The sequence below is a fragment of the Anopheles maculipalpis genome, chromosome 2RL, assembly GCF_943734695.1.
Source record: "Anopheles maculipalpis chromosome 2RL, idAnoMacuDA_375_x, whole genome shotgun sequence".
Taxonomy (NCBI): domain Eukaryota; kingdom Metazoa; phylum Arthropoda; class Insecta; order Diptera; family Culicidae; genus Anopheles; species Anopheles maculipalpis.
This window is the reverse complement of record NC_064871.1, coordinates 79,862,584-80,006,762: the sequence shown is the minus strand read 5'-3', so window position 1 is coordinate 80,006,762 and position 144,179 is coordinate 79,862,584. Positions and strand designations below refer to the sequence as shown.

Genomic DNA, 144,179 nt, shown 5'->3' with positions numbered 1-144,179 from the left:
CATTTTCATTCTCTTCTTATCGCTCTTGTTTTGTGGTTGTTGTTTTGTTTTAGTGAGAAACATGCGATAAAAGCTTGTACATTTATCATTCGATTAGAGATAAATTTTAACGATCGTACATTTGTTAAAGGAATAATTTTCGCTAACGAGGTTTCTTCTTTTAATCGATCCCCTTTTGCGGTGGAGAAGCTCACTGTAGGGGAAACGGCAACCAGCCGTGAGAGCTCGTTCGGTTCGGTTAAATTAATCTTCAAACGTCTTATTAACAGTCAGTTTGGTCGAATCGTTTTTTTTTTGTGAAGTGTCGCAAAAGTGGTAGATCGGGTGCCTCGTAACTACAGAAGTCAAAACGACCTGATAATGATGGTGATTAACTGTACACAACTGGAAGCGATACAGTGAGGGAAGTGTCTGTAAGCACATTTGACAGTTAAAGCGTCACTGAAGATGCGTAACGTCCAAAAGTATGTACAAGCCACAAAAATTAGATATTAAAGGTATCCAAAATCAATCATAACAGACGGAAGCCTAACCTTTTTTAATCTAAATTTGAATAGAGACATAGAAAGGAATATAGAGCATAAAGTGATATTTTGTGTCATTGGCAATCTACTCCAAAATTTTTGGTGACTTCATCGATAAATCATGAGAAAATTTAAAATAATTAGGAACAATAAACTCTCGAGACAGAACATACCTACGGAACAAAGATTTAAGTGTTTCACACTCAAAGATAAAAAGAAAGAAACATTCCCAAAAAGGGTGCATTCTCATTCGTTCAAACTAACGGCTTTCACTGTAGTCATTAGCACGCCAGGTCGTCTTCTGCGCCAACTGACACCACAGAGTACAAAACAAAAACAGATGTTTTTAGCACTTAGCACATCGTTTACAGGAAAAGAATTGTTTTGACACTGTGTCAGATGGCACGGCTAATGCCAAATGCCAAAAGTCTCCTTGGATGCGCCACAGTAATTGGGCAGGATTTTGCTGCTCTCTCGTCAAACAGATGGTAAAACACACATGCAGATTCGAGGAACAAGCGGGGCAGAAGATAAATTCGGCTGCCAAAAATCGTAATCCAACCTGTCCAACAATCGACGGCCAATACGTTAACTGTCGTTGCAATAAACCTGACATCATCAACCCGGCGTACCTGTATCGTAAATCTTGTCCGATTTGCGCTCGCCATTGAACAGCGGACAGCTTGGATGCGCGGAGTGTGCCTTTTGCTGCTCATTTCCGGCAGTCGTTAATTAGCTGGCCCCATTTCGGGCCCCGTGAGGCCTTCCACTCACGATTCTTAAGCCCTGCGCTCAACTCCAATCGATGGAAGTGTGTTCGAATTCTAAGCAAGCAAGTAAGCAAATGCACAGAAGTACACAGGAAAGCCGATGTCGATCTTTATCGGTTCCACACAGGGATCGCTATCCGAATGGCAGCAAAAAAAAACCTTCCCGCTGGAGCAGAAGACATTTGTCGAATCGTCAGCTTACGCTGGTAAAGGGTTCTTACGCGGGCAGGTGAATGTCACGATTTCACCCCGACGGGAAAAAGCAGATCGTATGCAGATCGTCGCCCATTCTCACTGTTCCCTCCCAATCGATCGATCGTGATTGTTCTTCGGGGAACTTTATTTCCCCCATCGCGAAAGGTATCTTCCCTCCGGGGCGCTATCTTGACATGCGAATCAGCTTCTGTCGAGCGCATCTATCGAGATTTGTTGTCACTTTGGACTCTGCTGGAGATCGGAGACAGGATCGGATTGTCAGGGCCACCATCATCATCATCATCATCAGCAGCAGCAGCATGATCCGGAATCGGCCAATGGAATCGATTGCAGCACGCAGATTAGAGGGCGCCCTTATGGTTCGCCGGACTTTCCGGATATAAATTAACAACCGGTGGGCTCATCGAAGTCTGTGCTGTTCTTTTACCTTTTACGTTCACCTCCTCGTTCCCTATCAGAACACAAATTAATCTTCCCCAACCCGGCACTAAACGGTTATTTATTAAAGCTATCCAACTACCCTGGCGTGTTGGTTTCGTTTTTCTTTCCCCCTGTGTACGCAATCCGATTCCCGGCAAAGCTTTCGTGTTTAGGGTGACTCGCTTAATGTCCGCACATTAAGCTACCGGTGATCGGGAAGAGTCGTGAAATGGGTGCCGCGTTGCTGGATACCAATCGAGTAACAAGGGCTTTGCGAAAGCAAGAAGTGTCAAGGTGTTCTTCTACTCCGTTTCGCATTCGCGTACTATCTCACGGTTGCTCGCGGAACCCTTTCTTTAAAACGGGAACGGTGGAATCTGATTCCCGGATCTGTTTGTCCGATGCGATGTGCCACCTGCAAGAAAAATGATGATTTTATCAGGATGGAAATATCATTACTTGTTTTCTGCAACAGCTTCTTCAGCTTTTTCTTGCTTGTTACTAAATGAGAAAAATATAAACACATAGACACGCTCACGCAGAAATCAAAGCTAGTGGAAATGAGTATATTTCCTTGCGAACCGAAGAGGTGTTTTATTGCCATTGCTTCTTACCGGCTACGGTCTCTTATCATTGGAACGTATCGGATGCGGTTCCAGAAGGTATGAGGGTGTACCGAGAAGTGGCAAGTGGACATATGACACATTTATCTGATGTCGCGAGTTGTAAGAAGAGGTGCATACATAATTTTTCACTCCTGTTCCACCCTGTTCGGCGGCCACGGTGGAACGCGGAAGGCCAATGCAATTACTATGCTCTGCATACACGGATGGATAATGGTGGAACACAGTCGTTGGCCCCTTCTCGCTAGTGTGTCATATTTAAGGATGAAGAATGACATTTTATCGCGTTTGCCTCTTCATTGCTATCCATTACCGGGCGGAGGATACCAATTACCTGGCAATTATTATTGAACTTGTCTTATCGCCTTGAGGCGATAAAAATTGTGGAATCTTTCCATAGAGGAATGAAGGAAATGTACAATAAAAATGTCGTATCAAGATGATTCGAAATAATTGAAAGGAATAAGTTATTTTTAAGTGTTAAACAACACAAAAAGCTAGAAAGGTATGCAAATGATCAGTGGGATTGTATTCAATAAACAAGTCATTACAATCATTCTGCATAAAAGATTTTTAAATGAGTGCAAAATATTTATCATTTGCAATTACTTCGTCAAGGTTTTGGTAGTTGCTATAACTGTTAGCAGCGTTAGTTGTATTTTCGAGACTCCAGTAAAAATGAGTAAAACCCAAAAATTTGTCCGCGTTTGGTTCCTTATCTTACTTACTTATTTACTTAACAGGCGCTACAACCGCTTTGCGGTCTTGGCCTGCCGCAGCAGAATCCGGAACCGCTTACGATCCCGCGCAGTCGTCCGCAAATCCGTTATCCAAGCCTTGATGGCGGGTGGTTCCACGCCATCTTCCCACCTTAATCTGGGCCTACCACGCACCCTCTGTTCGTGTGGACTGCCACAAGGACTGAGGCACGGATCGGAGCCTGGCGAGCCTAATTCGCTACACGACAGTGAGGTTCTCATACAGTTCAAACAGCTCGTCGTTGTAGCGGCTCTTTCATTGTCCTTTCACACATACGGAGCGAACAATCCTTCTGAGCATCTTTCTCTCGAACGCAACTTAGAAGAGTACGTCTGTTTCGGACAGGGTCCATGTCTCAGAGGCGTATGTGAGTACTGGGATTGTAAAAGTACGATCGAGTCCCAACTTCAACCGTCGGGACAGATTTTTTTAGGTGAGATGTTTCCTCAGGCTGTAGGATGACCGGCTGGCCGCTAGCATCCTAGCGCGCAACTTCGTCTCTATGCTGCCCATCTCCCTGACGCATGCCTTTGGTGGTAGCAAAGGACCCTGAAAGTTTTCCATCCACCTTCACCTGACCGTTGGTCATGGTCATTCTAACAAGCCTGATCAGTTTGGCCGGGATTCCAAAAAAGCTCATGGCCTCGTAGAGTATTACCCTGGCTATGCTATCATATGCGGCCTTGAAATCTATGAAGAGATGGTACGTGTTCGACTGTTGTTCAGCCATCTTCTCCAAGATTTGTCGCATGCTGAAGTCAAAAAAGTCGTTCGTATTTTGATTTGCGACTGATCGCCGCTCCCTAACTGATCTTAAAGAAGGCTAGACCTGCCCTTTTAAAATCCTTCTTTTTTGTCTTTTCCTCCGCTCTTTTCTCCCCTCTTCATCTGATTTGTCTTCTTTTAAAGTATCCAACAATCTTATTTGAAATCATCAAGCGATAATTATGGCAATTAGCTTCCCGAATTTTAGGCTTTAAGACATCGCGTTAAATCCCCAGCCGATGTGCAACAGCGGGTCAAAGGAGACTTAGAACAAGAGTTAATAAGGAAAAAAGACCATAAAGTACATCGTTTTGCATCGTTAACTTAAACACTGAAATACTTTAAATTTTGAATCCTTTGCCTAAAAAACGAGCTTCAGATATGCATATTGCAGATTTGGCTTGAATAATGTATAAAACTCTACATTATTATTTGTTTTTAAATCAAAATCAAAGAGTGGTTCTGATACAGTTTTTTTACTGACAGGGTTGTGGCTAAATCTGTGTTTAGTCGACAGGTGAGTCAGTGTGTCGTGTATGCATGGCAATCGATGAGGATGTGGCGGACAGGTACGTCAACGACACAGAAGCTGCAAAACGAAGGAATGAATTCGTCCAGGATGTACTACTGTGTCCAAAGAGTAAGGTGACATTGTATGTCAAATTTCGCGCTTCTAAAAAGCCCCTTGTTTTTATTTTTCGTTTGTTAATATGTATGTTTTTGACAGTTCAGCCACGCTTCAAGCCTTAACATCAACTCGGCTAGGAGTGACAATTTGTTTTCGGAGCTGCACCAAGTGTTTTTGTCCATATTGACCATGTCCAAGTTTGTGGAGCAGCGCGCATGTATCAGATTGTTTTTGCGCAATGAAATAAACGCTGCAGAAACATTCCACAAACGAGTCGAGGTCCAAGAAGTCGCGAAAAAGCCGGTCGAAGATCAAGGTGGTGCTAACGGTATTCTTTGATTACCGTGGGGTGGTTCAAAAGGAATTTCTTCCGAAGGGCCGTATGGTGAACAAAGAGTACTATCTGAGCGTAATGCGGCGGTTGCGTAACAACTGGCACCCACTTTGGCACCCGTAACCGCGCCGTATTCATCAGAGTTGGCACCAGTCGACTTCTGGCTGTTCAACAAGCTAACACAGCCGCTTCGGAGACACCGTTTTGACACTATCGAGGAGATCGAGAAGCCTAAGCGACGGCGGAACTAAAAGACATCCAAGCATCCGCGTTTTCCACCTGTTTCGAGTCTGGTGCTCTCGACATTTCTAGATGATTTGCTATAGAGTAAACATTTGTTCAGAGATCGATTTGCTTCGAACAATCCCAGCATGACAGCTTCCGATGATATTCACAGCAAGTGGCGCAAGTATGTAGAAGAGTACTCGGGACAGAATCTTATATGCGACATTCTTAGCTGCGATGATTTGAAAGCGAACCTTAAAATACAACAGGAATTATTATTTCTTAGTACATTCTTTTGTTTTCTCCAAGAAATGTGTTCCATCCATTAATTATTCTCAATTATTTTTGCACTAATTATAACTTTCACTACGGGTCAATATAGCTTTTTTCACACGTATCGTCCCCACAGCTGGGAACGTTGGTAAATAACCGTTCCCGTTCGGTAAGCGTCTTGTGACATTGGAACCCTATTAGCGGAACAATTAGCTCCACACCAGTTAAGGTCAGCTAAATACTGTTTTCAAACAGCAAAAGCTGCCAGCTTCCAAATAATCACACAACAGTGTGGTGGGCTGGAAGTTTTCTCAGGCTACTTACCAGACTAAACTCCTTCCCTAGCATCAACACGAAAGCGCAATATTAGCTCGCATACCCGGATTGCGTGTTGCCCTGCTGGTTTGACTCCCATTTTCCTGACATTCAAATGAGCATCTCACCCATGAGATCGGTTTGACAAATGCGGTACATCATTAATATGCCTTCCCCTTCTGCGGATAAGTGCGAAAGAAAGGAGCAACGGTTCGATTCCACCGCCGATCGGGCGAGCGCACGGTGGCATAAATTATGTTTTAATATGTCCTCGAGCGCAATTCAATACAGCGGAGCCTCGCGATGCGATCGTTTATCTTGCAAACGAAGCAGGTTCTACCGAGCAAACGTTCGATCGTTTGCTAAAGAATCCGTTTTTTCCTGCCTGCTCGTGCCCTGGTGTACCTGTTTGGATTTTTTTGCAAACAGATTTTATCTTCATCAATTTTTCTTGCCAATCTTTGCTGCCGCGCCACACCAATCGTCGGTTTGTGTTCTGAGCAAATGTGTTCTACGCGATGTAAGCGTCGAGATATTTCGGTCAAGTTTGATTCTGTTAGCGTGTTTTTCATTTCGAGCACAAAACGAAGGGAAGACAGCCGAACAACACCAAACAAAAGGGGTTGAAGAAATGGGATTTTTTGTGAGTGTGTGTCTCGATGAAACGAAGCAAAAGAATGATTTGAAGAACGGCAATCGAAACATTAAAACACAGGACAACAAGCTGAAAATAAAACAACGAAAAATAAACTAGCAAAAACAGTCCGCAACTTCTTTAGAAGTTGTATTTGCAAAATCGGATGACAAGCGTAGAACAAGCCTTAAAGCGGTGCGCGCCGCGCCAAGTTCTGCCCGTGTGCCGCTCGATTAAGGCACGTTTTGAGTTGCGCAAAGTGGGTGTTACATTCGTGCGGGCTGATTAGCGGTAGCGATATAAAACGATACAATAAATTAAGCCGGCTTGAGCTCGAGCTCGATTGCCGACGATCCGGCCACTGAGGCCGGTCGGAGGATTAAATGTGCGTTAATTACGAGTCCGGTTACGCGGGGACGCTGGAGCGGAGTAGGGGAGGGTAAAAAATATCGATTTATGAATCGAACCGATCGAATGGGAACGATTTTCTTCCTTAAGCCACAAGGAATGGTTGCAAATCTTATCGTCCCATGCAACAGACTGCAAAATTATTTAAAGCGAGTTCGTTGGCTTCTTGTGCTGCCATGTTGAAGTCTCATAAACGACGATTTAGCCTACCTGTTTTCTGTGTTCCTGTGTGTGTATAGAAAGTATTTTGATATTGCATAAATTAAAAGATTAACGGTATGGCACGTTATGGCTTCCCTCCCGACTTAGCTTCCTGATCAGACGAATCGTGCCCAGAAACCACACGCAATTTAACTCAATTTGCATTCTTCTTTCCACGAATTTCAATTCAATACCAGCAATGCAATGGGCCCACGTGTGGGCGCTAGCTTATAACAGAAATAAAAATATCTTTCACCCAGGTGGAGCAAAAAAAAAAAAACATCACAATTAAGTTGTGCGAATCGAGGCCACACCTAAGACTGAAGAGAGGCAAAACAAAATAGAGGCGTGAATGCGCCCGAAATTATTATGTTAATAGGTGTGACGGTGGTGCTGTACGCATGTAGGTTCGTTCGGTGGCCGTTAATTGTCCATCGATGAGATCACCGTATCACACCGTCTCACCCGAATCACGACTTCCACCCCCCCCCCCCCTGAAAATCCACGCCGTAGGCGTCTGGTGAATGAATGGTGAAGGTCGCGGATTCAGGTGCTTTTCGGACGGTCGCGTATATTGAAATCGATACCGATACAACCGCAACGCGAACCAAAAGGCTCGAAAGGTAATTTACAGTGTGCCGCAGAAGGAATGTGAAGCTGGCAGAGAAAAAATTGGAGCTGCTGTTGGGGTCGCTCGCGGCTGCTGTAGTGATTTGTTTTGCATTTTTTTGTTCCTTTCTTTTCCATCTCAATCATCCCGGCTGGTGATCAATGGGGTCAGCGGTGTGCATTGCGTGATGTTACGCGAAAGGTTACCGGTAATATTTGCGCGGCCAGCCAATTTGTGAACTGGCGTAGAGGTGCTGATTGCAGATTACAAAAAAAAAATATATAAGCTGAGTGAAGGCTTGCGTTAATGCGGGTGATCGCACCAGAGGAAGTGAGGATACGGGAAAGGGAACGAGGTATACAAATTAGTAAGCATTCGACTCGCATTAGGAAAGAAAAAAACTGAAATAAAAATAAAACTTAAAATATTCTATTGTAACATATATTTACAAAGATGTTTAATTAAAAGAAAATGAAGCTCGATTAAGAAAATAAAAAAAATAAAAAAACATCAAAATAAAGTAAGAAAAATTAACAAGTGAAAAAACCCCAAAAAAATAAAATAAATACAAAATGTCAAAATGTCAGAGAATGTCAAAAAACCAAAAAACCGGATGATTAAAATTAAAAAAAAATACACGAAAAACAAAATATCGGATATAGTTCAAACACAATAACAAACAAAAACGAAAAACAATAAGCTTTAAAAATAAAATAAATTTTTTTGCTTTGAAAATTAGGTAATGAAAAAGGAAAACAAATCACAACATATAAAAGAAAACTATAACCTATCTGAAACTCAGTCAGAGTATTGCAATGAATGAAAAATAGAATGAAAATATGAAGGATTAATTAATACATATCAACTCTTTGCGTTTTCCTTCCAAAATAAAAGTATCAAAATAGAAATAAAAGCTATTTTCTTCGTAAAAACGCTAAAAATCCATTATAAAGTGCAAAATCAAAGACAGTTGATTGAACATTCTTACGATACTTCAAGGAAAAAAAGGAGAAGTTTTTCAGATTTTTTTTTCATCATTCACCTTTGCTCTACGCCGGAAATTATTAGTGCAGCTCCAAACGAAATGCACCGACTGTAATGAATGTGGCAAAATCAATACAAAACCTCCGTTAATGAGATTGTGGTTGCCCGCATTCACTTACTCATCCTTTCCTCATGCCTCCCCAAACCCGACACCCGCAAGCAATGGATTCCATGAGAAACACAATTGTCGGTGGTTGACTCGAGTCGGGGAAAAACTTTGGACTTTACCTTTTCTCGGGGTGGTCAACACATACACAGGTGCGGGGTGTTGTAGGAGTCGGCGGAACCGCTATGTACAACTTCTAGTGCTGCATTCTCGATTCTTCAGTTGTGCAAGAGTGTGTAACACCCACTGCCACCAACCCAACTTGCGAGTAATGTTTGTCCACATCGGAGATCTCAGCAGAGCAGGGCCGCGGGTGGAAAAATCATGAACAAGGGCGGCCGCACGGCAGGGCACGGTGGTTCTGGTGGTTTTGCGTGTTTGCTGTCGAAACAGGAACCGAAACAAACCGAACAAAGTCCCGTACCGGGTTGGAAAGTTCGGACCGCGCGAAGTAATTTCTTGATTGCGGTTAAATAAATTAGCAAATAAGTTAAACTTTTCCCAGAGGTGGCGCTGTACTGGAACGCGTACGGTGGAAATTGGCTTTTCATCCTTGGGGCTGCATCGGCCATTGGGGACCTTTCCGCCTGCAAGAGAGAAAGCAGAACAAGGTGAATTGTATTTTGCCGAGCTGAAATGAACATGCCGGCGGTGGAAGTCTTACGATTCGCACCGTCAACAGCACGATCAGCGGTTCTAATCGAAGGTGACAAACTGTAGCCAGCCGGCCACCACAACTGGCGGCTATTTGCTGTGGCTTTGTGCTGTAACGCTTGACGTGTTCACTCGTTGCGCCAAAATGCCACGAGAGGTGGCCGGGATTTATACAGCAGCTCTTCTGGGTGAGGTTGATTTCTGATGATGAAAAAGTTAAACACACACACTGAGAGAGAAAACCTAGAAGCGGTTCACATCTGCAGTTGCCGATAAACTGCAACCGTAATTTCTTAATCGCGAGAAAAGGGTATAAACGCACCGGAGAGGGGCATAAAATCGAACGTCAATTTTGCGTCTCGGTGCGAAAATGGATGGATGTTGGATAATTGTTTTCCCAAACGACGACGGTCTCGACGAGCGGTAGTAATTATTGGCTTTAGCATCACCTACCCGGATTGCTGGAGGCAATGGGACCATTCTAGTGGTAACCGAGAATATGGCGAGGAGCTATTGCGATAGAAGAATTGATTGCTCGCGGTAAAATGAGACTTATTATTTGATTAGAAAAACCTTTCTATTTGCTGGAAGTATAAACGTAATATGTTTTTAGAAAGGGTAGTTTGCTACGTGTCTTTTGCTTGGTTTACAGTTCAAGTTATTTTATTATTTATTAATACGCCCTTCAATGCTAGACATGCTCCGCAACAGGTAGAATAAATATAAAATTTTGCTTTCAATGTAAATAAACTTTGTACTAAATATATCATAAGCTCCTGTTAATAACGCGAAAATATTCTTTGAAAATTAATTGAGTTACACATTGTTACACACAAGCTCATAATCATTAAGCTATGGAGCTTGTACGCGATTCGTTGGTAGTTGCGACAGCGGCGCCGGTCTCTACACGGCAACACCGAGGTTCAAATCTTATCCGGACCGTTCCTCTGTAGAAAAGGGGTTCACTATCGAACTACATAGAATCAGCAAGTCTAGTGAGCTTATCGATGTCTGGCGTGATCTGGTGGTTCCTTTACACACGAAGAAAAAGAAATATAGAAGAGCTAAAATCTCTACTGGTAGAATAAAGACTACACACATAAGGTCTGACTGTGAAACCAAAAAGTCTTCTCAAACGTCATATAATTGTCATTTTGGTATAATTATTTTCCCTCTTTTTCTATCCGTTTAGCTAAATCACACGTTTAAAAGTCGATGAAAGATTTGTGTCAAACGGAAAGTCAAAAATTTGCATTGTCTGAGCCAAACGGAAAAGTTTTCCATCAGTCAAATGCAGCGCAAAGTGTAGTTTGCATCCATTAAAAAACAATTTTAAGTGTAAATCGATATCAAAATTAAAATATTTTACATGGATATGCCGTGACAATCATTTTGAAGACGTTTTAGTGATTTATTTTGGTGGTTTGCAGGGATCATTCTGAAGCAAGAACCACGAGAGTAAACCTCGAAAAAAATTCCACCACAAAAAGTATTATAATCAAGCTGATTAATTCGTTACTGATTCAAGTCATAAGTAGTTTTCCAGGGTAAGTATAATTCGAATCAAATCATCTATAAATGTGTGCAAAAAGTCAACGAAACATACGTCGACTCTAACAGGTGACCGTAATACAAATTAGCTCTCCGTTTGGTTCGAGTCTTGCCATGGGGCATGAGTCCGGTATCCTCATCACGTGTCCCAGCCAACGTATCCTTCCGGCTTTGACAACCGTCAGGATATCAGCACCGCCAAACAGCTCAGCTAGATCGTGGTTCATTCAGTGCTCGAAAATGGCGAGTGCTTTGGCGTCCTCCGTCAGCATAGTCCAAGACTCGTACCCATAGAGGACTACCGGACGTATCAAAGTGTGGTAAATCGTACATTTCGTGTGTTGTTGGAGTCTTCTGGATCGCAGGAGTTTGTGGAGTCCGTTAAAGCACGATTCCCCTGAACAATGCGCTTTCGTATTTCTCTGCTTAAGTTGTTGTTAGAAGGTAGTAGAACTCCTCTACCACTTCGAGATCGTCGCCGTCAACTGAGACTCTGCTTCCGTGTCGGACTCTTTCACGGTTAGAGCTTCGGAAAAGCAAGTATTTTGTCTTCACTGCATTGATGCACGCGTTTCAGTCGTGTGTAAGCCTCGCACTCCGCCGCAGATGTCCGTCCGATCATCTGCGAAGCCAAGGAATTGCAGAGAACGGTTGAAAATCGTGCCCCGGATGTTGATAAACAAACAGGAGAATCCGCCTCCTTGCCTCAGACCCCGGTGAGAATTATAATGAAAATGTATTTTTTATTGAGACTATCACTCATAGCAAGTTTGCTTCTTTTCGAAATAAATATTATAAAGTGTTTGGTCAGGAACTGACGTAATTACAAGGTCAGTGGAAACCTCTTCTGGCAGTTACTCCTATCAGAACTCTGACAGAAAATGTTTTAGCTTGTTATCACATAAGGCTGATTTCCACTGCATAATTGCAAAGTAGAAATTTAATGTAATATTACGTCACAGAATCACAGGATATCCTTGGCATAGATTATCAGTATATCAGTAGTATATATGCTATAATGTTAGTGGATAAATGTAAATAGATGCAGCAACTGTACAAATGGATTAATTTCAATGCATTCTGAATCAAATATGGAGCTATTATCTCCATGGACAATAACGACTTTGGAAACTTCTTTTAGAGTTTACAGAGAGACTCTTCATCGTAGACCTTTCTAGCAGCATTCAAGATGCCCAAGAAAATTTTCTTTATTAGGTTAACATTCATCCAGATCATCCACTCATGGATGAGTTCCTTAATGATGTTCTGGTATGCTTTTCAAGAATCTAGGGGTTTTTTTTAAAGACATCTTCTGATGATCACATTTATTGTTAGGAGGTGCAGCCTAATTGGTAACAGGCATGTTTTCCAATGAATCAAATGTTCTATAAAAATTATGAAATAATTCAGTATATGCTCTAATAGGCAGAAGAACAAAATAATAGATAAGATTATGGATATTATCAAGTTCAGTTTGATGGTAAGTAGCCATGAACATTAAAATTTAAAATTGATTCTTGAATTTGGTGTCTAAATGAAATATTTCACTTCAACACATATCAAGAAAGATTACATTTTTGTATTGTTACGCCGGAAGTCTTCTAATCTACTGCAATATCTCTTCAACGGAAATCTTCTTCTGCACCTGTTTTCAAAGTCCTATCGATAGTGTTGCAAATGACAATCCAGCCACAAAAGGACATCAAACGACAACGACAAGTACAACAAATCAGAATGTCCCTTGACATGGGTCCTCGGGCGAAAGGTGAACAATGTTATAATTAAAATGGCATTACTTTCTTCCATCTCACCCCTCATCCCGTAATTCCTTACCAACTCTTGGAGCAAATCTTCCCAGTCCGAGAGTCCATTAAAATGAATTCATCTCTGTCAAGCAATCCACTTGACCGCTAACCGATCCCCGGATCTCCCCGGTTTTGTTGTACACACAGTCGTTACTGTCGTTTTGTCGTCTGGTGTTTTTTCTTCTCTCCCTTAAATAAGAAAACACGCCGGCCAGTGTCAGTGTGCTAATTAAAAAATAAATATGAAAACAGTTTCCATCGTCTTGTTCGGCTCTGTTTGTACTGAGGCTGAAACCTGAATCCAGCCCGTACTTGGAGTGCCAGGTTGGACAAAGATAAAGCCCGTTGTCAGCGGAGATGATTGAAGCAATCAATCATCGGCCCGAGATCTCTGGTTTGGCTCCCGATCCCTTGCGCTTCCCGTGACTGACCAGCTCGGATGGAAATGTTATGATTCTGGTTCACGCCACCACCTGAAGAAAACACACCGAGAGTGTCAGTTACGCTGCCCATACTTGAGGAGGATAGAAAAAATGAGCGAAACAAGCACGCCAACGGACGGAATCCAAATATCACACACTATCATGTTTCGGGCTTCTCCGAAAAACACATTCTCAATACTCCAGTGGTTGTAACCTGACCGCATCAAGAGCCGGGACGGCGGAAACCACCGTCGGGAAACGATAAAAGAGTTCATTTTGTCACTTCTGGTACTGGTTCCGATCAATCGTGATGGTGCGATGAACAAGAAACAGCACGCTAGCTCCAAAAAAAGCCACAACCCTAACGCACAAGGTCACCCTTCTCTGGAACCGTTTAGTTTATTAATTATTCAACCACCGGCACCGACCGGTGTAAGAGTTTCGGTACATCGGTACCGGCAAAGTATGGCAAGAAGGACCTGGTGTACATAACTTTTTTTTTTAATAGAAGGCCCTTAAGGCTTTATAACCTTCTTAAACAGCCGACATAAACGATAAAATGCAAATATCACCCTTAATCGGTTGACGCTCTGTTGGAGCAACAAATTCCACCTTGTCTACTCGCCGCTCGGCCCGATGCAACAAGACAGGCATATAATAAATGAACTTTCATTGCAAGCAAAGCGATGGGAAGACATTCGCGGGAAAACCTTCACGGGTGTCGGAGCTGATTTGTGTGCCATTAACCGTTGCAGTTTGCAAGTGTTTTTATTTTTTTTTTGCGGGAACATTGCGGGAGGATGACATTTTGACCACCTCGAGGTTTTTTAGTTCCTTTTTTTTTTGAAAATTCGGTCAGTATAATGCACATACACACATCCGAAGCGAACCGAGCGTAAGCGTACGTCACTTCCATTTGTGTTTGGCTTTTCTTTCCTTGGACGCCAACCTACAAAAAAAAAGCCTTGCAAAGCTGTGAAGGGAAGAAATAAGTCAAAAACAGGCATAAGCTTTTCGAATGCACTTCAAAGGGCAGCTGGTCGGGCCCGGGTTGGTTTACCACGGCCAGTGTGCGGTGAGTCGCCAGTTTCGGTACGGCAATCGCACGGAATGAAAATCTTCCCCGGCAGATAGAAACTAAAACGTTAAACTCACTGCTGACGGCGGTTATGGAGTACGAGTAGCAATAGTAGTGGTAGTAGTAGTGTGTGCACTTGTTTCATAATCTTGCATTTTTAGGTGTCGCGACAGAGAACCGTAACACTGTCAGTTTCATGGTTTTCACAAACGGATGCAGGGTTGTTGAGTCTTGCAGTTCTTTCATAGAAGGATGTCTTTTGAATTCTATTTTTTTTCCAGAATTTAGCGACTTTCGAAAGAAAAGCTTTCAATGTACATCCTGAAATCTTAAACATTTCATAGGAGCTAAAGCAAACTTTAAGAACAAAACAACCACCAGGCTTTAACCAACCTGGTTTTGATTCAACAACCAGGTTTTAATTCAACATTATTCTGAACAAAATTTCTTTAAAGGACATGGATTTTTTCTTCTTGGCAGGACCATCTAGTGGCTTGCTAGATTTGCTGATACCACGTAGTTGAATAGTTTGTCCTCGATCTCTTTGGCATAGAATCGCCTAGAGATTAACGTCGTATTATGTTTCAAGCGATCGCGAAAAGCTTCTGTTCCGTAGATATCTGCCAAATAGCTTGATGACTGTCGCTGATAGGAATTTGCATTGAAGACATGATGTGAACACCTAAAGTAATGGCAATGAATATAACGCTGAAATACCTGCTATTGGCCAGCTCTACAAAACGTGACAAGCCTCAGCCGTTGAGAATCTGCCAGGTCAGTTAGAAATAATGTTTAAATATCTTTTCTCAGATCAAGGGATCTGCCAGGTCTCTTAAAGAACTCTTAAGTAAGTATTTTTTCTTCACAGGATCTTATCTGGGTCCATTGACAGCCGGGCAGTTCTAAAATCTGTTCTCTAGGTCTAGGTATTCTACTATCAAAATTTTCTGTTTCTTATATTATGCAGGCAATCTCTGTCGGATGTGTTATATGTTAATAATTATATTTCAATATTCAAGCATTTAAAAAATTTAAAAGTATTATTAAATTTTTTTATCTATCTGTGATATCCCCGAAATGATCTAGCAACCCTGCATTTCCATTGGAGCCCTTTCACTGCCTCTCCAAAATTAACCCACCGCACTCACGCCACACGCCTTCCCAAGCGCAGATGTCTGTGACACATAAATCCTTCCAACAAATTCTGATGTCACACATACTCAGTGTAGCAGCATTTCTCAAGACGAAAAGGTGGAGTGTCACAACCCCTCCCACCCCCCACCCCTCCCCCCTTCCCGACAAAGCACACTTGCCACAAACCGATGCACCGAATGGAAGCAAAAATTTTTTTTTGCTGGTGCCAAAATAAAAACCGGAACCTCGCTGCACACCGGATCGCGCTGTCACACGGTGCACAGAGAAGTGCACAAAAGTGTGTGTGTGTGTGTGTGTGTGTGTGTGTAGCCTGAGGAGGAGAGGAAAAAAAATACGTTGGATGCTGTTTGCACCCGGGACTGTGCATTCGCCGATGCATCGAACCAATTCAGCAGTCGATGTCTCGCTGTCAAATGCTGGATGGTTTGTTTTGCGCTTCAGCGTTACCTGCAGTCGGCAGAGCTCTTACTCTTACGGTTCGCAACGGGTTCGTTCGGTTGGTTGGCAATAAAATGTAAATTGATTATGATGTCGGTGTCATTCGGATGTGGCAATTGAACCGTGAAATATCCAGCAGAAAACGGTTGTCACTCAGCATCGGTTCACCGGTGTCGGTAAACATATGTTAATGGCGTTTCTTCCCCCCCAACTCAAGATGATGGTAGCAAGTGCAAACTGCACAATTTACTTACAGATGTAGCATCCTTTTCGGTAATGCATTTTTTGTATTTGTTGGTTTGTTGCCGAATTTTAAATAAAGCTTCCATTTGGGTGACAGAGCCGTTTGTTGATAGACGCTATATTTGCCGTTAATAAAACATACTTAGACAAACTATTGAAAAAAAAGGGAAAACAAGCTCCCACTTACTAGTGGATGATTTTATTCGTTCGCAGTTTCTTTTTCGCTGCTGCATTAAGTCCCTCCCACAAAGGAACTCGGGATCCTGCAAAAGGGACCCAATTTAAATTCTCAATTAAAACTTTATCAATCATCTTCTCGCAAGCACACTGGTTAGCGTAAAGTTTGCCGAGCGTGTACAACTCTCACAGAAAATGAAACGGTAAAACTCCCTCAAATTTCGAAGCACCACGGATATATTTGGCAGATGGAGGAGGGTTCCTATTAGGGAACGCTTTATGCCTTTTGTCAATTGCCGGCGCTGCTACCGAAATGGTAACCGACGGAATGGCAGAATCGGCTACACGGTACGGTATGGTGAGGTTTGAATTTATTCTTCAAACTTTTCTGGCCGCACTAATTTCGAGGCTAACAAGAAAGCTCCAAATGCGGCGATGTTTTGCGAATCGGATTATCGTTTGCTTTCGGTCGTACGCACTCCCTCTGCACTGTCGGGGCGAGTTCCCCATTAGCAAGTCCCGCCGACAGTTGACATGGGATTAGCTAAGGATGGCTGCATTGTGACAATTGTTTTGTTAGTGTGAACGTTGACCGATGTGCATGAGAAGAAGAAAAAAAGGTGACTAGTGGAAAAAGGATTTAGATTAACCCTTTGGGGGAGGTTAGTTTCGTTTCAGTGATGCTCATTATTGACCCAGGCAAGAATCGAATTGTGCAACGGATGGGACCAAATTTGATGTGCAAATTTAGTTTATTAAACCCTGTAGCTATAATTGTTTATGTTTACTGCCGGTAAAAAATCTCGAATATTCAATGAAGCAGTCTTTATTTTATTTATTTATAATTAATTATGACGGTCCAGTTCCGTGTTGTCAACACCGCTTGTGTTGAAAAGATTTTCACATATTGATTGCGGTGATGGTGATGATGATGGTGATGATAGTGGTAGATCTCCGTTCTGATGGTCCGGTACTATTGCCGTGTACTATTACTTATTGACAAGTAGTCTTTCGATTGTAAAAAAATCTTCAAACAATTGCTTATTTACTGGAAGCTATGGAAAGCAACGAAATTCCAGGTACGAAGTGTCCTACCAAGCATTGATTCTTAATTCAAAATTCGCTTTTAAGTACAATATAGGATTTTCTGCTTCTTACTAACAGCTCAACTTACATAGAAAAATGCATTAATCATCCTGAGAAAGCTTATTTATTGTTTTCAAAGTTTAAAAGATCCATACCAAAGACAAAAACATATCATTTCAATGTTGTCTACAATGAAATGTATCAAATCCGTGGTGAAGTTGGTGCAACATTCTATTTGAAAGCTTTTATTTGTTACTAAATGATTTTGAGTTATCTTTCAGCTGTGCTTATAATTCGAGAGAAAGTTATAACTTTTCAAATGAGGTGTTAATTTCAACAATTTTTGGTTGAGCTAAGATTGAGACAATATTGTGACAATGGGTATTAGTTTAAAAGTTTTGAAGCATTTTGTTTGAACGTAAGCATCTGAAACTTCCAAAAGGAGGACGAGAAGAAGGACCTTCAGTTCTATATTTGTGGAAGGTCTCTAATGTGAGGGACTCTAATGAGGGGGTAATGTCATGAGAATGACATCAGACAACCTAGCACGTAAAGTATTTAACACCGTCCTAGTGCAGGTTTAGAGGAGACCTTTTAAGGTTACAAACTATGATGGATTTACTACAGTGTGCGAAAAATAAAGCGTTTTTTCTCAAATGGTTTTTTTTTATTAGGTCAAACCTTTGAAATAATCCCCTTCCGATGCAATACACCTCTTCCACCTCTTCTCCCACTCCTCGAAACAGGTGGAAAACGCTGATGCTGGGATGTCCTTTAGTTCCGTCGTCGCTGCGGCTTCTCGGTCTCCTCGATAGTGTCAAAACGGTGTCCCCTAAGCGACTGTTTTAGTTTGTTGAACAACCAGAAGTCGGCTGGTGCCAAATCTGGCGAATACGGCAGTTTCGGAACAATATGGTTGCCATTTTGGACGACCCGGGCGTCGTCGGTCGAGGTGGATGATCACCCCGGACGGTCCTCGTCTTCGACCTTTTCACGGCCATTTTTCTTCGACAAAGATTCTTCCCCGAAGGCTTTTTGTAACATCCGCAATGTTTCCGCAGCGTTTATTTCATTGCGCAAACATAATTTAATACTTGCGCGCTGCTCCACAAACTTGGACATGGTCAACATGGACAAAAACACTTGGCGCAGCTCCGAAAACAAATGGTCACTCCTAGCAAAGTTGATGCTGTGACTTGAAACGTGGCAGAACTGTCAAAAACATACACATTGACAAACGAAAAATAAAAACAAAGAGGCTTCTTTTGGCGCGCGAAATTTGACATTCAATGTCACCTTACTTTTTGGACACAGGAGTAAGATGCCCCCTTGATGCGTTATCCAGAGAGGCTAAGATATTGGTTTAGCAGATGACGACACTAGACCATAAGAGGTAACGAATACTTCTACAGCAGATCAAGACTTCGAATCAATTGTAGTTTCTGGTGAGTTCGGTTTGTCCTATCCTTCCAAACTAGAAGTACATCAAGGAAACCTCACACAATACTTCCTCTTTTTCCTTCGTTTAACAAATTTCTAAGGTCACACCAGCCATCGAATGACTTACTAGACTTGGAAATACCATATAGTTGAATATTCAATCATCTCAGCGGAGGGACCCCTAGAATTTTATCAAATTGTTTTGTATCCATTTCTAGTTTGTTTAAACTCGTTCAAAAGCAGGACTTAATGGAATGGAATCTATATGCGCATTCTTAAATTACTTCCTTATTACATTACCAAAGCTTTCCTTCTTCGAATGAATTCAATCAGCAGCACAGCTTAACCAACTACTTTCTCCATATGACATATTCATTGTGAAGCAAAAGTTCCACGAACCAAATCATCAATACCGAAACACAAACATTAAGTGCGCCGCTCATCGATTGAAGACACACGAAAGCAAAATCGCTTCTTCAGGATTAAGTACGAAACGAACCAACGGAAAAAGCTTTTCTTGAGGATTAAATGCACGTCTCGTACTATCGCTTAATGTCACAGCGAGACGCGAAAAAGCGTCGCCTTCCATTGGCAACTTCAAAAGTACCTGGCCGTGGGGTGGCAGACGCAACGGAATTTACGTGTGCAATGTGATGGAAAACAACCAGCACGCCAAAGCCCCAAACAGCCGCTAATCGAAGCAAAATTAATAAGAACAACTTTTTCGCTTTGGTAAAAAATCAAGTCGCGTTGGAGTGAGGTTCGCAAACCTTCGATTGCAACAGCTTTCAGTGGATTCCGAAGTTTGTTGTTTGGGTGGAGAATTGAAGATAGAAATGCAAAACACGCCTGTTCGTCTGAGACAGAATTAACTGGGAAAGGAAACAAGACCACTCCACTCGCAGTCACCGACGCACAAATGCTTTGTTTGCTGTACGGAATCCAAATCGCACGATGGAGGGCTGTAGTTGTGCCGAAAGTTACGATCGTTGGGTGATATGGGAAAAGTGGAAAAAAAAACAACCAAACCCGAGTGGCTCCCAGAGAAAAGCCTACCGGAATTACATCGATTTCGATTTCTTGATATTAATCTACTTTATGTGAAAACTTTTCCATCCAACGCGCTCACGCCGGGGCTTCTACTCAGCCAGCAAAAACTTCGAATGGGACACAGGAAAAGGAAGAGATTTAGATGTCCTCTTACCCAGGCACCGCCAGCTATCGCACCGCCGGAACCGGGAAATCATTCCACTCGCTGGAGCTTAAACGAAAGCAAAACGGTATTGATCATTCGGATTCGCATCTGAAGGAACACAAGGAAATCCGGCAAACGCAGCATCCGAATGCGGAATCTTTTGTGTTCGGTTTTTGGAGGCTTTCGTTTAGTTTGGCGCTTTTCCTCCCCTCCCCACCACCTTTCTACCAGAACGGGTAAGCTTCTTGTCCACGGACAAAAGAAATCGGTAATTCTTTTTTCCGAAACCCGTAATTCTCGTGTTTTTCTTTCAAGATCTGGTACCGCTCGGTTTCCTTTTCGAGTCCCATTTGGCTGGGACAGTGCTGTTGTGGAAACGTTTTCCCTTCTTCGCTTTATCGCCGATTTCTTAAGGGAGGTTGTTGAAGTTCTTCCGTACTTGGGGCGATAGTTTTCCCTTTCCGAAAGGCTTTTATCTGGTGCACAACGGTTCTGACGGTGTGTGATGCGTGGTGATGTCGATGTGCCCGGAGGGTAAAATAACATTGTGTTAATAATATTGAGATTGGAGTGGAGTGCGGCTTTGTGTGGCGTTTCCTATTGGCGTTGGCAGCACGGTACAGTACGATAAATCTGCTTTCTCGCGTAGTTTGCTGCTGCCTTGGCAATGGTGGTAATATTTATTGATGGAGCTGGAGTTCGGTGGGATTGGGATTATATTATAATTTCGTTAATTGCACAACAGCAACAACACCGGGGGCTGATTTTATTGTTGGGTTTGTTTTAGCGCCGAAAAGTAAGATTTGTTTGTCGTTTGTCTTGGGGTTTAGCTAGAGGAATGTGGAAAGATTCCTAACTAGGATAATAACTAGTCAAACAGAAGTGAATTGAAGTAATAACTTATCGAATCGTATTATATTAGTGACCAAAAGAGTTTCATTACAAACTTTTTGATTCGTTCTTAAGGAACAGACTTTCTAATTTGATCTTCGAATCTATTAAAAGACCTCCTAATCTATTTACTGGGGAACTGGGGCTCAAATTCCATCCGGACCTCCCCCTGTGGTGAGGAAAATTCCTAATACATGGTATTGGCAAGCGGAAGTAGAGTAAGTCAAGTAAAGAAGTTCATGCAAAACTAATTGAAAGTTATAATAATTCAAGCCTGATCGTTGCCTTTAAAAATTCTATTCTCTAATCTCAAATTCAGTAAGTAGTTTGAATTCTGAAATTGAAGTGTTTGACATAATTTCTCAGATCTCCCAACTGGCATTAGGAATTATCCTGTGTTGGCAAAGTATCAGATTTGTAACTCCGAGACCTCGAGACGATCCAGCGTTTAAGAGGGATTAAAAGCACATGAAATTGTATAAGAAACCACATATGGAATTCCAAAATTGTTTCATGAAGGATTAAGCAAGCCTAATTGAGTTTATTAGGCACTAGGCAGCTGTAATTCCCGTGTGAATTTAAAATTTACTTCATCAAATTACAACAATTTCACATTTCTTCGGGGTCCCTCTCGCCTTTTCGTCCTACGTTATTTACACTTTTTTGAGTTGATGAACAAAATAGATGTAGAGAATAAAGAAGATTGAAGACGAAGTTTTAAGCAACATATTATTTGAGTCCGAAATTAAAGAATCTTAGACCGAGTAGACCTGGATTACTCGAAAACTCACATGGGAGCTCAACCTGACTTTTTCAACTTCAAGATCTGATATAAAGTCCTGAACAATCCATTAAAATGACACCCAACAACCAAACTCGTCTAGCCGTATTGGGAAGCTTGTAGGGTAGGATACATTCTTCTCTTCTTTTTTCACTTGACGACCTGCTAGGTAATGCCGGCTACCTGAACAGCTTACGAGACCACGTAGACTAGGCTTGACTGGGGTTTGACCTCCAGCTTTGTCATTTGAATATCGGCTCCGCTGTCACCAAGGCAAGGCTGATCCAAATGATTCGTTCAGACAAGACATTATTTTACGTTTAATATCTGCATTGGTTTTTCCCTTCTAGTCTATTGACAGCTTAAATTTTCTTTTTCAATCAAATTGTGCTCTTAATCTTTTAACTGTGTTTACCTCAAGTTGCACTTCATCAATCAACGCTCCAATGAACTATTGTAAACTATCGTAATGACTAAAACAAATCTTTACCAAAAAACTCCTCAATTTTCACTACTTTCAGACGCAATTAGAAGCTGTGGTGTTACTGTCAAAGATTTGCAACGAGTTTTACAAAGCTCATTGTCGCCTAGCTTGTGCTTCACAAAACCCCCAAACAATCTCGTCTTCCCGTATCCATCAAACTCTAGCAGACAAAGCCCGGAAATGAGTCGGTCTTAGTCGGTGGTGGTGTTGAAAAATGACACCTCACACTCCACAGCGTCACCATCTCCGCACACTAATCTAATTGTCTCCGAGCGAGTGTGACAGCAAAGCACCCAGAAAGCATCAAGCACCAGGCTCAACTTCTCTTGTTGCGCCGCGAAAACTGCAGCCACAAGGATCATTACTCTTCATTTTACATTCTTAGAACTTTGTTGCCCGGGAACGAGGGCGGCATCTTAAGGCTCTCCTCAAGGCTCAAACGCTCTACTGTGCCTGTGGAAAACTCATTAATTCACCTTGGCCAACCTAGCTAAGGGAGGGGGGGGGGGGGGAAGGGAACGGCACGAAGGAAAAACGCATCCGTTTGCCCTGTTTCCATTTGGTGCGATTTTCACTTCATCGTCGCGAAACTGGCAGGCGACGTGTGTCGCGCGGCTGAAAGCTTTCGCTTTTCTGCGACGTTTTGCACAAAACAGCGTCCAAATGGGAAAATGTGATTTGTTAATTCATCAAAATGTCACACACCAGCCAGCAGGGCAGCGGCTTCCTTGGCAGGAAATTCGCGATTCGGCAGGAAGGACTAATCACACCGCACTCGGTAGTTGCGCTCCTTAGAAAGCGTCTTACGAACGTTCTGCCGCTTAAGAAAGACGTATTCTATAGCGCCCAAAATTACAACGACGAAGAAAAACGGCCCATTTGAAATCCTGTTTCCATCATACTGCAGCGCTCGCAGGATTTTGCTTTTCGAATCTGCGGTTCCGTGTAGCTGCTTTACGTTGTGATTAATCTTTCGCTCGCGCCAATCTTACGCGAAGGTGAAAAAAATGAAAATGCCACACACTCTTCATTTTATGAAAAACGTTTATGGGTTTAAAGTTTCTTTTCATGTTGGAATATTAATTTTTTACCTTTTTTATTTTCTATTTTCGTCCTTCTTACTTCCACAGAAAGAAAAAAAAATGCTTTCAAAAGCTTTCCACTTCTACGAGTGATTTGAACTCGTTACCGGATATTGTAACCGTTCGAATGAATATGATTTTTCGATAACTTGATGTGAATCGACTTGGAAAGCACTTTTCTTTCCATTTCCACCCCACCCCAGACCGTTCAAAGACCGGGAGTGCATAAAACCGCCTGGAGCTGAATGCAATCAACTGCACTTGCAGCTTGCCACAGTCGGTTGCATGCACTATGTCGGTTCGATTTATCTCGGATTTCTTTTCCCGTAGCTGGTTGAGCTTCGCCATGCACGTGAAGCATATGACTACGAGCACGGATTTTCCCTTCGCCGAATGTGGCCGAAGGTTTATCACATATTCAATGATGTCACCCGACTCGCAAACACCCCACGAAATCGATCAAGGAAAGCCACCGAGTAGGAAGTATTAAGTCCCCTGAATTTCACTTCTTTTATTGTGAAGGGCAGGGGTGATGAAGGTAAGAAGAGACCCGCGTTTTTTTTTTCGCGAGTAGGTGGAATACTCCGTGGTTTGAAGGACGAGCTAGAAAGATGAAAGCAAGCGCGTTACTTTGATGCTGAATGAGGCACCTGGCATGCAGAATCGAGAGGATAATGTTTGATAGGTGAAGCTTTTGCATGATGCATGTATTCAAATTATATTACTGCCTGGTGTGTGGTGCTGCTGGCAGGTGTCGTAGGTCGTTAGACGTCAAGCACTCGATTTACTCTAGTTGTGGAAGAAGAGCCAAACGAACCTCATCAAACTGGAGAGATAAGCTGTGTCTTTTAGTGCGGATCGTCGTCTGTCGTCTAATTCAGCCGCAAAATGAAAAGGGAATTGATTCGTTTCGATTGATCAGATAATTTTATAATATAAAAGAGAAGCATCCATTTTGAATTATTGATATGCGGTACATATCGACTTCTTTGATAACCTAACCTGCATTCACGTTACTGCATTCGAATTATATTTTTTGTTGAATATTGAATTTTGCACAGACAAAAAATTTGATGACCTATAATGAGATAAATTATCTTATTTTCCAGAAACCACAGTTTTTAGTTTGTCGCTCCGATGTCCAGGAAACAAGATCCGCAATCCGCAAGTCAGCCATCCGCTGCTGAATCCGATCTCCGAAAGGTTCTCCGAAAGGGAAAGGTTCCGAAAAGGATCTCTCGAAAGGTTGAGGTTGCGGTTTGAGACGATGGATTCTATAGCCTGCATCAGTATGCTCCAAGCACTAGACACTAGACTAACTAGACCAGCACTAGACCAGACTAAGCAGGCTGAAGGAGACCGATTCATCCTGTTGAGCTGCAGTCCGTGAGGCACCTTGTTGTGCACCAGCAAATACAGCATCGATCGTTGGTCATTTGAAAGTCTGTAGCTGGTGACGTTTTTCCAGATCCATCCTCAATGCATGGAAGGTAACTCGATATCCACTTTGGAGTCTGGACAAACTGTCGTCGGAGTAGGGCGGCACGTTGGTATAGATGACAGCGGCGCCGGTGTTCAAATGGTAGGACCGGGGTTCGAATCCCATCCGGAAAGTCCCTCTCTCACTCGTATTGGCCTGCTCTTTCAAAGAGCACGTCGTCGTGACATGGCCCAGTCAACAATAGATTTCCGGAAAACTCGATCCCTGGCTGCAGCTTCCCATCCGTGTAGGCACCCGATCTCCGACAGGTCTCCCTTCACCTGATCCAGCCAACGAACTTGCTGTGCTCCCAGACGACTCGTGTCGAACTGGGGGTCACTGACGAATATCTTCTTTTTGGGGCATGAGTCCGGCATCCTCATAACATACCCCAGGATCTCCGGTTCTCCGTATAGCTCAGCAAGCTCGTGGTTCATATTTCTCCTCCACACTCCATGCTCGAACACACTGCCAAAGATGGTCCGAAGGATGCGATACTCAAACACGCCAAGAACGTTTGCATCCTCCGTTCGGATGGTCCAAGTCTTGTGGTCATATAGGACTACCGGGCGAATCAGTGTTCGATATAGCAGACGGTGAAGGCGGCAGTAGGCACGATGCACATTGCGTCTCCAGATTTCGCTGCTGACATCGTTATCCGAAGTTACGACAGTCCCAATATAGTAGAACTTCTCTACCACACCGAGGTTGTCGCCGTCGACTAACACGCTGCTTCCCATTCGGGCTCTATCACGATCATAGCCTAAGACAAGCAGGTACCCGAAAAGTCCCCTCATAGTGAAAACTTACTATCCAAATACGTGGTATCGGCAAGTCTAGTAAGCCATTCGATGGCCGGCGTGACTTAGAAGGTCGTTAAACCAAGAACAGAGATAGAGAGAGAGAGAGAGAGAGAGAGAGAGAGAGAGAGAGAGAGAGAGATAATGTATCGGATGGTATGCGAGAGCTGACAGTCACCGTTCGGAAATCATGGATGCGTTGTGGCTATGTGGCCCCTGTAGTCGGGAGATTCCCAACACAGGTGATGAGCGGAGCCCCGATTTTTAGGCATCCCTGCTCAGCAACGTACCGATTCACCAGCAACGCTGTAGTGGTACTGACGGCTATGTGAAGATTGAGTCCACCTTGAGTGCATGGAAGAACCAATTGATTCAAGATTCGAAAACCCAAAGATCCGTCCCATAGCTAAGATCTCATCGTCTTGGAGGCCAAATCGATGTCCATCGATCGTGCGCCACGCACAGATGCAACAAACCCGTTGAGCAGAAAGGAGGTGTTCAAAAGCACCACCTCTTGTGCCAAATTGAGGTCTCTAAAACGCTGCAACCTGACCAAATATCGGAACTGTTGGATTGCGTTTTCCCAGTTATGAACCATGGCCTACCGTATATTGTTCGTGAACAATATGCCACGCAGGCGCAATCTTTCTATTTCCCGTAGATACGGAACAAATTAGTGTGTCCTATGTCCAGTGTCGTTGTTTTTTCCACGTTCAGCTTCGCCCCAGCGGTTCTGCCAAGCGCTTTTATCATTGTTTTATCACTTCCTCGAGTTTTGGAAGGGAGGTTGTCTCCACCGAGATGTCGTCAGCAGATGCGTTGATCAGTTCAACCCGATCACAACAAAAATATTTTAATCTGGTGATGAGCCGATTAAGGTAAAGGACAAATCAGTGCATGGATAAAGGATCGCCCTGTCTGACAGAACATCGGATGGGAATGGACGTGGAAAGGTTTCCATTCACAAGGATACGGGTGGATGATCGTTCACCGACTGGCAGCAGTCGCACAAGTCCTAGATTGATGCTTATAGGAAACATAGTTTGCCACAAAAATTTTCTATTAACTCTGTCTAAGGCCTGTGAAGGATCAAAGGAAACGATAGAACAATAAATCTTTCAATATAAGCCTAAGGATAATTTAAGCTTATTGTCTAAATACACATTTCCTGCTACCTTTTTAAAAGCATTTTTTAAATACAGTGTTTTTAATCATTAAGAAGAGTTCATAAAAAGTAAAACAAAACCATTAATATTAAATTAAAATAACAGAGCACTAAACGTATAGAATTAACGAAGTTGTTTGAAAGCTAAACTGACAAATCCATCCAGAATCCAGCCTTGTCCTAGCTCCAGTTCGCGGAGGATTTTTGTCGCTGTGCTCCACGCCATTGGCTTAAACCGTCATTGCAAAGCCTCGTCTAATCGATATGACATTAATATATTCTAAATTTATTAATACCATCAATACGATCACCGTCGTCTGTGTTACCGTTTCTACTGCTCAGCGAAAATTTCCGGTTTGGAGGATTATTCGTCGATGATTCGCTTCGTTTGCTCCCGTGACGCGCTTCCCTAAGGTGCAATGCAACGGCTAAAACGCGAAAGAGGCAAAAACACACAGCGAAGTGACCGCGAGTTCGTGGCTGGAACGCGTTTGTCTTCTTACACCGGGAGCTTCTGGACTGTTTGTGCCCGGGTGAAGAAATAATGGCTTGTAGTCGCTTTTATCATTTTTGTTATTAATATTTACATTCCTTCTCGTCTCCCTTTGCCCTTTCTCTCTCTCTCTCTTCCGTCGAATGAGTCCGTGAGCTACATTTCTTTGATTTTCTCGTCTTTGCCACCGCGCACCGGGCGGAGGATTATGCTGTAATCAATTCTGGTTCTGCTTTTTCCTTCACTTCATTTCGTTGGCGGCTGTGGATGCAAAAGCCCGTTCCCGGTGGGCGTTCAAACAGTTGCTACTGCACCGGTGGCTGGACAGAACAACGATCGGCAGCAAAAGAAAACGGGTGGCCTGCGTGTGCTCTGTGTGCATCTCGGTGCGGTTTCGTGGCCGTCAATAATAAAGCCCAGCGATTCGAAGTCATTCGAGCAGGCCGCAGTGAGCGTAGGGATTGTTGGGATGAAATATTAAAATGATCCACCGGTCGTTTGATGTGTGATGAAGGATTCATTATTTGCATGCCGAAAAGGGAGTAACAGGAGACTGTGTGCGCACTGTGCGGTAATTGATGCGGATGGGGTTTATAAAGAAATTGGGCAAAACGTGTACATGGAAAAGCCAATTGTAACCACAAAAAAGCTTTGTAGAAAATGAATGAAAAATAACAAAATATATAAATAAATTGAGTAAAAATAAAAGAAAATGTAACTAGAAAAAAAGAATTAGATAAAGTTATCGAAACTGAAAAGAACTGAACTAAACTGAGCTTAACTAAAGTGAAAAATGAACAAAATGAGCCAAACAGGAAAGATAATATTGGGAAAATGTTACTGAAAATTAGATAAGAGAAAGAGAGAACTAAACTGAAATCAACCGAAGTAAACCGAACCTAACTAACGTGAAAAATGAACAAAATAATTTAAACATAATAAATGAACATAATAATTTAATTGACCAAATCATGTTACATAAAATAAACTATAAATTAAAAACAAATAAAGCAATAAAATCAAACTAATTTTTTAAAGCAAAGCGTAAGTACTGTAAATAAGGAATATGGCCTGGCCGTCGTTACGCAATAAAATGAATAAATAAGTACATAAATAAATAACAAATCAGCAAAACATAAATTACAGAAAAAATCAAAAATTTGTGTTAACACTATAAAAGTTATTGACGACTTAAGAATAAAAATCCTCAACCTCTCATCGTACCTGTATGAACATGTTGCCTATACGAAAAGATGTTTTTTCCCAAAGAGCAACCCCTCTTCCTCACCCACTCTCCTCCCTTACCACCATTCACCCATCGGACAATACTTTTCAAGCAATCATCGGCCCATGGAAGCTGTGCCATAAAAGCTGCAAGCAAATGAGATCGACGACGAGTCACCGAATAAGGGAAGAGCAAATAAGAACACAATTTGAAAAGCGAACTTTGTTACGCTAACGCTACTAACAAAATGTGCCGAGAAGCAACACAAAACGCTATGAAAAACGACATCGATCCCTGCATGCCATTCATTGCTTCCAATCAATAATGGCAGTGCGCTCGCCGGGCTGACTTGTCATAATCACAAATGATTACACATAACTACAAACAGGGCGGAAAAACTGGGAAGGGTAAAAACCGAAAGGGTGTACGAGATGAAATGCATTTCGATGCCAATTGTGCATCTTTGTGGAGGTTTTTGTGCTTTTTTTTTGCGTGTTTATTCCTTCGAAGAGAAGTTTATTACATTCGCTTTTCAGTTTCAAATCGAAAAGAGAAAAAATGTAATGTTATGCGCAGTTTTGCTTGGTGGATTATTGCGTTACAGTCACAGGGACCGAGCGAATTATGGTTTTACTGGAATGTTGGATCTCTTGTATTATTAGGAAGTAAGTTTTTGGCAATGGTTTTTTTTTTAGGCAGAAAGATTTTAAAAGGGGGATTTTTCAAGAATTTTAATTCTCAAGGAAAGTCTAATTTAAATTTTCGTCAGAGCGTGAGGTTTCATTTAACCTTAATGAAACTTCAAAATTAACCTTAATAAATTAACCTTAATAGTATTAACAACGAATTGCAAATTCGTCGTTGCCATTTATTTATTAATTTTTCAATTATAACTCTTAACAAGTTAACTTCAGATTAAGGTATCCTTTGACCCTATTGGCCCTTCCACACAGGCGAGGCGGACTCAATCACCTCATTCCCGCTATTACCACAACAGCGTTGCTGGTGGATTGGTACGTTGCTGAGCAGAGATGCCTAAAAATCGCGGGGCTCAGCACATTGCTTGTGCTGGGAATCCTCGGAATATAAGCTCCATTCCCACAACGTATCCGTCTAACTGTCTACTGTCTAAAAAAAAAAAAAGAACACCGACAGTCGACGGACTTAAGGACTCCAAAGTGGCGACTCCATAGCCACCTTCCACGGATTGACGATTGGATCTGGAATAACGTCACCAGCTAAAGACTTTCATCAGGCCAACACTCGATGCTGTATTTGTTGATGCCCAACAAGGTGCCACACGAACTGCTGCTCGACAGGATTAATCGGGCTCCTTCAGCCTGCTCAGTCTGCTCCCAGATAGAGACTCTGGAGCACAAGTTTGCCCTGTACACTAGAGTATCCAGTCCTTGGAACATACTGATGCAGGCCATGGAAGCCTTTCCTTCTTTCTTTTTACCTATTTTAAGTCACAATTAATTCATTTGATATATTTCAGATGTTTGCCCTTGGCTATACAAGACGTCTAATATCTAATCTTAAACTCAACTAAACCTAAACGGTACGCATAATAAGTTGCAGCAATAGACAAAGAAAACAAACAAAACTGAAATCAGGGAAGTGAAGGAAAGATTAGGAAGTTATACATAAAGATATGTTGAAATCAATGTGATGGGACGAGGAATTAAGCATTTTGATGGCAATAAGGAGGGAATCTTTACGGCCCACCGCAGTGCGACGTAAGGCAACAAAAATTGTGGGATGATTTCGAAGGGCGCGGGTAGGAAAATTTAGAGGGATTTGCATGAGCAAAGCTGGGGCATCGAAGCAATCAAGGAGAAGTGCGGCAACAAACAGCGATCTTCAAGTGACGCAAGACCAAGCAACCGGCATCTGTCCTCGTAACAGTGGATAGTTTGCCAAGAATTTTCCGGAGAGCAAACTTAGTGAAGGACCTCTGCACCCGCTCTATTCGATCAATGTGGATTCTTTCCTGAAACTCGGTTATCTGGGACCAGATAACCGAGCAACACTCCGGAACCGATCTAACCAGTAAACAGAATAAAGTTTAAATACAACAAGAGTCCTCCTCGACTTGTTGACTTTGGAGTCAATCTGGTTAGACAAAGTGAGCCCCTAAATGACCGAAATATGCTCAACCAGAACCTGGTATAGGGAATAAGAATGAACAAAAGGGGTGCGGGAACGGGTAAACTTAATAACACTACATTTTGTCAGACTGAGGGAAAGACGGTACTGACATCATTAATATACAAAACAAATAACAGTGGACTTAAGACACTTCCTTGAGGTACGCCTGCACCTGAAGGAAAGGGAGAAGAAAAGAAACCTTTCCAGGAGACTCGATAACTACGATTACACAGGAAAGAACGGAACCAGGTAAGTAAGGAGGTATGGATGCCAAGACAGGATAATTTTTGTAGTACAGATGCAGGAATTCCGTTTGGACCAGGCCTACAAGACATTATAAGCGAGTATAGGGCATTGAGGACGGATATATCATCGATGATGCTGGACAAGTAACTCGGTAGATCAACCGGAGCATGAGCATCGTTAGATGATTAGGTTTAATCAAAGGTTTAAAGGTTTAATTAGGACAAATCGAACAGAAGCCGAGAAAAATTGCTGTCGAAATGCTCTTCGAAGCGGGATGTCAGCGGCATTGTCAGCTGTTTAAGATCCAAGGGTCATAATGGTAGGAAATGAGGAAGTTTTTGTGGAGTTTTTTAACAAATGACTTGCACGATTTGGGATGGGAATGGAATTTGATTTGGAGCCGGCTCAAGTAAAGAAAATATCTTGCCCGATTGGAAATGCGAAATGGTACCGCAGCATACTTCAAAATCTGGCGATGATAACCTGAGCTAGTGCGCCGAAGATGGCATAATGTTAGAGGATTCTCATCCAACGTTTGTTTGCAAACTACGCCGTCCACATTGTTGGAAACAATGTGTATTTTCTGTGATTGATGAAAATATCCTTAAAAGTTCTTTGTAAAACCTGTACGCCCGGTGGTGTTGGATAACCAGTGCACACTACGGGGGAACGGTCCAGATGGGATTTGAACCGGTTAAGATAGACTCCATAGTCAGCAATTCGAGGAGGTCTCTTGGTGTACTTAAACGTGTGGTCCTTGACTTCTCCGATGCTTGTTGTTTGAAGACTTTATTCTGTTCACTGATCAGATCGATGCTGGAGTATTGCTCGGTTATCTGGTCCCAGATAACCGAGTTTCAGGCAAGAATCCACATTGATCGAATAGAGCGGGTGCAGAGGTCCTTCATTAGGTTTGTGTAAAGACCGGTGCCGTTGTGCGATTTACGATTGTTTATTTGAAACAAATTATAATATTTTTAAGGTTTGTTTTACAAATAATTATTCTGACTATGCAAAATGTAGCAAAAGCATATGATTTTAAAGTCTTCTAAAACTTGTTTTTCTTTCCATTTTTTTATTCTCTTTTATTTTTCACTAAGCTTTTATATTTCTTCCAATAACCTCGCTGATTTTGTTTGGTTTTTGTGCAAATTTTTCTTTCAGCTTATTTTTCTGTTTCCTTTCTATACATTTCCTGCAAGTTAAGCTGCTCTGTTAAAAGTTTCTTGATCATTCAAAAAAAAAAAAAAAGCGGCCCATTTTCATGCTCAGTCGTAGTATTTAGATTATTATTTGACATGTTATACTCGTATGATAAAAGCTTCCTAATCCCTCGAAGCGATGCACAACATAAAATTGCAAAACAACACACAACCGCGTGGTCCACAGAAAGGATGGGAGGATTAATGCTAAAAATATATACAAAATCAAACGAAAGAGTCTGGTTTGGCGTGATCGTGACCGAGCAGGAGGACGCTCCTGCTCCATTCGATTCGTAATATTTCTTTTCAATAAATATTAAATTAATCCCACCCAACTACCGGTTTTTGTCCATTAAACACGGCCTGGCCAGCGAAACTGGCAGAGCGAAGCTTTACTTTTTAATATGCTTTCGATCGTTCGACTCGACTGAATCGTCGTCTTCTGGTCTTCTTAATCAAGCCTAGGTCCACCCATTCTCGCTTCTTATGCTGCCCCCGTGGTCCCAGTGTTTCCCGTGCGTCTGTCTATTTTGTGAATGTTTTATTACCGGAGCAAAATGGTGTGCCCATGCTGGCGAAAAGATAGTTTGCGTGCCGCGGCCAACCTTTGCATTGATTCATCGATGAAAGGCGCCACAAAGGTTGTTTGAAACGGGGGTAGCGAGTAGGCAGAAAGGCAGATGTGTTTTAATGTCGTTCGATGATTCAGTTTTACGGTCGGAAAGGGGGTATAAACCGCAATGCCCAACGGTGGACACGCACGAAAATGCCGAAAGCAGCAGGGAAAGGTGCGGGTCGCAACAGATTATGGACGGATTTTCATTGTGGCTAATTTGATTTCCTTTCCTCACCAGGGTAACAGCCGGACGGTGAAACGGACTCCAATCGGACCCCGCTGGAAGATGGCCGTAAAGGAGCAACTTTTATTTTGGAATGCCTTAAACATTGTTACACATTTTCAGTCCCGCTCGGTCCGGTTTGGCCCTGATGCGCGAAGTTCAAGGGTAGCGCGGAATTGCGTTGGCTTTTGCATGCTTCGTGCTGTGCCGTGTGTTTATGATCGGATGCGGATCGTTTGTCGTCTGCGAAACTCTTTCCACCTTTAGTCCAACAATGATGCCCCGAGGGGGCTGTATATCCGCCAGCCTAATTATGATGTTTTATTTGTAAGCTGCCTTTTGTTGAGGTGCTATTCACGAATGATCGCGAATGCGGGTCAGGGTTAGAAGGTGCGCGAAATAGCGTCGGGTGTTGTATGAGGTTAACTGGCTTTTAATTTTGTATTCATGAGGGACTCGTTTAATTAAATTAACAAACATGTAACAAACAAACATGTATGAACTTTCAACTAAAAAAATCCCAAATAAACGTATATTTCCTTTCAACCCCGAACCCCTGTTGGAATTTCGCTCACTTGAAGAAGAAAAAACGACCGCTTCCAGAAAGACCAGACACCATCATCCTGCTACTAGGATATCATCCGCAAAGCAGGTAAAATTAACCTGAGCTCATCATTATGCAAGTGCGCCAAAATTGTAGCTATCCTTTTTCTTTACCGATCATGATGGGAGATCTGCCCGTGGTGACTATCGCTATCACACTATCAGTACGATCGGGAGAGTGTGTACGTCAGTCGGAGGGAGTAAAAACTCTCATCTCTCTCGTTTCCAATACTGTTCTCACTATCTCTCTTTCGCGCGTTATCAGCGGACGTGCTCCACCATAGAGCGTGAGATAATTTTAAACACATTTCGGCTTTAATCCTTCGTTTAAATTTTAATTTAAAAAATAATCATCTACAACAAAGTTTTTTTGCAAAATAACTTGTTTTAGTTCCCTTATAGATGAAAACATTAACAAAAAAGTAAAAACTTTTAATTTACCATTTACTGGATCATTTAAAATTGCTTGTGCCTTAAAAAGGAGTTGATAATATTAGATGTTATGTGATATTATTTATCTATTGTTTGCCTGATTAAATAAATTACTTGTGTTTTTCATTCTTTATACAAAATTAAATCATTCTGTGATGAATCAAAACTTTGCTACTAATAAAATTTTTATTTTATTTTTTCACCAACTGTGCATATAAACATACTGCTCACTGTAGCGAAAAATTACCCATCCTTATCAGTGACAATCGTAGGAAAGCTGTAGCCAAAAAGAGACAGCTGTAGCGTGCATTTGGTGGTACTTGTGATACCTCTTCGAAGCATGCTCTCCTGTTACCAAAACTGGCAATTCTGGTAGTTTTTGGGGCAAAATTTTGCTTTCGAGCGATGCGAGCTGGTACCGGGGAGATTCTGTCCTCTTCATGCAATCCACCCATACACTAGCAACCGCTCGCTGAGTGTGCCAGTATTTGATACTAACTAAACCCTCCTCCTCCTTGATGCATGATCGCCTGGTATCAAAACTGGCAAAACTAGTAGATTTGGCAGCATTTCGCCTAGATCCAAGGGAATTAGAACGAAGCGGGTGATATTGCTTTCTCTTCATGCTTTCGCGATCATCCTCTTGCATGTGATTTTAGTACGACGAGGATGGATCGATCAGCTTCTACCAATGCGAAAAAGAAACAGCTGATGGGAATACAGGATACCTCCTTGGTGGATGCTCTCTTGTTACTTCAGTTTCAAATTTTGGTTCGAAACCGAACTCATCTGATTCGAGCCGTTTCGTGGCCCATGAAAGAGGACCCAATTCAAATTGACCGTTATGAAAAATTAGTTTCTTTCACATTTTCTTACATATTGATTTAAGTAAACTAATTTCGGATACTTTTCATTAAAAAATCGACAATAAAGGTACACAGTTGCTTGATTTCACTTTCGATATCTAAATTTATTTCACTTCATATTGCTTTATCCACGTTTGTTTCTTGCTTAACTTTACCGATCGTGTGTTGTTGTTTCCCTCCGTGCTCGGAGGGGAAAACTATGTGTGTGTGTGTGTGTGCACCACGTTTTGAGTGACCTGGGAGGCTACAGTAGCATACTGAGGAGGGTGGTTTTCGCTCTGTTGGATTGAATCCTTCTTCCCGCCCGAAATGTGTCCCCTCGCTTGTGTAACACAACTGATTTCTATACTAATTTCAATTGTCCCGGTATGTTCCAGCCATTGCCGTTGATCTCGAATAGCTAAGCAAGTATGGTTCGTTTCGAAATAAAGAAACAAATCGCAACACAAAATCCTAAATGAGCAAATCTACCTTAAGGGCAAAGAAAAGGATTTCGACTTTTTGCTTAACTCTAATGGTTTTTCTTTTCTTTTCTTTTACAAATCACATCAAGAAACGCGCTTTTTTTTCTTCCTTAAGCCATTTGCAGCCACAACTAGTACAATTCTACTTTGCGAGATTAAAATAAAAAGGTTTCGCTTTTTTTAAATCATTTTCCTTGTCTCCTGGCACTGTTCCAGCTTTCGAGCACCGTTCTAGCAGGTCGGTTTGCTTTATGATCTATTGTTTTTCTCTCTTCTGTAGTTTAATCGATTGAAATTCAATATCTGAAATTAACAATACATTATTTTATTGTGTGGTGTTCTCTATTACCATTTTTGTTTGTTTTAGTTTTCATTTAATTTGTTTTTCTATTTGCAAATCAAAATCTTCGATTTTTTTAAATTATTTGGTTCGTCCTTTCTCGTTTGCTTCCGGGCAATGATATTGTATCTTGAGCGAATAGTTTTTCTTTGTCATTTACTATACTTCCAGCGTTACAAATTCGCTTCCGTATTGTTCGTTTAGTATATTACCTTTTTTCATTATAATGTTTGCTGTGTGTTGCATCCGTTTTGGTGTATTTATTTTTAAGTGTTGCGTGTTTGCATCCCTTCGATCTTCTTTTTTTCTTAACATTCTCTCTTCTTTATCAAGTTCACATTTAGCAAAATTCATTCTTGTATTCTCTTTTATTTTTCTTACAGTTCACCCTCACTAGCTACACCTTCCTGTGTATAAGTTTCACCTTCCATTCAAGGGGCAGACTTTTTACGTTCCATTTTACTATAAGAGATGAGTGGCATCGACATACAGACTTTAAGTCGCTTGCACACGCGCACTGCACACCTCATCTCATCATCGGTGGGAGACAAAACATTCTCTTGGGAAACGGAAAGTGGAAAAGTGTGGGCCAAGCCGAACGACCGCTGAATGGAAATGAGAAAATGCGCCTGAAAAAACGGCTCAACAGATCGCAGTGTGGCAGGCGTGCCAACCCACTGCTTCAACAGGTGCCAGAAAGGTGGTTTCACAGATTTACAGGAGGGATTTAAAGGATAGTAAAATATAGAATTTAGCGCTCCACCTGGTAGGCAGGAGAACAGTTTTTCCTACAGCCATATTTACACACATTTGGCAAGAAAAGCTGAATCATGATTGGGAGGATTGCTTTCGCTTTGCAAAGGAAACTCGTTTTTGCACGTTACTTTTATCTGTGTTGTACGACTACTAAAAGTTTTGCTACTGCTACTACCGGTTGTTTTCTTACTACTGTGTTAGTACTAACGCGAGACGATCATAATGTGTTTTTTTTTTTAGTATTTTCTATTCCATTCTCACAAACATTCCGCGCAAACACTGTATCACAAGTGAAAAGAAGTTTCTCATCTTTTCATTTCATTTTGCTCTTTGCTTTTTCGGTTTCTTTTTGCGATTTTTCTTTGTTTACAATTATTTTAGGATGATTGGTTTAAATTAAACAATTTCTCCTTTCGGTGCATTCAGATGACAACATTTTAAAGGTTAAAATACATTGAAAGAGGGAGAATGACTTTAAAACATAAATAAATAAAAAGACAATTGTTCAAAACAAGGCAAGGTATTTCAAAAGTAAAAATAAAAAAAAAGATAAATAAGATAAAAATCTCAGCTTTGAAAATCTAAATGGTAAAGAGGCAAAAATGAATGAAAAAATAGCACGAATTGCAAACTAATTATATAAAACAAACAGTTTCCTTGTGTAATACAGCAAACTAATTTAAAAAAAGAATGATTAAATTAAAGATAAAAAATATAAATTCAATAAATATTTTGGAAAAGTAAAATCAAAGAATCCTTGAAGAAAAACAATGTAAAATATTGCAATGTTTGAACAACGAAAGCAGTAAACAACTGTTATAAAGAAAATCGTTTTAAAAACACACAAGCAACGTTACAGTAAAAACATTACCCATACATTTAACGTTCCCTTTTCACGAAACTTCCCCAACCACAACCCCTCAGCTCACCAAACTTCTTCTTCCTCCCTTGCATGCTAATCCATCAACGCGGTTGATGGGAATCTGTCGTTTGACTCTATAAAGTTGAGCGATTTCTTGTTATGATTGTCTCTCGCGAGTTTGCTAGCTGACCGTAAGGATAATGGAGCTGTGAGTGGATAAAAAGTGGGTAAAAGGAACTCCAAGGACATAAATAGATTATTAAAGAACGAAAATGGAAAGATGGAAAACCATAGAGCGAAGAAAAATGTCGTTCGGTATGAGGTAAATGGGCATTTAAAGAATTACGACTTCTAGTTCACCTTTATAGCTAGTTTACGAACCCTTTCGATAGCAGAAAGAAAATATAACCAGGCTCTTACTATAAACAGCAGCTTAGCGAGTATTTGCAGTGCAAAATTTAAACAGATAAATGTCGAAACCTAAACGAAAGCCACTTCGTTCGTTCCTATGGATGGAAGTGGACGGCTTTCGCTTTTCTTTAGAACAGTACTCTACACACACTTCGTAACCGATAGAGACACACCGATCTAGTGGGATAGAGAAAGGCGTGATGGTGAGAGCAATACAGGGAAGAAACAGGATCAGGTATTTTCTGGCCGGTTAGGTGTCCTTTACCTTCTCACCAGCTCGCATTCCTTTTCGCATACAAACTACAAACTTTGCACATTTTAAAAACATTTGACCAACAGACACGATAGAAACATCGGGGAACCATCCCCCCCTCCCCCTCTACTAGGGCTAGTAAATGTGTAACAGATGAACATAAAAATAGGGGGTTGTTCTTCTTCTAAAACTGGGCTGTTGTGTTGTAATCGACAAAACAAAAACTTCCAGTGATTTTGACGGCTTTTAAGGACGCTCGCACGGGCGTAAAATAAACGTCGTGCCTCTTCAAACCTTCTTTTCCTGGTTTTGAAATGTTTCAACCTAACCCAGCACACTCTCACAGGACACAGCACACCGACAGTATTGTTATTCACAGTTTTTGTTCAATTTTTGGTTTTTCTTTTGCGCATTCTGTTTCGAGTTTTTTTTTTCTAAATTACACTACCACGTTGACATCTATAATGTTTGCGCCCATTTTGCTACCGAGTGTACGAGAACATTTTTTACTTGTCTTTTCTTTCTCTATTGTTATATGTTTTTTTGTTCGTTTTTGTTTCATTTTTTTCCCTACTTATTAGGTGTTTTTTGCTCTAATTCATAGTTTCTTACTTTCTTTTTACGTTCAACTACAATCTTTCTTTTCCTTTTATACAAAATGCACTATTTACACAAAAACAGCAGCCCGAGCCGTTTGGCAAGGCTAGTTATGTACACGTAAAAGGGTGGAGAGAGTTACCGTTTGCTGTTTGTGCTTCATTTTCTTTATCTGTTTTTCTATGTTTCGAGTGTTTTGACACGGATTTCGTTTCTTCTATGTTGTTTTATATGCTTCATGCTTTCTTTTCAATCTTTCTGTTTGTTTTAGGATACTTTTTTGTGTTCCAGCATTCGGTTTTCCCTTTCTAGCAACAGCTTTTTCCCCACACTTATCTATAATTAATTATTTTGTAGCACTTTTTTACAACATTCATCAACTACTTGATTTTGACAGACGGCAGATGGTTAAAAAATAAACATATTCATTCGTTCCACCTGGTGGAATACAAAGGTAACCCCGGTTATCATTGCTTAGCGGTAAAGTTTTCCAGCACCACCGTACGCACGGCGCGGAAAACGATCATTCTTTTCCATTTTTCCCGGGCGCAAAACCCACACAAACCTCGGTTGTCGTATGTACAATCTCACAAACGTTCATCGGACGTGCGTCGTCGAATCTAGGACTCGCTTTGGTGACTGGAAGCTCGTCCGGCCCGTCGGATACAATCTTACACCGTCGCTATCCGGAACGAATTGAGCACGACGATGAAGAGCAGCGAGGCCAAGATCTTCGGCACGGTACCGGTTGGGCGATCCGTTGCCAAACCACCGCTCAGTCCCATCGACTCGGTGACGGAGCTACGGGACACCTTACTCCTTGCGGCGCCCTCTATCACGTTGTTGCTGTCGATGTCATCCTCCTCATGGACGTCGTGTTCGATACCGGTCAGGTCGACGCTCGTCTCCGGCTCCGTCACGTACCGGTTGCGATTGTGGAAGAACACGTTGGCGACGTTCGTGCTTCCGACGAAGCTGCACGATCGGATTAGCTTGTACGATTTGGTGATGTTCGGTGCGAATCCTTCCAAATTTTCTGTCCCCTGTACGAGAGCGAAAGGGCAAAAAAAACGAGAACAAAGAAAGAAAAGAAAAATGGAATTTAGATACCAGCTACAGTGTCCCACAAAATACCATCATTTTCATCCGGATCAGAAGATGCCTTTTTTGCCATACAAGCGAATGCTGTATGTGAGTATGCCGCTTTATTGCTAATAATTGCCGGCACGGTTCCCATGGATGATTCAGGCACGAAAGGACATTTTCTTGGAAACTAGTGAGCAGGGCTGCCGCCAGATGCGGCACGGGCAATAACTCAACGTCAGGCCGATAAATTCTGCATGGATTCAAGGGAGACCGGTGCAACATTCATCGGCTGCCAGCTGGGTGCTTATCAATAAAATTTATTTTCAACCGCTACAACATCCTGCCCTCTGCTGCCTCTGCTCCATAGCAGCCGAGTTAGAGCTCCTTTAGCGAGGAAGTGCATATAGAAACCCGCCATACACACATCTGCACCAACGCAAAACCTCTCTAATGCATAAAAGGGGCTTTTCTCTCTAGCTGCAAGGACTATGTTGCATTTCCCGTTCGAACGGGTTGACCCGTACGCTTCATGCGCCTTCAGAGAAGAAGGTGTGTCTGTGTCTGTATAGTTATATTGCTTCGATTGGAATGGAATTCATACCGAACGTAGAAAGCAGCCCGGCAAAGGAAAAGCCAGCAGAAGGCAAGGCAAGAATGAATAAATTTTGCATGATGCTGCGTGTACTACCCACCACCCTCTGTCCGGTTGGTTCCCGGCTGCGAGGCTTCCGAGGCTGGATTTCTGCACCGAGCACCGAGAGCGAGGATACACCGGAAAAGATTCCGTACCGTATATATTTCATTTATTTAAATCAAATTTGTATTCCTTCGGTTCGGTTTGGTTTGGTTTTCCATTTACTGCTCCACAAAGCGAGTCAGCCGGGCAGCAGAGGCAAAAAGACATCTTTAAAGCCTCGGACGGTGAGGGCAGAGAGTGGATGACCGTTTTTAAATGAATGCTTTTTCATTTGCATCGTTCTGGACGTTAATTCCAACGTACGGGTTTTTGTTGTTTAATTTGTTTTGATTGAATCGATCGATTTGTTAGACGCTTTTTATGGCATCGAACGGGGCCTGGGGTTGCTTTATCGAGAGGAATAAAAGGATAATCAAATAAGAATTGAATTAAGCTTTTAACTGCCCGCGTCTAGTGTTTTGATTGGGTGGAGGACTGAAATTGTAGTGGAGAATGCGGTCGTCTATCTAACGGAAGCATATTCTTTATGGTTCAAAATAAATCCTTTGAGTAAGGCATAAAATATAGGAAAAATCCTGCTGCAAACAATGTTTTCATGTTCGACTCTAGTCAGCTTTTGCTATAAATATTCTTTCTAGTTGCTTGATTTCCAAAGAATATTTGTCTCTTTCGAAAATAACTCCCAGCTTTTATAGCAAATTCGAAAGAATATCAACGTCGGTTAGTAAAGAACCATTGGTTTTGATTGAAATGCGTTCTTAGAGTATTCTAAGTGCAAACTTTCACCGAGATTTGGCTTTCTTGGACCCTTAGTGTCCTCCAAAGAAACTCGCATCTTCTCGGAAACGTTAATTATTGCACAGCATTTAAGTCTAGTTTAGATAGGTCCTGGCACTGGGTGGTGTTGTATTCCGATATCCATTCCACCAAGGACCTTTTCAACAACTTGATCCGTCACTGCTTGAAAGGATTCTCAATAAATTTCTTGGTATTACTATTTCGTATACTGAAATTGTGACAGAAAAGTTGTCTAATTTCGATCCGAAAACTCAGGATTGTTGGAAAAACATTTAGCAATCTCCGAATACAGATCCCTGTATATTGTGCTACACAAAGAATTATTTGTGCATCGTAGATATTTATACATAAAAGAACCCAAGGATAACGCCCGAGTGCGTGACGCACTCGAACCAATCCCGAACCGAATTCTAAGGGCTCCGGACCCAGCAAAAGACACCGTACATGATACGACGGCAACGCTGAGTCTGATGTGCCAAATTCATTGCGCATGACACAGCGAGTGAAGGTCCTCTGAATCCGCTCCATCACCACTATAGCTATAAACTATTGAGGCATATTCCAGCGATGAGCAGATTAGGGAATCAATCAAAGGCTTCAAACATCTGATGTCCGCCACTCAGTCGGCTTGTAGGCAGATGCGCCACTGGGATGGATGTTGGAATACCATTAGGACCAAGCGAAGAAGAGACCTGAAGATTGAGTAGAAGAAGCCTCTTTCAAGTCAAGGGTATTGACAGTCAAAGTGGGAATTAGGAACAGTTGCCCAGACACCCAGAAGTAGCGGCAGGAACGGGAAACAAACTGGTTTAATGTTCAGCAAAAAAAAAAAAGGGAACATATTTCGGTGCGAGGCAATATTTGCTCCAAGTATTCCTTTCTGCAAGTATTCAGAAATTCAGTATTTGTGGAAGAAATTGCACAACAATTTAATACCACAAATCAGGTTTCACTTTTTTGAAAACCTACTTGGCAGATACTACCGGATCATTACAAGTATGATTACAGGCAACAATAAGAGAAGCAATAGTCGAAATTGCTTATCGGGACGCTTTGCAAATTTTCGATTTATTTTTCTATTACTGGTCAATTTGCACAATTCACACAATGAAGTATTTAAACATCGTGCGTTTGTGCGATGGTTCTCAATTCGCCAGGACAACGAAACGATTCGAAAGTCTATGGCAGCCGACAAGAAATTTTGGTAACTATTACACGTATACAAACAGGCAAAGGTGCCATTTTAGACCACAGAAAAAGAAAATGTATTCTAACGATCGAGAATATAAAACATTACTAGCTTTAGTTATTAGCAATAAATTTTGGGGCGGCTCGGTGGTGTAGGTGACAGCGGCGCCGGTCGTCAAACGACAGGACCGGGGTTCAAATCCCAAATCCCGGACAGTGCCGCCGTAGTGGGTACTGACTATCCAACTACGTGGTATCAAAGAGTCTAGTAAGCCATTTCGATGGCCGGCATGACCTTAGAGGTCGCTAAGCCAAGGATAAGAAGTTATTAGCAATACGATCCTGCCAATGAAACAAAAAGGTGTAGGGTTTAATTGGATGTCAGAGTTTCCATGCATTTGCTTGCATCCTGGAGTTTACGGGTACAAAGGTAAATATTCTAAGAGACTAGAAGCTGCCATTAAAAATATCGTGTGACCAGCTAGTTTTTGGTATTTGTAGTCTTCATGTCTAGCTTAAATTTTAAATTCGAAGCATCAAATCTCGCCTTTTATATCACTTACCGGCATGGGCTGATTTTTGGCGCTCCAGCACAACGGTTTAAAGGACCCTCTTCTGGTGACGTACTGGAAGCTGCGAAAATTGTTCCGCCAGTCGTACGAGATCAGACGCGTCTCGAGCGTCATCCCGGACAATTCCGGTGGCGATGCGATCCGTACCGGGTTTGATCCTCTGTAAAAATTGTCACAAAAACAGAAATTTCATAATTAGTTCTCTTCAATCTTCACAAGTCGTAAATAAATCTGCCAACACTTACGGTACTAGCTCATTGATGCCGAGCGAGTTGATAACGGTGGGTAAACTCGGCAGCGAATGACACGTGGTGAGCTCCTTCTGCCGGGGGTAGTACAGTGCCAGCACCAGGCACGTCTCTTCCCGCGTCGTTAACCCACCGAGCGTGATGGCAGGTCTGGCCGAACTATCGTAGATACATTCCGCTATTAATCGGTCGCCCGGAAAGACCCGAACCGGGGCAAACAATCGTCGATACTCCTGATAGTTCCAATCCACGTTGCGATCATGCGCAATCGGGAGCAGCTCTTCGCGCTGTCGGATTTGTCTCAGTTTGATCTGACGCCCGATTTGATGCGTCCGCATCATGACGGCAAAGATGCTAACACCGTCACGCGGGAAGGCCCGCTGGGTACACTCGCCCACACAGTGCCCCTCCGAGACGACGTGGTCCTGCCCGGGCGGTATGATATGCCTCCAGTTCGGATCTATACCGATCGACAGGACGCCAGCGTCATGTGCCCGGAGCGTGCTGGTGTAGAACAACCGGAGGCCCGAATTGTCCACCATGGCTTTCGGTTTCGGTGGCCAGGTGTACTCGCTCGCGGTGAGGCTGTAGTGTGTCTCCATTAGGTAGAATCGGGCCTGATTCGATTCGAGCGAATAGCCGACTTGGCTCGGGAAGGAAAAGCCCTGAAAGTGAAGAAACAATGTACAAAAAATCGGGTCATGCAACGGATTCTTGAACAAATAAGGTCCTGAATGTTGGGGAAGAAAGCAAGAGAGAGATGGAAAGAAACATTGATCATTTCACCCAGTCGAACACCGACGGGCTCTATTAAAAAACAATAACCAACCAAATTTATTTATTGCCCTACGAGTTGGCCAATCGCCCCAACAAAACCGAACCAAAATGAACCTTAAAACATGTCCGAATGGTAGTTAGTTGCTTCGCTTGCTGGGGAAACCCCAACAGGGAGGATGAAAAAAGCTCACCCCAGCAAACAAAGTAAATAACAAAAGTCGTAAAAATATTGATAGCACAAGCATGGGCAGGCCACCCCAGAACAACAGCGGAAATATCACCGCACGAAACACCAAAACAGGCTTGCCGCTGTAGCCTGAAAGGAAGCTTGTTCAAACATACGTAAAAGGAAATTCACTACCAATACAGTGAGGAACATAAATATTTGAACACTTTTTTCGTGGGGAAATGAAAAAGAATATTACGCTACAGTTGATAAGACTGATTTCAAAACAATAACCTACAAATACACATTCCTTGCAAATTCTTTGCATTTTCCTTAAAATGTAATGAAAATCTTTGTTCGTCAAAATTTCTTAACACATTTTGCGAGACATCATCTGAATTCAGGTGATGCTTAGGGCTACCTGCTAGCCCTGTCACCCAATTTTCAATGAAGCCTAAGGTTACTTCCTGGCTATATCACCCGAGTTCGAGTGCTGCAGCGTACGTTATGTCAATTGGTGGCCCCACGGTGATTCTAGCGATTTTTGGCATAGCGTAAAAAACACCACGCAACATTTATATAAACAAAAACGATTTCCAGGGTTATAAAGCCGCAAAATCTTATCAAAATTCGTAGTAAAGCGTAGAAGTAGTTTTAAATTAAATTCAAAAAGAGAAGAACTAAAGCAAATCTTTTAAGATATCTTCAAGGATACGATCAAATTTACCAACACAATTACACCAAGTTTTATAAAAACTATTTATGTAGTGTGTGTGATATAGTTATGCTACACACTGTACACACAAATCGGCCGGGAGAAATGGTGTGTTCCTGTGCAAATGTTTATAAATAAGCTTGAAAGACATACATTTTTCCGGTGGAAAACAATGGTCTCGTCGAATTGAAAAAAAAAATGGAAGCACTATTGCCAAAAGCGGGAAAAAAGGAAAAAAATAAGCGGGCCAAAATGCCAATGCTGCTCGTTCGTGGTGGTCCGAAATTCTAGCGGGCGCGCGCTTTTTTTATAGCTTTTTGATTGAAATCCATAAAGTTTTATGGTGGAAAAGTGGGCAATCGCATTCGGTGGTAGGAAAACGGGAGAAAAAAAAGCAAACCAAGGACATAAATATGGTACGGTAACCGATTTACTACGCAGCATGACGTCTGGCAAAAGCACGGGTAAGTTGGGACTGTTTTTACTTTCGTTGTTGCCTTCGCCCGTAAGTTTTCTTCTGCCAAAATAGTGACAAAGAAAGCGAAAAACGAATTCTCGCTCCCCACATTGTCTTACCCGACGATGGTGGGGCCATGTTTCGTCGCAGGTGTGGTCGCCTTTTTCCCAACAGTCCTTCTCGTCAAGGGATCTCCGTGGCTACTGCTAAATGGTTCCATTTGCCGAGGTAAGGCCCGCACGCAACTCTCCGGTCGCCCCGGCGCCTTTTCCCTTCAGTTTTCCGTTTTTTATGTGTTTCAATTTCATCGAACTGTTCGGTTTGTGTTCGCTAATTGAGGTGAAATGTGCTGGCGGTGGTAGAAACGCTTTAAGGAACGCCACGGAACCATGGTTTGATTTGTTTCCCCGCTCAAAGATAGGCTACAGAAACGCATGACATGGATTTCGGAAAAGCGGAAAACGGAAACGCGAACGCTTCTTCGGCTATTGCGGTCTATAAAAATATCTTTTCTTGGCATTGTGAAATATGAGATTGATGCGTTTATTTTTATAGCCATTTTTGTTTCGTGATTGTGTGTGCTTGTGTGCGCGTCTCTAGTTTTGATTACTGTTAATCAACTCAAACGGACGGAACATTTATCCCGCAAATAACGGCGTTTCAATCGAAATGGAGTTTTTTTTTTTTGGCGGAGCGTCCATTTTTGTGGGGAGAAAGTTGACTGACTAGCATCGGAAGCGTTTTATTACATCGATAAGTAATTCCGAGAAGAGTCGTAAATTTTTAATAAACATCATCAAAATTTGTGGAATTCGTTTCTTACACAATAATTTACTGGAAAATGTTCCATTGCGAAAAAGATTTTTGCATTTTGGAAGAAAATAAATAATGACTAGGTTGTGTTATAGAAAAACAAACTAATAACATGAAATTATTTTAAAATAATTTAAAAAAATGGGCTATTAAAATTAAATTTGTTTGAATTGAAACATATGAAAATGATCAAAATATGTTTTATAAAATATGCTTGAAATGATTCGTTCATTGTTGTTTTGAAGCAATTCGAATTGTTTGACGTTTGTCGTTGATTCTTTAATCCAACCTAGTCCTTTTACTGAACACAAGTCAAGAAGCCATGCTATTTTAAACCATTTTCATAATTTTAACCGGAGTCATAAGTGATTTTTATGACTCGACTAGTCAGGCAGTTCTTTAACCAAAATTCTAACCTACTAAACTGAACGATTTGCCTGGTAAACTAAATATTTTTAAGACAGTTTCCGTTACCGATTATATGAGATAAGAAAAAATCCAATAGACGAAAAGAGAAAATAAACTCACGTTTGTTTGAAAACGAACCAAAGTTCAGCCAGAGTCGATTTCCCATTATTTTCGCCAGAGCGGAGTGGAGAGGCTCTACTGGAGTGCGGGACCAATATCCGTAGGGAAGGCTAAGGGAAATATCTTCCGAATCTCAGGGCTTGCCAGGTGTCCCCGGTTTCACTCAAGTCTGACGGGTTACGCTTTGCTCCTGGACAAGCCAGGAGAAGACTTTAACTGAGGGCCGAACTAATCGGAGACGATTTTCCAGAAGCAGAGGAACCACTTTAAAAATTATGCTTTGATCTGAACAAAAATCTACTTCTTATCCCTGGCTTAACGAATTTTTAGGTCACGCCAGTGGCTAGGCTTGCTGATGACCATGTTGTTGCATAGTCAATCATCTCTAAGGAGGTGTAGTAAAAATGAGATTTAAACCCTGGTCCTGCCGTGTGATGACCTGCACCGATTTCGGCATAACCAACGAGCCGCCCCTACTGCCAACCAATAAGACTACTAAAGCAAATAAAAGAATTTTCGTTTTGAATCTAAATACTTCAGATTACTCATCTACGAGCACTGTCTTCTTATCCAAGAGCTCCTAATGGATCCTTCGAATTGTTTGTTGGCGTTAAAATAGACAATCTGTTTACCAAACTTTAAAATGTGTCAAAAAATAAATGTTGTGCGGTGCTTGCTCGGTATACTACGTGAGCTGCTACATATATTTGTGGCCTAGGCCATATTTTGTAGCATAATCACACTCAAAGCGTTTTGATGTATTATCATCATTTGTGATGTTTACATTGACTTGAACAAATCAGTACTGCCAAGCAAAATGGAATTGATCAGTGAACAATTTCGGGCGATAATGTTCCACAACTTTCGGCGTGGACTTTCAAAAGATTTGTATGGCGATGAAGCACCATCCTAGAGTACTGTTGAAAATTAGTATAATGAATTTAATCGTGGCCTCCTTGGTCGATTGATGCAAGGAATAAATGTTGAAAATTTGCAATCATGTTGATGTTTGAAAAGATGTTTATAAGATCGTCACAGATGACGAATCATGGATCTATGAGCCCGAAACAAAACAACAATCGACCGTAGCAGAAGCACTTCGAAGCAAATGGTCACCTGACTGTTACGCTTGAGCGTAGGACGTAGGACGATCAGTTCTTAATGGTAAACCACATTTTTTCTGCCAAAAGTCTTCGGAAAAAATCGAAAAATGAATTGTCTTCATCATGACAATGCGAACCAGCACACATCGGCTCAAATTATCGCTTATTTGACCGGCCAAAACGTCGAATTGATGGGTCATCCGCCCTATAAGTCCTGACTTGACACCCAATTACTTATTTTGCGTATACGCGCACAACAAGAAAAGATACTGTTGAAGCGTTCAAAAACCACGTGTTGGAGGTATCTCAATCATAGTGGAAATAGTGCTTCGAAAATTGGTTTGAGTGCATGCAAAAGTGTATGAATCATGCTGGAGAATACTTTGCAAAAGAATAAAACTATTTTTGATGATAATTATTTGCATTTCAATTATCACGCCAGAAATATGATTAGCAGCCTGCGTAGGACGCATCAGATGTTTAAGTTCAGACAGAGCAGAAAAAGAATTCATAAGTTCTTCAGCTCAATCTTTAGCATCCATTTTCACTGGTTCATGCCAAATCTTATCCAAACTGCTTTTCAACATTTTATGACAACTTCTGCATTATCCTTGCCAACACATGGAGTTATAAATCCTTCATTAAACATTCTTCTCAAATATTCCTTGTAAGCTGCATTGAGTTATTCGATGAAATAATTGTTTTCCCGGAAAATTTGTTTTTCTGACAGCTTTACCAAAACCTACTAACATGGAGATTATTTTCCATTTTTAAACTCACGACACAGCACGATAATCGACTGTACCATCAGCTGAAAATAATCCCCAGCCGCCATTGTACTAGTCAATCAAAGGCTAATCGTACAGAATTTCCTCAGCTCATGTCAGAAAGCTAATATAAAAGCTCCATCAACAACTTACCTCCGAACCGCGCGTCCACGCAGCGACGATCGAGTTGCAGGTCAGTATCGATTTATCTGCCCGATAGCACGGGCAACCATTTTCCCGTGACATAATTTCCAGCTCCGGTGACGATCCTTGACACTCGTGCAGTATCATGTGATAGACGTAGGATGCGCTCGTACCGGAATCAAACACCGGCTCGTACTGCAAATAAAGTAGAGAGAGGGATAAACGATATCAAATAAAAGCATAATAAAATCGTTGCAAAACGGTAAAGCACAGTCAAGGACAGTTGTGACCTTCCGCACCGTGATTGATGTTTAATTTCGTTTGTTTAATTTTCAACCTTCAAACAGAAAACCGGCGGAACGGTGGGGCACGTTCGATGGGTAAATTCGTGTCAACTAGTAAAACCTTTCATTGTCATCGTGGCCTGCGAGGTTTTCCCTATGTCGAATAGCCTTCGGGGAGAAAAATTCAACAAAACGCTCGCTTTCGGAGAAACATCAAACGCTTGGAAAAAGACGGTTTACCGTACAAGAGGGCCAAGAGAGATACATTTTCCGATTAATTACAATTTATTTACAATTTACGTGTGTGTGTGTGTGTATGTGTAGCTGGGCTACGATTCTTCCCCGCACTTTGCTGTGCCAAGTGCAGCGAAACTTTAAACACACTTACACAGTCTATAAACATCTGGGCAGCTATCACAGTGGTTCCGTTTAAGAAGTGAAGGAAAAATCCGGAAAATTTTCCCAATGAAAATAGAAAACAAAAAGTAAAACACACAAACACACTGCCAAATGTGATGGGAAAATTTAAAACGACTGCAAATAACGACACAATTGATGGGCCCGGACCGGGATTCATTGCATTGGGGCGCGTCGTATCGATTTGCATTTTCACCCGTTTTTGCTCGGCAATGATCCGGCATGGAAAGAAAACTCGGCAAAGTAATTTAATGACAAACATATCGAGCGGGTCGCGGGAAAGCTTTTTTTTTTGTTCCACAGTTCGAGAGCTTGGGGACGATGTCGACGATTTGTGACCGGTTGCATTGATGCTGGTGCCATCAGTTTGTCGCATTTGTTCAGCGACAAATCGCGTACGTTAGCGTATAAATTTGCCAACGGTGCCATTTCAAACGGTACAAATACTGTTTGTAGCACAGGGGATGAAAACAAAAGGGAAAACTCGAAAACACACAAAAACGATCAGTAAAATCCATGGGAGAAGATGCAAAAGTTCACATGCCGAGACGAGCAAGCGAAGCTGGTAAAGAATCATCGTCCCGGGGTTGGAAATGAGCGCAACAAAACAGGCATTAGAATGCGAGGAAAAAAAAAGTGAACAGCGGTAGAAGCGAACAGCTTGTACGTCAAGTGTTTAAGCAACGGAGCAATCAATAATTAAAATGGAACCTATTTAAACGATATTGTTGTTATCGAAACCTTGTGTACGTATCGCCGAGAACGAGCACTGTAAGCCTTCGTGAATAGGAAACCGATGAAAAACGGATCGTTTGGAATGAAGGCAAACGAATGGTACGATCAGGACAGACAAAAGCAACTTTTAAAAAAACAATAATACAAAACGTCAAATGAAATGTGTTCTGGTGCAAAAATGCAAAAAACTTTCCCGATGTGTGTAGTACAATAGTACGACTAGTGAGGTGAACAAAGAAACTCATGCAACTTCAATGCGAGCTTAAAGCCGGCTCGGGAATCGAGAGAAAAACAAAAGCGAGGAAATTAAATTTAACGGACAATCGTTTTGTCGCGACAATGATGCTTTGCGTCGTGGACAAGTGCATGTGGAGTAAACCGTTCGTTGGCTTGTGGATCGTTTGCAGCTATTTTAACTGTCATCGCGAATGGATTGGGAAAAATTAAATGAGTTTGATTAGGAATGAGTAACGAGTGATGGACGCCAGTGTGTCAAGGGTAGAATAAAAGGGGTGAATGATTGGATTTATTAGATATTGAACGTGGAATCATACTTGTTTTTGTATATTTCAATTGTAGTGCGTCCTTTTTCAAACGACGAAAATAAGTAGTGAAAATGAAAACCACAATGTTTTGCCTATAAAACAACCATAAAACCACCTTGTTCTTTGACCATGGGCGAATTGTGTAAAGAACTGTTCATTTAGAATTTGTTTACTCTATCTTATATATAGTAAAGTCTTCAATGTTGGTATATGGAATTTTTTACACGTATCAGTAGGTATTGGAGCCCGCTTTCCTCTTATGGAGTGATTTTTGCATGATCGTGCTTGTTTTAGTTGTTATTAACGATGGAGCTGCAACGCAGACAATTAATTGTATACACGGTTTTGAAATGGTTTCGGAAACATCAAAGTATCACTAGAAAGGTATATCAAAATCATCTTTTAGGAACAATGGATCGTCAGCTGAGATGGAAGGTCATGAGAGGGTTACGGGCTAACCTTTGCACAAGCAACCAAACAGAACTCTGAAGCATAATTACATCGTCAAAACACAGGCTCCAAAAATTGTACGGCCAGGTTCTAACGAGGTTCGCTAATTACGATCTTTTGGATGACGAAACGTACATAAAAATAAATTTCAGGCAATATTCTGGCCAAAAATTGTATGCTGTGACAGCAGGGGGCGTTGTCCCCAACAAATATAAGTTCGCTTTTGCTGACTAACTTTCCCGGAAACTCATGGTATGGCAAGCTATCTGCAGATGTGGGCTCATGTTTCAGATTTTTACTAACAAATCAATCTATGAACCATGCGCCAAATATTGGAGAAGATGTCTGAACAGCAATTGAACACGTACCATCTCTTCATAGATTTCAAGGCCGCTTCTGAAGGCATAGCCAGGGTAAAACTTTACGAGCTGAGCAGGCTTGTTGGAATGACCATGACCAACGTCACATGCCAGGTGAAGCTGGATGGAAAACTCTCAGGGTCCTTCGCTACCACCAAAGGCCTTCGTCAGGGAGATCGACTCGCCTGTCTGCTATTCAACTTGGCGCTGGAGAGGGGCATCCGTGACTGGGAGGTGGAGACTTTGGGAACCATCTATAAGTCTGCGGCTTTCTCAGGTAGCAGAGGCCTACCAAAGGATTGAGTAGGCGGCAGAAAACTTCGGCTTGCAGATTAACGAGGCTAAGACCAAATTGATGGTGGCACCATTAGCGGCTCTACTAAAAAATCCGGAACTACGTTGAGGTGAGGTGAGGATAGGTGACTGCAAATTCTAAGTCGTCCAAAACTTCACCTATCTCGGGTCCAAAGTCAGCACCGAAAACAGCAGAGTTGTGTTCTAGGATGCAGTCATTCTACAGCCTGAGGAAAGATCTCACCTCAAAAAATCTTTCGCGACGGTCGATACTGGGACTGTATCAAACCTTTATAGTCCCAGTACTCACATACGCCTCTGAGACGTGGACTCTGTCCAAAACAGACGAAGTCCTCTTAGCCGCGTTCGAGAGGAAGATGCTCAGAAGGATTGTTGGCCCCGTATGTGTGGAAGGACAATGAAGGAGCCGCTACAACGACGAGCTGTACGAAATGCATGATGACCCAGCTTAGAAAGTCCTTTTAGGCCGTTCACACGAACAGAGGAGGCGTGGTAGGCCAAGATTAAGGTTGGAGGATGGCGTAGAATCATCCGCCATCAAGGCCGGGATATCGGATTGGCGGACGACTGCGATGGACCGTGAGCGGTTCCGGATTTTGCTGCGGCATTCCAAGACCCAAAGCGATTGTAGCGCCTGATAAGTAAGTGAAGTGATCTTTGAACTCGAGAGTTTATAAAAATGTCTGGGAAAGTGTGTTTGCCTTGTATCAAACGGAAACTAAACACAGACAGGGAGTCCCACAAAAACAACTGCCCAGCACACATAATATTGGAGAAAAAAAATAGCTACTGAAGTGACTAAATCGGTTATGCGGCAGCTTATAACTGCTGGTCAAACTGAGGGTACGTTAATTCATCAGTACATAAACAATTACTTTTCTTAAATGAATAACACTGTATGAATAAAAATGAGAATAACAAATTTTGTCCAGTTAAGTTTTCAATTTAGAAATTTTTTTTTTAGGGAATCAAGAAAAGAAAATAATCCTTTTAAAATGATGTACAATTAGACTCAACCAGCTATACGAACAGGCCAACTTAGTGGATAAATAAATGAATAATAATATAAAAAACAAAACTCAGCTAAACGTATAATTATGCTGCGCATTGTTAATTAAATCTCATCCATGGGATAAATAATTCTAATTAATTTAATGTAAAAGCTAATATAATATAATAAGATCTAGTTTTATAGGTCCAAGTCTCGGCTTACAACGTTCAAAGCAATACGTTTCTTAACACGTTAACTCTATTGAGCAAACTCGCGCTTTACTTCACATTGCACAACATCCGCCGGTTTTACAAACATTCTTTACTGACCTCAATACATTTGTGGTTTATTTATATTGCAATTTCCCCACGGTAAAAATGCATTTTATATTTAATTTCCGTTTATAGATAACAAACATAAACCTTAATGGCCGCAACGCTCCACACAAAAGCAAGCGTTACGCTTAGGGCACACGAAAGGTTACCAATAGCCCAAGGTTAGTTAAAATAAAATTAACATTCAATTTCACATTTCATGCTGCGTTTGAATGCAGTGCGAAAAATGCAGTTCGAGCAAAGCAATACACACACACACAAAAAGAAGCACCAAAAACACAAAGAAAACCCATTCACAATACCGATCGTCGTTTGCCGTCAATGACAAAAATTGCAACCGTATGCAACCAAACTGCACCGCCCTGCCACGGCTAAGGGTAATGCAGTGTGTTGTCATATTGCAACATATGCACCGCGCTATGCTGTGCCGTATTAAAGCGAAGCTTCGGGTGTCGCCGGCACGTCATGACTGTCATGGCAGGTTTGTTTTTGTATTTTTTGCTTCCGCGGTACATTTGCTACACGTTCGGCATGTGCTTTTTTCAATATTTACTCATGACAAACCGAACAACAAAAAACCAGGCTGCCGGTTGCAAACGTTTATATATTTTATGCTGGTGCCGCACCATTTTTCTTCCTCACAGCGTAACTGCAGCGGGTGCAACGGGTGCACTTGTAACCCCGACGACGGGGTTGCACCGTTGCAGGAAGCGGTGGGAAAGTGTGATAACAATAGTTTTTTTTCTCCACCTCCTTTCCCTCTTGTTTTCCGCTCCCATTAGCTTTAACAGTGGGATAACACTTCCCGGCGACTTTAGACGTAAGTTTGACGAGTGAAAAACCGTGACCGTGAAGGGCTTTTGAATCGACACTTTTCCATGCCCGAACCACACTCCATCAACCCTCAGTCGTGCGCGCGCTGGGCGTTTGGTGCTCTTTGGTACAATTTCCACACTGGAAACGATTTCAAATATCAGCAAATCAATAAAACAAACAATGACAGTCATCGGTAGGACGGCATCACTCGGTTGAGGTTCGTAACAGCAAGCAACACCAGAGCCCATCAATTGTGTGTAATAGTTTTGGAACAAATTTGCTCTGGTTTGTTGCTTTTTTTCGCATTTTTCCTCCACTTTCCCGATCTTATTTACTTTCTGCGTTCAGCAGCACCACCACCGCGCTTGAGCGTGTGCTAGAGTTCGTTGCGCAATGGTGGATTTCACACATTCATCGTGACGAACGAATTCGCAAGGTTTTCGGAGGCGAGTGTAGCGAGATCGTTTCATTTGAATGTTGCTGCTCCTAACGGGTGTAAATGGGTGGTGATTTGTAATCTCGAATGGTGCTCCTGACAATTCGAAACGTTTTACAAGGGGAGTGGTAGAAAGACGAGGGAAATAATCAAACTCAAAGAGATCATTTCGTGCAAAGGACGATTTTGCATTTTTTTTGTTTTATGTGTTGTGTTCTAGACCACACCGACCATCGAATGGCTTACGAATCATCGACTATCGAATGGCTCAGGAAGGGATTTAAAACGCAGTTTGGCGCCATGTGAAAATTTGCACCGCGATCGTCTCTCTATCACCGGTTCACCTTAACTAACGTGTCTTTAGAAATACTTGTTGAAATTTGTAACACATGCATTATGAACCATATTTAATGTGTTCTTCTTCTAGGCTTAGCGACCTACTAAGTCACCGAATGGCTTATTAGACTCTCCGGTATCACGTAGTTGGATAGTCACTACTCATAACGGGGAACGGTTGAGATGGGATTGTAACCCCGGTTCTACCAGGCCATTTTAGATCTGCTGGGTGTATTCATGTCAATATTATGCAAATAAACAAGTCACATTGGGCCTAGGATATACGCTTAACCGGGTGTGCACTTTATATGATTTCTTCCATGAGATCCTGATGAGAATTTTCACAGATTTTCTTCTGCAAAATCAGCGGGGGGGGGGGGGGGGTTTAAACTTAAAGATCTGGAAATTAAAGATTTTCGGTTTAACGACTTCAAAGGTCACGTCAGCCCTCGAATGTGGTTTACTCCGATACCACGTAGTTGGTAAGTCATTCCTCACTACGGGGGGACGACGGGTCCGGATGGGATTTGAACCCCGGTCCCGCCGTTTGAAGACCGGCGTCGTTGTCGCCAGCACTATTGGGCCGCCACGCCTTGAAACGCACTACGGAAGCATATAGATCAGAATCAGACAGGTAAATTATCGTTAGGACAGTGTGCAAAGTCGGATGAATACATTTTAAACATTGATTGCATGCTTATCAATTTGATACCAATTTTGAAAATAAGAAATAAGCATAAATTATTCTAAAAATGTATCTTTTCATATTTTCTGTCATATTTGGGATGTTTGCCAATTAGATTGTTTTAATTGGCTTCTGGCGACGGGCGGCTGGGCAGTAGGGGACAACGGCAACGGTCTTCACACGGCAGAGCCGGGGTTTTCAAATCCCATCTGGATCGTTCCCCCGTAGATAGGATTAACTACCCAATTTCGATATATTAGCAAGTGTAGTAAGCCTCTTGATCGGCGCGACCTGGAAGATCGTATAGCAAAAAAGAAGAAGAATAAGAAGAATTGCTTCCATCTATGGTACATTTCTGACACACACTACCATGGATAATCTTCTTCTTCTTCTTGGCTTAACGACCTCTAAGGTCATGCTGGCCATCTAGTGGCTTACTAGACTTGCCGATACCACGTAGTTGGATTCGAACCCCACAGAACAAAGGAAACTATTAGATTTGTTGAAGAAAAAGTAAATTGTACCAGAAATTTAACATCACATTCACAATAAACATCTAATAATAATTTTTACTCAATTTCAATGAGTCATAATCGGAAAGTTTGGGCATATCCGACTATTCAACAAGTCTGTCGGCTGTGAAACGTCAAAAGGTTTGGATTACCTCAGCAGCCCTGCTTCCCCGAGGAGTAGATTTTATTACTTCATGTATCCTAGGCAAAATGGTGCAAGATTCCTCAACATCTCAAACACGCCCCCCGTAACATCCTCTCCTTTTTTCCTATTCCCATAATTTTTTTCCACAGAGGTCGTTCCTCGAAAACCTCGTTAAACATTAAACATCAACAGCAACGTACTTGGAAAGTCAGTCCTCACTGAAGACCGGCGCCATTGTCGCCTACATCACCGGATCGCCGTTAAACATGGATAATACAGGAATGATAAAGTAAAAATAATAAGCCATTATGAAGTCCATGTTGAGGTTCAACTCAAAACATTCGTTAAAATTTCTGGCACAACCAGTCCTTACCATAAGTTAAAGATTGTAACAAAAAGATGGAGCTAAGAATGATTTTTTTGCGCTATCAACAATTTTAGATACTTCTGTCCTTAAGGTAAGGAGAGCTTTTTTGAGAAAGAATGCTAGTGACTTGAATAATATAAGCGATATTTTAAATTACAACATTACACAACAAAATTTATAAGCTGGACCTCGGCAGTAATGATGATTCTAAACCCAAAGTTATTTATAATTTCATTCCAAGGTCCTTCCATATATTGCGCAGTAAAGTGAACGGTTAGTAACATTGAACGGTTCAACGGTTGAATCTTGCACTAGCTTTTCTCTAGACAATTTGTCCGAAAAAAAAGCTCACCCCATTCATACTTAATTCATTACCCTACAGGGAACGGTCCCTACAAAAGCTTCCAAAAAAATGCGCCACAAAAGACAAACATGCATGATTCATTCCCGTTGTTCTTTGCAAAAGTAGTCTCCAGTGGCTCCGCAAAAGACACAAACAAAACCGATTGAAATGATGAAGCATACAATTATGTACGACAACGATCAACTAACCACCCCGTGCCTGCCCACTACCGTTCACCGGGACAGGTGGCAACGAGCAACCGGTCAACAGCGTCGCCCCAAAAACTCACACGACATGAACCGGCAGGTTTGACATTTGCACCGAACGACGACGATGAGGACGACGACGACTGTGTTTTGCCAGATGATGGGTGTTGTTTTAAGATAATGGGGTTGCTGGTGCCTTTAGTTCGGCTGCTTGTTCCTGCCCCTGGTGTGTAAGCATTTTGCTCAGCAAGGTCAGGAACGATATGTGTGCTACCCGGGCTATCTTCCCCCAGATGACCATCTTCATCCTCAACGCTATCGAAAAGTTCATCCAGAGTATATCGTCCGGGTGCGATAAAGAAACGAGCAGTGATTGCTTCTTTTTTTTTGCTTTGACCTGTGTTGCATAGGACACCGCAGTCTAGGGGACGCTGCCTTTGCGATAGGAATTTGCCAAAGGATGCAACCCAGGCAAGACAATAAAGAGAGCAACGCACACCCACACAAACACACAAGGCAGGGAAATGCACCGTAAACGGTTCAAAGTCGAGTTTTGGCAGTAGGAATCGTTGGTCGTTCTGTGTTCCAAAAGCGAAAAATCTCAGCCCATCGTCCCACCGTGCACAGATGACGATAATGGAGCGAGTTTTAGTGATTTCGATTTTCGCTGATGAGTCGACATTTGGACCAAGTGGACAAGAACTTTGCCACTCTATGCTTTCACTAGCAGTAGGCAAAAAGTTGCAGTCAACACAAGCGCAGTGTTTGTTAAAAGCATTCTTTAAATTGCTTCCAATTTGTGAGTTCATCCTTGTGTGTTTCAGCGTTTCGTTTCCCTGCAATAGTGTCATCTAGTCCCCAGACCGACAGCTGGAGTCGGTCTTAGGACTTTATGGATCGTCCAAATGACGCTGGAACTGTGGTTCGAGCATATGAGAGAACAATTTTGATCGTTTTTTTCCTGCTCTTTCTGGGCGCATGGGAAAGGATTTGATTATTTAATAAAGTGAAATAGATAGCGGATGTTAGGCGGCTGGATGACCTGCCCGAATGTTTATAAGAACACGTCCTGTTACACTGATGAGGTTCAACAGGTTCAGTAAAAAGGGTAATCAAACTTTTGCTCCCGCTGGTTGATTGCAGCGCCTTATAAATAATCACGGTACATCGGGAGTTAAACGAACGGCTACAGAATACGTAAATATCTTGATCCCGGGACAAAAGTTTCCGACCCGCTTAACCAGATAAGAACAAATAAACTTCCCTCTCCGAGCGTGTTTCCATTCCACTCAGAGTCCTTCTGCACGGTGGACAGTACACCCAAGAAACCAGAAAGATAAATAAAGACCCACCCGCGTTTACAGTCATCAGCAAAGTTTGGAGTTGGTCCTACAGTGAAGAATTTTCGGTGGTTCGTTAGGCCATCTTTTCGATTGGGAGCACGAAATTCGCCCAGCTACACACGGGGCAGACTGATAAACACAAATACACATACACACTAACTTACCCTAATCAGATGATGTTTGCGATTGATATCGTTCAGCTTGAACATCTTGCACCAGTGCAGGGTACCGTCACCCTGCGGCAAATTTACGTCCTGATTGAGCAACTCCATCGTTCGCAGGTGTGGATCCGGCTTGAGCGGTGCCTGGTTGATCCGCTGGGTTAGGAAGAGCGAGCGGGCCTGCTTGAACGCTTCGACCGGATCAGGCAGGCTACCGGGCGACTGTGGTTCCTTGTTGTGGTACATGTAGATCACGCGCATGGTATCGTTCTGGGAAGCATAAATAGAGAGCAGTATAATTAAAGTATGTACTTATGGGATTGAGAATTTATTAAATTATTTATACTTCAAAATCAAAACGAGCTGTTTCTAGCATATACAAAAGTACTTTGCTTATAGATATCGTTTATCCAGGATTCTCAACAAAAGATAACTGCAGGATTATCCATGTCCTAATCATTTATTGGTCAAGTGGTTTTTACTAGGCAGGATTATGTATTTAATACTTTGAGAACTAGTCGCTCCATGTAGAGGGCTACTTCAGCTATGGATAAGATGAATTAAAAATTCCTAAACAGGAACACCAAGACTTTACGAGGGTGCAGTGTCCAAAATTTTCCAATGAAATAAGTTCAACCATTTAGACAATGAAATAGGGTTGCCCATTTTCAATAAGGAACTCTTGAAACAATCTCCGAATTCTAGTTTGCGCCGAAATATTAAACAATTTACCCGTACCTGAACGAAAACAACTTAGTTTTAGTGCCGATGCAGCACACTCGCTAGTTGCAATCACAACAATGCACTCCGAATTAATTGCCGAGATAAGTGACCCATTAAGATAATTGATCGTCCGGAGACGATATAAACTCCGGGAGTAACTTTGGCGCCAGAATATGGACGAACTTTATCCAGGCCAAGTGCCAAAAGCACACGGCCTCTACAACTTGCACCCTTGCCGGTGTTTTATCGTCTGATTATACCAAAGTCTAGTATCCGAAAGTTTTGGAGTATGAAGCGTTCACATTTCGGCCATTCCCGGTGGAGAAGCTCAAAAACTGGTCAGCATCAATGCCGATATGATGCTTTTTGTTGTACCGTCAGCTCGATCCTTAACCCTATAAACTGCAACAAGGAAAAATTGGTACCAAATTTTGCTAATTTTAGAGCTTCATACTTTTGGTGACAGAAAGTCTCATGTTGGGACTAATTTTCTTGCACCAAGATGACCTGGCGGTTTGTTGATGAGATCGTACGAAGTCGCACACCTGGCAGCGGTAGCAGCAGCATCAAAGAGCAACCATATTAATGTGCTTCCGGGCTTTAATCTTGACACAATCCACTGGCTACATGTCTGTGGTACGTTGTGTCTTTAGCACACTTGGAAATGTTGGCCAAGTTCTTCCCCAAGGCGAGTTGAGAGAGTACGGGTATGTGAACGGGTTGATTGCTTGCTTGCTTCAATCGGGTTTGGTTCTGGTGGTTCTGCTGCTCAATGAGCTTTAGCCCCCGAAGGGGCAAACCACCAGGTTACCACTTGATGACCACCAAAGATCCGCCGGCGACAAGCACCGGTGTGCGTATTGACGGTGACCGATGTTGCGGGCTTCGAGTGATGAAATCACGCGCACGTTCCTTAACCGACCGGACGAAGATGGAATGCAGTGCATCGGGTGACCAGACATGAAAATGCCTTGTGGGCTATTCGGCGGCACTGGGTCCTGGTGTACTGGTGAAGTTGGCCATTCCATCGGAAGACATCTAGACAACTATTATCGGTGTGTCCAGAAGTGATAGGCAATTGACACCGTCACCATCGCTTCGTTGTTGCTGTCGTTCGCATCATCTTCATCTGGTTGTGGGGTACGGATAGCTGCGGTGAGCGTCGTTGTAGTGCTGATGATTGCAATCTTCCGTTTGTGGAAGGAGCGCAAACCAATTGCAATTTAATTGAGCGCACGTGGAGCATGCTGATTACACGAAAGGCTCGGGAGTGCTCCTGGCATCGGGAAGAAGTCCCTTTTCTTGTGAGTATTTCTGGTTCTGTTTGGTTTGCTCTTTGTGCTACTAGCTCGAAGCATTTTCGATCGAAAAGAAGGAATGACAAGACAAGCGTGGACGGTGGTAGTAAGTTTTTTAACGCTTAAAGCTTGAAGCTTCACTATCTTCGACGTCCAAAAGTCATAAGACTTATAAAATACAACCATCAGACACAGCTATTGGATGAGATAAAGCGGTATTTATTCTACTAATTGGCTTAAAGTACATCTGCACATCGGTGTTAGCTTTTTGAAAGCTCCATTCTAGTTTTCTTGTAGTTGCATCAGGACTGCAACTGCAAGAAAAAAGCCATACTAGAATAAAAACCTAGGATGCTCCCCTACGTACCGAATTACGATCTGAAACTGCCAAGAAACACAAAGTAAAATCGAAATGCATCCAACGTCTTGCTCACTCGAAACAAACGGAGCGCCATCGCCTAACTTGTCAGCAGTAGTTGGCGGCAGTAGCAGGTCGCTGACGCCTCCGACCTAGCTTGATACTGCTGCTGCTGCTGCTCGTGACACGGAAATTGATTACAAAACCCCCAAGAGCGAACCGACGTTCGCGGCCGGTGACGTCGGTTGCTTCTTCAAACTATCGAACGCAAAGAGGAAATTAATCGAAACGGGAACGAAGCCACACAGCAGCAAGGTTTTTGAAGCCGATCACCCGCCAGGAACCTGCCACATCTCTCGTGCTGCCAGAAAAGCTATTTCTCGTGCTTCGGTTTTATGGGACGAACTTTCTTGCAACTTTCCCCACTCCAGTGCCATCGATAATTGACAATCGATTTCTTTGTGCCTCTTCTTACCATCTTTATCATCTTTACCAGGCTGGTAGTGAAGAAAAGAAGCTTCTGTCCCATTGGGCGAATCGCGTTTTTTTTCCTTCTCCATCTTGAGTTGCGTTTAGCACGCGATAGTGTTAAATGAAAAATTGTCATCACTTCTTCATCGGGTCATTTGGATGGGTTGACTCGCTTCGCTGTGCATTCTTCGCCAAGTTCATCGTTTAGATGTAGAATTAAGGTCCAATAAATTTTCTCCCCCGTAAGAGTGATGTTAATTTCAAGAATTCGAAGGTACGGTGAGAACTAAGCTCTTTTCCTTTCGTGCTTTGGTAATGTATTGATTATTCTTCTGTTATTGTAACATTCTTGTTAAAATTGAAAGCGCCCGCAGGAACAGTGCTTCGAGCCAAACCAACTTCATTTCGTGCTATCGTGTTTCGACCGATCGATCACCGCTGATAATTAGTGCAAAATGGAAGCCACTTTTCTTCGTTTTTTTGCGAACGCGACCGAGACAGAGCCAACTACGAAGCCTCAGTTACTGCCAATGATTGGCTGCCATTGCGTCGGCAGCACCATTGCGTGGAAGCAATTACCGCAGTGAAGACTCGGTGCCGAGATAAATATCGAAGCACCTTGAGAATGGGAGCTGAAGCACATTTTTCACTTGCATCGATTGTTCCCATGCGGGAAGTTTTTTCTTGCCGCAAAAACGACCACTATGACGATGATGATGAGGAGCGGGATGATGTTGATTATGGTGCGAACGACGCAATCACCCGTCTAATCCTCCAGAGGCTCAATGGCCTTTCTCAGCAATTTCCCCCGGACAATTGCACCGTCTAGTGTTGGTCGGTAGAAGACGAATCGCACCACACACACACGCAATGTCTAGCGTTTCACAATAACGCATGGATAGTCGTACTTTTCCCGCGGATGTTACTTAAATCCCTCTGGATGCATCTTCGACCTAGATTGCAGGGGCTGCACACGCCGAGATTGCACACTGTGTCACAAGCACATACACACACTCTCTCACACACATGTGTGTTACTTAATCCCGGAGCAAAGCATGGTGCATAATTTTCCCGTCCGTGCAGAGTAGCATCCGCTTCCCCGATGAAAGGTTTGCACCGAACCAGACCGATGTGGGATTAGATGGAATGGCCGGAAAACTCGCTGATTGAAAGATAATCACATACACGACGTGCCGATGGATGGAAAATTGCCGCTTTATGGATTTTAATTACGCACCGCGATTGCGTTTTGTTTGCGCTTTTCGGAATGTGCCAGAATCTACCGATTTTACCCGGCGTTAATCTTTGTCCTGCTTCCCGAAAGCCCTGGATATTGGCGTGGTACAGGCAGGGGACGTGAAAGATAAAACCGCACGCGTTCTATAAACCGCACACACGCACACTGTAACGCCGTTACCACGAAACATCCAAACACCTTTTTCGGTTACATGGTTATGTCACGCCGGTTTCGTGACGCATGTTGCGCAGTGCTACGTGCAAACATTACCGAACGCTTACTCCCCCAAAACATAAACACACATGATAGCGGTTTCGGTTTAGAGGTGGTTCGGCAGTCTAGCGATGAGTGAAAATTGTAAAACAAAGGCAAAATCAAACAACAAACCTTCAGTTTGAGGCGCCACCATATCCTTCCCCACTGATAGCCGCAGAAATAAATGAGCTCTTGATGGAGCTCCATAAATGATTGATTACATTCAATGGTTACCACGGACCCCACTCTCGCTCTCAATCTCTTCCTACCCATAGGCCATTTATCCTAATGGTATCGATTTGTTTGGACATCAGTTTTTGCTGCCTTGTTTTTTTTTTGTCGAATCTAATCGCGCTGCAGCCCGCGCCATGTCACACAGCGCTGTACACAATGTGAACAAATTATGGAAATGAGCTAGCGGCATAGAACGACACCGATTAATTATGCCCGATACGAGAGAATCTGTAGATCGAGATTCTGATTGTGTAGGTAATAATAATAGGCCATTTTGGTAGTTTTTTCGATTGATGTGTTGTGGTTGTTGGGCTGGATTGTTTTGTGTCTTTTAATATTTTATGTAATATGCGCCGAGTTGAGCTTTATTTTTGTTTGATTCAGTGTGACCGAAATCATTAGCGTAGCGATTAGCTGCTATTATCGAGACCATATTACATAGACGATTAGATTGGATTAGGTTGAAAGAGCGATAGCAGGAAAAGAAATGTTCCAAACATAATTTTAATAACAGTACATGAGATTAGTTTAGTTTAGGGGTTTTTTTTTAAATTCGATTTTTGTATATACTAATGACCTAATTAACAAAACATTTGTATCGCTAAACAAATTTTGCATTGGGCAAAGCGTAGTTTTTGCCCCTGTTTGGATATAAAATGCGAATATTACTGTTATAAAATGATTGAAAAGCGTTGAGAGCCACAAACGGTTACGGATGATCAAGATGTAGCGGCCCCATCTTCGGAGACACCCGCCGAAAGAGTGGTTGCGGTTGCGCCGCATCAGCCTGACGCACCAACGTCGAATTGCCGATATTACCGCTCAGGAACGGACAGCAACCGACACTGGGAATGTGACCAATATGTCCGGTTCCCATTTCAAACACTGTTCCATCGGAAACACTCGAGGTGCCTTCCGACTCAGCATGGTTAGCGCGTTACAGCGTTACCCCACCCGAGAAGACGTCCGTCGAAAAAACATTACATTAAAACATAGACGACGTATTGCTCCTATAACAATTGATTCAACAGTGCGAAGTACTGACCTTCGTCACTACGCTCAGCAGCTCCTTTACGGCAATGTTGGGAACAGAGGCGGATCGAGGTGTTTAGAGGACCATGACATAATGAATATTGGACTTCAACTCCAGCAGTGGGGCTTTAACAAAATCAAAATGGGGAGGGGGAGGGGGGGGGGGGGGGGAAACACACCTTAATCCGCATAATCGAAAGTGATGATCGGAGGGCACGAGGTGGAGGCGAAGGTCTCCTATCTCGTGAGGGTTCCTGATCGATGAAGCTTCTCCGTCAGGCGAAACCCCCTGGTCAGCGAGGCATCCCTGGTTATCGAGGCTACTGGCGACCACCACCTAGGCCCATAGGTGAATCGGCCACTGCATCAAACTATGCTAACGTGATTTTTTGAGCTGATGGCCAACGATGTAGCCACACGCACATTGACGTATCAAGAAGTTCCGGCATATTATCGTTTTGCAAAGTCAACATCGGTCCCGGGAAGCAGTGGATTCCCCGCGTTCATCTCACCGATATCGTGATCGGCTGCATGGTTTACTGTCCTATGTCGCAGATGGAACAGTATCGCCTTCGATTAATGTTGTGCTATCGAAAGGGTCCAACGTCATTTATAGATCTGTGGACCATTCCGCCATATAGAAGGCACTATTTGTGCTTTCAACAGACAGCCAATGCATCCGGACTTTTTGCAAGATGATGTCGGGCGGGATCGTGCAGACCAGGAAGCTGTTTTATTTCGGATGCCTTCGCAGCTGTGTCAACTGTTCGCTCTCATTATTTCTGAAGGAATGCCTCAAAATCTTTAACGCTTTTAGGACGCGTATGTGGACGATCTTTGTGAAAATTTTGTGAAAGAGGACACGTGCCGGAATGGTTGGATTGTTTGGACGATGCACAATGAACAATAGCTAAAGGATCATTACTTCTATCAGCCCCTCAACTGTTGAACAAAAATATATTACTAGTTATTTATCGTGATTTGGGTGATCGGCACCGAAAAATCCCTCCTGATTCATTGTTTTCTTCTATAAAATTTAGGATATATTCAGTCAAATCGTTCCCCAAGTTAATAATTTATTACTTCAGCACTTAAAATAAATGCAGAAAATTTCGTTAATTTGAACAATCTCTCATAAACGTTAACAATTTTCAGCTCACTTCACCATCACTGCACGCACAATTTAACGTCTATCAGGCATTGTGTCACAATCAAAATAAAGCAGCCTCTGTGTAGTGCCTCTAACCTACAAAGCAAAATTGAAACTGCTTCTCCCTTTTGAAAGACATGCCAAAATCAATATTTAAACGGTTTTCATGTGCAAACATCCTTCCATTTTCAATACGTGCGTAAGTTTCGATTTGTAACCGCGGTGGCGTTTCACATCACTTGCATTCGCCGAGCCGCACCGAAACGAGCCGGACCGGGCGATAGGCGATTTTCGTGATTGACTTTGTGCCAACTCTCGGGACTCGGTTGAATTGTTTCGTAAACATACGGCCGGACAGGTTGGAAACCACCGCAAGCATCACACCGGCGGTACCTTGTGGGTGCACTCTGGTGTAATTCTGGCCTTTTTTTTTTGTTGATGTTGCTTCCCCGAAGCTGTCTGTGAGCAACACACGCACATACCACGGGCCTTTTATCGTACGGGAAAATTAATTACAATCTCTCAGAGTGCACCGCAGGGCGAAGAATGATGCACATAGGCGCGCACCACGCTATTCATTGTGTGGAGCAGGTTGCGTGAGATGTGGCGTTTTTTTTTTTTTTGCTCTGGCACGGTGTGCCCTACTTCTCTCGATGCAGTTGTTGTCTTCGGTTCGCTTTCAATCAGACAGTCTACCGTGCTTTCTGCTCTTTCTCTTGTGCCAGAGGATGCCTTCTGGTGCCCTTATATCACAGCCACAGCCCGTTTCACTAAATGGAGACGTTCGAGATCGATCGAATGCCGGTGAAGAAGTGGCTGCACTGAAGCACACTCGAAGTCATCCACTTTGGAGCCACATTAACAAAAAAGTGGCTTAACATATGCAAAAAAGCTGGCCCCGTTAATGATACGTACGGAAAACAATGCACCATGGGATCGAATGAGGTTAAAATTCAATGTTTTAAGCTCAACTTGTGAGTACGTTTCAAAAAATCACCTGGATTCACTTCACTAAGAAAAGGTCATAACATCATCTCGGTGAACTGAATTGATAATTTAATAAAAGTGACACAGCTGCAGGATTAAAAAAGAGCATTATATTTCAAACTTTATTTCCTGTGTAAGTATATTCCATAGCATCTTCCAAGATTAATTTCCAGCAAATAATTTTGATGCTTGTATCATTTAAATTGCTTTAAAAAAAATCTAAAAAAAGTTTGTTGAAGTTTCAAGTTTCAATCCCAATGAACTTTTAGAGTTATTTTTTATTTCTGTTGGGTTTGCAACGCCCTGTCGGTCAGGAAGCAACATTAAGAATAATAAAGTGAGAATGAGAACAAGAAGGAAGAAAGTAAAAGTGCTGAAAGTTCCTACTCATTGCTCAGTCAGCCTCTAGTAAGTTAGCAATTAAAAGTAAGACCCAAAACGACTAATTTGTTGATTTTCTAAGTGATAAATGAAAACATTCTCTGAACAATTCCACATCATTTTAAACTCTGTTTATTTTTTTAATTTTGAGCCTTAGAGAAAAAATTATCTAATAATCTACTTGAACCGATTATGTCCGCAATAGGGCAAAAATACTGGGAGGAAATGCCCCACTGCATACATTGTCATCACATGCGGTGTTGACAATACGGCGCAAGCCTTCATACTTAAAATAAATTAAAAATAACTATTTTTATTGATTTATAATTGATTATGACGGTCCAGTACTGTATTGTCAACACCGCTTGTGTTGAATTAATTTAATAATCATATTTTTAAGGCTTTTCATGCTTATTATTTGCCTTATTCCAGGCATTCTCGGTTATGGTTGTGATGATGGTATAAATAAAATAAGATAAATAAATATAATATATATTTAATGGTAAAATTAAAAATAAAAACAACTTAATAATATAAAAATTTTCCTGGACCCAGTGATAAAAAAGTTTACAGTATAGTTACAATGATATATTGACATTTCAAGTCTTAGTTGTTTTAATGCCAATCTAAAAAGATGTAAAAAAAATTCCCCAAATTTTTATTTTGCTACTCCAACTGTGCAATAGGGCTGGCTGCTGGGCCAGCAATCTTCAGTGTGTGACAAAAAATAAAACTCCCTCCCCACACTGAAGATGCATTGTGTGTGTTCCATTTCGATGGAACGAGCGAGATGCGCGGTCTAAGGAACGGGCGAGAATGGCGGGCTGAGGAAGGAGAGAGAGGTGCGGGGTGAGGAGCGAACGGAAGGCTGTCCGAGTGGCATCTGTTTTGGCGACAATTGTCTGGAACGGCGGCACCCGCAATTGTTGTTCGATCTCATCGACACCGGCCAGAATTCCGCGAAACCCACCGTAGAATGCAAGCGGGCGGCTTGTGTGGTCGGACGGACCAGAGAAGCGAGGCAAGCGAGTTGCGGCTGTTCGCCGGACCACGTTAAGGGGGAACAGAGAGGGAATGAAGAGATAAGGAGAGAGTGAGAGAAGAGAGGGAATTATGAAATTTATTTGTGACCGAGTGGAGTGGGTCAGTCTGATGAAAACCGCGAATGAGTTAAGTCGCAACCAATAAAGTTGTGCGTACAGGATTACCGTGTTCAGTACATTGCGTTAGGTTATCCGCTGAGATATCACATTGGTCCTTCGAACTTCGGATATTGACCCTTTGTGCTTTGGATATCGGTAAAAATCGCATCATCATGACTCGAACGCCTCGGACGTCTCGCACTCCAACCGTAAAGCCGGCGCCACAACCCGGTTGGGTGGATGTAATTGTTGCTGTAAGGCCGCATGTGCACATGCGTGACCTTGCGTATGGCGAATTGATTCGCATAAGGGACAACATTGTGCAGGCGAAGGAAGAGGGAAAGGCGCTGACCGCGGTACAGTGCAAAGTGTTCGGGAAGAAGGCAGATAGTGCTTTAGAAGAACACAACAAACATTATGGTGAGATCATAAAACATGACGAAAGTGAAGTGCATGACGACAAGTTTAAGGAGACAGTGAAATTGCATGAGGAGGTGATGATGGAAATAGAAAGTGCATCTGAAGCCCTTGCGGCACAGTCCATTTCACCAAAAGCATTGATACCTGCTCCTAGCGTTTCGTCAGTGATTGTGAATGCTCCGCTTCCTCGGCCAATACCTTCGTTCAGTGGCAAGTATGAGGAGTGGGCGCGGTTTAAAACAATATTCAAAGATATTGTTGACAAAAGTAGTGAAGATTCGCGTATCAAGTTGTATCATCTTGAAAAGGCCTTGAGTGGTGAGGCTGCCAAGGTAATAGATGAGAAAACAATAAACGACGGTAATTATGAACGTGCGTGGCAACTGTTATCCGAACGTTATGATAACAAACGGCGTATGGTAGACTTACATATTAGTGGACTTTTGAATTTGAAAAAAGTGAATGAGGAAAGTTATGTAGGTTTGCGCGGTTTGGTTGAATCGGTTGAAAGTCACGTGGAAAATCTAAAGTATTTAGGTGAAAACTTTACCGGTCTGTCGTGTGCGATGGTGATACATTTGATAGCGAATGCGTTAGATATTGAAACAAAGAAACTATGGGAAGCGAGTGTCCCTAGAAACGAACTTCCTTGTTATGAAAAAACCTTGTGCTTCCTAAAAGAAAGAGTGTCGGTTCTAGAAAGGTGCCAAGGAAATGTTGCAGCGGGGCAAAGGGGACGTTTTGTTTCGAAAGGGCCCAGCTCAAGTGGTGTTACGCCTATGAGATCGAATGCAGCTACAACCGTGTGCAGTGTAGTTGTGTGTGAATTGTGTAAGGGTGCCCATGAAACGTTCAAGTGCTCTGAGCTGATGCGACTGCATGGAAAGGATCGGGAAAGTTTTATTAGATCGAAGCGTCTTTGCTTAATTTGCCTAAAACCGGGACATTGGCGAAATCGTTGCAAATCGCATTTGAAATGTAACAGGTGCCACAGACCACACAACACGGTATTGCATTGGGACAACGGTCCAGAACCGGTTTCAAGGGAACCCGAACAAGTGAGCGCGAGCCAGCATGTGAACAATACCGATGCGGCGGGAAGTATTGTTCTCTTGCAAACCGTCTTGCTTTACGCGGAATTACCAAACAAAGAGGTGTTGTTGTGTCGTGCGATGTTGGACAGTGGATCGCAAATCAGTTGTGTGACTGAAGCGCTTGCAACGAAATTAGGCGTAAATTTGGTAAACGTGAACGTACCGGTTAAGGGGATTGGCAACGTTGAATCTTCGGTGAAGAAAAAGTGTACTTTTACAGTGAAATCTCGGTGTAGTGATTTTGCTATGGACGTGACATGTTTTGTGTATCGTGAAATAACAGGTAGAATACCCTCTGTGTATTTCGATACGTCGAAGTGGAATTTGCCTGATAAATCGATGTTGGCCGATCCATATTTCAACAATCCAAGTTGTGTAGACATTTTATTGGGAATGGATTGTCTTTCGGAAATAATGGCATCTGGTTCAGTGAAATTGGCAAAAACACTTCCCATGATGACGGACACTCATTTCGGATGGGTGATAGGTGGACGTGTTGCGGAAATACACAAAGAGCGTGAGGTGTACACAAATGTTGTGACAAAAGAAAATTTGGAAACAATAGTGCAAAGGTTTTGGGAAGTTGAAGATGTGACAAGTGAGCGTTCCGTGAAGGTGGAAGACGAGATATGTGAAGAACATTTTGTGAAGACACATTATCGTGAATCCAGTGGCAGGTATGTTGTGCAGTTGCCTTTAAGGGAATCGATAAGCCAATTGTGTTGTTCGCGAAGTGTAGCGCTGCGTAGGTTTTATTTGTTGGAAACAAAACTGTTGAAAAATCCATCGTTACGTGAACAATATCAAGCGTTTATGAGTGAATACGAGGAGTTAGGGCATTGTAGAGTGGTTGATGAAAGTGAGGACGATGGCTCCGTGAAAAGGTGGTATCTGCCGCATCATGCTGTATTGAACCCGGCCAAGAACACTACCAAGTGCCGTGTGGTGTTCGATGCTTCGGCGAAGGTAAACGGCTTGTCTTTGAACGACGTTATGATGACCGGCCCTAAGATAAAGGTGGATCCCTGCGACAGCCCGCTACAACGAGTATTCTGGAGAGCTTCGCCGAATGAACAACTGCGTGTGCTTGAGCTTACCACGGTGACCTACGGAACGGCAGCAGCACCTTTTCTAGCAACGCGAACGTTGTTGCAGCTAGCGAGAGATGAACGAGAAGGTTTTCCCTTAGCCAGTCGCATTATTGAAGAGAATTTTTATGTCGACGATGGATTGTTTGGGGCAAATGATATCGAGACTGTCCATGCTGCACAAGTGCAACTCATTGAGGTGTTTAGAAAGGCGGGTATGACACTTCATAAATGGTCAGCGAATGATGAAAGGCTTTTGGAATCGATACCATTTGAAGATCGGGATGCTCTAACAAAAATCGGCGATTGTGAAGCTAACGAAATCATCAAAACGTTAGGTTTGATGTGGAATCCGATGAATGATGAATTTATATTTTTGACAAAGGTACCGTCTAAGGGCAGAACACCTACCAAACGAGAGGTTCTGTCTGCCATTGCAAAAATATTTGACCCATTGGGGCTTATTTCTCCAGTGGTTGTGTTGGCAAAGATTTTGATGCAAAAGCTATGGTTAGCAAAGTTGGACTGGGATGATCAAATTTCTGAGCCGTTGATAGAAGAATGGGATAATTTTTTGGAAGCATTGCCAACAGAAAATCAAGTTCGAATTCCTCGACATGTAGTAAGTACAAATGCAGTTTCATTAGAGATCCATGGATTTGCGGATGCTTCTTTGAAGGCATATGGAGCCTGCGTCTATATAAGATCAATAGAGAGGAATGGTGAAGCGCAATTGAGATTAGTGATCAGCAAATCTCGGGTTGCCCCTTTATCGAACGTGACAATTCCTAGAATGGAACTGCTTGCAGCTTCATTGCTTTGTCGTCTAGTGAAAAAAGTACTGGAAGCATTAAAGGATTTTAATTTCGAAACGATTAACTTGTGGTCGGATAGCCAAATAGTTCTGGCATGGTTGAAAAAGCCGATAGAGTGCCTGAATGTTTTTGTACGAAATCGTGTAGCCGAGATCAACGAGAACCGAGCATTCATTTGGCGTTATGTTCGGACACATCAAAACCCTGCGGATGTTATATCAAGGGGTCAATCGGCGTCGCTACTGGTTTCAAATGAGATGTGGTGGAATGGTCCGGAGTTTTTACGTACTTGTGAGATACCAAATGTTTGCATCGATGAACTAAATGATGATGAAATTCCGGAATTGCGCAACGAGGTTATCTGCAATGTTATCGTACCGCTGAAAGTTCTCCCAATTTTGGAGAAATATGAATCCTTTAGAAAGACACAAAGAATACTTGCCTACATCGTGCGGTTCAAACAAAACACAAAGCGTCGCAAGGGCGAACGCATTAATGATCCAAACCCTACTATTCCCGAATTGCGAGAATCGATGCGTTGGATCATTAGAGCAATTCAGCATCAGGATCTACCGGAAGTAGTTTCGGCCGTAAAAAATAGCAAACCGTTGCAACGTTATCAAGACCTTAACCTTTTTTTGGATGGTGAGTTACTGCGGGTAGGAGGTCGTATAAGACATGCAAATCTGGCTTTTGGAAACAAGCATCAACTTCTTCTTCCAAATCGAAATGTGATTACACATCGTTTAATTGCAACAATTCATCGTGAAAATTTGCACGTCGGGCCATCTGGAGTGATTGCGATTCTTCGTCAGCAATTTTGGGTTGTCAATGCGCGATCAACGGTTCGAATGGTTCTGCATAAATGCATTACCTGTTTCCGAAGCAAGCCAACTACTTTGGAACAACAGATGGGTGATTTTCCTAGCTACCGTGTAACAGCTGCTCCTACCTTTCAACGAGTTGGGCTTGACTTTGCTGGGCCAATTATGCTGAAATCCGGTATACGTCGTGTTGCGGCAATAAAGGGATACATATGTGTATTCGTGTGTATGGTGACTAAGGCGATCCATTTGGAAGCAGTGGAGGACTTATCAACTGGTGCCTTTCTCTCAGCTTTGAGACGATTTGTATCAAGAAGAGGAATACCTGAAGAAATCTTCAGTGATAATGCGACAAATTTTGTCGGAGCAAAAAATGAACTACGAGAGCTGTATGAGATGTTTAGGAAGGAGGCGACAGGCCAAGGCATTTTCCAGTATTGCCAAGAAAAGGAGATCGTATGGAAAATGATACCCCCTGGTGCCCCTCACTTTGGAGGAATCTGGGAGGCAGGGGTCAAGAGTGTTAAGAGTGTACTGAAGAAGATTTATAAATCTGCATCTCTAACAATAACTGATTTTAGCACGCTTCTATGCCAAATTGAAGCCATCTTAAACTCAAGGCCATTGTATGCTCACTCAAATGATCCTAACGATTTGGAATGCCTTACTCCAGCTCATTTTACAATTGATCGTCCCTTGATTGGAGTTGCAGAACCATCCTATTTAGATATGCCTGAAGGTCGCTTGAATAAATGGCAGAGAATCCAACAACTGCGGCAGCAATTCTGGAATAGATGGCAAAGGGAGTATTTGTGCGAACTGCAAACTAGATACAAGTGGACCAAAATAAAGGACAACGTAAAGGAGGGAGCATTGGTTCTAATAAAGGAGGATAATACGCCCCCGCAATTGTGGAAGCTGGGACGCATTGCAAGGGTGTTCCCGGGCGAGGACGGATTGATCCGGGTAGTGGATGTGAAGACAAGGAGTGGTGAGTTTAAACGTCCTGTTCATAAATTAGCTCTTCTTCCAGTTATAGATCCGTAGCATCAACCTGGCCGGGAGGATGTTCCATTTCGATGGAACGAGCGAGATGCGCGGTCTAAGGAACGGGCGAGAATGGCGGGCTGAGGAAGGAGAGAGAGGTGCGGGGTGAGGAGCGAACGGAAGGCTGTCCGAGTGGCATCTGTTTTGGCGACAATTGTCTGGAACGGCGGCACCCGCAATTGTTGTTCGATCTCATCGACACCGGCCAGAATTCCGCGAAACCCACCGTAGAATGCAAGCGGGCGGCTTGTGTGGTCGGACGGACCAGAGAAGCGAGGCAAGCGAGTTGCGGCTGTTCGCCGGACCACGTTAAGGGGGAACAGAGAGGGAATGAAGAGATAAGGAGAGAGTGAGAGAAGAGAGGGAATTATGAAATTTATTTGTGACCGAGTGGAGTGGGTCAGTCTGATGAAAACCGCGAATGAGTTAAGTCGCAACCAATAAAGTTGTGCGTACAGGATTACCGTGTTCAGTACATTGCGTTAGGTTATCCGCTGAGATATCACAGTGTGCATTGTGTTTTCTTAAGTTCGTAGTTCGTAATGAGACACGCGTGAAGTGCTGGGATGTAGTAGCTTGCGTAAGTAAGTTTTCGATACGCCCGCTCCCAAACAAAAGGTTGCTCCGCATCCAATGAGAAGCGAAGTGAATAAATATTTCGTCGTCTTCGACACGACTGACAGAGGTCGTCCGAAAGGTCACTTTTGGAAATCGGTCCTTAATGTCCGGTGAAGTGCTTCGCGATCGTTTATCTTGTAATGAAGATGGTAGTTTAAGCCGGGCAAGGTACTTACCGTGATTGGCACATCGTACGCAACGTCACACGTGTCCAGTTTGCGCTTGAATCGAAGGACAGTGTGCGTTTGGTTTTCGTAGCCGAGCAGAAGTACGTAGTCCTGCGAGGAGTCGACCACCGGTTCACCATTACCGTGCTTCTTCACGTGTCGGTCCTGTAATTGAAAGAAGGAAAAAAAAGCAGAGAATATTTCTTGTTAGTATTTGGTGGACTTGTGACACGGAAACGGAGGGTGAAAGACTAGATGGTTCTATTCCTGCCCATTTTCCCCTTGAAGATACATATCATTAAGCTTGTGCAACACACCATTACACCGGTACACCTGTTTCGGTGGTTCTGGGATAGCGAACGTCCAAAATAGCATCATTATTTCCATCGCCACTTGAAATAATGGCGAGTAAACAGTGGCAAGTACGGCACACCATCCGCGGAAGGGAAACACACAAATTAATGATTAATGTGCTTTGTGGTTGCTTCGAACAGGGGAAGCTTCCGAAACAAACTCTGAGTCACGCCAAACACGCTCACTTACGGTGCCTCATGTTCGTTTCCGGACCTGGGGTTGTATTCCATTTTTGTTTCGCCCGTCTCTTAATCAATAAAGTACGCTTGGAAAAAGTTTTGGAGACATACAACCACAAAAAAATCGGCTCTGGGTGAAGTTCCCGGGTGCCTCATCTGCATTTCAAATCGCACGCACCCGTGTGTTCCTGGTAGATTTGTTAGCGCGCTGTAGAAGAACACACAAGGGGATAGTGGCCTCTGTTTCACCCTCGCCAGACGACATGCACCGACCATAATTATCGATACGGTATAAGGGTCGAGTGTTGAATGTTTATGCTCTCTGGCTGGGTATTTTTGCCCGCCACTTTGTGTGCTCGAGTCAATGCTGACCGGGTTTGGGGTCCGTTGAACGACCTTCTTGTGGTCGATTTGGTGGAGTTGACTCGGGTACGCCTTCATCTTCTGCAACTCATTAAAATAACAACGCCGATCGCAACACTCGGTGCCACCAACACTCGCCGGGCTAACCGTAATCGGGCAAGAAGGAATGGAAGTGCGAACTTGCTACCACCGCTCGTCATTGAATGCTCAAGCGCTCGCAGCTATTGTCTCGTCCAGACGCGAGATACTCGCAAGAGGAGACGAAGAGTCGAACGATTGAATCGCAAAAAAAAAAAAAACTGAACAAACGGGCAAGCAAAATACACTCTTGAACGTAAATTGAACAGCGGTAAAAAAGTTCACAATTATTCTTGTACAGTGAGAGGATCATTTTTAGGTGCATATCAATTTTTGAATATTCATTGTCGTCTATTGGTGATGATGATTTATCATGATCAGTGCAAAACATGATAAAAGACATGGTTACAGCAGCATCAAGAGAATCCCTAACTACAAGAAATATTTTACTTAATTGAATATCACTAGAATATTGGAAAAGCGTCCGATTTCGCTTCAGTAATATTAGAAATGGGCCGTATGCTATGTAGAATTGTTACTTTTTTGCAAGAACTGACTCTCCGGATGTGTAGATTTTCCATAAACTGGTCTGTTATTAGATCGATAAGCTATAAAGAGATATATTCCGAACCCTCCCAAAATCAAATCCATCCACTAAGAGGTGGATTTCTTTGTTTTGTGTTGTCTTGTACGTCAAATTGGAATAAAATTGATTCGAGAAGCCATATCGAACTTTGATTTTATTTTAACAAGAATAAAATTTTGCGCTTTTGCCGTCGGCTTTTGCGATCGTCACACTGGAGGACCGGAATTCAAATCCTTTTCGGACCGTTTCTCCTGTAGTGAGGACTGACTATTCAGCTCCGTGATATCAAAAGTTTGAAAACCATTCGATGGCCGACATGACCAGAGGGAGTGGTATTTTAGACAACAAAAAGAAGACGATAGATGTCTCAAGAAATATTTTATTTTCACTAACAGAAGAAACGAGTTTGAAGATCAAGTTTCACCTAAAACTTTTTTAGATCTTTGTGATCATAGTGAACACAATTTTCGTTTAAATGATGGAAAATATTTCTGTTTAAGACACGATAAGGACACATAAAAACGATAATTAAGCCAAAAATATTCCAACCCCTGTAAACACTATCAGAACGTACAGTGTTGCTACGCGTGTTTTAGTCTTTCCGTTCGCACGCATTCGCTGTGCAGTGGCAAAGCAACGGTAGCAGTGGTTGAAAAATTAAAATCAGTGCGTCTGTGACTTTTAACTGACCCCATCCAGTAAGGTGACTGTTGGCTTACAAGCACTCCAAACGGATCGGACGAGCGTTCCCTGATTGACCGCAATTATTCAATTACGCCGCTGATGTACGTACGGTTGGAATGCGTTGCGCCGTTTCGTATGGCAGTTGGGCAAAAAGTGAACGACAAATAAAAAAAAGGTCATGAATCAGCATGATGCTGGACGCCGGAAGCCGCGCGACACAAGATTAAGACCCCCGAGTACAATCGAACGGTCGATATTGTGTTCCGATATTCATTAGTCACGTCTCGTGCGGTGCGGATGCTTTTTGGGAGTGTAAACTGGCGAAAAAAAAGGGAAGCATGATGATGGGGTAGATGCTGTTTGGTGATGCAGTTGTAGCTTTAATTAAAATCCGCATCCAACTACAACGAGAGAAGGGGAATCGAAGAAGCACAACAGCAAAAACAATCGTCTCAAAATATAGACACACTGACTGTCCGAAAGCAATCGTGGCGTTTTGGCGTGGCGTAACAACGTCTCACATACGTAAAATCTGCCCCGCATGAAAGGAGCTTAAAATGTGTTCTTCAACAACTTTCATCAGCAGTTTTTCCAATTCCCTAGTGAAAGTTCTCGCGCAACGTTTCAACCGTATCCGATCACATTCGTAGAACAGCTTCTAACACATAACCGAACGAGTGATTCGTTCGTTTCCGTTTGCGAAATTACTACTTTCAGACAGAGCCAGCAGTAGAGGCTACACGCTTCCGCGCTTTTGTTCCGTGAGCGTGCAGCGAACGAATTGTCGATGAAGCCATAATTAAAACCAACCAATTAGCCGTTTAGTTCCTACCGTTGTTGGGGAATGTTCATTAGGAATCCGATAGGGGTGTGTTGCTATCGGGTTCGAATTTAGGCCGAATGAAGAGATTATGCGCAAGGAAATCGCTATGTTACAGCGCGTGTGTCTGTTGGGAATTATAAATTACAGTGCTGCTCCATTGCTATTGCTAGCGATCGGAGCAAAAATCAGTGCATTATTATGAAAGACACGTTTCGTAATAACGCTGATGGCAATAAATGTAAACATAGAATTGACATTGTCATACATTTTTGTTATTTGATAGGCATATTAATCGCTGGGTGGACCGGTGGTTTGGTGACAGCTGCCCTGGTCTTCAAACGGCAAGACCGGGGTTCAAATCCCATCCGGATCGTCGCCTCGTAGACGAGATAGGACTTGACTATCTATCCAACTACGTGGTATCAGCAAGTCTAGTAAGCCATCAGAAGGCCGGCGTGATCTTAGAGGTCGTTAAGCCACGAAAAAGAAGAAGAAGAAAACTCATGGGAGCGGCTCCACACCAGCCCAGCGCTGCCAGCTGATTTGTTACATTACAGTTGTTAGAATGCACTGACGACTTCCGTTCAAGGATTGAAGGGTTCAGTTCGTCATCCTTAGAAACAATATTAGAAAAAGTTTTCAATGACCTCACTGTCTTGTGGAGTCCTATATCAAATTTCCAAAACTTTTACCGATTCGCGTCGTCACAAGACCTTTTTATTACAGTATTTTGAAGTCTTTCCTGTCAAGTATGGTTGATTTAAAGTAGAACTTTAAGTAACAGTAACAAATTTTAGTAATGGTTGAGGAAAATGGAATTTGCAGATACTAATACTGACAACATTTATCTGAGAAATACTGATTGCTTGAGAACGTCAACAAATCATCACATCAGGACTGTTGAAATAGAACGCTTTTATGATGAAACATTACATTACAATTACAAAAATGTTGTTCAAATTCATGGATTTGAAGCATCCAACTTGATTATTTGAAGAACAGAAAGGATAATTTAGAGCGTGAATTTTTATAAATATTTTCGTCAGTGTTTTGAACGTTCATAAAAATATAAAATGCACATTCTCGCTCATTGTACAATAATTATGTGATACTTGAAAATGTAAAAAAAATTGTTAAAAACTATTATTTTCCCACGAGTTTGCTTCAACTCAGTTTTGTCGCTTCATTCGTGCTTACAAATGTCATTTTTTTCGAATAAAAACATAAACCAGGCACTTTTTATGCTTATCTGCTGCACAATAAAATTTAACGTTTAATATTTCGTTCCTCCCATCACAACACATCTCACGTATGTTTGTGTCATGAATTTCACCGCACAAAAAAAAAACCCATGACGTGTGCTTGTGTTCAGCAATCCATGAATAAAAGTCCATGTAAAGAACAGAACACGCCCAACCAAATGGCAAACAGATGGCAAACAGTGTCGCGGAAGTGATACTAATACACGTTTCCTCTCCTCTCTTCGCGGCTATCATCGGGGTATCATTCAACACGATTCCCTTTTTTGGGTCGTCGGCTCTTCAAGCACATCCTCACAAAAATCGATCAATATGCGTGAGTGCGCCGTTCCCGGTGCGATCCTGAAGGACGTTTGCAGCTTCTAGACTGGTGCTGCTAGACGACATTTCTTACACCGCCACCGCAGTGACGGTCCACTTCCGTTTCCTTTTGTGTGCGATTGAGTGTGGCACGGCAAACTTCCGGGAGATGGTTGGGAAGATTGCGTTACACTACACGGTGCACATTACTCGCACCTCATATTGTCGGCCACCGGCGCGCCCGTCGACTGAGGAAATGCTCGGAAATGCCAGCGAAGGACGGAATGTTCCAACCTGCCAGCCATCCGACGGTCTCAATTACCGGGAATACATGTACTAGCGATCCATCTGATACGCTTCCCGCACAGTGTCAATGGGGAAAAAGGTCGCCCGACTGCCGGGCGAAAAAATTCGATTCACCCGGTCCATTTGCCCTGCTCCATCATCACCCCGGCAGGATGACAAGCATCAGCATCATCATCACCATCGCCCTGCCACCGGATGGTATGGTGTTGATGTCGTTTCGGTTCCCGGAAAAATCCATGGCGGCCCTGCTGCTGATTTCCATTAGGAGAGGAGCTGGAAAAATTCCTGAACGCGCGCGACGCCGCGTTCACGCGAGAATGGGAAAATTGTGCAGGAAATTGAATTTTATCGCACAATAATATGATTTCGATTTCACAAACCCGTGTTGCTGCTGCTTTGAGGTGTTTGAGGCGATGGCACAAAAAAAAAAACTGCGTCCCAACTGTGCGCCACTGCGCAAATTCCAAAGTGTGATAAATAAGAAAGTCAGTGTTGCAAATCGCGAACCTCCCTGCAGAAGAAGTCTCCAAACTCCTCCACTCCAAACACAAGGACAGGAACACATCCGGAAATTCGATTCGCGATACGCCACTGAGTGTGCGCCCGCGATGATGGTGGTAATTGAATTGATTTAAACATTGCCGTGCGGCAACGTATAAAAACAACGCCAATATGTCGCTGGTGGCTGGGGTGCTGTCGAGTAAGAAATTAAAACGCGTTTGCATTTTTTGCATTCTTTCAAGTACGAGAAAGAAATTTGTGTCGGCTCTATGTATGCGCGAATAATTAATGAGCTACCTACAGTGTCGTCACAACAACCAAAAAAAAAAAAAACCTCTCCAAGCGCCTCCCGTTCAATGATAAATATGCAAATCGTGTGCCAAACGCGTCGAGGGTAGAAAAATGGTAAAAGGCACAAAGTTTATGCATGCAGATTAAATTCAACAACGAAATCAACAACAATTGGCTTGAGTTGAGGGGGTAGCAACGTAACGGGGAGGGTACCGATTGTTTCGTTATTAAATTACGCCGTCAGATTGTTTCCGCGAAACCAATGGTAATGATTTCTGTTTGGAGGAGAAATAAGATGGCACACCCCAAAGGACATTGATTTAAAAGATAAGCACAGTAAGTATGGTGTGAACAGGAAAGAAAGCTTTAATATCATGGATTTAGAAGGATTTTTGATGGATTTTTTAAATTTCATCAATTTAAAGATTTAAAGGCAATTGAAAGAAAACAAAATTAGTAAGTCAAAATTATTCTCTTTCAGGATGCTGGAGTAAGCGCTGGGTGATGCTTACGGTAGGGAAAAATATTCGAAAGGAAACTAAATATAAATAAATATAAAACAATCTGACAACCTGAATTAATTCCGGTGGTTCGATGAAAATATTTTATTTTATTTATTTATTATTACACAAAGTCATCTAGCCTTTTGTGCCCTACATAACATTCCTAATTTAACGTAATTGACAAGAAGAACAATCAAGAAACGAAAAAAAAACTTTTTTTAAAATACCTTTGCCTTAAAAACCATAAATGCAAGACAGTAAAACATGGATTAAATTATATCAATTGGTACTTTAAGATTATTAATGCTAAAGTTGAGATTGACTGCGTTAGATAGAGTAACGTATGACGCTATAATTTTTGATAGAGGATCGTTTGGAGCAAGTTCGGTGGAGCTACATACGGCTAAATAGTGATCTTACTCTAAGAATTCTACTAGGAGCCTGGAATTTTATACTTTTAAGAATGTAAGGGACGTTAATAAAACCGCTGAGACCGCTATTTTAGCATGACGGCTTATCACGACTTATTGTCAAGGTTCGATGGTTCGATGAAAATACTACAAGACGAAACAGAATAAATATGTATTTCTGAGCAAAAACTAAAATATTTTTACAATAAATGAATGCCTGCAAATTTTAAGAATTTTGTTAATTACTGCGCCGTTTTGTACTCGAACACGCCCCCAAAGATGGTCCGGAGGATGCGACACTCAAACACGCCAAGAACGTTTGCATCCTCCGCTCGGATGGTCTAAGACTCATGGCCATATAGGACCACCGGGCGAATTAGTGTGCGATATATCTCACATTTCGTGCGGTCTCGAAGACTTCTGGATCTCAGCAGACGATGAAGGCCGTAGTAGGCACGATTCCCCTGAACAGTGCGTCTCCGGATTTCGCTGCTGACATTGTTATCCGAAGTTACGACAGTCCTAAGATAGCAGAACTCCTCTACCACTTCGAGGATGCTGTCGTCGACTAACACGCTGCTTCCCACACGGGCTCTATTACGACTATCGACAATTTATAAACTTTTATATATAATATAAAGTAATATATAAGTAAAATAACAAATACCGAAGTTCTACGAGAAAACAGACTCAGAAACTCATTTGAAATGATTGATCATTATCAACATAGGAAATAATCTACATCGTACAATGTATTAATCAGTTGAGGGTGACGATCTCGAAGTGGAAGAGGAGTTCTGTTAACTTTTGGCACGATCGTAACTTCGAACAGCAGCGTAAGCAACTAATGCCGAAAGCTCGTTCTTCAGACAGCCAGGACGTTGTCTCCGGACACGAGTCCTGGACTATGTAGACTAAAAACCACACCATTTTGGAACGGCGGGTGCTAAGAACTATATTTAATGGTATGAGTAAGTAAGACGTGTGGCAATGGAGAATCAACTACGAGTGAATTGATGAGCGGTGCTTATACTCTGACCGTAGTCAAAGCCACAAGGATACGCTGATCAGGGTACGTGATAAAAGTTGGAGGACTCATCCCTCATCAGGAAGGTACTCGTGAGCGACTTGTTCGGAATGAGGCATAGAAGAGCACAGGGAACTAGTTGACTGCATCAGGCAGATGTGTACCTGGTGGGAATCGAATACTGCCTTAGATGGAGGACTTAAACCCTAGACCGAGTTTTGTAGAATATGCAAAATTGATGCTAGTACCAATCAAACCCTAAAGCATCCTATTTTTTAGATTTTAAAAAACGACAGCTACTACTACTTTTTCTCATATGAGAATAAGTAAATAAATTATGGCAGATCTTCAAAAAAATGACGCATAAATGAATTAAAGTAACTGGAAAAATGCCAGACTCAAAATAACTCACGCAATTAACCGGAAAAAGCAATTATTACGGAAAATATCTTCCCTAAAATCCCACTTCTAGAAAAGAATGGTCTAATTGAAGAGAACATGTAATTTAAAACACCCTCGTAAGCGTTAACCAGAAACCTCTGGTGCCGTTACTTTTTGGCGTCTTATGACATTGAAAAGTACAATTATCGACTAACACCCTTCACTCTATATGCGTTTTTGTAGATCATTAAAACTAGAACACGCACCCACTATGTCACTTTTCTTGCCGCTATTCTACACACGCAGGGAAAAACACATCCATAATCAAACCAATTAAAGATACTGCACACTGTCCGATCCGAACATAATAACCACCTTCGACCGAAAAAAGCGAATGTCGGTCCAGAACTAAACATTCTGCCAACCTCCAAAACCAGAACCCCTTTTTCCCCGTTTCACAATCGCTCCCCACACTGGCACATTGTCACAAGGCGGGTGTGCATTTGCGTGTTCGCGTGCCCGAACGCACCCTGCAACCACTCGCGCTGGAAATTATGACAGGCCTCGTGGTGATGGACAGCGAATGAAAAGGCAGGCGGGATAATTTCGGGAACCCGTGCAACACGGCCGTAGAATGGACATAAAATGTTTTGAAAACAATTTTCATCGCTCACGCGCAAATCGCAGCATGCGGATTCCAGGCTGATTCCCTGGAGAAGCACAACACTGCCGAATGGGAAACGGCTAGGAAAAATAAACACTTCTGTGATCTGTGAGTACCCGAACACGCGCGATAGGTTGCGCCTGGTCGTGCCCGTGTATTATTTTCGTGTTTTTTCGGGCGTCACCGGTGGGCCACGCAAGCAAGGGTTTCATTCTTCTCGCTCAGCTCCACCAACACCTTTTTGTATCTTTAACCACCCGCGTACTCCATCGGCAAAGATCTGGTCCACACGTAACGGGGAGCAGTGTAGGAGAAGTAGCAGAGGAAGTAGAAGTAAAAAAACATCCTCCGGGAATAAAAGGGTGATTTCGCTCCAAGTCCATCTCCGAAAAGGGAGCTGATCTAGTTCTTCTTTCGGGGGGAAGATTAAACCAGGGAAGATCAAAACGTGAGCGTGTGTAGGGGTAGAAAGCGTTTCGTGCAAGCGAATTGCAGCATCGAGTCGCGCGTGTGTTGCGTTACAACGCGTCACACTCGAACCCCCAAACGGATTTCTTCTTCGCACCCACCAGCGGCGGCCCAACCTTTACCCCGCTTTCATAACAGTTGGAGGGAGAGGATGGTGTTTTGATATGATTTCATACGTTTGCTTCACCTAGGAAGGGATGGAAAGTGGTTCTGAAAAAAAGCGGAGAGCGTGCGAAAGGGTTTGTTTGATTGATGGGTTCTAAGTGAAGGCCGTTTTCTTCATGCCAGGCTTTTGCGTGCGTTGCGCGTATCAAATCTGGTGTGAAAGTAAATCGATACTAGCGAAGGTATGGAGAGCAGGTTGTATTTGAGAAGAAATTTTGCTTACTTAGAATACTAATGGGCATTCCTTGTTCGTTTTTGCTAGTCTAAGGAGTCATTAAACTTTAAAGGAGTTGGATTAAGTATGATGAAATCTTTTATTAATATTTAGTTCATGTATGCCACACAGTCCTATCGGCACATATCTACACATGGGAGCACTAGGCATAGTATCTCACTGAATCTGAAACGTCTATCTTGTACGCAGGACTGACTACCTAGCTGAAGGAAAATACCAGCAAAGCAATCCAGGAAAATGATAGGCCAACACTTCACGATAATGCAGAGCTACATAATAAGAATAGGCTTGCTAGAACAAGATGTTTAAGGCTTGAACTTCATGCTGAATTTAAGAGTTCCTGATTTGAATGCCTAATTGACTTGAGTACAAAATTATTAACTCAACATTTTTAGGACTTTACTACACCGAATGTGTGACCAGCTTATTCGCCGGACCCTGGAACATCTGGACAATTTTGTTTGGGATTGCAGAAGAACGTGACTCGAACCGATCGTTTACAAACATCTAGAAGATTAAATCCGTTTTAGCGACACTTCCCAGGGACAGGATGTGTCAGGATTTGCTCCAGGTTCTAGAGTCAAATCATAATCGATTCCGAGGGTGATTATTTCGAATGATTCGAATATCATGGTAAGCTACTCTTCCCATGACGATGATATCCATTTCCATTTTTTCCAAAGATTTTTTCATAAAATGACCTGCCAAATTTGCTTACATACCCTGTATGTAGTATTTCAGGCTACAAACGATATAAAATTACCTGAAACAATCATCTCTAGCCTCTGATATGAACTTTTTTTCACATGAGATTGTGAAGGACAAAAAAATTTATTTAAATCCAGGTTTGTGTCCCTTTTGTTAATATGCGACGAATTAAGTTTTCGAATGTTTTTCTTAGAAAGTACATGAAAATTGTCAACTCCCTTGTTCCTGTGAAACAGCTTCGATGAATCCGAACCTTTTTTTCTCTTAAACAGCTTTACAGTTGGACATTTATTTGGTAGTATACATAAAATGCTTTAAAGGGGGATAGAATGTTAACACTCTAGCTTAAAATTAGTAAACTAATGTTGCTTAAAAGTACAAAAGCAAAGCTGAGATACACTTTCGACAACCATTAATTCTTCTGGAGGACTTTGTATTCCAAAACAGAATCATGTAGCAATAGCAGTAGCTAAACAAACTCATCCGTTTACTTCCAACCAGCTGCGTTTACAAAAAGATTTAAGTTTTTATTGCAACAGTTTAAAAAAGATGGACCAAATCAGCGAAAGTCCTAGTTTACTTTAAGCTGTATTAGATACAAGGGCGGACAATAAAGTCCAACGCTGCAACAAATGTAAAAAGTCTCTACAAAATAGAAAAAGACACTAGAGGTTCCCCAAGTTCCAATTTTGCATTTTTTAAATGTAAAACTTCCTGTTGGTCAAAGTAAACCGTAAATTTAAAAACTAAAAAGTTAAACGTGCTAAATGAAAATGAAAAATAGCTTGTTTGCATTGCAATTAACCCATTGAACAAAGGCTAATTATTTAGAGGCCATAGAAATCACCATTGGCAAACCAACCAAAACGCTTCACATCGCATTGAAGTTGGTTAACTACAATTGATGGATGGATCTATGGACGTATGGACAGGCTCCTCCACTAGGCAAGTGGCACGAAAATTGCCCGAGTTGCTTCCATAAAGACGCTGTGCTTAAGATCTATTTCCGCATCTATTATTCGTCTGCATCGGGGCGGCCGGCTGACGCTCGGGTTCCACTGTCATTCAAATTAGCCTTCCAAATGGGATTGTTTACTTATCCTTGACAATCTTGGCCCACCGCGCGACCGCGAACACACATTCCATTCATTCATCGAGTCGTTTTTGTTTCAGCCGTTTGTGTATGGGTCGGTGTGTATTTGAAATGGGTGCAATTGCTTTACTTGTGGAGATAGAGGGGGAGTTATGCTAAGGCAGGTGAACTGTTTTTCCGCCCATTTTCCTTTCGTTAAACACACACACACATCCGCGCGTGTGTTGCCCACTTCAAACCCTTTACTCTCAGCATCGAAATGGCACGTAAGTGAAGTGATTTTCATGACGTTTATGAAGGTACACCGTGCTGCCTCCCGCCTACGTGGAGAAATTCAAGCAGGGGTTGGCAAGATTTCACCCATATATTGAAGGTTTTGAGTAGCAATTTTTGCACACACGTACACCCGCCAGACGGTTGGGTCCATTATGAGAAGTGGCCAGTTGAAAAACGAGGATAATTACCGCGTAGGAAGGCCACACAGCTTTGTCCACAGCGCAAGAGATCGTGCGAGCATCTTCGTAGCTCGCGGAGTTTAGCTTTTAAGCTACCTGTATTTTTGCTTCTACTCATATTGAGCTATCACTCAACCTGCCTTTCGTCACCTACTTCACAGCATCACTTAAGAGACACTTCCCGAAAAGTACCTCGTTGTTGGAAGCGAAGTTTAGCCAAATGTTTTTGGATTTTTGCATCCGCGGTTTCCAAAGAACCGCATTACGGCTGTAAGTTTACGCCCGTTTTTAAACTCCCGGGCTAATTATGCTCGGTAGGTTTCCACAGGGCGTTATCTCTCTCTCCTACGGATGTCACCCAGCATCAGCAGCGGACGACAGATTTGGATCTTTAGGCGGTTTGCAGTTTGCTGCTGTGGTAGGAGTTTTATTTCACTGCACATTACCTCTTGCTTCCGATGGGGCGAGCGGGTGTGTGAAAAAGTGTGTGGCAAGAATTTTAATTACAACCCATCCACCAAAACTATGGGGGGAATACGGGATGACGTCTCGCTTCCAGCTACTTGCAGCAAAGAGATGGCAAATGATAACCCAAACGGCGAACAAAAAGTTAAAAACAAGAAGCATACAGAAAAATAGAGCGCAAAACTTCGCCTCTCAACGCGCAAGGGAGTAAAGTCTCAACGGAATAGTTTTCGAGCTTCCCTCGGACGTAGATAAGGGCCACCGGATAAATGGTGTAAGTGATGCGAAGGGGTTTTTTAGCTACAAAAAGAAAAGCTCGCGAAGTGGAAAGCAGGAAATTTGCAGCAACAACACGCGATGAAAGCAATGCCATTCCCCGGAGGCGATGATGCGGCAGCACGTGATCATGACTTCTATCTTGCGGGAGGACATTTTGGGGTGGAAAACTTTACAGCTTTTACAGGAGTGCTTTGGAGGATTCGTGAAGAACGCCAACAACTACTAATGGTTTTGATTAATGGAAGGATTTGCAGCTTTTATTTGGGCTCCGAGTGCAGGAAGTTGTCATTTAACTGGAGGACATTGTCTTGCTATTAAACTTGTACTCCGATGTATAGTGGGCATCACGGAGGAGTGCAATCAAGGATATAAAAATCGTGCAACAATTAAATGAAGTACATTTTTCGGGACTCGAGTTTACCGCAGGAACACTCTGTTTGTGACAAACAAAAATTGACGATGGCACAGAAATTAAATTATTTGTTGGAAAGTTTTTTTTTCTGATTCTTACCTAAAGAGGTTAAAGGATCATTTAACAACCTCAAATCTAAAAAAAGTAACAGAAGTACTTCATTCTAAGTAATTAACTATTTTCGGAGCATTTAAAAAGGAATCCCCAAGACTTTTTGGAGCATTTTTGTCTAACGAGACAGACATATACTTCCCATTTCTTTTTGAAGCAATCAAATCCAGCTTCCTTGTTGTTGTTAAAGCAGCTAGCTCACTTTACGATCAACTGATCATGCTACATCTTCGATCACCGATCCGGAAAACGGTACATTACCCACACTCAAGTGTCATAAACCTATTCAACGCCCCAACGAGAGTTCAACGTTCTTCTCCGGAACACACTTTCTGACAATCATCACTCAGCGGCAGCATAACCGTTCCTCTGGCTCATCAAACAAACGAGACCTTTCTGCTCTTCCGCCATGGCAGATCAAAACCTTTCAAAAACATTTAGAGCACGGCGTTAGCCATCGCGTACGCGAGCGGGTACGGTTAACTTCTTCCGTTCCGGGTTGGCTTTACTCGCTCCCTGGAGTGGAGCTGCTTATGTGGCCTTTGCTGCTGCTGCTGCTGGAGGATGTATTTTTACTTCAATCGCCCCAGTACCACGGCGAAGGCCTCGTAAAACCCAAAGATAACAAGCGTATAATTAACCAACCAAACAGCCAATAACGGACCAATGATTCATTGTTTAAACAGGGCTTAAGAGAACGCGAGCGTTTCGTTCTGTTTCTGTGTATGTTTTTTTTTCTGCTTTCTCTTCAGTTCTTCCTTCCCGCTTTCGGAGCATACGTACAGCATAAGCAGCCGGGCGGGCGGCAGCAGGCTACATAAATATTCATCAAATGTTTATGCGACGCCCAAAAGAGAGAACCTCGTCCTTCGTTTGTAGCCGTCGATTTCGAGTGCGATTGGATATTGAGACCACTTTAGGGGATGGGTGGTGTGTTCTGTTTTTTTTTTTTCGTGGAGGCGACGGGAGATTACGTGTGTGTGTGCGTGTTTGTTTACCACACCCGAAGGGTTTTCTCCCCAGATGGGGATGACCGTTGGAAGTACCAGAGGTGCAACTAGAGGAGCAGATTAAAATCGAACCAATTCGATGCTGGTCGTTGTGCAACGTCAGGGCTAATGGCTGTAAAGTCTCTCACCCGGGGTCATATCACACGGCGGAAGGTGTAGTGTAAAAGAGGGGTGGAAGAAAACAAAAAAAAACTCAAAAAGTGCTCTCCAAATTCCTTTCTGCTCTAGGATGAAATGAAACACAACAAAAGAATGTGGTATGGCTTGTGATAAAAACAAGAAAAAAACACATTTTCTCTACCCACATCACCATCATCAGTATGGTTAGAAACCATGATAAGATCACAAGATGCATAAATAACTTTAAAACCTTCTTTTTCTCATTTGCAAAAGCTTTTTTTTCCGCCTGGACACATGGTTAAGAAACTTTTACAGCTAAAACCCCCTATACAATTCTCTCTTCTAAGAACGATTAAGAAATAATCCCCTTTTTTGTCGTGGAAAAAAAGACATTACTAACGCAAAACTCCCCAAAAGGGTCGTCATACCTTCCGGACCAGAAACCATACGAAACCACCTCACCCAGAAATTCGTTGATTTATTGACCTCCGGGGTTTAAAGCTGACCAACTCCCGGTCAGAGGGGAAAACTGCCTCAATGCAAAAGATGCCGTGAAAGATATGCAACCGAGAAAAAGGTATCGGTTTGATTTATGTGTCTAGGAATTAATTCAGCACACACCGAAAACAAAAATAAAAGCCCAATAACCCATGGACCCATCTTCTTTGTTTTTCATTTTAGGTAATTGGAGCTGGATCACACCGGGTGAAATGTTTCGAAGAGACTAGGTCACTCCTTCACTAGGCGCACCGAAATGACACGGAACATGTGTTTTGATTTGCCCCCATTTGAGGTTAATAAAGTTTGCTGAAGACAAGGTAAACAAAATTAGCGTGGGGAATCGTTGATTAATAGAGTTCCATCACGAAAACGTTTGGTAACGTCCCCCGAATAAATAGGGAATGATAGAAACGAAAAAGGGAATTAAAAATGAGAAAATAAATTATTTTAATTATAAACAAATGAAGTTATACAATGATAATTTGAATTGAAAATGAATTATTTTTTCCGTGCAATATGTAAGAAAAAATCCAATATTTTTCTCTACCTAATCTCATTTTTTATTTAATTTGTGTTTAAAATGCGTTTGAGCGGTTGCTGAGGCCTTCAATACAGTCTAAAAGGGTTGTCCAACAACAAGAAAATTCGTACCAACGTTCCATTCCATCCTAGAGAGAAATTCTTCAGAAATCACTTACATCAGATCCACTGGGATTCACAATCCAATAACCTCTGAGTCCACGGAGACCCTCAAAATGGAACCTCAAAATGTAGGCTCTCTGCGTTCTATCGAGCGTAGCACAGTTGAGATTAAATGTCACAAGGCCGTGAGTTTAGATCAATAAGGCTTGTCCATCAAATTTTAGTTGAATTTCTTTTTATAGGCATACCATGAGATTCTTTATACTTTGTTAATTAATTCTTCTACTAACGTATGGCATTGAATAAGCGTTTTGTTTTTCTCTCGAAAAGTAATCTTTAATTGAAATCCTTGATATAGGCGAGTACAGGCGATTTAGCCAACAGATGGCGCCACTTCATACGCTTTAGTACGCACAGATGGAATGCTTTTAAAGTGATCACGGTCTCTTCCTGACAGAGGTTTCGATCTATTTTCTACCATAACAAAACAAACTACAGCACACATCTATACCACACCACCCACCATCCCGGATGTGTGAGGATATGTGCGAGTTGTTTTCCGGAGAGGGTATGAATCGAAACCCCCCGAAAGTCAAACAAAACCCCGCATTTTGGTATGTTTTCTCAAGTGTTTGACATTGTCGGTACGAGTCGGCATCCTCAAAACACCGGGCTACTGCCACACTCCAAGCACGTGGAGTGTGGAGCACGGAACGATGGATGGACAGTGCGGTTGTCAAACATTCCGTAAAACGAACCACCTCTGGTGTCCATAGGTCTCTTGGTACTTTGGCCGTACTGAAACGTAAATGGATGGATTGAAACAAAAAAAAAAAAAGGAAAGCATGACGAGAGGGATGGAGACTCATCATCCGTCCGGTGACAATTTGCGGGTACGCAGTGTAATGGACTAAATTTAAATACGCACAGACGACGGCCGGAGCTCGGTGTCGTTTGGAAATTGGTCTCACCACACCGGGCGGCGACCGAATGGCTCCTCCGACAGCCGGAGCTGGTTGTCGGAACATCACACATAAACTGTCCCGAAAAACAGTAGCAGGAGGTGGTCTAAAAATAGCCCCCATGTCCGCCGTATCGCACTGGAAGCAGAAGGAAGCATGGCACGGTGTTGCCCCAACACAAAACAAAACCAAGTTCATCCACCATCCGGTGTGAGTGACAGGGAAACACATTATGGTTCAATTTACATTAATTAGTCTTCTCCATGGGAAGTATTGGTGGAAGGAGAAGGCAGCAAGAAAAAAAAGGCCAATGCAGACCCTGCAATGCATTCCCTGGCATCAGGAATTGCGTTTCGTTTTGTGTTCTCGGATGCTTATTAGCTCCCGTAGTGCGTGGTGCTGTTGCTGCTGTGACGTATAGAAAAGCCGGCAGAAGACACGCCACCGTCTCGTTCGGCCCAAAAAACTAACACCGAAAGGCACCGAGGTCTTCACCGCCTTTCGGTTCAACGAAGCGCTTTGCCTGGACATTAATTGACTTGTAACGATGATACGAACTGAGCACTAAAAACTAACAACCATCTCCATCATGGCACGACTCCCCGTTATCATGGAGGTCGAGGTCACTGCATTCGATAAAGAAGAAGCAAACGGGGACAAAAAATGCCAAATGTGTTTGCTTTCCGTGATGTGGCGTTGCTATAAATTTCAGCCCCACCTTCACGTATCGGAATCGGATAAGAAAAATGATCCAATGTGATATCTTCTTTCTCTCGTGACTCTCCTGCCCGTTCCGCCCGTTGAAACGTCCGTGCCATTTTGGGGTGGATGTTTGAGACTGATCCCAGCGGGATGCACAAGTCAATCTACCAGGACAAAGCACGTAGACGAGCAAAAACTATGGTCCACCATCATCGCCATCATTACTTTTATATTGGTCATCATCAAGCTGCAGTATCGGAGATATCGATGCCCGCTCGAAGTTCCCTGGTCCCGGAACGGATGCATCACATGCCGTACGTTGAGCGCGGTTTCAGTTTTCACATCCAGTACGAAGGTACCGAGTCAGTAAACCTTGATCCCAGATTGAAAAGAAAAGAGAACAAGATTACATGCTCTCCGTACGGACACGAGCTTAAAAATAGTAATCGCTTTAGTAACTTTGACAGAAATGTCATTGGACGAGTGGCAGCTGTCAGAGTGACAGTTGTCAAGAGAACAGTTTAATGCAAACATTTTCACGGACGGAGGTTTATAAATAGTAGGCAAGAAGCAGATAGCGGAATTGACCGTTTTATTATTCACAACAGTTTGAAAAACAAAACAATAATTACTTTCGCAAATGAATAAAGTTTCGGATCGGCTAAAAACATCGCCTCAAAATAAAGAGTTACATGGACTTTTTTTTTCTTCCTGTTGTTCATTCAGCTCTCCCGTCCCGATCGATGTTGTTATGCGAGCAGTAGTAGCATCAGCAGCAGCAACAAGGACTCGTTTTACCATTTTTGCATTATAAATGGACGATTCGACGAGGTTGACAAGATGGCGATAAATAATAGATTTAACGATCGTTGCGACCAAAGCACGATGAGCACACACCGGCCGATGAATGTTGTCTGGTCGGTGTTTGCCGTACAAACACAGAACGATTCTCTGCACCGAATGCAACGAAACCGACCAGAACGTTTCACCGTGCCGCTCCTACCTTACCGCAACGAGAGTGAAATGAATCGTATCATTTACTTATTCATTTGTTTTAAATTTATGATTAATTATCGTGCCTTTTGTCCCAGGGTTGTTCGGCGCGTTCGTGCGCAGCGCGTGCACACGGCGAAGAACGGTTTGAAATTTGATCTATGCAAATTGTTCCCATCGATCTGCGAGGGATGGGGCGAACAGCGCTGGCTGTGAAGCTGGGAAGGATGAGAGCATTAATAATCCGATTGCCGCAAGCGAATGCTTGCTACGGCGCGACATCTTCAATTTCCTTCTAGTGTCGTCGTGCACTCGGCATGAAGTCAAACCAGCGCGTCTGGATGAGTCCGGATATTGGCAAGACTAACGACATTGGATGTTATAGCACGAAGCTAAGCTAAGAAATTCTAAGCGAATTCTTGCATGTCTGAACTTCGAAGAAGAAGCAGTCTTCATCGAGGAGGGAATGCAACCGGAAGCAGTACACCGACCACGAAGATGTCGCAACTTTAGCTCCATTTTCTCCATTAATTATTCATCCCACATTCGGACGGGGATTGATTTTTGCTGAAAGTCAAAAAATTTGGGACAAAACTTGACTCACTGACGGTTAGAATAATTTTAAAGTAGCTACGAAAAGCCATGAAAACAAGCTTGACTGTCAAAAGATTGGGTTGTCTACCACATTCGGTTAAAACCTACACCAGAGAACTTACAGATGTGCTCGTTTCCAAAGTAACGCCTTGAAATTCAGCCGACACGTGAGGTGATTTCTTCATCAATAAAATTAGTAGTTGGTAATGCTTCAAGCACTTACAATCTAATAACTACGCATCAAAAAATGATACACCACTGACTTAGCAGATCGGTTCTCGAAGTGCCGGTACACATCAAATCCACTTTTCGAAGTCCCAAGTTAGACGAAAGCAACCGTTTATCGATCCACATTACCGTCCTTCATAGCTTCTAAGGTTCAAAAGTTAATTTCACTTGCCAAAACTTCTCACCGGCAAACTTTCTCGCAGGTGAAGTGTTCGATTTTCCTGACCAAACATCCACACACAGCAACCTTCTCTCTTGTGGCTTTTTCGCTCGTCTCCATCATCTCCCGAGCCTAGTAAGCTAAAGCCGGTATAATGTGTTTTTCCAACGAAATTCTTTTTTCTTTTGTGCACTTTTTCCACCGCCCCTCCCAAAACAAAGCCTGTCAGTTTTAATTTTTCACAAAATGTTTCAGCTAACGCCATCTTCTCTTCCTGACCGAAATTTCCGGCCACGATCGTTGTTTCAAAAACTCAAAGTTGTCAGAACAGTATCTCGAAGACGTACGGCCAGCGTGGTGGCTGGTGGTGTGGTGGTTAGGTAATGCTCGCACATCACCATATTTTCCCAATTAGTACGCTTCATTTACAGACTAATTTGAGGAAAATGAGTGCCACCACACGCGTTCCCATAGTGTGAATCTGCGAAAATACCGATCGAACGTTTGCCACGAAACATACAACAAAGTACGAAGCGCTGGGATGGACTTCATGACAGCTTAGAATCAACAGCAGCAGTACTCGGGACAGGAAAAACAACCAACAACCGTAAGGGGGGGGGGGGGGGGGTGAGTGAAATGATTTCCGTGCTATTTTTAGGAAGACATTGCCGGGGCCAGCGCGCACTGTAAACACACCACACATGTGACATGTCAACGGCGAGCGAACTAGTGAGTGAGTGAAATATTGTGATTTGGAGCACAATCTGGCGGGAGGGGAGAAAAAAAAGAATGCACGTTGATCGTTACAACGGTGACATTTGGGGATGGACCAGATGGGGGGGGGGAGAAGCGCGTGTTTTCCCGCTTGATTTCCCATGGGGCGCACAGGGCTGGCACGTACGTGTCTTCCCATCTGTACCGCGCGGATGATTGTCTGGACAGGTTCTACTTATGTTGCGACGCTGTCGGCACATCCACCGACAGGTGGAGCAGTTGGAGCGCACTGATAACACCCAGGAGATCAAAACCGCCAGCCGGTTCGTTTGTAATGATTGAATTTGAAAGTTCGTCCGATAGGAATGGGTGGAAGGCGTTGGCAAAGTCCCATTTTCCGGCGAGTCGCAGTATGGAATTGTGAAGAATTTATTGATTGAAGGGTATTTGGGGAATAGCCCGAGCTTCAACACGTTTCAAATGCGTGTACAGCTGTGATCACACTTAATTTAATGTGGCATCCGGAATGATGAAAACGGATGGGAACCTTTTTGATGTCCCATTTAACCTGATCTCGATCAATCTATCTATTAAATAATGTGACGCGTGTTTTGATTTTTTTATTTTTATCGGTCAGTAAATAAAGCGAACATTTAACGTCCACCAAATATGTCTCTTTCAAAAAGGCAGGACGACCATATCAGCGGATTAGAGCGGGCAGAGCGGCTTACAAACTACTGCAACACGTTTCGAATAGTTCACATTCATCAATCATATGCAATCGCACTAATTCTACTTCAAACACAAATACGCGTCCAAAAAAAAAAATGAAGAGAAACGAACAAGCTTTCGATCAGCAAATCCTCTTCTTCGGTGCGTTGTTTAATCAATAAAAGTAAGCAAACGACACGAGACCGGCCGTGTTGCCAGATCCATTTGGATATGAATGTGTTCATCAAACAAAAATCCCCCATCCCTGGAAGGGAAAGTTTTCCAACTATTGCTTCCATTTCCAAAAAAAAACAGCCATTTGTTGTGTGCGGTGAAAAGTGCATGCTGAATGCAACTGTGAATGCAGGTAGTACCGTCCGTCACACAAAAACGCACGCTCGGTGACTTTTTCGCATACACGCGAAATTCACCTACGCGTTCTGTTGCGTTTGGCTTCGGCAGACAGACAATCAATCAGACTTCAGGAGATTCCGAAAGACCCGCCATCATGTCCAGCGTGCAACGGTGTAGTGCATGCACAGGAAAAAAAAAAAACCCACTCTGATGCCAATCCCGCATAACCGTTTGCGTCGTTTGCATACGGGACTGTCGAAAAGGCAGTCCCCGGTTCCGCACAAGAGTCGGTCCCGGCCCGGCCAGTTACGCAACATCAAAGCGCACGTTGGAGATGTGCTTTTGTGGGGACGCAGAGCATCGGGAAGATCGGTATCAGTGAAACGCAGGAGGATACTCCCTCCCGGAGGCTCCATAAATCCATCCATCCGGGGTGTACTGAGGGTTACAACATGGCCGGTCGGTATGAACCTTCACTGCGCTTGCACCACACTCAGACCTCCACAACTTACCTCCATCCCACGCGCGGGAGCCCCCGTCCGGCAAGCGCATTTACTGACGGCGCATAATTGTATGGAATTAAATTTATTTATGTGTACAATCATAATTATACGGTCATCAAAGTCACCCGCAAAAAGGTCCATAGCGGTTCTGGTGCTGCTGCTGTTGCTGCAGCACTGTGGAGCCAGTCCGGTGGCAAGCATTCAACCACCTTACGGCGCAATATGCACCGACCGATTACTGCGCAACCCTGTCCAATTCAGCAGCAAGTCTTTTGCCTTCTTCTCCCATGTATCACTCTCAGCGTATGCGAGCAATGAGAAAAATCCTTTGATGAACGCTTGCTCGCTATACTTCCTCCTTTGTGCCCTTTCTAAAATCAAGCGATGGAGCACCCCGAGGAGGATGTAGAGGATACAGTATTTTTTTATCTCGCTGTTGTTACACCACTTTCCTATCACACTGGAAGCTGGTTTTGGTTTTTCTACGTTTCGTATCACAATATCCGTTGCGTAGAGACCGGAAGAGGGCAAAACCAAGGGCAAAAAAATGGAGTCTAACTCGTAAAACTACTGCTAGACGACTGCATGGTTGACGGGTAATGTTGGTAGTGCTGATAAGAGTCCCTAGAGTTTACTTAAGAATTTATCATTTCATGTGATCCAGTGAGAATGTGTACCCTTGTTTAAATTATATTATAAACAACATTATTTTAAATATTCATTCAATTTTAATTATTTTATAAAAACCTAACATTTTTCTTCAACCATTCGCGCACAGATAAACAATTCTACAACAAAACTTAGTACTAAAACCTACAAATATCCATGAACTTCCATGCACCATCCACATTCCCTTGCGGACCTTGTTAATAAATTTCCCTGTTTGGATTGGTTTGACCACTTTTTTGCCTAGTGCTCAAACGTTTGCGAAGAGCGTTCCCTACAATTTTGAAGTTCTATAATGACTTTGATGATGATGGCGATGGATGCTTTTCTAGCCTGTCTAGACGACGTATGCGCTGCTTCCCTGCTCTTATCGAGCATTCTGAACGAGTGGCTAAAATGTTGTGCCGAAAAAAAAAAGCAGAATATACACACTCACGCTGGTCAGTACTATTTACTAGCAGTGCTAGCCACTACAACAAAAAATTGGCAGCGTATTACGCGCCCTTTCACTGCTATGCCATATCATTTGCATGGTTCGCGAGCGCGCACAAAGTTATCAAAATCCATTCCTCGTTCCAGCAGTTTCTATCGGTAACGGAACGCACTCACAAAAAAACCCTTTTAGAAGGCATACCCTTAGAAAACGCAGAACATCATTATGAAATCGTTTTGCAGCGAAATAATGAAACATTTGTGCAGTGCCTTTTCTCTCCAGCATCCAAATCCTAGTCCACTACTACCAATGTGGTCCAATCACATTTTTGGGCCTCGCTCCACGTTTTTTGCTTGTGTGGAATTTAAAATCGCGTTCCGTGCACCGTGGAGCTCGTCGGATTTCTGTGTTTTTTTGCGTACAGATTTTGCAATATTTCCACCCCCTCACATGGGGGATGATACATCCTCTCTCGCTCACTGTATACTTGCGCCACCATTGCACTTCGTTTGCACTGTTTTCGCTTGACCCTTTTGCCAGTGCCACGTGTGTTCCCCCTCCAAATGGGGTTATAAAGGATACGTGAATAGAAATGCCATTTGTTTGATTGTTCTATTTCACGGTACAAAGTAATTACGGTGCAGCGGACCGAAGCTTAACCTGGGGAGTTAGTTGCTGCAGACGGGTACGGGATCCTTTGAATTCTTCCAGTTTTATTGTGGATGGTTTATGTGTATTTTGTTTGCTTTGATGAATGCTCGTTTGCCGGGAGGAGGATTTACAATAAAATAGTAGTTTTGGTCGCGTTTTTGATAGGTGTCAAAAGAAAGATGCTTTGTTCAGGGGATGCATTGTGCATTGAACAAAGAAAACTTTGAATTTTCGATCCAAACCTTTGGCTTTCCACTCAGGGATACTCAACAATATAAATTTGCGTTTTACTAGGTATTCTTCCACTGGGAAAATCTGGTGGCGAAACTGGAGTTCAAATCCCATCAGGGACCGTTCACCCGATCTCCAGATCTTCACCATGCATGCACCATGCAAATCTTGGAGAAGATGGCTGAAAAGCATTTGAACGAGTACCATCTCTTACGAGGCCATGAGCTCTTTTGGAATCCCGGTCAAACTGATCAGACTTGTTAGAATGACCATGGCCATCGTCACATGCCAGGTTATGGTGGATGGAAAACTCTCAGGGCCAAAGGCATGCGTCAGGAAGATGCGTTCGCCTGTCTCCTATTCACCTTGGCGCTAGAGAGGGCCATCCGTGACTCGGAAGTGGAGGCTTCTTCTGGGAACCATCTTCTATAAGTCAACCCAGATCCTGACATACGCTGATGATGCAGTCATCATTGGTCTGCGACTCTCCCATCGCAAATTTGAAGTCGTCAAACTTCACCTATCTCGGGCAAAAGTACTGGGACTATGCAGAGGCTGCTCTGCAATGTCCCAGTACTCACATACGCCTCTGAGACATGGACCCTGTCCAAAACACACGAAGTTCTTATAGACGCGTTCGAGAGGAAGATGCTCAGAAGGATCGTTGGCCTCGTATGTGTGGAAGGACAATGGAAGGACCATGGAGGAGCCGCTACAACGACGAGCTGTACGAACTTGATGCCTCACCGTCGTGCAGCGAATTAGGCTCGCTAGGCTCCGAATTGCTGGTCATGTTACACGCAAGGCAAAGCACGGCCCAGCTCAGAAAGTCGTCCACACGGACAGAGGAGGTGTGAAATCATCCGCCATCAAGGTCGTGATAAAGATAGCCATACGCAACATTAACGTATCAAAATGTTCCGGCTCATCATCGTTTTGCAAAGCCAACCAGACGAATGCTGTGGTACAACGGATCTGGGTAGCAGTGGATTCCCCGCGTTGACATCTCACCGATATCGTGATCGGCTGCATGGTTTACTATCCTATGTCGCAGATCGAACGATACTGCCTTCGGTTAAAGTTATGGTATCGAAAAGGTCCAACGTCATTTACGGATCTACGGACAGCAGACGGCACCATTTGTGCTTCCTTTCAAAAGGCAGCCACTGCAGGATGATCGTGTACTCCACGAAGCTGTTTCATTTCGGATGGCCTCGCAGCTGCGTCAACCGTTCGCTCTCATTCTTTCTGAAGAAATGCCTCAGAATCTTCGCCGCCTTTAGGACACGTACGTGGACGATCGTTCGAGATCCAACCATCGAGATCGATACACTACGGAGAATTTAGATCATAATTAACTGTTGCGCAATGTTGAGCATTTAAGATCTTTTCATACCATCGATCAGTATTTAGAATATGTTTTTATGCATCCCGAAAAAGTGTGAACTCTGATATTAAGCTATACCCCGGAGTTTTGTTGCGAAGCCAGTGTTATGTTACGTAGTCCTGTAACCGGGCCAGTTTACTAGTTTCAGAAAAATAATCATTAGAACTCAAAGCCCCCTTTTACGCCCTGAACACTTCTTCAAGAATTTATTGCAAGAAAAATTTTAGATTCCGTCTATTATCGAGGGACACAAAACATCAGCTAAAACGACCAATTCTGCTTATGAGAATGGCAGATCGTACTGGAGAGATCATTTCACTAGAATCAATTAAAGATTTCGTGGTCTTCTTCAATAAAAACAGCTGAGACATCATCTCAACAAGTCTCTTGAGTGTATCATTTTCTTTAAAATATGAGTCTCACTTGTAGAACGCAACAGAAACACTTACACCGAAGTGCACCTATCAACCGTTTAATGAATCTCGTTCAGAACTTGGAACCGCTGCTCAGTCGTCTACGTACGCACACGGGGCCAGATCGAACAAATGGAAGCTGTTGGTGAGTGTAATATACTGAAAGCACTATTTAAAATGCAATGCACACTCAACCGAGCCTGAAATCACCCTCATCAATTAGATGCATCGGCCGTCGTGTAAACCGTGCGCCAGTTTCGCATGTTACTGTTTGCAGCTCAACACAACTTTCGCTACTTGCACGTCCGCAAGCACAGAGAGAATGGTTGGCTTGTGTTTAAAAAATGGCTCTTTAATTTAAATCGATAAACTTTTCCACCGTGTACCGTAGCGCGTGCCACAGGTGTACTACGGACAGCCTTTAGGTACCTAGCGAAATGTGGCTTATGTGTGTGCTGGTTGGAAATAAATTGTCTAAATCCTAAATCCTTCTCCCCTTTTCCCTTTTCCAGCCAGGAGGTGTGTTTTATGGCTTCTGGCCGTGTTTCTCCATTTTTTTGGCAATGAAGTTATCACCCCCCGGAGGCTGCTGATGTAACCCGTACCGTCATTCAAACGTACACAAACACACGCTCACGTGACGCCAGTTTCCAGGGAAATCTGGAAAAAAGCGATTAAAAACCAGGCCATCCAGGGTACTGGTTAGCGTTATCCTTTCGCTTATGCTACACGGTAGCTATGCTCGGTGTGCGCTCTTTACTTCCACATTCGTTTTCCTCCCCCCGGAGTGACCTACTTTTCTGCCGTCTGATGGTGTGTACGACAACGGCGGCTTGTTCTAAGTTCCAAGCAGCTTTCCACCTGTACTTCCGCGCGCGCACACACACACGAAGAGCGAGCGAAGGGTTTGTCTTGTGTGTGCGGTTTTCATCGCCAAACCATGTGCCAACACAGAAGTGCACCAACGAGTGCGCGCATTTTCTGCACACTTTTTTTTTTACGAAGGTTAAGGATGTGGCTTTATTTGGAGCAGAATGTTGCCCGCACGCTGTCCCACGGTTCTTGACATATTCATTTTTTTTTAATATAATCCTTTGCAGACAGATTTTTGCAGCAGAAGCTCTTACATAAGCGGCTCTTAAGCGTTTCGTCACAGTGTGCGCCTTTTCAAGTGCACCTTAAATATTTTCGTGGTTACTGTCATGGACTGTTGTGCAGTCGGTAGCGTTGCCCGCTCCCAAAAATGCTTCGGTGAGTTGACGTAATCCTTGCAACGATTTTATGCAAACAATTATTTACCTAAAACGAAAAAGAGAAAGAGAGAGAAGAGGAATGTTAATTTGAGAATTTTTGACTATAAGCACATGCTACATTTTTGTATAAAACGAATGAAAGCTTTCCACTTGAGTCTGCTGTGCTACAACAGCATGACATTAGCAGGATTAGAGCGTGTCTTTCATTTTGAGTTTGGAATGGCTCCTACACTGGGAACGCACTTATTCTAAGAATTTAATCTAACAAGTCCTCCTTCAGCGGCATCATTTGTCAACTCAAAAACGAATTCATTTTCCACAAGCTCGGCTCATGTAAAAGTCCCGGGCCCACTCCAACACTGGCATTATAATTTATAAACGATAATGAATCGTTGCAAGAAAGCCGGAACATGTCTTCAAGACCATCAATTCCATCCCTCCCCGGGACGTTAATAATGTCCTCCAGTGCTCACACAAACACACATACACACACACACACACACACGCACCATCTTCAACAGGAAAAGCTTTCTCTCTTTTGTGTGTTTTTTTCTTTCAACCCCCGCAACAACAGGTAGATGTTGTAGGCTGCTACGCTCCATGTCGTTTTCCCGGAAGGAACTCCGCGCCATCTTAGAGTCCGTTGACAGGACCGACTTAGCAGCATAATATAAAAGGTCGCCCACAACGGCCCCACCCACCCGGGGAAGCTTTTCGGTTTCGTGCAGAAAAAAAGCGGGGAGCTATTATGTAACAATTAATTTTAATGAAATTAAACCTAATTATGAATGGGTCCGTGTGCACATACACGTCTTACGCGGCACGTGCGACAGATGGCGCGGCAGGGAAGTGCCAAGCTTTACGTTTCAAGTTTCTTAGATGCCCTCCCCTCTCCCGTCTGGGCGAACTTTTCCACATACGGACGCATGGGGTGCTTTGCGCACAGCAACAAAAGGAGATTTTGGCCCATTTTTAACCCACACCATCGCACACGGCAAGTTAATGATGACATAGGGCACACGCACGCACGCGGGAGATTAGAAACGGCGAGGGCAAGTGTAAAAGCGTGGCTGTGTGGGGTGTGAGTAATAGAATTTTTAATAACTCACTCGCTTTACCCAGTGGTGGTGGTGGAGCAGCCTTGCTCGGCTTTTCCTTACATTTGACACCAACCTTTTGTCGTTGTAGGTCGTTTTGTTTGCCTACATTTACACCATTTCTCTAACTAGTGTGCGCGAGTGTTTCCGTGTGTGTATGTGTGTGTGTGCTAACTCGATTCTGAGCTCGTACAAAAGTTTCAACATAACGTCCCATTGTGTCATCTCCATGTAACGTGCACCTTTCGCCATGTACAGCTTCTAGAGCCGGCCGGCCCCGTCGTCGCCCCATTTATGAATGTATCGCGTGTACAATGGAAATTATTATGATTATTACGTCACCTAAAAGGAACAACAGTGTTGGGTGGAGGTTTTGCAGGGAGAGTGTTGGTGAATGTTTGCTCACCCGTTTTACAGCCAACAATAGTTCCTTCCTTAACACAAAAAGAGGTGGAGGGGAAGGGGCTGGGGGTGAGAAAAGGGGAGCACGGGCCTTTATTATCTGCCCACCTACAATTGACCTACTACGTTCCAGCCTATCAGAATCGATTCCTGGATTTACATTGCTATCCAACATCGTCGTTTTAGGTTTAATTGTAAGTTGGTTAATTTAAATGAAGACATTCACAAAATGAGAGATATCAATTTACAACAAAGGGTTATCGTGGCAAATACTTTTTTAACATCAAAACTATGGTATGTAGCATCAACCATGTCTGCAAACAAAAGCCATACAGCTTAACTCATTTTATTACTGGGTAAATTCACATGGCCAAGAGGAGGAATTAAAATCAGCATGAACCAATTGACACAACCAAAATCTAAAGGAGGATTGCATCTTCTATGGGCCTGCTTTAAAGCTAAGCTCACTGTAAACAAACATAAACTTAGCCGAAAAAAATTACATGCCATATACAGAAAAATATCTTGGCCTGATAGAAAATCGTCCAAACATTAACCAGATGTCTACTACTAACCGATGTTTGGCCATTATTATAAAAAACTGTGCCTATTTTCTGGATGCGACAATAAATCACCCAACTTCTAAAATGATTCTTAAAATGTTGAAATAATTCCTCCCACGACCACACATCATAACTAAGTATCGCAACATCATAACAGCATGACGATGACGAGGTACCCCCGTCATCCCTGGACGAACTCATCAGTGCCATCAAACAGCTGAAATGCAACAAATCAGCTGGCAGCGATGGGCTTTTGGCCGAACTGTTCAAGATGGGTCCGGAGAGGACTTCCGCCATCATGCATCGGTTGATTGTTAAGATTTGGGATCAGGAAGAACTACCGGACGAGTGGGAACTGGGTGTCATACACCTGGTGCACAAAAAGGGCGACAAGATGGACTGTGCTAACTTCCGGGCCACCACAGTATTGAATGCTGCCTAAAAGATCCTGTCCCGAATGCTCTTCTGCAGACTTGAGCTCCCCCTGCTACAGATTTCTTCAGAAGCTACCAAGCTGGTTTTGTTGGAGGCAAATCAACAACCGACCAAAATCTTTATTCTACGGCAGATCCTCCAAAAATGCCGAGAGCACCAGATCCTTACGCACAACCTGTTCATTGACTTCAAGGCGGCCTACGATACCATAGATCGGACCGAACTGTGGAACACCATGCAGCAGTACGGATTCCCTGGGAAGCTGGTACGGCTGCTATAGGCCACTATGGACGGGGTGCAGTGCAAGGTGAGAGTTTCGAGCATGCTGTCGGAATCGTTCGAATCTCACCGGGATCTGAGGCAAGGACATGGACTCTCCTGTTTGTTGTTCAACATCGCTCTGGAAGGTGTCATGCGAAGAGCGAGCTTCAACATCCGGGGCACGATTTTCACCCCATCTCTCCAATTCCTTGACTTCGCGGATGATATCGACATCGTTGGCAAGACGTCAGCGAAGGTGTGCGAGGCGTACACCCGACTGAAACGTGAAGCAGCAAGAATTGGAATGATGATCAATGCGACGAAGACAAAATACCTGCTTGCCGGAGGCTCTGACCGCCATAGAGCCCGACTCGGAAGCAGAATATCAGTTGACGACGTAGATCTCGAGGTGATAGAGCTACCTTTTGGTACTATCGTAACTTCGGACAACAACGTAAGCAGTGCAATCCGAAGGCGCATTGTTCAGGGGAATCGTGCCTTCTACGGACTCCACAAACTCCTGCGACCCAGAAGACTCCAACAAGACACGAAATGTACGATATAGCGCACCTTGATACGTCCGGTAGTCCTCTACGGGTACGAGTCTTGGACTATGCTGACGGAGGACGCCAATGCACTCGCCACTTTCGAACGGCGGGTGCTAAGGACTATCTTTGGCGGTGTGTGCGAGCAGAGCCTGTGGCGAAGGAGAATGAACCACGAGCTAGCTGAGCTGTTTGGCGGTGCTGATATCCTGACGGTAGTCAAAGCCGCCCCACCATCAAGGTGCTTAATACTTAAATTGATACCGCAGTGATAAAAGGTTAGATGAATATGTTGTTATAACTTTATCCTGTTTTGAATTAAAAATGTTGTTCGAAAATAAAATAAAAATCGCTAACCAACCAGTATTTAGCATCAAATAGTTCAATAGTTCAAGTTAAAGTATCAATAAGATATACAAAACAAAAGGAAAAAACAGATGCAATCAAGCAAAAAAAAGTGTTAAACATTGCATAAGCTAAAAAATGTATGAGAAATCATGTATATAAGAAAACCAAAAAGAAACGGATGAATTGAAAATGCAAAAAACCAAGGCAAACTTTATAATTCACCCAACCTCTCTCCGCTTTTTTGAAATACAGATTCAACTGCGTTACATCATTTAAGGACAGAATATGAGCATTAGAGCTCTGTCGGAAAATACCCATCCCACAATCAAATCGGCAGTACATCCGTGTGCGCACTGTTGTGTACCGTCGTAATTTAAAAACAACATGCCAACATAATTACACCTGAAAATGTGAAACCTCTAACGCCACCGTCACCCGCGCACGACCGCATCAATATCGGTCAATAGAAGCACTGCCCAACAAAACACATCCGTTCTAATTACGCCAGATAAACAAAATTGTGCGCACTGTGGTATGCAAATAACGCAACAAACACGCACACCGTACGGTCGACGATGTTGATGAAATGATAAGTACAAACCAGCAGCACCAACGACCAGGCGATGGTGAGTGTTATACCATTTTTATTGATATTTTCCCATCATTATTGCGTGTTTTTGCTAAACACGCTCCTCAGTCTGTCCCAGGCTGCTACCTTCCCGGGAGCGGGTGTAATGAGCGCCACCAGGTTTTTGTGTTGATTTTAATCCACTCACAACAAACGCCATCCAGTGCAGTTTCTCGCTATGTTTATTTCATTTGCTGTTGTACAATTATGTGCTGTTGTGTGCTTTATTGTGGAGGGCTAACAGCCTTCCAAAAATAAAAAAATAAAAACAAACTAACAGAAGATAGAGGATAGTCCCACCCAATCAACACATCTTTAAGGTGGAAGTTATCTAATTTTTCTGAACGATCTCTATTAAAACGTGGTCATAAATTTCATCCAAATTAAAATCTTGATCGTAACATGACTTCCATGAAGAGCGAAAACAAACTATCAGCGCGTGAAGACTTCCCATTTAGCATTATCAACCATCCATACGCATCATAAGACGCTCACATCGAGCACTACATTGAGGTACACAAATATTTGACCACCGTTCACATACGCTCCATTCTCAAATGCATCCCCCTTATCATCTTATAGCATCTGACGGAGGTCCCTCTTCTGACAGGTGTATTGGAACGGTCTTGGCATGCACCGGTGGCCGCCCTAGATGATTATCCGCTTCCCCTTTAGCGTGAGCGACAGTGTGCAGCCATCATATTTTCGTTGCGTTTCACTTGCAATTACCCACCCGGGTAATGAATTTTTGCTTCCACTTGGTGGTTGCTTCTCGTCTTACAAATTGCAAAGCTCGTAATTGTGCGTTGCGCCGGTTCCAGAAGCAATTCCGAGACCCCCATCCATCCCCGAAGACTCGATATGATGGCGTAATAATAAAAGATCGTCTCGTCTCTTGCCGCGGCGTTGTGCTGTCTGTGCCCTGGCTTCGACAGAAGAAACCGGGTTCCGATCGGTCTAATTATGCAACTACCACTTGTGTGCAGATCTGCTCCAAGTGCACCGGGAACAATGGGATTGGGCTGGTTTTTACCTTGTAACGTTGACCGCGCCCTCCGATGACCATAAACGGACACAGACTCAGAAGCCAATTATCGGTGCACGGGTGCATAAACAGTTTGCTTCTTTTCTTTGCTAAAGCCGCATCCCGTATAAACGTCAGGAACCTTCAGTGACCTCCAAACAACAAAGGGCCATGATGAAGTACACCTGAGTCTACCGAACGACTGAATGCACCTGATGTATGAGACGTTTTTGACAGTTTACATAAGGAAAAGCCAAGCTTTGGAACACCGGTTTAAGTTACCACAGCTGCCCCCAACTGTGCTGAAAATAATTAATGCAAGCCTGCATCTCGGTAGCCATATCGCCTTTAATACCCTCTCCCTTGGAGCAAAACTCAACCAGACAAGCTACTAATTAAGCTACTGCTCACCTCCTTCCATTCTTTTTTCTTCCCAGCGTGACCTACATTTTGCTTCCAAACATCATCCCACGGGATGACCGACTAAAGTCCTGACAAGGGTCAAGAAATCTTTCTCCCTCGCAACCGAGCGGCACAGTCTTATCAAACTTCCACTCCCTTCGCCAAACCAAGCGGCGCTGGTGGGAGGCAAACTTTGTAGCCCAACTTTTAATATTTATAATGTAAAATCATTCTCTCCCTGCCTTTGATTGCGCCCTATCCGGGGTATCGGTGTAGTGTTCGCCAAGGGAAGTTGCTTTAGTAGCTTTCATATCTCGTTAGTCCGGATTGTCACGTAGTCCGACCGTAGCCCGCCATGTCCCTTCCGGTGGACATGAGATATCGTTTTTGCGATTTTTTTTTTGTTGTTGTTGCTGTACGTGCAAGACTGTTGAATGTAACAGCTTAAAGGAGATGCCTTCCGAAAGGGAAGACACAAAAGGCTAATTCCATCATGTTTTTTTTTTACACATTGGTGATTGTGTTGTAAAAGGTTTGGAGAAAATGGTTTAGGGTGGTTTTGTGTAAGTCATCATTAAAAGGAAGATATAGGAGATTTGGTATCGCTTTACAAATTATACTTCTGGTTAATGCGAAAATGTTTTACAACGAAAGATAACATAGAAGATTTGTATAGTTATGGCTAAACTACGCCACAGAATACTAACAATAATTCTATAGGACACTAGATCCTTGGCTGTAGCGTCCCTTCCATGTAGGCACTCGATCTCCGACAGGTCTCCCTCCACCTGATCCAGCCAACGAACTCGCTGTTCTCCCCGACGACTCCCGACGACTACCCTCTTGGCGGGTCATGAGTCCGGCATCCTCATAACTTGTTCAAGTTCGAGGTTCGTCCTTCTCCTCTACACACTATGCTCGAACACACCGCTAAAGATCCAGAAGATGCGTCGCTCAAACACGCAAAGAGCGTTTGCATCCTCTTGTCGGATAGTCCAAGATTTTTGGCCGACCACCAGGTACGTTGGTGTGCGATACATTTTACACTTCGTGCGGTCTCACAGTCTTCAGGAACTCAGCATAGGTCATGTACGATTTTCCTGCACGATTAGTCTCCGGAGCTTAAAGGTGACATCGTTATGGGAAGTTACTATTATCCATAGAGAGAAGAAATCCTCTTCCACCTAGAGATTGTCGCCGTTTACTAATAAGTTGCTTCGTGTACTCTCAGTCTACAGTGCAGCCCATCCACGTTCCCGTCCAGCAACGCTGCCTTTCAGCCGATGAGCAGGTACTGCGTAGGGATTTGGTGCTCTCGGCACTTCTGAAGGATCTGCCGAAGAGTGAAAATTTGGTCGGTGGTATATTTCCCTCCAACAAATCTATCTTTGGGCGATCCGAGGGTATAGGCGACAACGGCGCCAGTCTTCAGACGGTAGGACCGGGGTTCAGATCCCATCCAGATTGTCCCCCGTAGTGAGAACTGACCATCCAACTATTTGGTATCGGCGGCAATTCTAGTAAGCCATTTGTTGGCCGGCGTGTCCTAGTAGAAGGTCGTTAAGCCAAAAAAAAAGGAACCTATAGTTGCCGACGAAATTTGCAGCAAGTCTGCAGGTGAGGTGAGCCTTCAGAAAAGGATTTGGTACAGGATCTTGTAGACGGCATTAAGGACTGAGATGGCACGATAGTTCGAGCATTCCAGCCTGTCTCTCTTTTTGTAAACTGTGCGTAAACCCAGCTTCCACTCCTCCGGGTAACATGATGTGATTTATTCTGATAACAACTCCAAAAAAGTGAATGTATGTAATTGTTTTTCAATTCTCTCCACATGTCCTCCCAACAGTCCAATGGTCCACTCGAAAGCTTTAATAACTTTAAATGTGCTCAAATATCATAAAAATCCAGGGCAAAAATAGTTGTAAACATACTACAAAACCGAAACAACTCAAAAATATTTCCTACCACAGCGTTTTTAAATATCGATCGTGTATTTTTACCTGCGCAACAAATAAACCGGCTACACAGAAAAAAAAAACAACACATCAAAGACATTGGGCAAAAGCCGCATGAATGGTGAGAAAAACAATATTACTTTCCACTTGGGTTTCTTGCTTTTCCTTCCATCAGCTATTACAAAGTGCGACGCTCGACAGTTTGCACTGTGGGTGTCTGGGAAAGAAAATGAATTTCCTTAACATCCTTAATTAAGGAGCGTCCAGTTTTTCCCACTTTCCAAGAGAACCACCCGCCATTTCTTCCTTTGAACATGGGATTTGGTGTACCTGTTGTGCCAGCTGTGTAGGTTTCCTTTACAATATTAAGGGAAATATTGACCGGACCTCGTTACCGCTGGAGTTTTTTTTTTAACACCCCACCGAGTAACTCAGGGTGAAAATTCATTTGCCAGTATATTCCACGCAGCGTGTAGCGTTCAGTGTGGTCGTCCTTGTCCATTTACTTTTCTTTAGATTGATACCGTTTTCGGTAGCAATTCTTTAAATTGCTTCAACCCACGCAGTCCGAGTCCCAACACAGGAAAAAAAAAACCTTATAAAACAGGCACCAGAAAAACCTTACGCGTAAAGCATTTTGTAATTCACTTCACATTCACTTTCAAAACATCCCTTCGATAGGGTGAGCGGCAGGGAAAATAATTTTAATAATTTAAAGCAAGTATTTCCCGAGTTTTCCGTTTCACGGTACCTTCCCTTCCATCATGCTGAGTGAAAGCAGTAGAGAAAAGCGATATGCGCGCACGAAAACTCCGCACAAAAGATAATATTCGTCTTTGACTGCCTGGAAAGTGGGCAAAGCTTATTGGGAGCTTTTTCATCGTTTTTTCGCTCCCGTTTCTGGTTGGGCAGCAAGGCTTCTACTGGCTTTTCGCTTGCTTAGTATTCATATAGGTGAACCGAACGGAAACACCTGAACGAGGAGCTCTATATATGTATATATTCAACAAGCGTCCCTGGGATGGAAATCGCAGGTATTTCCGTTCCTTGTTCGAGGTTTTATTCAACCCCAATGAACGCCAATGGATGACTTGCATCGTCACCAGGTCGTCAACGTTGTGGGGGCGTTTGGGGAAAAGTGGAAGAGCGGGGAGAAAAAGGTTATATGACCTACTAATTTATCATTCAAAGGCGACTGCCAACCGCACAGCCTCCATATGGAACACCTTGGAAATTGTACCGAAAAAGAGGAAAGAAGAAAAAAAAAACAACGTTCCAGATTATTGGCCATGACTCAGCCTTTGATGCTTCTGACATCGATGGGAAAACATCGGTTCTCTTTTATTCTTTTATTTGCAGCCCATACCAAACCCCGGGAGATGGTGGTGTTGATGGTACATGATGATGATGTAGATCGATTTGTTGAAAAGTTTTCCAATTCCGGAAGCAACTCACTTTATGAACACACGCACCTAGACGGTAGAGAGGACCATCCTGGTACAGTGCTCTTTTTCACCACGAATCCTCACTATCAAACAGTTCGGAATAATCCGAGAAAAAAATGTTGAAGAAATCGTTTGCCTAATGCTCGCGCTGTGTGACATCATCATGCTTTATGTAGAAAAACGTGTTACAAAATAAAAGCTTTTCAAGCAGGCGCTTGTAAAGCCCTCAAGCGCGATACTCGAACGCTCTGCGTTGAATGTGGGTCCAATAAATCTTCGACCACTCGCATGAATCAATCGAACGGCGATGTCCCGTCGATCGAGACACGCCAACGATTTCCTGTGCGCGCAGGGGGAATCACATTCAAGCGTTGAAAGCGCGAGAGAGATTCGATTGATTCATCTGTAAAAGAGGCTGAGGTGCAATTCTACGACGAACGAAGATTTATTTCGTTCCGTTTCGCATTTGATTATTGGAACTGGTTTTCGGTTCTGTTTCGGGCGTGATTAATCCAAGCCAAGAGCGGCGAGTGAGTGATGAACGATGACGAATTTAACCTTCAACGACACGGGCAAAGCCACGCTTCTCGTCCGATGTGTGTTTATTATGTGTTTATGTAGTGGAGGTGGAGGTTTCCGACCGCACCATGTCCTGCGGTATGTATGCGCTAAGGACCGGAAATGGTACGTTTTGACTGGAAATGGACAGCCGGACTTTTCTCCGATTTCCGTTCCGGTTGTGTTAGTGCTAATACTGTTATATGCTAATGGAAATATTGTTTCTTCGTGGGGAAAAAGAGAGCAATGGTAGACGAAAAGAGAGAAAGGTGCTAATTAATTTAACTCCGCAAACATTTCACCTATACGAGCGTGTGTTTGCCAACCAGCAGAACCCTTCCTTTTTTTCGGAGCTTAATTTATTCCAAGTAACTCCAGCTTAATGCCCAACCAAATGAAAGCTTATGCAGGGGAACAATTTAACATTTTCCTCGAATGGGTGAAAACTAGCCTCCATTTTGGTGGCGATTCTATCGGAAAAGTGGTCCAAAGATTTATGCTCATCGCTACTTATTGCGACAGTTCCGATGAAACCAGGGCACGACGATGCTAGCGGGGCTGGAAATAAAGATGTATGCGATAAACCACGGGTGGACCATATTGGGCGTGTGTGACTCGATACTTTTGCAAATAAAAATTTACTGCTCACGCTTTTTTGTTTGGGCGTATGTATGTTTGCTATCGGAAATAATGGAGCTACAAAAGTCAATGATATGGGTTTAAACCTTCATCGGAAAATAACCGTTCCCGATGCATTCCATTTTTATCAAGCACATTGTGGTATTTTATCTATCTTTTCCTGGCATGCCTGACGGTCCCGAAGGTTGTACAGTGCTGATAATTATAATAAGACTGTTTTTTTTAAATACAGTTTTCTCAAACAACTGGACGAAAAAGGGATCGATAAGTGATCTTCAATAAGTTGAAACAAATATTCTAGTCAAATTGTAAGTATCGCATAACACAATTAAAAGAGTCCTTTATTTTTACTATCAGCACTGTATCTTTTATCAGGGTACGGGTGCATTCCATCGAGAAAAGAGAAAATTTCTTTTTGAATGGTCCACAAAACCGAGTATCCCGAATGAACCTTCGCTGTTGTGTTATTCCGAGGTATCATTGAAAATGGGCGCTCAGTAAACTTTCCCGGAAATATTTGGGCACCGAGAACAATGCCGTCCTGCTAAAAAAACACGCTTGTTCCCATGGATGTGAAGTTACTTTAGTCACACCCATACGCGGCCGCTAGTAGAAGCAATTTAATAATTTCAATGATAAATGTGTCACTCGGGAACTTAACTCCAGGACCGATATGGCAAAATGGCACTATCGGGAAAATCTGGTTTAATCTTCTTTCTCTCTCTCTCTTTTATTCTGTTTTTCTTATGCATCACCCGGAAAAGTGCAAACAGTGCTGTGTAATTTATTTATTGCTAGCGCGTCGTAATCCACCATTGGGATTCGCTTATCGGTGGAGAGATATTTTTGCTTTGAACAGGAAAATGAAAACAAGTGATATGAAAATCGATAGCCTGGAAAATTGTTTTTTTTCAACCACATGAAGCATTTCATAAGAACACTCTAACTGGGTTCACAAACTGTTTTTAAACATCACTCTTCCTATTACAAAACAGTCGTTTTTCTCTCGATCGTTTAACCGTTCTGTAGGCATTATAAAAATCATTATTTTACCCCCTCGGAAGGAAAGCTTTGGAGCAGCATTGATTCAGAAAAAAACCCTTTGCGACTCAAAACGCTAGAAAATGGGGCAAATTATGTTGCGATCACATAATATAAAATCAATAAACGGCACATCATTTACGAAAGTTTTTTGTGGAACTATGTGTGTGTGTGTCGAGAGAGAAAAAGGCTTTCAAAGGACCTTGAAAAAAACACGATGGAACACGACGATACATCGAACATACGTTGTAACCGTCAGGAGATTTTTTCAAATTATTTTTCCTTTTTCCTTTTCAAAAAGATCGAACCCTTGAGCAGCGAGACACGCATCATTGGAAGTATAGCTTTTCCCTTGAATAGTTGTTGCCTTTCCCAACACGTACTCACACACACACAAACTTCCAGACGTCGAACGAGCTTTACACGCAGTAGAAAATATAACACAAAAGTTACCTTTTCTTCCGCTTGAAAAAGCATCTACACCTTTCCCTTAAGACAGCAAAAAAAAAAACAAAAAAAACAAATAAAATGAAAGCAAAGCAAGCTAACGAGTTTTCTCACTTCCTGATGTCACCGAATCTGGTTTCACATATATCCTTTTTCCCACCCCAAAAACAGAAAACACAAACTCTGCCTCCGATAAAAAAAACCTCACCTGGAAACGGGAGATCTCATTTTCTAGCACGCGTTTTTGTGTTGCCATTCAGTCACTCCAACCCTTCCCATTTCCCATTTGCAAAAAAAAAGGAACTCCAAGGATGAGCCATTTTGCTAGCCCAACCGAGCGCATTTTTCCTTTTTTTATTTTCTCAACTCAGGAATGGTTCGGCTTTTCCTTCGATTTAACCAGGGTGGAGGGGGAAGAAAAACTGTCCGGAGCGGTATGTAATAAAACTAACGGTGAAATTTATGTTTTGCTTTTGTTTTCGTATGTTTTCGTCGCCAGTTTTAGCTTCCGCATGAAAGAAGCAACACGAACGATGGAGACGCTTGGTGGCCCGTACGACGATTCTGTTGGTCGTTTTTTTTTTTCTTGCTTGTTTGTTGCTTTCCTTTTTACTGCTCGCACGACGCTTGCTTTATGTTTGGAAGTGTGCCATTTGTTGCAGGTGGAACAGGCTTTGGCCCACTGTAAATCATTAGTGAGGATGTAGAACACAATGTTTTTTCTTTGTGTCGTAAGGTGAGGCACGGAAACATACGGGGAGGATGAAATCGAACATTTTTGGAAGCTTTATGAGAATGTTAGCTATAGAAAATGGGTTTTTGTCCAAGAAAGAATAGCAAGATCACGTATATTATGTGAGGAAAACTAAATTTGAAAAAATAAAAATGAACATAAGTTTTAAAAAATACTGAAAAAATCATATAATTTAAGTATCTAAGGATTAAATAATATATGAAACTAAGAATTTAACACTGTATTAATTTAAACACTTTCCGTGTTTGCCGACTCGATACCACCACGCATTTTCCGCGTCTCCCTTCGGTCCTTTTTCCAACCTGACAGCTTGACATGCTGACATTTGTTTACATCTGCTGGATCGACTTGAGACCGTTTCGATTTGAATTCGATTAACCGCTACAAAAACAAAGATAAGCAGCAAAAGACGCAAAAAGCAAAAAAAAGATAAGAATAGTTGCAAGATGCCGCAGTCGAGAAGCAATTTTCCCCTTACTGAATGCAGTGTTATTATTTGTTTATTTTATTTACAAATAATTTTGACGATACAATCCCGTATTGTCAACACCACTTGTGTTGACTAAATTATTTGAACATATTGGCATTTCCTCCTTTTTCTTTGGCTTATCCCGGGCATGATCGGTTGCGAATGCCACATTATTCTAGTTGAAAACAAAGCTCCATTAGAATTTTGTAATATTCCACTTTCAATTTGAAGAACTCCGATGAATAAGTCAAAAGTTCCAATCCATGGATCAAAACCCTATAACAATAATCGATGAACTCAAGTCAATTTAAACACTAGGGCGGTAAGGGCCAGTGGTGGAAGCAACAACGCCGCTGGGCTTCCCAAGACAGGTGTAAGGTTCGAGTCCCATCAAGACTTTTAGTGAGGACTGACTATCCAACTGCGAGGTATTATCCGCAAGTCTAGTAAGTCATTTAATCGCTGGCTTGAACTAGAAGTTATTTAAGCCCAGAAGAAGAGAAAATCAAAATAAAACATTACTTAAATTTAAGTATTTTTCAAAATAAGCAGCTCGAGAAGAAGCAAACGCTTTTGACACAATACCACTTAGGCAGAAAACAAACTTCAATACATGAGAAATTGTTCTTCAGATTCTAGAGTCTTGCTACACCGAGAATTCTTCACATATGCGCATTTACTGCTAGCTTTCGCCGACTTCCATCGCAACAACTCTCATCACACACGGATTGTCACTGTCAAACGCTTTCAAAAGAAGCTTGATAGCTTGTGCTTATCTTCATTCAAAGGCAGCCCAGGCCATCCTTACGCAACAAGCAACGACCGACGCATGAAAATGTGTCCTTGTTTCATTCCTTTTGCCTGCTTTTTTTCCAAGCAGAAAAAAAACCAACCCACACGTCACTTCCTGGGTGGCAACTTCCTCAACCGTGCCCAGCCCGTTCCTCCGGGCGTGTGGAAAAGTATCTTAATCAAAAGCACATTCATCCATCACTTTTGCAGACAATCCGGCTGCGGCACTTGTGCAGCGATGGGATTGAGATGAAAAACACATCCTCGGCATGTAGCTATTTGTGTGCGTGTGTGCGAGCGCTCTGAGCCATCGATTTAATGTGACTGCGCTCGCTACTCCCTCCAGTGGCAGCCCACTCAATTAATAAGGCCAAATGTATGGAACATTTCCCGCGAAGAGACACTGCACAAAAAATATCTCAAGTCTCCACTGGTTACCTGTAATCAAAAACCTAAGATATCAGCCCCATTTCATTAGGACTGCTTTACCTTCCATTTCTTCCACTCAGCTCTATATGCAGCTTTAAGCGTTTTTGGTGAAATTTTAATGTTGCTTTTCCACGGAAAATTCTTTCCCCAAGCAAGACGTGCAGTAGACCACGGAAGGTAACAACCAACCGAAAGAAAAGAGCAACAAAAAAGACGCCAAAGTGAGCTGACATATCTTCCACACCGTAAAATGAACGATGCTCAAAAATCGTATCGCCACGCCAAACGCAAACGATCCATGAAATGGAAAATCTTTTCTCACTCCTTCAAGAGGAAAACGACATTTCACGCGAAACACAGATTGCGATGCGTTAGTAAGACTGTCCACACTGGCCTGACGGCAGAGTGCTGTTAAGCAAAGACATTCGTACCCAACCACCAACCAAAAAACTGGTGGTGGTTCCGGGCGGGTCATTTGATTGATGGGGTTCGTTACAATTTATAAGACAATTCTAGGCTGCGTAAGGGAAGTTAAATGTGTTTTTTTTTTGTTTGTCTATTCGTTTCGCTTCCATCCGATCTGATTACAGATGGAAGGAACAGCCTCTCCTTTCTGTTTCCGATGAAATTATCAACAAAACACCCGCACGCTTTTTCCATCAAAAAAGGCTTGGTGAAACCGGCTGCTTTCTACTGAACCCGGCAACCGACTCGTGGAAAGTTTTCAACATCCTACGCAGTTTTGCAGAAAGTATGAATTTTGCACAGTAGGTGAAGCAAGATGTTTTCTTTCGGTTCTACTTTTGTTGACCTGAACTGTACGATTTCTATGTTAAACGAGAATTTCCAACACTTAAAGCGAAGAAGTCTTAAATAAGCGTTGGTGTCACAGAAAAAATTGCAAACATTTTGTACAAAAAGGTTAAAATCAAAAGAACTCTACGAAAAAGCGGTGAGCCTTAACAATTTAAGAGACCTGTAGGCCGTTGCGATTTACATGAACCCAATCACAGCCCATTATAAGAGGGTTTTGCAATTAGGTTCGAGTTTACGACTATTTTTAAGTAATAAATTTAATGCTTATTTTACAAACATACATATTGTGTTTTGTATATCAAATATAAAACGTAAACCGTTCGAAAGAATTAAAATTCGACCTTGAGGCTGTCAAATTCTGGATATTTGAAGTTAAAAGCACTCAATAAAATCCGTGGCTTGCAACCAGGACTAAGAGGATTGCGGTGCGTAAATCCAACTCAAACTAAATCTTAAAACCATAAACTATTGCTTAAAGCAAACAAATATTTTCTATAAAAAAAGGTCAAATAAATTGAATCAAAAGTGAAAAAAAAGTATTTTAGTTTACGCTGTTCATGCTGTTCAACAATCAGTACAAATAGGTGTTATATGTTAGCTGTAAAGTCGAACAATATCTGGATAATCAGAAAAAGAAAATGTAAATGTCAAAATAATCCACGAAATCGATGATAACAAATTGATGACAAAAAAGCAGATAATAAAAGAAAAGAAAAGCAAAAGATGAAAGACATTAAGTTAATAAGGAACAGAAAAATTTAAAAAGAAAAAAATAATGTCAAGCAAGGGTTCATTTAAAGGAATAAAAATGTTTTTAAAAAAGGTGAACAAGGATGATTTTTTTATTTTTTCCTTCCTGTAACAACGAAGTTTATAAGCTTATTTTTTTGCTAAACAAACTTGAAACATGAACTTAGTCATTTATATAAAGGAAATGTAACAAACGACAGCAATCGAACGATAGCTAGATAATTAGATATGTAAATGTCAAAATAATCTACGGAATTGATGGCAATAAATAATGAATCAGTAAATAGAAAATTAAAGTAAAAAAACGCAACAAAAAATATGTTTTTCTTTAGGTGTAACACACTTCCGCCGTATTGTAGAAAAAGAAAGAACGAAAAAGTTGACAAAGAATAGAAGAAATGAACAGATAAAAAAACAAAAACGCAAAGCTAGGGTTCATATTGAGAAATAAAAATGTATTGAAGTTATTTTATTTTATTTAATTATTTATTTTTATTTTCAGTATGACGGCTCTTTCCCTAATGGTCATTTGATAAATTCAGATGTTTTAATTAGGCAAATTTTTGTAAAGACAATTTTTCATTTATTTTCATTTTAATTTCATAATCAATGCTTTATCAAAACATTTTTCTCAACCCTACTTCTTTTCTTAAAACGCCTGTGCAGCATCTGGTGAGCTACCCACAAAACACGCTAAGCATTTGGCGAAGAACAAGCTGCTTTCCCAACCTCGCTTTTCCCATCAAACATCAACAAAATGGGACACGCAACAGCTTATCGGATTTATCGGACGCTGATTCGGTTCTGAAATTGTTTATGTAAATGACTTTCGAGCGTAGACTGCACGCACTGCTCACTTTTCCATCAGTTTCAGTTCTTGCTCTTTGATCGCAATGACAAAATAAGACGAAATTGTCCTGGCACCGGATTTGCGTTCCCTTCTGCACCGTCACCGTTCAAAGTTTTCAGACACGCACACGCACCGTACACCATTTGATCCCATCTCATCCGACACATCGAATGTCGAATTATGGCGTGAAAATTGAAAATATTTATGTTTCTTCTCGTATCGCACGAGGGTAAGTTAGCAAGGCTCTAGCATCTCTTGTTTCTTTTTTGTTTCCCCTCCTGTGTTCAGTCGGTCTGTCATGTGCCGATCATAAATTAGGCGCACGGTAAGGATACAATTTTTTCTTTCACCGAAGCAAGCAGTTTTGGGAAGAATCGGAAAATCGCTAAATCCACTTGCAATACTTTGCAAAGCGGAGAACTTTTCTGCAGTTCTTCCCCACGTTTTTGTTTTCTGATGGGAAATTTGAAAAAATGGAAATCAACTCTTGTTTTCGATTTCCTTTTTTCCCTTGCTTCAGAGACACCTAGCATTGAGATTTCCTTCGAAAATAAAGATCTTACTTGCTTTTGTCTGTATGTTATTACTTACTCTACAATGTTTCTGACACAAGGTGCAACTAAAGGGGGTGAATTACGTCTCATGATTGATTGGAAATTGTTGTTACTCCAACATTAGTTTTACTCCAACAAGCACACGTGTTTGCAATATAAAAAAATCAAGTCTCCATAAAGGAAAATTCGTAGTACAAAGTGTGAAATTTTAATCCTCCTTCCAACTTCCAACTTTCGGTTCTATCCCAATTATTTTCCCATCAGATATTAGCCCCAGACAAAGGCGACAACGAGCGAATCCTTTTTGTTTCACCTCCCAAACATAATTTACCCACAGCTATGTATATAAACCGTTTCTCACCTTTTTAATTTATACGCTATTTAGATGCAATCAAACTAAGAGATCATCCAAATGGATAAATGGATAAAATGGAGAGAAAAATAAAACCCAGTGCTCACAGGACCACGTAGTTTCCGGACATTTTTTTTTTGGTTTTTTTAATCTACTATGAAACGATTTTCGCGACCATGGTGGTTTGGTGCTCGAGTAGGGTAGTTATCGCCCACCATCAATAAATAACCCCGGTGCAGGCCGAGAAATAAAACAGCTTAATTTCCGAAAACGAATATCCTGTCCGGTCAGTCCGGAGCCAAAACATAGGCGAGAGCTGGCAAAAAAAGGCTCACGTTGCTTCTTCCCCTTTTAGCTTGTTTCGGTATTCGCATTTCGTACCGTTTCCGTGTACCACGAGCTGGCTTCAGGACGACCAGGTGGAATGAAATAATCGAATTCGAAATCGTAAAAAGGTATCGTCGAAATCTTAGTAACTAACGTGTTTTTATTTCACATCTTTTTCCTTCTCTACCGGATGATGTTATGCTCAATGGTTGTTACTACCTAACACGATCACAGACAGCACACACACACATACACCCACCAACAGACTAACACGTGATAGCAATAAATCTCAACCTCCATAAGTAAAACCTCATTAATTTCGATTCACCCGAACAAAAACCCACGGGGCAGGAGTAACCTTCCCGCCTCAAAGGGCTACCCAACCCCAAACCAAGGTGGCGATAAAGGTGATTTTTGGGGTACTTCCGGATGTGGTGGACAGCGCACACACCTTTCACCTTCCAAAATCTGGCAAAATATAACGATCGATATCTGTAAGCGAAGTACAAACAGAACACACACAAAAACATTTTGGGAATCCTCCAGTCCACAGCCAAGAACTCATTTCCAGCGCATTAAACGCACCAGGAATCGTTATGCTGCTTTCCTCTGTTACTGCTGCTTAGCTCTTCTTAATTACAGACCGCCAAGCATCGGGGCTGTTACACAACGGGTGAAAGTGCAACCTAAAGCACAAAAAACAATACACTTTCTGGTAAACTGAACTGTGGTGCTCCCGGTAAAGAGGAACAGGACACACCCAGGGACCTTATCGGGCCAGAAGTTTGCTGAATTGGCCTTGTGGAATAAATTTAGCGTAAATTAAATTATTTCTAGATCATTAAGAACAGAGTGTTTTTCGGGTAAAGCGATCCTTGTCGTTCCGAGGATATCTCACAGGGTTGTCTTGCATAGCAAAAAAAAGGAGAAAACAAATCGAAAAATGAAAGAGGAAAAACAGAATAAGCCTTTTAGTCAGTTACCAAAGAGATGGGACTCCAATAGATTGACAAAAAAAAAAAAAAAAACTTCCAAGAGTTCGAGATCTCGAAGGGGTGTTTTATCTGATCGAATGTGATTGAATTCATCAGAAGATTGGGAAAAGATAAAGGACGCTCCAGAAGGGATTGTGTACACGTGTGGCGATTATGTTTGGGTTTAGGTTGGTGAGTGATTTGGTGCATTTCTAGGAAGAAATCGTTGTGATAAGAACAGGTAAAATGTATTGAAAAATTGCGTTTTTGAAACAGATTAATTACATCAGTTACTTTTTCTGAAATATAAACTTATAACAATAAACGTAGCTTGAAGTACGTAAAACTATAAAATAATGATCATATTTCTAATGACATTTACATTTCCTTATTTACGCTCATAAGTATCTAGTTTTATAGGAGTTTTATAGAGGAGGGCTCGCCAGAATGGCTGGCTTTTTCCCCGAAACGTTCATCCTCGTTTTACCACTTGTTTCGTCAGTATGTGTCTATACTGACTTCAAAGCAGAATTTTCAGTACTACTGTTGATCTGCTACTAGTCAAACTGGATAGACTTGGCCTGGAAAGTCCTGTTTTGACTAGGTCAAGGTATTATGTTCTTGACAGAGGTTATTAAGCTAGAATTCCGGATTCCTTTTCTGATCGATTTGTGGGTTCATTAGGTGTTTCTCATGACAGTGTTTTTGAGTCCACTGTTATTCCTATTGTTTATCAATGATTGTTTTAATGTTCTTCCTTGCGATGGTGTCTTCAACAGCTCGGACGACCTATAATTCTTCCTCCCTGAGACCTCATCCTCTGATTGTTGTCGTCTTCAAAACTTCATTAATGCTTTCTCTGCTTGATGTGGTTGAAAAGGTCTGTTACTTTGTCCGCAGAAGTTTAATGTGATTTCATTTGATCAAATTCCATTCCTATATATATTTTTACGATCTGTACCTACCCTGAGTGAGAGACCTCCACTTCACATCGATATTAGAATGACACGCTACGGCCAGAAATATTCTTTTTCTTACATTTCAAGTAGCATTTTACAACTTTCGGCTGACCGTTGCTACTATTTTGTTCCCGTCTTCGTGCTTCATTTTCCTTATCATTCCACTAACGATAGCTTTAAAAAAACATTGCAATGCTTTCAACAGACTCTTGCTCTCATAGCTGCAAAGAGCTGCCAAAACTTCATTAGAGGTAAACAACCGCCGGATTTGAGAAATAGTTTTACTATTTTGTGGTGCTAACTTACGATTTTAGGGGCGGTGAAGACGATGGCGGCGTCGGTCTTCAAACGACAGGACTGGGGTCCAAATCCCATCAGGACCGTCCGCCTGTAGTGAAGGGCTGACTATCCAACTACGTGGTATCAAAGAGTTTAGTAAGCCATTCGAGCCATTTCAGGTTTTTAAGTCAAGAAGAAAAGAAGCTTTATTTTGGCAGCGCTTCTTTTACTTGCATTTATCAAATTTAAAAATATCCATTTTAAAGACAAATTTAAATTTTTAAACTTTTAAAGCAAAACTCTTCAATCCGTCCAGTTGGACTAAAAATCCCTTTATCAATTTGTGCTTTAAATCAGAAGCACTTATTTAAGTGGCTCAAACAAATAAAAAATGTACTAATTAAAAACGTTTGCAAAATAAAATAAATATAAGAAACTTGCCCATAAATAAGCACAATTCAACATCAATAATACAAGCCCATTAGCACTAAGATTAGTAATGAATATAACTACAATTGAAGGTGATATTTTAAGTTTTCTCTTTTCGAGATTGTGTCCCAACTGTAACTCTTCTGACGAACTACAGCTCTATCAAGCAGGAATAATCAGTTCAAGCCAAATGAATAAATCCTGCCACCGCTACTACATTAATGGTTCAATTCCTCATCTACAATTTAATTAATTCATTCAGATCAACATAGAACGAAGCTCAGTGAAAGAGAAAAAATCCCTGCCCAAAAAAATCTCGTATGCATTAATAAGTAATTCAGTTGCTATAAATTTTTATAGCTCGTCGGAAGGTAGTCGCGATTGCCGACGCTGTAATAATCCATTCACTACCACTGCGATTGCTGCGAGCGAAAAAATCCCATAAAAACCAAGGTGTCGAGTGTACGTACTACATTCCATGCCTTGTTTTCGGTGGTGTTATTACGTCCGATTTGGGACTACTTTTTTTCAAACCTCCAGCAGTAGAATGCTGAAACTCTTGCTCGAATGTGGTGGGCAAGAGAACAAACCCAAAATTAGATTGTTCCGTTTCGCTATTTGCGCACACCTTTCCGCAGAACCCTCGATTTGAATCGATTCCACTTCCAATGAAGCACGAAAAGAGGGAAGGGCGCAAAGCAGATCGATGGTTCGGGCGGCAGCCGGACATTTGCCTGATCCCGGCAGCCACTCCAAAGCAGAGCCCGTCCGACAGAACGCGATAAGAAGCTGATAACTTGGTAACGAGCTTCATCCTTCCCAACCAGGACTAACAACAACCAACAAACCAATCTTCTCCCCAAGAAATCCTTCCACAGAAAGCGCCGGAGGGCGATGATAAAGAGCGAGGCATTTAATTTTCCCTTCGCTTATTTTGCTCCCGGGTTACGATTTCCTTGGCAGCGCACACGGAAACGAATTGGACTGTGGCTCCGATAAAGCGCGCCCGTTACCAGGATGCGCCTTTCACTCGCCACCAAACGAGACGCCGAACATCGTGTGCTTGGGGTTTGTGGCTATCTTGGCCTTTTCCGTGTGGCGTATCCTGTTTTTTCCTGTCTCCCCGCCTCTCTGTGCTAATCCTCATTCCCAGTCTAGTTTTGCTCCGAAATGATTGTGGATTGCGTGGTTTGATTCACACAGTTCCTCCGCTCGTCAGCTGTCCCGCCATTTCGCCATTACGTCTGATGATTTTATCTACCACTCGGAGTCGAACTACTTCAATCTTCTTTCACGGAGTTCCGTTAGCTTTTTTTTCTCGTTTTGGAAATCCTTACGGTGTTCCGTAGGCAATCGCACTTCGCCCTGTCAAACAAAGCGCCCGAAAAAAAAAACGATCTGAACACCACGAGCACGTGGTAGTTGTGAGATCGTAAAAGTAAATTATTAATAGTAAAATCTCATTGGCTCAAACATGCAATGGTGGCGTGACGAGATACACATTCGGCCGGTTGCCCCAAAATCGAAATGGCTACAGAAAAAAAAAACACAGAGTACACCGAGTTGGAATAGTGTTCAGATCGCCCTTCTTCTTTTGTAGCAATTGCTACAGTACACGTTAAGATTAGATAGCGCGTACTGGTACCGAGCGGAGTTGGCCACTGCACAACAACGATAAGGACGATTTGCTGCCATGAAATGAGGTACAAATGTGCGTCGTTGTCTTGCGAGTGCGAGCATTTTCTTTGCGTAGCGCACTCTCTCGACAGGTTTATGGCGCCGGCGGCAATCACCTACGGACAATTTCAAATTGTAATTTTCCATCCTCGGAAAAATGAGCCTTTGTTAAGGAGAAGTTTTTGCACCATTTAAAGAAATGTCTTTTTTTACCTTGCTGTATATGTGTGTTTGTTTTGAGATCTTTAAAACGAAGACTATCCTAAGCACTGTGTGTCTTCACCTCAGATTACTGTTCACTCGAAACAAGTCCAATGAAAGTTGTCTTTGATTCGTTTCTTTTTGCAGCCAAAGCCATAAAACTACCATTTTGCTGATGCTCAAAAACAATAAGCAATAATCATAAATCAAGGTAAAATTAATTTTGTACAACTTCCTTATTGGGTGGTAAGACCTTGCTTACTTTGAAAAGTAAAAGACAAACAATGAATGCAACCGGCGCTCCGCAAAGGAGGATGGTTGCACTGTGCTGCACTTGGAAATAGGTTCATCGATAAATCACACCGTTCTGCTGTACCGTACCCGTAAGTCATTGCCGGTTGATGAGCCGTGGTTCCGTTTTGTCAGCCCGGGCGAGCGAACGGGCCGCGATGAAACGATCCGTAAATAATTTATGGTCCCTGGACACGATGATGTTCAGAGCGTTGTGCTGGAGCGTCCGCGTTCTCATCTCAGGTGTCTACTCATGTCTAGTCGAGGGATAGTTAGTGCGATGATTTGGAGGTTGCTTGCCGGGGGGGTTTTACTGGCAAAATCCATTTTAAGTCATTTTGCAGTAACGATGTTTGGGGATTTTCGCAGAAGGTTCTACTGCGAAATATGTTAGCACATCACTTTTGTCGGATCATTAGTTTGAAATTGAGTCATTTTTTTGTCCCTCGTTAGGACTGAGAAATATTCTACAGCTTTCATCGCTGTTGCTTATTTCTAGTAACTGTTGTGTCGTAGTACACGGTATACTCTTGGACCATCTCCAACTAAATCTTCTTACACATTGCATTTTATTCAGTGTCCAAAACAAATGTCAATACATTTCACGAGCGAAATAAAATTAAACCAAACACATCGACAAACACACTCAGCCGGTGAAACCGTTCTCTGTCCGCCAAATATCTTTGTGTGCGTTTTAATAAAATGAACTCCTCTCGTTTCCAAAAATCCCACTTTTCCGATTGTGTCCTAGTCCTTGCACTTGGTGATACCGAAAGATAGGACCGCAGTGCTTTGTTTCCTTTTATTTTCCCTGGAAGCAATAATACAGACAGCAAAGTCGCCTAAAAATAAAACCCTCTCCTGCTGTTTTGTCTACCTAGGAGCAGGCACACACACACACAAAAAGTGAGACAAAAAGAAGCCAACAAGCGCCAACCATAAAATATCCGGCTAAGGCAATCAAAGCATCAGCCGGGATGTATGGGGAAGCGACAGCTAGAAAAGCAAGGGAGTGTCCCCAAAAATTCGCGTTGTCCCACAACGCCTACGAGAAAATACAAAATAGATACAACGCCTGTTTTTGCCGCGGATTTTCCCGGATATGGATTTTTTTTTCGTTTTTACTTAAGCACGAGGAGGGTTTTCTGGGCCCGAGTGTGTGCCGTGTTGCAGCAGTTTCGGTTTTTGTTTGTGAGTCTAATTTTGCACAGAACAAAAACAAACCCACCCAAAATGGCTGCTTGCAAATGGGAAAATTATACAACATTTCCAAATTGTACGCGTGGTGTATTGTTTTTGTGTTTTTGTTTGTCAACCAACAAATGACCTGAAAATGGGCGTATGTTTAGTTTCAATAAATTTTGTCCTACTTTGCGTTGGACTCGGTGGAGGGGAAGAACTCCTGAACCTGGTCCTTTTTTTACGCTACAGCAACATATTTATTTAATCACGTCACATAACTCTTCCTGCCGAGTGAGTGGAGTTCCGAAATTCGTTCAAAGTACGGTCGATGTTATTGATTGGCACTCACCTGAAAGTGTACCTGGCCCTGGTCGACCCAGCCGATCACCATGTCCGCACCGTAGATGGTACCGTCCTTGGAAAACCCCAGCCCAACGTAACCGTGGGTACGGACCTGCACCTCGAACGTGATGTCCTGCCCGGTAATGCTCCACAGCAGCCGATAGTCGTCGTCCAGGAAGATGGCATGGTCCCAGTGGGCACCGGTCACCAGCGACAGCGCACTGCTGTTCACCAACAACACCAGCACCGCACAGGCAACCGTCGACGAGAAGGACATCCTTCTCCGTGCGACACACATTCTCGGTAACATATAGGAACTACTCACAGACAGACACACACAGGCGCGCACAAACACAACCTTAAATTTATGCTTCTTCTTCACCTTCGCCTTCTAGGCAAGGATTACACTGATCACCTTTATGCGCACTTTAAGCATACGCTTCTGTCGCATCTTTCACTACCGGGAGGACGAACCTCTCGCACTGCACGATGGCTCATCTATCAACACGCATCTGGAAGTGGAGGTCGGTCTACAATACACTTGCCACTACAAACACCTGCAAGAAAAAGGGAGAAGAAAAAGGTTTTACATTAGCAAATAGCTTATTCTATCATTTGCATTCTTCGCGGGCGGGAGAATCTTTTTAACTTCGAAAAGATGAAATGTTACAGGTATATTACAGACTGCATAAGTGTGCTTGTACTGAGCAGCATGAGTATCAGAGCATGTGTTGCTTGAGTGCTTTATACGTCAAAAGGATAGTCCTCATAAGAGCTGCCCGGTGGCGCAGGTGACATCGGCGTCGGTCTTCAAACGACAGAACCGAGGTTCAAATCCCATCCGGACCCGTCCCCCGTAGTTTTGAGAACTTGACTTTCCAACTACGTGGTATCGAGAAGAGTCTAGTAAGCCACATTCGATGGGAGGAGTGACCGGTGTAGAAGGTCGTAAAGCCAAAGACGTAGACATATTTAAAATAATGAGCAGTTTTGAAAAAGGATTAGAGGAAGAAATAACCCATGCCTATGGAGCTTTTTGAGGGCTAAATAAACTAAAAATAGAATCTTTTTTACGTAAGGTTCTTTCAACAAAGTATTCAGTACATTTCAAAAACTCATAATCTCCAAAAATAGAGCTCGGTTTAGTCGTAGCTGTATTCTGTTATTTTAGGTTTCATCCCACCAAATACCCAGTGTGACTAGACGCAGGAAACGACTGATACTCCGTTTCCGACTAGACGGTAACACAAAAGACTTCACCCCGAGCCGGGGAGTGAAAATCGACTCTTTCGTCCTCCTCCGTACCGACAATCGACAGGCTTTAAATGTCAAACATTTGGTCCTACCCGTCGGGTTACAAACCTACATCTCCTGCCGGTTTTTTTTGTGTGTGTATGTGCGCTGTAAATTGATCGATAATTTTAAGCGCCTTTACTTCGAACGATTGTCATCGTTTAGTACACATTCTGGCGCTGAAAATCAATACCCACTTGAACCGTATCGATTCCATTACCACAATGATGACCGTGTAGGAAAAAGAGAACAAGAAACTAAACGTTTCCTTCACTGTAGCTTTCATGTCAGTTGAAGACTTTTCCCTTCTTTTGATGATTAATCGTAGAGCCCGCCGGAAGATGGTAGCTTTCCGCGGAAACAGTGACTAAACAAACCGTGCGCCAGAGATTATTCGATAAACAGCTTTAGACGTCAAATTTGCCAAAAATCGTACGATATGGCACCCGCACTTGGTGATTGCACCCGTACAACGATTATCATCATTAGAATATCAAATCATAATTATGGTAATGTTGCCCTCTCGGTTCACGTCGGGAGCTTACAAGCGCAGAAACGATGCGAAAAAGCGATTTCAAAACGAGCTCGATACGCTTTCCCATCGAGTACCACGTTTCGTTAAAGCTCGATGACTCTATTACCATCAGCAGCTGCCTGCTCGGAGTGTCCTTTTTTGTCGAGTCGAGGGAGAAAACTCGTCCGGCTAATAAGCACCCATTTAGTGGTGCTCCGAAGCACGTCAGTGAGCCGACAGATTGTGAGCGGTTTGAAGCGCTTCGAGCGGCCTCTGTCAACGTAAACATATTTACATACAAGATGATAATACTGCTTCACAAAAGGATCCGTTTCTAAGGTAGCCAATTTCAAGCTTTCGCTTTCTTTGTCCTTGCCATATGAACGTGATTGAAAGCTTCACATTTTGATACACACTCAAGCCTCATTTCACCGAAGTAAGTGTCATTTTGGTGGTAAGTTACGACACCGTTCCAGTCGAAGTGGGGGAGCATATTTGCATTTTTTGAGACTCTAAATTGTTGCCAAAAAAAAAAAAAGTAACTGGCAGGAATATGGAAGCATTCTTTTCGTGCTGGCTGCAGCAGCTGAGCCCAATCGATGCTGCCAGATGTGTTTTATGGCTGGAAAAGGTACACAGTGTGCATTAATTTAAGAGGGTAGAAGATGCGAGACTCAAAACCGAGGAGGGTTTTATTTAAATAATTTAGAATTTTTGTTAAATTTGGTGCCGTGACCAGGATATAGATTAAATGCGCCTTCTTGAAGACGGAAAACTTCTGTTTAATAAATTACCCACAGTAACAATTAAGTATAAATATTTTCAAGATTTACCGCTAATTTATTCCTTTTTCTCTCTTTTCATCATCGTTTGTTTGACGAAAATATTTGTAAGTAGGAGCTTGTACCTTTTTATTTTTAATTATAAATGAACTGAAAATCTAAAGCTTACTTCCTCCATCGTCGTTCCTAATTGATTACTTTATTTTTCTTTCCTAATCGAGATCCCCCGTATTTTAGTATTATTTTTCAAGATATTTTCGCTCCATTGTACATTGTTGTACATTGATTTTTCTTCTTGGCTTAACGACCTGCTAGCTAGATCATTGAAAGCCATCGAATGGCTTATTGGACTTTTTGAAACCACGTAGTTGAATAGTCAGTCCTCGCTACGGAGGAACGGTCCGGATGGGATTTTAACCCAGGTACTACCATATGAAGACTGGCGCCGCTCTACTATTTGCCTTCATTGTTTAATTCTTATACATGTTTTATTTGAAATTTTGAACTATTATCGATTGAAATTTTATGTTAATTTCTTTCTATTTATAGGCAAATAAAATTCATACTGTCAACCTGACTAATTTACTAGAATTTTTGTTAAAATCCTCCTTGAATTACATACAAAACACACATTTATTATTGTCATCAACAATTTGCCAAATTGATTACTTAAGCAATCGAAAGACGTAAACCAAAACGGAGCGGTACAAAGCAAAATTTATGCCATTCGCCAAACCCTCATTCCCATCTAGAAATGAGATTATCTTCATGCCACATCACCAACGAAGGCAATCGCCTCAACAAACATGACGAAAGCGGTGCATTTATTATTCCGACCTTAATGCAAATCATAATTGCATTCCAAACCCCTTGTGAGTGGTTCCGCTTCTTCTGGCGCTTCTTTTCTATTTTGTTTGGCGAATGAATAATAAATTGAAAGTAATATTAAAATGCTTTACTTCATCGCCCCTGGAACGGTTGCAATGTGAAAAATAAGCCACAAACGAACACCATTTCCACGTAGCTGTAGCATGACGAATTGCCGGATCGATCGATTGACCGAAAAACGGCAAACCCTGCTGCGAGCGAACATTCTCGTGAGGCCGAGAGGCAAGTTCTTTTGATGTGTGTCGGAAGATGCTGTTTGTAATGGTACTTAGCCTGGTGCCTGCAATTTGCATGTATGCAGGCAACATCCAGCGTCGTACCAGCTGTATCTTTGGACAATTTGCAATCAGCTCTCCTTGATCAGGGCCTGACTTCGTGCACAAAACGTTTCAAATCGAATTGTGAGTACAGCGGGACGCGTGGCACAGGGAAGAGCCAGGGGCAAGCGGCACATAAACATCGTTATCAGCGCACAAACCCAGCAGGCCCACCATTCACGGTCTCACATCATCAAGGCAAAGTGCGACAAAATAGTGCATCCGTTCTCCTCCCAAAAACCCAAACCTATTTCGCTGACAACTGCACATTTCATTTGTCAAAAGCGAAATTTTCGTCCACTCAAACGTTCACGAAAATGTGAACCAGAATCAGCACCAGAGGAGGACCAGAGATGGAAGTAAAAAAAAAAAATCGTCAGCCCGGGTTGAATGATTCGCGAAGCTTTTGGCTCCACTTTCAGCGAGGCGTTGTGGATGGGGTCAAGAAAACCGAGGGGAATGATTTTCCGGTTCGCCTTTTTCCTTATCTTGCTTCACTTTCCGCTGCCTTAAACAAACCGCACCTACTGTTGCGAAAATTGTGCTTGCCTAGCGCATTCGAACACTCCCGAAAACGAACACGCTTCACGGTGTGGGAAGCAAAAGGAAATTTATTACATCATGCAGATTTCCCGATCCCGGAACACCACCCGTTTGTAGTAGGGCGCTTCTAGTCCATCATGTATCGTGAAGTTTAGTGAGGACGGTTCCTTTTTTTTTTGGAGAGGAAGACGAAGAACGACTACTACTAGCAAAAGGAAAAATCCTGGGACCTGGAAAACTCGATCAGATGGAAGATTCGCGAACTGTTTGTGTCAGCATCGTTTCTTTGCACTGGTTTTTTTGCATACACCTCTCTCTCTCTCTCGCTCGTGTTCCGAATACTTCCTCCCTAGACACCATTTTGCGATTCTACTGTCAACTGTCAACAGCCGAAAGGCGGGAAAAAACTGGGATCCTTGCTAGCATGAGAAAGATGGCGGGATGCGCCCAACGTGAGGTGCCAGTAGGTCTGGTTTGTCTGGCAGTCGTACGTCGTCAGTGCAGCTGCAAATTCCGAGAACCGTAATCATGAAATAATTGCATTAAACATCTTTCCGAACAATTACCGTCCCGTTTTGACAATTTTACAGCAGTCGTCAGGGGTTTACCGGGAGATGGTTGTCGATCTTTCTCTCCTAGATCTCGGGCTTATAGATCGTAAAAAGCAGAAGCTCCATTTGCTTTCACACAAAACCCCAACCCGGGGACCAAAATTGCATCCAAACGATTGAGGTGAGACATTCAGGGAAGGTGAATTGAAGGGTGGAAAGCGAAAATCGCAAAGTTCCTGATGTTTACCAGGAGCAAGTCTTGAAAGTGGGAACAAAAAAATCAAACTCATCATACGGAGCTCTCTCTCTCACTCTCGGATGTTCTCGGTGTCGGTGAAAGAAAACTGCAAAATCGCATTTTGTAGTGGAACAAAGTATTCGAGTATTCCCTTATTTTGTCGTTCAGAAATAGGAAAAGCAGATGTTCTTTTTCCGCAATTTTTTGTTTTGTTGCTTTTTTGGAAGCAGGCGAAAACCTCTTTGCGAAGCACCTCGTATTTCTTTCATCGTGTGCTAGGGTGTTCTCCTTTTTTTTATTCTATAGAGGTTAGTTATCGAATGGGTACTTGTTTTCTTCAACCCAAAAGAAGATTTTTACTCGCTTTACAAAAAAAAAGACCCAAGAAACTTAAAATATGTTCCTTACGGTCTTAAGGTCTGTTCCCTGCTTTCCCTCGTCCTGTTACGGTTGGGTTCGATGAGTTTGAGAAATGGAAAGAAAATCAATATCCTCTTTCGGTGGCTGCAACTAACAACGGCGCAGAACGAACAGGAAAGCAAATGGACAACGATGAGCTTGAAGCTTTACCATTTTTATTTCTTCACTGTACTCTCTTGCCGCTACCACTAGCAACATGGACACACGCAAAGGCACCATTTTTGCGAAAAAGATTCGCCCACAGTCGATAGTGGCAGTAACGTGGAGATAAAGTTTTGCTTCGTGCATTTTCGAGTGGCCAGAAAGTTCAAAAGCATACATGTACCAACCGGAATGCCTTTACACTATCCCGGGAAGCGTGTAACCGCACCAAGACGTTGCTCTCGGTTCTGGCAGCCGGGGCTATCCCGGCAGTGGTTAAGATTTGCCCGATGTAAAAGGATGCTCAGATTCTTGTTCGTCTGAAGCTCTTCGCGTCCTATGCAGTTGCAACCACGCGCTCTTAAACGAAACCGGAACGGAACGTATCCGCGATCTGACCTCAAAAACCTCACCGACAAAGTTTTCTAGCTTCCATCAGATCCATCAAAGTTCTACAGTTTTAGAGGAGAAGATGGTAGTAGCAACAAGAAAAAATCGATTCCTCCCCAGCCATTTAGCCCACCGATCGGATCGATGCGTTTCCTCGATGTGTGTTGATAATAAAGAATAATTTAAACTTTACAGACCACTCGAGATTGCGCGATTTTGGCGAGGCGAACTTCAAAACTTCAAACCCAAAGAACCGAACTTTTCGGCAAAAAAGATTTTTACAACTTTCTCAACTTCCGCCTTCGCTTGCTGCTTCGTTCTCGCTTATCGCACCCGAAACCGGAACACCTTTTTGTAAGTTGGGCGAGCAATCACCCCAATCGTGTTACGAGATCAGTCATCTGCTTTTGTTTTTTAATGCTGTTTGCAGATGCATTGTAACGCGCCTTATGCACGATAATAATAAAACCCTCTCTGCCAAGATGATATTATTAATGGATGCAAGTGTTTGCTGATAATGTGCATCCTTTTTTCGTCGGGTAAATAAAGTTTTGGGACTGCCAAAACCCATCCCGGGGGAGGAAACGATGTGCAGAACATCGGTGGATAATCTTAAACACAGTTTTCACAACTCACACCACACATAATCATCCACCCCACTCCGCAGAGTTGGCACGCTCTTTATGTAAAGTACGGAAGGAGGTTAAAATGTCCTCCTGCATGAGTGAATCTGGTGCAAACAAATCAACAGAGCATGCTCTGGTTGGAGAGAGGCAAAATAGGGCGAATTCGCACTCCGTGTGACTTGAACTATAACGAGGACACTTCTGGTGGTAGTCGTTGGTCTAAAGGAGGGTCGTCTAGATAACCACTCGAATATCAACAGTAACTGGGGATTGTTTAAAGTTGAAACTAGTGTCTAGTGGTCTAGTTTTTCACGGAGGAAATACCCTTTAGGTCATTTTTTTTGTAAATATATCCAAAGATAAATAGGATGTTATTCTGTGAGGAATCTAAAGATTATAACAGAAGCACTAAATCGCCAATTTAAACTGCAACTAAAATGCTATCAGTTTCTATCAAACAGTTGCGTGAGGTAGGCTTCAACAATTTCTCAACGTAGCGTAGCTACTTTGTCAGGACACAGGAACTTACATACTCAGTTAAGACCTACTTGGATATTCAAATCAAAAATAAAGTAGAAATAATTTTCCTATAAGCTTTTAAACCACCAACGCAACTGCCCCCGGAAAAATCCACCCATCATCCTTGCGTCCATTTCTGTCTGCGGTAGAGATGAGATCAATTTCATACCGCACCATCATCCGTGCCATACTATGGGCGATTATTTTCCATAATGGTCGTAAAATTTGACTCCCGAGAACGAGTAAACTCAGCGGAGGAGCTTGGGCGAACCGAGTTGGGTAGTGAAGTTGAGTTGAGTCACAGACAGGCAGTGCTGCGAGACGAGCAGAGATGTGCAAGCACGCGCAGCGTCCTAACCTTTACGAGGTAAAATTAAACAACATTACAATAATCACAATGAAATCAGTGGAAATGTTGTTATCAACAGAAAACCTTGTCTGCTCTAAGTGGAGAGGATTAATAGACGAAACCAGCCGGATCACCGGGTGTGTTTCTAGATTTGGAGTCTGCCGTTTTTGTAATTCTTCCCCGCTTGGACGGATGGAATATTGTAATCCGCCACGAGCTGGTGCTCGTTATATAAAGCATGTAATTATGTGAAATCTCACGTTGTGAATAATGGCAGCAATAGCAACGCAAAAAAAAGCATCCCTCCATTTCCAGGTCTCGAGGTCCTTTCGAACCAACTTTCGGACCGAACATCAAGCCTGCGAAAATGACACACACACACGTGCGGCTGAAGGCGTTCAGGCGCGTTAAACATGTGATGGCGTACCGAAACGCTAAAGGAAACCCTATACATCCGAACAACACAAACGGATGGAAGGATTGACGACTATCATCGTTTGTGTAGGCGCGTTCAGATAGAAGATCCCTTTTTTCGGAAGGTGGATGGGATGCCCATTACTGACGTTCGTCCTGTTTTTAGAAAATGAATCACATTCGCAGTCACACTAGCAAGCAGCAAAACGATAGGGAGAGAGAGAGAGAGAGAGTGCCAGAGTTTCTGTAATGATAATGGTGCGCTTTTCATCGTTTTGTCTGAAAATGATATTTACGAGACGAACGTCTCCATATCCTACAGCGCAAAAGGTGCGAAAAAGGATGTATGTGTGTAGCGGTTTACGGTCCCATTTTTCTATCTCTGTGTCCCATTATTCGGAACGAACTTGCCCCACAAAACGCATCTACCCCATATCAAGGACTAACCGGTGGTAGGCCGAAACGAAAATCACTCCCAACGGGACAATGCCACTGCTGATTGGAACTGACAAACGGAACGGGATTCTCGTCCGCGCTCTCGCTTTCTCTCCCTAGGAAAAGGTGAATTTTGCCAGACCGACCAAGGCGATTCTCATTTGGCTTTAAGAAGCGCACAAGCCAACTTGGTCTGCGTCCCATTTGGAAGTCTTGGCTGATGGGTTTGTAGCTCATTAAAGTAGATAGAATGTTACACCCGCAAAATTTTGGGGTAGACGATATGCTGTCGAATATGACGGTGGTGATGATGATGATGATGATGAAAATTGGTGTAAATAATAGAAAAGGACGAAGTCAAGGATATCGCCGGTAAGGCGGGTTATCGTGATGTAGGCCACGATTTCTAACTGCATATTGTTATGAGCGTCTTTTATGTGAATATTTGATCAAGTCTTGGGTAGATTTGAGTAAGAGAAAGCTCAGTTACAACATTGGTATTTTGTAGACGAAAATAAGTTTCATTATTTTGAATTTATTCTGAGCTGCAGAGCTTACAACAATTGTAATTATGTAAATAAATCAATACGATTAATAGGAAAGAAAAAATCATGAAATAAATTGTTGGTACTTCGTACAAACAAGCGAGCCAGTTGGTTCGAAACTTTATCACTTGTATTTTTTTAATTTTATAATCTAAAATAAATTAAATAAATATTAGAAAATATTTTGCCACGTAGTACTCCCAGACAGCCCGAGATCACAGCTGAGAAATGAAGTTCTCAGTTGCAGGAAAGGTAACCTTCAGCTGAGAAATGTGATTATTATTTTAATTTTGTTCTTTTTTCTTTAGTAATGTTTAAACAAGGATAGATTAATTATCTTTTTTTTCTTTTATTTAATTGAATTCTTTTTAACTGTTAATTGATTGAAAAGAAGTAAAGCAAAATTATATTAGTTTGACGAAAATTTCTAAAATTATCACAGGATTGTTTCCACACCTGCCGCTGCGAAATGTGACATCAAGATCTGTTGTCCTTTTTCGCACCTTCGTTTCTCAGCTGCGGCCACGGCCTGTCTGAGAGCACTCACGTGATCAAATCTTCCTCTAAAAAATGTTTCATGAGTCATTTAATAGTGGTTCCTTCGTGAGAATAATCCAAATCATGTGATGGGGCTCTAAATGACTACCTGATGTTATTTAAAACAAATTTTTAGTTGCCAAGAAATTTTCTTATCTAGGGTTAAAGTACTGTTCATTTAATATCTGGTCACTATCTTATGTGTAGCAGAGCTTTCAGTGGAAATATATGGATTTTTTTACACCTATGCATAGGTATTGGAGCACACTTCCCTCTTCTGGAGTGGTTATGGCATGATAGTGCTTTTTTTGTTTTGAAACGGTTCCGGAAATGTCAAAGCGTGGCTAGAATGGTTGAAAAATGTCAGCTTTCCTTGGACGGATGGGGATATTGCTAAAAAAATACGCCGCAGCATAAGTACTGTCAGAAGAATAGGATTGAGTGCCGACTACCGCTCTTTTCGTGCCTCAAAGCAACCAAACATAACTCTGAAGCATAATTACATCGCAAAACCATGTGCTCCAAAAATTGTATGACCAGTTTCTAACGAGATTCGCGAGCTTTGACCTTATGGATGCCGAAACAAACATAAAAATAAATTTCAGACAGGATTCTGGCAAACAAATTTATGTTGTGACAGCACGAGGCAATGTCCCCAACAAATATAAGATCGCTTTTGCTGATAAATTTGCCCTAAAACTCATGTTTTCCCAAGCCTTCTGCAGCTGTGGGCACAAAGCACGGGTTTTAAAACAAATCAATCTATGAACGCGACAGTTTATGAAGATCAGTGTCTGGAAAAGGATGTTTTGCTTTTTAATAAAGCTTGTAAAGGCCTAATTAAGCTTTGGTCAGATTTGCCAACTGCTCAACACGCATACTTTTGGAAAAAAAACAGGAGAAACTTCAATTTTGAATTTTGTAATTAAATTTCTTGAATTTTGTCATAAAATAACAATAAAAAATTTTTCGTTTGACGAAGAAATTATAATTCTACGTTAACAATTTCTCGTTTAACAGGCTAATGATAAAAGACCGAATTCTAAATGAAAGACACTTTAAACCTTCATCTAAAGCAGGTTACCAGATAAAGACATAGAAAGGACATCTACTAAGTTAGTAGTTAAAGGAGAAGAGACTTGGACGGTCCGTTGGAATAGGTGGCAGCAGCGCCGTTTTTTAAAAGTCAACAGGAAACAGGAACAGGGTTCAAATCCCATCCGAACCGTCCCCCCGTACTGACGACTGACAATCCTACTACGTGGTATCTGCACGTATTTGGACGTAAGCCATAAGATGGTCGGCGTGACCTTAGAGGTTGTTAAGCCCAGAATAAAAAGAAAGACACCTTGATCGGGATGAACTGCAACTAGTCAAAAATGCAAAGCGATTTTCAGTCAAGTCAAGTCAGTCAAGAAAATCAGTAAAGAAGTCAGTAAAAAATATTCAAACATATTAAACTCTCCTGTTCTGGTATGTCACCAACGTACAGATTAAAAGATCTAACATAACATCACAAAGATAGGATGGATATTTCCTCACAGATTAGTACGAAAAAGCTTTTGGAGAGGCTAGGTACACATTTTCATAGTTCTAAACCATGACTGAACATGATGTTTAATTTAAGAGCTCGACCCAGATTTGTTATTTTTTCATCCCGAAACACACTTCTTGTTGTCTACGCATGGAGATGTTTCAATTCAAACCTTCATGTTAGTATAATTTTCTTCAAAACATCATTTTGTCTCGCGATAATCATCATCTCATCACACACAATTCAGAACTGCCGATCGATTTATTATGCTAAACAAACTCAATCGATCCCTGCTAAGGAATGTTATTAGCTTTAAAGAATTCCACCAAATATATTCCACCAAACACTAGCATTATGTTAAACGCATCCCATCATTAGCGCGAAAACGAAAGCGAAACCAGCAAACAGTGCACGACATTCCCCGGCGAGACAACAATCCCCAATTATTGGAACCTGGGAAAACGGGCAAACTAATATTTGGTATTAAATTTCCAACAACAGAAAACATGACCTTGTACCCATCCTCGATCGAAAATCATCCTTTCAAACCATCTTAATCGATGCTATTAGAACACAAACTAATAGCTCGCTCCCTGTTGCCCACAACGACGCATTATGCGCGTCGTTTCGAATCTAATACCCGCAAATAAGCCACTCTCAGTGACTCACACACTATCGGTTCTACAAATGCACCGCCAAAAGAAGGAAGGAAGGAAGTGTAGCCGGAAGAAAAACGTGGGGTAAACCTATCCTCCACTTGATAATCATTATTATTCCCAATGGTGCATTTCCGTCGCTTTTTGGGGTTTGGCCGTTCTCTCTTTTGCTGTTCGCTCTTTAAAGATATCCCTTTCCCGATCCCGGCTTGTATGTGTTGTGCATTGCAATGGCATCTTTTGCTATTTCTTTCAGCAAAGAATGAGCTCCTCAACGTTCCGTCTACGTGACAGTGATCCACGCGGATAAGAAACGTCAGCGCACGACCATGTCCCGCCTGAAGAAGGTCCGAAAATTATGAATTCGATTATGCGCACACACACACACCCAGACACATTGGGACACATCGGCCGAAATACAGCGGCTAATAGCACAAACGGCTCGACACAGAACCGATTTGCCGTTGGCAAACGTGACACTGTCGCTCGGTTTCCGAAATGCTAAACCGTTCCATTTTTGTTGTCTGGGCAATCTTGTCCCAAAACAAAAAACAAAAAATCGTGGAAGGAAGATAAACGATGACAAAAACGTTTGAGAATGGTGATTTTTCGTGGACGGGAAGCAGCTGATCGTGAGATGAAGTCGAAAATTCGATAACGATTTGTACGAATTTCGTACACGCGCTGATTGACGGCGGAAGCGAACGATTGGCAGGGTGGGAGAAAAGGGGGCACGTGTGCAAGGTGAAACCTGACCACCATTTGATCCGGGTTCCGTGCCATTGCAGGTGTGTGCAATGTGGAATAAGTAGTGGTTTAAATCGAAAGGATGTTGAAAAACTAAAAATTAGAAAAAAAGGTAGATTTAAAGAGAATTTTAAAAAATTACAAAATTATTTATTTATTTATTTATAATTAATTATGACGGTCCAGTGCCGTATTGTTCACACCGCATGTGTTGAAAAAAAAAACAATTATATTAATAAGGCATTTCCTCCTTATTCTTTGCCTTATCCCGGGCATACTCGGTAAAATTACAAAATTAATAGAAATTTTTTTTAAATTATTTAAATGAAAAAATATATTTTTGTCAGAAAACTGCTCGCTAATATGAAAAATAAATGAAAAATTAAGAAAAACTTAGAGGAATAAAGCAATCCTAGCGCAAATGCTGCGAAAAATGATAGTTAAAAAATTCATTCTACAACAAGTCTTTAAACTGCAGCAGATTTTAAAAACGAGAGGTACAAAGAGTTTGAATATCATAGAAAAAAGCGCAATTTAATAACAAGAAAAAAAGCGCAATTTAATAACAAGGTATACAACAATAGGTTTTAAATGAATTGAAACAAAAGAAATGGCATTTTTTCTTTTTCGAGAGACATTTCAAAATGCTTCAAAATTTCAAAGACACAAGCAAACAACTTAAAAGTAATTACTTGTAAGAAATCCAACAAAAATAAAGTACAGCCTTAAGCTAAAAATTCAAAAGCGATATACATAGATAGTTCGTAAATATTATTTAGAAAGAAGAATTAAAAAGAGAAAAAATCAGATCAGAACATGAAACAAGAATTTAAAGCAAACAACAACAAAAAAACAATTCAAGTAAAGTAAATTTCAAGCGATAATTTTTTACAAAATACACAAATTTCTTTAAAAGTTTTTAAGAAAATCAAGCAAATTATGCTGATTTATCATAAAGCTCTCAATTTCTGAATGTTTATAAGTTATCAAAATTTAAACTAATTGGAAATTTAAATACAAAAAAATTAGCTCCTTTCCAGACAAAGCATTAAATTCTTTCCTTTTAAGCTGTCCTCTGTCACCGCATTTGTTTTAAGTTTAGCCTGCCCATACCTTCTCCATTCCTTCCACCAATCCTCCCTCATCCTGATTGCATTTCCTGTGCCCTTCCTGTGTGCAATGGGCGACGCGACAACATAATCCCCTTTTTATACAGCAAAGCACTCGAGAAACGAACGCGACAGGTCAAGCGCGGAACACATAACATGGAAAAATCATCAATATTTTGATTTGTGAGCTCGTTAGTTTGAAATATGCGGGTTCGGTTACCTTCCCAGTGTGTTCACATCCACTTGTTCGCTGCCGTAACGTTCACCGCGAGCGACTGCCAACGGTGACGAAAGTACGTTGAAACACACCTTCTCCAAAAACAAAACATAAAATAGGTGCACAAACCGAAAAAAACGGAAATTCTTCCCACCCAACGATACGGTGGGTGAAGGGGAAGAAACCGACGAACAGACACGGGTCAACATTAAAGAACATTCTTCTGCCGTCATGTCACCGGTCAACGCCGGAGCCGCAGAACCACGAATGATGGAGCGATGGATGGAACTTCATCCCATCCGTCCGTCCGTCGTCCGTAGTCATCGAACAAGAGAATCGGAGTTTGAAACATTTGATTTACATTGAAAATATTATGTTTCCTGCAAGGTTGTGCCAGAATGATTTCTTCTCTCTCCCCACGATGCAGCTTTTGGGATGTTTGTATGTCGTGTTACTTTCCATTTCTTTCCATCTTCCCAAAAATAAGTGTGCTAAAACGAATGTGGAAATGGTTCGAAACAGTGTATGGTGCGGCGAAATAATAATTCGTTCGCCCTTTCGCTCGTATCGTTGGTACCTATCTATGCTTCTTTAGGGAACCGGTCACGAAAAAAAAAACATCCAAACATTGTATGGTTGCATCTTGCACGAAGCTCTAAATGCGACATGATCGATACATATTTTTTGAAGAATTTTTCGATTTGGTTTCTTTCCTTTTAATTTGATCCGTTTGTTTTGCTCAAAGCTCACGATACACCTTTGTTTCAGAACGCCGCCGGAAAGAATATGACGACAAAACAGAACGTTTGAAATATTATTCAATTCATATTCGTATCAAAAACGGAAAAAGGGTTTGTCTCTCGTTTGACATTCCATAACGATGGTTGGCCCGCTCGGTGGTAAGATCTTTATCAGCCTCCTACTTGTATGCTGCAACATGTTCGCAGGATGTTTGGTAATCTGTATTTTTGCTTTGTTTTATTCTGTACATTGAATCATTTGAAATCAATTATAAAGTACATAACTTAATATAACCTCTAATTATAAACCAAAATTTTTATAAAAAAGCATATAAAAAGCACAAATGATAAAATAAATATCAGTCAACAATCAAAAACTTAAAATGTAGCAAAAATAATAAAATAGTTTAAATAAATAAACGAAAACTTTATGAAAATTGCATCAACAAATAGGAAAGCTACAAAGAATTTCAAACAAAAGATCATGATTTGATTGTTTGCATAGTACATGGGAAAAATAAGTCTAAAGCAAATCTGGTTCCCAAAATTTCCGAGCAGTATGAGCAATCTCGAGCCATCTCAATCCACAGATCCGTCGGAACCGACGATAATGTTCAGATTCGTAGTTGGCCAGGGCCACAAGAATGCGCTTATGTTCGAATTGATGATTCAACATTCCTGACAATTGCTGACAGTTACAATAACTCCGACATTTCTAACATTTCTAATTTCTAATACTCTGTTCGCACACACCGCCAAAGGTAGTCCTTAGCACCCGCCGTTCGAAAATGGCGAGTGCTTTGGCGTCCTCCGTCAGCATAGTCCAAGACTCGTATCCGTAGAGGACTACCAGACGCATCAAGGTGCGATAAATCCTGCATTTCGTGTGTTGTTGAAGTCTTCTGGATCGCAGGAGTTTGTGGAGTCCGTAGTAGGCACGATTCCCATGAACAATGTGCCTTTGGATTTGGCTAAGATCATACCAAAGTAGCAGAACTCCTCTACTACCTCGAGATAGTCGCCGTCAACTGATACTCTGCTTCCCACTCGGGCTCTATCACGGTCAGAGCCTCTGGCAAGCAGATATTTTATCTTCGTTGCATTGGTCCTTATTCTAATTCTATTGGCCTCGCTTTTCAGATGGACTTTTCCGGATCTGGATCTATCAAATCCTTTTCTTCGGAATCGGAACTCACAAGAGCTGGAACTTTGGAAGCAATCCAGATAGCCCATACCACATAGTTGGATAGTCAATCTTCATTACGGAGAAACAGTATTTGTGGGATTAGAACTCTGGTTCTTGAAAACCGACGCCGCTGTTTTTATGTGCTATTGTTTATTTGCTAATTTAATGTTTTATGGGTTTATTCATTACTTGTTTACTTTGAATAATTTTGCTACAACCTTATTCAAAATGAATCATCGTTACTCGTGTTGTAATCATTTGTATTTTGTAAACCTTGAGAATCTTTCTCAAACTAAAATGTGTTTGGTTTGCAAAATCAGTTTGGTTTGCTGTAAATAAAACATTAAAACGAGAACTCGCACATCAAACACGAAGCTACAAATTTTAACTTTCCGGATGCATTGCACCGCTATTATATATCACACACGCACGAGAAGATACGCAGCATTATTCGCACAAAATTCGTCTCGTCCACCATTTCACCTTCACAACGCATCACGAGGATTATGGCACTGGATTTGTTTTTTTTTTTTTATTTTGTACCCTGCATTTCCTTCAAAGCTTTAGCACAGTTTTGGCACATTTTATCTCCAGCAATACATACCGGGCCCACGCAAACACGCCCTACCGCCGTGCCCCCTGCGAGGGATTCATTGTGGATGCAACTATTGTTTAGGTTTTGATGCATCATCCTTGCTTCCTCCTGGTGCTGTTGCCTGCATAACTTAGCACACGATCTACATATCACGTGCCTGCCTGCCGCCGCTTTAGCGTGGTTGTGTTGTTGCAGAAGTTTCCGGATAAAATTTATGCTTCAACCCCGGGTAATTTTTAACGTGCCACCGTTTTCTGGCCGGCGCGTTGGAGTGGATGGGTGGCTGGGTGACTGGGCAGACGAATCTCCGAGGGCGAGAATTTTGATGGATCATCCAAACAATGGTAGAAAGCATAATGAAGGTAAGTTATCTCGTTTGCTATTCGTTGACGAGAAACAAAACCCCTAAAAAAAAAGGCCAAGCTAGAATCTCTCAACGTTCTGGTTGAGGCCCTGAACGACAAAGGAAGGAATGGAAATTGGGCCGTGCATAGTGGGTAAAAGTAAACGGGGTTGTATGGTCGAAATTTAACATTTCAAACGAAGACTTAATCAAAGATATAAAAATTTTAGAAAACTGTTTTGAAATGGTTTGTAAATGTTTTTGCGCGATAGTTCTTCCGCTCCTAATCTTCAACATCAACTCATCTCTATCGCTTCATGGACAGCACCATCCAGCGTATTTTATGTGGTAACTTCCATCTTCGACATCACCAGCATCACCATCACACAAGAGCGCAAACGCTTATTAGCTTCCTGACGCTTTTCGACCGCCGGTCATCATCGTTATCACCGCATGGATCATGAGTAGGAAAGGTAGGAAAAAATACGAAAACGACATCAAAAAAAAGAAACTTTATCCATAAAAATACCTCCAGGAAAGTAAAAACGACATGCTTTGTTATGTTCTCGCAGAGGCAAAAACAAAAGTTCACACACAAATAAAAAGGAAAAAAATGAACATTTCCCTGCGCTGCTACTAAGCGGACGAATATTTAGCGTTTGTTTGTTAAACAATTCCAATCTTGACTTCTTTCTCGCGTAAGGAAACGTACTAAGAGGGGATATGTATTGTATCTCGCTCTTCTTCCCTCGCCAAAAAAAAGCCCCGATCCACCTCGCTAAGGTGGCAAAGGAAGGCGAATGAGGGTTGTGAGAAAAAAGCGGATTATCATGGCTGAAGTAATTTATCAAATGTCTGGCACGCGTTTGTACAACCACGAAAGAGAGAGAGAGAGAGAGAGAGAGAGAGAGAGAGAGAGAGAGTTTACTCCCGCAAACAGTCTAGTCCTTCGCATAAGATAATGCTGTACGAGGACAAAACTTTAACACAGAGGAATATCCTGTTCTCGAGGAAATTCTTCAGATATAACGTTTTATACAAAAAACCCGCACACAATAACAACTGCCAAGGATATGTGGGGGATGTATGCTTAGCAGGAATGATGATTGTGATTGCTTTTTCCTGGTAGTATTGGGGTGGCATCAGCTAGAGCTTAGGAGATATGCCTTTGCGGGTTAGGATTCTATACTGACGCTATTTGTTTTAGCCATCGGACTTTTCCTATTTTTCCTGTGAAATCCCGATGCACGGGAGAGGAAAAACTGTCCTTGGATAATGTCGTTAGGTATCGATTTAATTGGTGGATCACTGCTGGGAAGTCTAAGTAGATACTGTCCTACAACGCGATGGAGTTTAAGCTGAGTTTAAGCTAACAACTCTGTATCGTAAAACAGAGCGGTAAATAGGAACATTTTGTACCACTTAAAGTAACAACATTGAAAAGAGTAATCGATCGCTTCATCTCAGTATCTAGTCGCTCAGAATCAAAGCTATTATCTTATTATTATTATTATTATTATTATAGCAATAAGAAAAAATATTTAAAAATTTTATAGCGTCATCCAGAAGAGTTACAATCGTGTTAATAATTTCTGCATCAATTTAAAAAAAAAATTCTAGCTAAATTCCAGTAGCTCCTACTGATGCTATTACCATGCATATGAATGTATTCCAACTGCTAATGGTACGACCGTTCTAATCTTCCGGATTGCGTGTTGCGTTGCGTCAATCGTCAAATGAACCTTCCCCGGTGTGTCAATCCGGCCACAACGCGTGAACACTCTTCTGGTGAGTGCAAGAAATCAGTAAAAACAAATATTCCTCTAATCTATTTTTATTACACACCCACACGATTCTCACCCGCCGTCAGAAGCAGCGTGTAACGAAGGGAAGACGAATGAAACGCAAGCAGATTGGCTCTCGATAACCGAAGACACATCCTCATCCTTCCGGGTCGCTGCGGAGCGGGGCCCACGATGGGACGCGTGTTAGGGAAAATCCATATTCTATCGGCTTTTGCCCTTTCCCTGCTCAAACCAAACCGACGGCAAAGTCCAACGCCATAGACTAACCACTTCCGCCCTTGCTTGACAAACCAGACAGGGGTGGGAAATTTATGTATGTTTGATTAAACGAGCGTAAGTGAATTGAGCAAAACGGAAATGAAATCACATGCACCGAGATATCCGTGTTCCGTTAAGCAGCGCACAGCACGGCGGAACAGACCGAGGTTTCCTGAAGGCGAATACGATCTGACCAGTAGCTTGGTTGGTTTACTGGTGAGAGAAATAGAAAGAGGCAACAAAAAAATTACTGTTTTCTCAACACCGGATCTCGGTGAACTCGAACGAGCGCATTCTCCCAGCATGTTTGTCTAGATGTCGCTATTAACCGCTGCACTGCCTGCCCAACTCCGGCCATCCGGACGTTTCATATTTTCCGGAAGTTTCATCGAGCTTCCCGGATTGATTAATTAAGGCGTGATGTGTGATGTAGTGTAAAGCTGACCGCGCAGGAGGCATTCTGATAACATCCCGCCCCAAACACAACAAACAATCTTCTCTTCAATCTGCTGCGAATGTGCGAGAGCGTGTAAACGGCACCGCTTTCGGAATTGGATTGGTAATAAAATGAAAACTGAATTTTACGATTTGTTAGCCATACTGCTACTGTTCTAGCTTCACGATTGCAGCGATCCCCTGGTGCGATCTGCGATGGGGAAGGAAATCGATTGCTACTGGAGCAGTAACCTGGATGATGCACTGATTGCCGCTTATTGGAGCGGACGGAATAAAAGCGATGGAAAAAACAGAGTCAACTGGTTTCTTCTGACCAGTATGTATGGTTCTGATTATGGCGTCACTCTAACAGAGAGGGTTTTTATAGATTTGATCGATATTTGAAGAAACACGGGATATGATTGAGAAATTTGCCTTCCGAGAAGGCAGAGGTTTTGAGAATTCTCTTTTCTAGGATTCAATAATATTGTACAATGGTGAGTAGCGACAAAGGTTGTATCATTTATTAATAGATATCTAGGTTACATATGTAGCCATGAGATGAAGAAGGTTTACAGATAGCTTAAAAGTGCATAACTTGGCATTTGCCATTTTAACGTTAGTTATCTACATTATCTTCATTATTAAATGTCTTATCTTACATATATTTCTAAAAACACATTGCATATTTTTTACGAAACATGAAGCACGTTTACTGAAGCAAAAATTTGCCTCCAAATATGATATTCCGCATGGTCATTCTACAGTATGAGGAATCATCTCACCTCGAAAAATCTGTCACGA

At 42.3% G+C, this 144,179-nt stretch overlaps 1 protein-coding gene across 1 annotated transcript; it reads right to left on the bottom strand.

Annotated features, from left to right (window-relative positions):
* Positions 1 to 39,193: 39,193 nt before the first annotated feature.
* On the bottom strand, positions 39,194 to 124,770 carry LOC126567946 (MOXD1 homolog 2-like). Its single transcript, XM_050224323.1, has 7 exons — positions 124,256 to 124,770; positions 73,713 to 73,868; positions 58,366 to 58,632; positions 48,591 to 48,776; positions 43,109 to 43,776; positions 42,855 to 43,023; positions 39,194 to 39,565 (listed from the first exon to the last, which is right to left on the bottom strand). The coding sequence occupies exons 1-7, from the start codon at positions 124,556 to 124,558 to the stop codon at positions 39,194 to 39,196; spliced, it is 2,121 nt and encodes a 706-aa protein (XP_050080280.1). The 5' UTR covers positions 124,559 to 124,770.
* Between the last annotated feature and the right edge of the window lie 19,409 nt (positions 124,771 to 144,179).

Bases quoted from the DNA above. Each gene is read 5' to 3' on its own strand.
- LOC126567946 (XM_050224323.1), bottom strand. From the start codon at position 124,558: ATGTTACCGAGAATGTGTGTCGCACGGAGAAGGATGTCCTTCTCGTCG. The intron at 58,633-73,712 runs GTAAGTACCTTG...TATGCTTCCCAG, and splicing joins CGTACGATGTGCCAATCACG to AACGATACCATGCGCGTGAT. The intron at 43,024-43,108 runs GTAAGTGTTGGC...CAATTTTTACAG, and splicing joins GGCATCAATGAGCTAGTACC to AGGATCAAACCCGGTACGGA.